Below are 143,561 nucleotides of genomic sequence, written 5' to 3' on the forward strand. Positions count from 1 at the left end.
CACAGTTGCCGTCCATACGGTCGGCCCCCAGAACTGTGTCCCCGCCACTGGCTACTGCATGGCCGGCCTCCGGACCTGCCCCGCTGCCGCTGCCTTTCACACGGTCGGCCTCCGGAACTGAACTGGTTTGGCCTCCTGTGCGGTCGGCCTCCGGGTCGGCCCCCTGAACTGTTTGTTAGGTCTGTGTTTCTTGACCGTCTGGGTTTTTGGTTTGTGTTTGGACTCTGTCCCTCCGTCCTGGGCCCTGTTTCAGAAAGCCGGTTTAGAAAACTCAGAGTTAAAAATGATACTCAGGGTTGAGTAACCCCGAACTGTCCAACTCGGAATATTCGGTTTCAGAAAGGCTGATAACAATTAGTTCAATCAACGCGGAGTTGCTTTAACCCCAAGTTAAGCACGCGCATAAAGCCCTGATTAGTGGAGCACAGATTAAGCGAGTCACCATGGAGACGGAGGGAAAGAAGGCGCGGCCAATGTATTTTACAGCGCTTGAGGCCGAAATTCTGATGGCAGCATATGCCGATAACATGCAAATTTTGCGGAAAAAAAGTAACACAGCCTCAGCTGCAAAAGAAAGGGAGCATGCATGGCAATACATAGCCGACAGAGTCAATGCATGAGTGTTAATTTAAAAATTGATCTAGGGATTTCCACCCATTTAACACGTTATTTTATTATATTTAATTTTATTTTTTATTTTATACATTTTATTTTGTGATGTGATGTGAGCGCATGTGCAACCCAACAGGCCCCAAACGTTCCTGGCAGCAAGTAAAAATGAAATATAAAAAATGTAGAGGAAGAGGGTTCAGCCACTTCTCCAACAAACCTTTCCTCAGTAAGATGTTCAGCACTGATTTACAACCAACCTAAGTAGGCATGTACTATGAATGTCAATGCTATTTTCTGTGTTTCAATAGCTCCCTGTAAAGCAGCTGTACAAGACCTGTTTGATCAAGAAAATAAAAAAATGCTTTTTGGAAATGGAACACTTCAAGCAGCAGAATGGAATGTGAGTGCCATCTATACAGCCAATCACGCCTGAGAACCCTGAAAATAAATGTAAAATCTAAGTAGTAGTTCAAGTATCACCACATCATGAATTAAGTTTTGTTCATCCTGATACCTGCAATTTTGTGGAATCCCTCTTTGATAAATCTTGTGGGTCTATGACCGGGGAACACCACAAACGAGTACAGGAGACGTTTCAGTGCAACTGTAACATTCCTGACTGCCCGACAGACGGTAGCCTTGGAAACGTGCTCAGCGTCACCAATATTATACAGAAAGCTCCCGTTTGCAAAAAAACGAAGTGCAATACAAATATTATGTACAGAACTGACAGAATGTCCGCGATGTGTCACATGAGCAATATAAGGCCTGAGGATGTTATTCAAATAAATTATCGATTGTGCTGAAAAACGGTACACACTCAGAAATTAAAGTACAGAAATGTACCTATAGGGGTACAATGGCTTGTCACTGGGGTGGTACCCTCTAAGGTACCGTTCTGTACCCTAAACTGTGGGTACTGATTTGTACCCTTGTAATTTGTACCTTTTACACGTCAAACCTGTACTTTAAAGGACAAAGTTGTACCCTTAGTATAAAGTACAAAAAAGAACCCTTAAAAGGAGTACAAAAATGTCTTTCTAAAGGTTCAATATCTACACACAGATTTCCTATATTTTTCCTCTCAAGATTTGAAAAATTGAAGATACAAAGTCAAAAATACTTGTCACATTTATTACCTTCTTAAATACAGACTGTTATCAACAGAGTATGTCATAAGCTGCAACATCAATTTCCTGTCCAGGTTTTAGCAACGTCCATTCACTATCAACTCTAACACTGTATGAATGAAAATGGTTGTCATATAACAGAGGAATGAGAATTTTTCCACAAAAGACCCACATTGTGTCAATATTAAATATGTACTTAATTTGCCAGAACAGAGGAATCTTCTCTGAATGCAGTACATCAATGACAAACACATCTCTTACACAGTATTTGACACTGTTCACAATTACTTCTGACACACGCTGGAAAGCTTTCTTAGGTCTTAGCACTATCAACTTCAGAAAAGCCACAATAGACTGTCAGTGCTTGTTGCAGTTCCAGTGGTAATGACAAAAATGGTGTAGTCACACTTTTTCCAAAAACATTTTCAAATTCACCAAGTAAACTTTTGTTAGAAAACTCCCAGCACTGTCTGAACTGATGTCTGTTGCTCAAAGTTGTAGCAATGTTCATAAAATTTCTACAATTGCGGGACAACGTTTTGAAATACTGGTGCTTACTTTCAAATCTCATACACCATAACAAACGTAGAGGGCCGAACATTTCAATCAGTCTTGCATAGTGGATTAAATAATGACACTTGTGTAACAGAAGAACAGCAGTCACTGAGTCCACAAGTTATGTCAAAATTGACATCATGGGAATGAATAAGTCCTATGTGCTGAATAAGCTTTATCAAACTAAAGGTTCTTCTGCCACATTTGGAGCACTGATATGGCTGAGGCATGGTGGTCAATACAGAAGGTTTATTTGTCTGGTGACTGTGATTGGCAGAGGCCGGTCCTCACCCTCATCTATTTTCACAATGTACTTTTGGAGAAAAATCAGGGTGTTCTTCAGATGTTTTGGGTAAGCAAGGTTGAAGACAAAATACATGCAGAAAGAAGAGATGATTCCTTCAAAAATACACGAGGTTCTGCACACTTCACTGCCATCCAACTTCACAATGTTTGGAGCGCTTCTGGAGAACACTGGTTTCCAGTCTTCATGAAGTAGCTGAACAGTTGGATAGGGGGTTTTAGGATGAACCTTTGAAGTCAAAACAGAAGGTAGAGGAAAGCAATATCTTAGTCTCTTAACAAAAGATACATTTGTTTTCCTTTTATATAGACTAAATATTTTAATACACACACCTCTCCAAGTATGACAAAGAGATCCAGTTTCTCCTTGAAGACGTATGGCAGGAATAAAAGTGCAGCCCTTGTGTCAAGATCTGCCAAAAAAACAAAACAAAAAAACCCCACAATATCACCCATGCATTTTATCTGGCATTTCCAGTTACCTATAAAAATTATATAAAATGGAAGCCTTGAAGTTAAAAAAAAAAAAGCAAATACCTGGTAGGTCATCAGTGAGAGCCTCTCTTGCATCAAGGTAGAGCTGGTAGAGTGGGGTTTTCCCTCGTGTAAGGTCAATCACCTTTGCTGCAACACATGAGAGCCCTTCACGAAATCGCTGGCTTACATTACCCGTTGTTGGTTGGATCCACCCGAGTTCGTTGCACAGCTACAAGTAAAAAATTCATTTTCAGTACAAAATAACAGTGTATGAAAATGAAATAATCTAAAGTTGATATTAATTATGTATGGTGCTGCATAATTATTTTTTTATAGAATTTAACAACAATACTGTAAGAAGTTACATGAACATACTAAAAAAAAGGAAAGAGGGACAGATGAAGAAAGCAAGGTCAAGGGCAAATAAAATTTACTACTATAAACATGTTAAATGTGACAGCTATTTCAAAGTTCAATTCAGCTTTCTGACTTACACCAGTAGGCATCCCTAAGAAGGGGTACTTCTTCAACACATCCTCCACAGGCATACCATCTGCAATTTCTTTTTGCCGCCAAGCAAACGTTTGCTGCATACGGTTATGAACCACCATGGTATCTGGTTGCATCTTCTGATATTGGCACTGTAAGACCTTTAAGTGGGCGTCTATGGATAATAAATCCTCTCCTTGGACGCATGGTCCCTTGAAAGAAAGCAAGAGTGAGAAGAGAAAGTCAAAACAGATTAGAAACCCAACATAAGACTAAATATACAATTAGAGCTGACACGATCTGTGCATCACAAAGAACTTGTATCGGTTAAAGTTAACCGATACCATGAACCAATATTTAAAATATGGAAACTCTGAAATAATTTCACATAAAATCTTAATTGTTAACTTGAAATTTTAGTTTTGGAGTCATATTTAAAAATTTTTTTTTTTTTTTTTTTAATCTAGTTCACCCTCTTTTAGCGCCTTCCAATTAATAATTTTTTGTGAGGTAGAAGTATTAGCACTGGTACTTTGTATTAGCAAGTGCTCTAATCCAAGTATTGGTATTGTTTCAGTTTGAAAAAAGGGGTACAGTTGCATCCCTAATCCTTAGTTTTAGATGTAATAACAGATGCAAGAACATTTTATAGCTCAAGATGTCCCTCACACCAACCTGACAAACATTTCTCTGACTTGTTCGTTGACATTTATTAGGCTGCCCTCTCCTCGTAGAACCAAACTTCTCCTTACAACGCCTCACTGCCTCACTGTCGACTAGTGGTGCCCGCTCTGATTTGAATTTACGTCTCAAAGACATATGCCATGTGTGCTTGTTGAACAGAAACATAAGTTACTGTAAAAACAATCTACACAAAATACACCCAACAAAGAATCAGTAAACATACTTCATACAAACCTACTGAGAGGCTACAGATTGTCTTACTAACAAAACAAGATCGAAAAAAGCTTCACTTTTACTTTGTAATCTTGAAGGAACCTTGTGCAAATTTTAAATTTAACTTACATAACCATTTCCCTCACGATCCTTGAGGAAAGGATACTTCATTACCAGCGTCTTCACAGCTTGCACATATTCAGAATTTGTGGGATACCTGTAATATCAGAAGAAACATAAGTGTTAGAGCAACTGCTGACAAACAAACTTCATCAAGTGTCAGTTATTGTTTCTTAGTAATGTAGCGTTTATTTTCAATATGACAGATTCAGCTTTTTCTAAAGCAACAAGCTAACATTACCCTGATTAACTTACATAGTATACTGTGCCACAGCTTCATATAGAACTCTGATTATTGTGTGTCTGTCCCTCGGATTTTTATGGCACGGTTCTTTGTTGTCCAGTTTTAGTTGCAGATTTTTGGGAAATCTTGGAATTTCAAAAGAGGCTGGCAGTCTCAAAGTATTTTCATTGCTGTGAAAACAGTTAAGTGTTTGATTTATTGCATGAATTGAAGTATAAAACACTACAGTAACAATACATATGGTAGAAACAATGATCATATTAACTAAATCCTAAAAGTGCATAACGGCCAACATGTATGCTTCAGACATACTAACTTCATTATAAATAAGAACATACCTTATTGAAGTTGACGAAGTAGATGGTTGCCAGTCTTCTGGAGAGACAGTCTGTAGAGTCAGCGTCACTGAAGATTCCTTCATCCTTGACACAAATTGGTTGAATTTAACCTGCTTTTTGAAGGATCCTTGGAAAAGGTATGCAACCATAGTCTCAGTAAGACCGCAGTCAACTGTGTCACCATCAACCTCATTGTCTGCAAGATAAATGGTAGTACAAACTCTAAATTCCATGTAAGGATATTTATCACCACATTTTTACATGGGTAAAAACCATATATCACACACATTAAAACCTTTTGTACAACTTCTTTCAGTTCAAAGAAATATTCATTAAAAAAATCAGTAAATTAAATAAAATAAACCAAATTTTTAGAGTGAATCCTCTCGATATACAAAGTTTTCATTTTTAAATTTAGATGTTTGTTTGGGACTACTGGACACAGGAGAGCAGAGTCTGAGCATGCTTTTGTGCCCTTTCAAGTTTGGAAGAAAAAAAAAGACTAGAATGCTGTAATTTGTTAATATTCACTACTAAGGTGACTCCTTTCTCCAGATTTCCGACAGTTTCTGCCGTCTGTTCTTTCAGACCGATTACTTATAGCGATAACACCCGCAGGACTGTATTACAAGCTCAGATTACATGCTGAAAAAGTTCCCACATTGCTTAAAACGCGACTATCAAACCCCAGCTGCGACACCCTTGTTATATTTTAAACAAGTGCGGCGTCAAGATATTTCCTTTAAACGTTATATTCAGCCGCCCATGTGTGTTGATGGCCTTGGAATGGATGTAAAAACGTGATTTTATTAAACCATTAATACACTAACGGTAAACTGCATTCAGCTACCAGGGAATCAAATTTCGCGCCGTTCCGCTGCGCAGGGTTACCGAACCCATAGACTGTGGCCGAACCACATATATAAGTTCAGACTTATACAAATACTATGTGTACACATTTTTCATTTTTCAGAACTGTGACCTCAACTTTACACATGAAACGTTTGTAAAAACGTTTGTAAAAAGACATAATTTGAGCTAAGAAAGTGCCGAAACTAGCTAAATTGCTAATATACGTTAAGCTAGGCTAAACCAATAATTAGTAATTACGCTACATTTTTCTTTAAATAAAACTTACCTCTGAAACGCTGAGCTTCAGCTTCGGTGACATCTAAGCCCCACTCTTGTATTTTTGTTAAGAGTTCCTCGGTTGAAAGTGAACAGAGCACACCAGGACTTGCAAGTTCGTAATCCATCTCCGTCCGTTGATAAAACAAAAATGGCACCTGCTGCATTTACAGAAAGTTCTAGAATCCACCAGCTATTCGTTGAGTTTCTTCTTCTACTTTTTGTTTGATGTTGTGAGGATGGGCTCAACTCGCACTCAGAGTTCAATAAGGGTGCTTTTTTGCAATTCATCCAAATAGTTATACTTTAAAAAAATCACTCTTAAAAAAAATGTTTAAATGCATTTTTACTTTTTTTCTTTCAAATAAATTCATTGTTCTTAAAGCAGCTTAAAAATAAGGGGGGTTCAGGGAATACAAAAACAACAACAGCAATGAAAATAATAAAAAATAAAATAAAAACACTAAAATATATGCTTAAATCAATACAGTTGCAAATAAATTACTGTCAAAAAGAATTTTAAAAAAAACAACCTCTAATCAAAAAGAGCTTAATCAACCTCTACTTTATCTTTTGAAAGAATGGGTACAAATAAGTACTTTTCACAATTAAGGAACATGTATGTACCTTTCAGACGCTAAAAAAGGTACAGATAGTTACCCCGAGGTCCAATATTTGTCCTTAGACTGTCTTAATGTCATTTTTGTACCTTGGGGCACAGTAATGTACCCCTTCCGTACCCCTATTTCTGACTGTGTAACGTTCACACAGAAAATCATCAGGAAATGATAAAATGTCCAAACGCGCTCTAATCACTCTCTCCCGGCGGAGAGCTCTGCGGAGAATTTGGGCTTCAACATCTACTGGCTCTTCAAGGAAGGGGCACCATGTCTGACACTTCCTACAGTCAGGTTTCCGACAAAGAGGCGGAGAAGTTCAGGGTTAGTTGAAGTAAACCTGCTAGGGGGCAGGTTAGCTTCACGGAGTGTGTCGTCATAGTAACTCACTCAGAATTAATCTAAACTCGCTTTGTGAAACCGAAAACCCAGAGTTTTCGTTAACTCAGGGTATACTTACTCAGAGTTTGCACTAAACCAGCTTTCTGAAACAGGGCCCTGGACCCCCGCCGCCCGCCCTGGTTGGGTTGTTTTCTGTTTTTTTTTTTTTTGGCCAGTTTTTGTGTTTCTGTGGGGCTGTCTGGAGCCAGCCCTTGAGGGGGGGTACTGTCACGGTCCTGGGTCGGTTCGACCCAGCATTTTGGGTTTCTTATGCTTTGGTTTATTTTTGCATTATGGATCATTTCTTATCCTCTGGTGATGCTGTTTTGATTGTAATTGTGTTCTGTTCCTTTGCCGATGATGAGTATTTCTGGTTTGGGTTTTGTTAGCTTGCCCTCATGTTTAGTTTAGGTGGCCTGTGGTTGGTCTTCTCTGTCTGTCCGTGATGTTATTGTGCTTGCTTATGAGTCTGCATCTGTGTCTCTGTCTGTCGTGTGCTTCCTGTTTTATTCTGAAGGTCCCCGTCTCATGTGAGTGTGTTCAGTTTACGTTTCCCCTGTCCCGTCAGCTCTGATTTCTCCCAGGTGTGTTCCCCTCCTGTCTCTCATCCCTTGATTACTGCCATGTGTATATAAGCCCTGTGTTTCCTTTGTTCTCTGTCGCGTCGTTAACGTCTGTTCACCCTCACATCCTCTGTGTGCTCTGTTTGCCAGCCTGCCTATCTGTCTAGTTATTCTGTACTCCCAGTTTAGTTAGTGTTTTTCTGTTCTGCTTCATCCCAGCAATAAAGCTGTGTATTTTGAGTTTCTTCCGCCTCCTCGAGTCCTGCGTTTTGGGTCCTTCCTCTCTGCCTGCCTGCACACAGCCGAGCCATGACAAAGACTAAAGGCAGGAAGGTGTCCTTTATAACTAATAATATTAATAGTGGTTGGCACCTCCAAATTTATATCATAGTCTGTCTGCAGCTGAGACAATACAAACTCAAACTGTGGGGAGAAGATTATATCACTTCAGTTTAAATTGACCTGGAAGCGCCACATTTTCACAGACTTCTTTATTTATAGCATTTTTTTATGTGCTGTATAGATTATACAGTTAGGTCCATAAATATCTGGACAGAGAGAACTTAATTTCTAATTTTGGTTCTGTACAGACACTAAAATCAATTTTAAATGAACCAACTCAGATGTTTGAAGTGCAGACTTTCAGCTTTAATTCAGGGGGTTGAACAAAGAGATTGCAGAAAAATGTGAGGACAAATGAGAGAGGTAGGAAGTCCTCTTCCTTTTTTTGGGTGCAACAGCCAGGCCCCTCCAGTTCTCAACTGCATCTTCATCAGCCGGAGGAATTTTTGTGGCAGCATCAGATCCCACAAACGGGTGAGCATCCATTTTTATTTTGTCTTCTGCACTGTGAGTCGTCATGGATCCAGAATTGGCATCTGTGACTTTCAGTGATCCCACTGTTGCCTCATCTTTGATCTTTTCTTTGGCAGAACAAATCCGCATATTTCCCTCGATGAAGGAAAGATGACGAGCAATGAAGCGATCAACTCGAACAGGCAAGTTTTCATCTTTGAAAAGGCCGTGTTTTATGTTTTTGAACTCAGCTTCAACAGTGGCTGAACTTGCTGTGATGCTGGTGCTTTGGAAGAGAGGGACCATTATTCCTGTCCAGAGAGGCAAGTAACTTGTGAGTCTTATATGAGGAATAATCTCAGGGAGAAAGTGAATATTATCTCTGTCCCCGTTTGCTGCAGCAGGTGACCTGCTCTCCTCGCATATTTCTGTTACCCAGTGTCGTAGGTCAGTCTGGATCTCATCCACTGAATCAACTCTCTCACTTTCCTACGTCTGTTCATCTGGAATGATGATGGAGTCTTGAGCAATTTGTCCTTTCAGGTATTTCTTGCACCTTTCTGAAGGAAGGGGGGCTCCAGAACTGTCATCACCCTCTGCCTCACTGAGGGCCACAACAGTGATAGCACGTAGGAGCTGTTTTGCATGGTCCAAGCATTGTGACTGAAGAAGTTTTGCTAATGACCTGACAAAGAAATCTTTAACACGGTGTGTTTTCTTCTTCAGGCAGTCCCACTGGCATATCAGCTTGATGCAGTGCGCAACATCAACCCTGGTAAAACGGGGGGGAGTTTGGCAGACTGGGTTCCAACAAGGACATGAAAGCATTCATTAACTCTTAGATGCACACGTCAAAAATGACCCCAGGGGTTGTTTTTCTTCAAAATCTTTAAAATGAAAAGTTGTAATATATTCATATCCCAGGTATTCCTCATAAAATATGTTTGTAACATGAGGCCATTTGTATTTTTATTTATTTTTTCATTAATTTTAAAAAAATGCAGTTTTTGTATCACTACCCCACTCTTCCACAAGTGGTGTCAAAAATGACCCCAAGCAGTTCCTATGGAATCTTCTATGAAACTTTCATTCTTAGCAACTCTGACTGACCCACTTACACTTCTGATGGATCAGGAATTATTTTTTACACAGAAACATACATGATTTATAGTCAGGGCTGCACATAAGTGGTCCGCGGGTGCGCATTCATTGTCAAAATAAAAGTATTCCTGGAAATTCAGAGAATACACACTACTTTTGCGGTGGAGGAACACCAAAGTAATTGCTTAGTAGGGATGGGTATTGATAAGATTTTAACGATTCCGATTCCATTATCGATTGTTTATCGATTCTCTTATCGATTCTTGTTTTTAAAAAGGAGAACACTCAGGTCGATTAGCTTAGAACTGTTTTATATCTTCTCTTTGAACAAGATAGAAATTTAGGAGTAACATGGCCTTACAAACCCAACAGTGAGATCTTAAGCGATCCACAGCCTACGGCTCTTCAATGGGGTGTCACAGGGTCCCCGGGGAAAATTGTAAATGTAAAACAATACAATAAATATTCTTCTGTAGCAATAACAAAGTATAACATAAATTATTCTGTAGCAATTACACAAGAATATCCAGTAATGTCCCTGCCTACAATTAAACACATTCACTTACTGAAAATCGGGGGCATCTGCTGTGGCAAATGGCTGCAAGGTTTTGACCACAAACTAGTCACTGCTTGGTGACATGCGGGCCTGAAAAGACACGCTACCGGTAGACTGCAGCGACAACTGCCAGCGAGCGCCAGCCAGACTGTCTGTCTCATCATGGTCACCTAAATGCACAGTAATGGCAGGTTTTGTAATAAAGCAGATCGCGCTAACATAATATGCACTGTTAGCTGATTATTTACCTGCTGCATTAACGGGAGAGGACGTGCAAACGTTACCGCTGCTGCTGGGTTGAGATTCACGAGTCCGGAGTGGAATTAAAAACACGACATTCATTTAAGATCATCGCGTGTTTTGTGAGCAAATGCTTTTGCATATTCGTAGTGCTTCCTCCTTTAATGAAATATCTACTTTGCAAGTATTGCAAGTTGCCCTGTTGTCATCCGTTCTCGTAAAGTATAAACAAACTTTTAAGCGTTTGAACCGCTTAGGCGCCGTGTTTCCTGCCAGGTACGCTCCGACGCTCCGCAACGTGGTGACGTCATTCGGGGCGACTAGAATCGATAAGGGAATCGTTTGCAAAAATGGCAAACAATTCCAAGGAATTGAAACAGTGGGAACCGGTTCTCAACAAGAACCGGTTTTCGATACCCATCCCTACTAAGCTGTACTGCTATATCATTGTTAGAGAGGAGAAGAGCTTTCCAACAAGCAGCAATGCATGGGCTAGGATTCATCTGCTGGGACGGCCACTGCTGCACTGTGTTGAATCCTCCAGAGCAACAAATTACCAAAACTTCTGTTTTTAAAAAGATGCTCAGACTCGCTGATCCATTTATTAGTTACTGACCCTGTGAAGTCCGACCACAGCAGGACTCTGAGGACTGGACCCTCACACGTCTGTACTTTGTGCTTCTACCCAACTTTACATTGATGTGCTAACTTTAGCTACCAAACACAGTGATGTAGAGATGTGACTCTACAGTGAGGTTAGGATATACAAACAGCTGGTGAGAGTCCTGTTTACAGACAGAACCACAGAGAAAAACATAACCTGGTGGAGTTCCTGTGTCACTCGGTTAGCTCCTCAACACAGAGGAACATGAACGTTACGACGCACCTCGTACTGCTCTGATTTAACTGTGAGCTGAGGCACCAGAGCCAAAAGCTCAGCCATGGCTTGAACCACTCCTGGCTGTGAGTGACAGCTGAGCTCAGGCCAAACAGTTCTCCATGCTGAGATAATATCCACCACCTGAGAAAGAAAGATTTATTTTAAGACCAGAACTTTGGACAAGATTCAAAAGTTATGATCCAGAAACATGATTCCTGAATTTAAAGAGACAAATGGAGACAGACGAGGTACCTCTGCTCGACACAGCTCCTGTAGTCCCTGCAGGACGAGAGCAGCCGGGGTTGCCAGGTCTGGTCTGTTGCACTGTTTTAAAGTGAGTGAAATGGCAGCCACCATGTCTCCTGCATGCTGGTAAGGCCTGGTGCGAGCGAGCACAAATGCAAATACTGAGCGAGAGGGGCTGCTATTGTGTGTGTGTGTGGATAATAGCAAACACTGAAATACATTTTTTGCACACAGCAAATTCAGCTTTTCTTAGCTCAAAATAAATTTCTCCTCCTGCAACACTTGCACCTGCAAACTTTTTATACGTGCGCACAAAAACAAGGCCATAGACTCCTGCTGACTTTTGGAGAAACAGGGACTCACTGGAGCGTCGAGCTGAGGCTTCATTCACCCCACTTTGCAGTTATTGATTTGTAAAAAATGTTTGGAATCATGTATGATTTTCGTTCCACTTCTCACTTGTACACCACTTTGTGTTGGTCTTTCACCTGGAATTCCAATAAAATTGATTCATGTTTGTGGCTGTAATGTGACAAAATGTGGAAAAGTCCAAGGGGGCCGAAGAATTTTGCAGCCACTGTATTGTACTTACAGTCCCACATTGGAGCCTTTGGACCATGTGACCTCTGTTTATATGATTTCATTACAAAGCTGGGGCTGTTCTATTAGCAAATTGCTGGCAACCAAAAATCTCATGTTGCTCTGAACTGAGCAGCTCCTGGCAGACTGAACATGCTGTACTGAAATGAAATGACGGCTTTGCAACTTAAATCACCCCAAAAAACTAAACTAACATCTATTGCTGCTATTGGTGGATTGTGCTCACACGCTGGTTTGCCAGTGACCCGGGTATTTGGGACACACTGGTCACACCCACACAGATAAAAGCTCATCTGTGTGTATGATGGACTAAAACACACTGTGAGCGCTCAGATGAAGTAGAAAGGTGCTGCTGATGTTCCAGCCCCGTCTCCAGACGCTCACAGTCAGTACAGGCTCTTCTTAGTCGTGCTGCGTACCTTATGAGTGCCGAGGTTTGGCAGGCTTGTGAGAACAGCGTGAGCCAGGACGGGATTCTTTTCTTTGGTCAGTTTGAACAAAAGAAGCAGCAGGAGGGGCGGGACCTGCAGAGGGAAACACCCACATCAGCAAACATTAAATGCACTTTGTCAGACCTTACAGAGGCTGCATCATCGACCTGTACGTGCACACAAACTGACAGCTTCACAGCATGTTCAGCATAAACAGATAAAGCAGGGCTGAGTCTGCCCTTGTGATGCTAAATGTGTTGTGCCCATCTTGTACTCTGCAGTCAGTTAAAGCTTCATAGATCACACATGAAGTCCTGACACTTTAGTATGAGACAGGTTACAAATCAGGAAACAGTGAGACAGCATCACGGTCCTTAGATACACCACGCTGCAGTGTCACAGCTCTTAATTACCACCACACACCTAATGGCACACCGAGCCTTAACTGTTGCAGAGCGACCGCTTCACCTGCACGGCCCGAGAGCGAGAGGGAGGGGCAAAGAAAATAAAGCTGAGCGATGACACGTTTAATGCTGTCGAGCCAAAAACATCACTTTGAATCAATATCACTGCAGGAAATCATCATCTAAGGTTTCATAGTGGTTAGCTTCTGGCTTTTCCTGTAACAAAGACCTGCTGCTGCACGCAGGCAGATTTAAGATGACAAGTACGAGCGAGCAGAGATCTCCAGAGGACTCAAATATGCCAACAAGCTTCAACCAGTGCATCCAAACACCAGTGTGTGCAGCACTCTGGGAGCAATTAGAGCAGAAGGTGAATCCTCTGGGGCCCAGTGCACGCTTGAGTAATGAGGGGTAAACTTCACACTTCATCTGGAGCTAGTGACTCCAACACAAGTCCAGAGGGACGTCTGTCCCCTTAAAGCACTCCCTAAGCACTCCCTTTATACGGCAGCAGATTAGCAGCAATCACACAGCAGTGACAGCTTTTATCTTCCTGCTGATCTGAACCATTTCAAAGTCATGTGTTGGTGCCAAAATACCAGGTTATCAACATGTGTTTACTGCTGTTAGAAAGACAAACACAAGCTAGCTCCCTTACATACAATATATCTACATGTCAGAGGGAACATGCATTACTTTATATTCAGTCCACAGATTTAAGAGAACCAGTTGTGTGGGTTATCTACCTGGCAGGGGTCGGCAGCAGCGACAGCCTGGCTTGCTTTCAAAGCCAGCTGGCAGATGTTTTCCTGACCCATGATGATAAGTCACAATCAGGACAAGAGAGGAGGACAGGCGCTGGCTGGACGACAGGGCGGAGCTGACCGCCAACAGCCAATCGGTCGCTGCTGCTGGATTGTTGGCCACTTTGCGCAGTACCGACAAAGACACGCTGAGCTCACTATACCAGGAACTCAGAGACAGAGGCAGTGATGGGGCAGGCTGAGGGGAGACAGATTCATGAGAAACAAATGATGAAGAACAAAGAGCAAAGCTACAGATGCACCATGAATGTTAATGAAGTGGAATTTAAGGATCAAGCAAAGCATCCCAGAGGAACAACACTCCAGAGACTGGATGCTGACCCTGAAGAAGAGGCCATGCTACAGAATGGTAAAGCCCTGTTGCTATGACACTGAGAGGGAAACAGTATTTTTGGATGGATGTCGTCTGTGCTCTAATGCTCTGTCCACTCACCACCTAACACCTACCTGCACTATTGTAACGTGGCTACACCTCAAAGAAAGACTCCAAAAACTGAATGTGAGAAGCAGGCCAGGGTTACCTGCTGGGCTACCTGGTGAATTACCTGCTGGGCTACCTGGTGAATTACCTGCTGGGTTACCTGGTGAATTACCTGCTGGGTTACCTGGTGAATTACCTGCTGGGTTACCTGCTGGGCTACCTGGTGAATTAACTGCTGGGCTACCTGGTGAATTACCTGCTGGGTTACCTGGTGAATTACCTGCTGGGTTACCTGCTGGGCTACCTGGTGAATTACCTGCTGGGCTACCTGGTGAATTACCTGCTGGGCTACCTGGTGAATTACCTGCTGGGTTACCTGCTGGGCTACCTGGTGAATTACCTGCTGAATTACCTGCTGGGCTACCTGCTGGGCTACCTGGTGAATTACCTGCTGGGCTACCTGCGGAATTACCTGCTGGGCTACCTGGTGAATTACCTGCTGGGCTACCTGCTGAATTACCTGCTGGGCTACCTGCTGAATTACCTGCTGGGTTACCTGCTGGGCTACCTGTTGGATTACCTGCTGACATGATAGACGATGGGCAGGGCTTTGAGTACACAGATAGCGTTTTTGAACACAATATGGATAACATCTTGAAGAAGAACAACGGGAATTGCGAGACCTGTGACAAGTGACGGACATTAGACCAACTGTAAAATTGGAAGCAGTTTGTTTGCACTAACCAAAACAACTACCATCTTCATCTCAGCACAAAGGAAGCAAACAATCAGGAGTTTCTTCTATTTATTGTGACTCAAAGTCTGTTGGTGTTTCAGAGCACTGGCAGACAATTTGGACAGAGGAGATCTTTCTGTTGCACCGCTGATTTTTATGTGGATGTTCACAACTGTCTTCAACCTTTGAGGTGAAGTCTGCATTCATCCACACAACATATTTTATACACTAAAAAGAGGAGAGCTCACTATATTGTAAACAAAACATAACTTTTAATGTTAAAACCCTGTTCATTCTTACATTTTTACATTAAACGAAAATGTTTGGGGCTTTACTTATTAGAGACGGCTTCACAGATGCTGCAGCTGTAACAGCTTCAAATCTTCTGGGAAGGCTTTCCATAAAGTTCAGGAGCGTGTTTTAGGAATTTTTACCATTCCTGCACATTTATGATGTGATGATGAGGGGTGGGGAACTCCAGGCCTTGAGGGCTTGTGTTCTGCAGGTTTTAGATCTCACCCTAGGTCGGCACACATGAATCACATGATTGGTTCATTGCTCACAGGGGGTCATATGATTGTTGGGTTTTTCTCTGTATCTATTATTATAGGATATACTTTACAATATAAAGCGCCTTGAGGCGACTGTTGTTGTGATTTGGTGCTATATAAATAAAATTGAATTGAATTGATTACTAGGCCTCCTCAAGACATGCTGAGGAGGTCATTTAGCCATTCAAATGAGCTGGACATGTCTAAAACCTGCAGGACACTCGAGGCCTGGAGTTGCCCACCTCTGTGTTAGTCAGTGATGTTGGATGAGAAGACCTGGCTGGTAGTCTCTGCTCTAATTCATCACTGAGGAGTTCTGTTGGGTTGAGGTCTGGACTCAGGCCAGTCCAGTTCAAGTTCCATCCAAATCTCACTTATCCCATGCGCTTAGCGATGTAGCTGCTCGGCCATGGAAACCCATCCCATGGAGCTCTCTGCTCACAGTTCTTCAGCTCATCTGAAGGCTAAATGAAGTTTGGAAGTCTACAGTGACTGACTCTGTAGAAAGTTGGTGTCCTCTGCAAACTATGCCCCTCAGCGTCTGCTGACCCCGCTGTGTGATTTTACCACTTCATAATTGTGTTGCTATCATTCCCAATCCCTCCCACTTTGTTTTAATACCACAGTTGACTGTGGAATATTTGAGGACATTTTGTGACTGGATTTGTTACACAGGTCCACACACCATTAAACCACCACAACCAGCCTGAGCCTCCATCCTGGTCATGGCATTTTACTGCTCCAAATTCTGACTCTGCCATCAGAATGTCATGAGGTAAATCATACAATGCTCTTCCAGTCAAGTCCAGTTTGGGTAATCCCTGTGAATCAGCCTCACTTTGCTTTTCTTTCCTATCACGAGTGACACCTGCTATGGTCTTCTGCTGCTGCGTCAGAGTTTGATGTAGTATGTTCAAAGATGCTCTTCTGCACATTGGCACTATAATGAGTGGCGATTTGAGATACTGTTGTCTTCCTGTCAGCTCAACCAGTTTGCCCATTGTCCTTAGGTTGTCCTTTGGTCAACCCTAGAGATGACTGCGTGGGAAAATCCCAGTGGTTTAGCAGACCAGCCATCGGGCAAGATAAACCACGCTTTATTCACAATCACTTAAATCAACTTTCTTCACTATTCGTGGTCATTTTAACCAGGTCTACATACCTAAATGCACCGAGTTGCTTCCATGTGCTTCGCTCACTGATATTGGTATTAAAAAGTAGGTGCACCTAAAAAAGTGGCCAGTGAGTGTATGAACTAAAACAAACAGACACCTGAATCACTGACTAACTAGTCCTTGTGATTATTTATAGTAATACTGGTGTACAGCTCACTGTATGTGCACACAAACATAAGGTGATGTCGTGGATAGAGCCCCCAAATGTCCTGTGAGCCTGCTGAGGGCCAATGTGTCATGGTGGCAGATTGCTAAGGGCTATGGTGAGAAGACATTTAACAGTGGGCAGCAGTGTGTATGCTCCATTAATAGTGCAGCATTTACAGTACCCAGCAGTGCCAGGCCTGACAACCAATGGCAGCCCAGACAGGCAGTGGCCAATGGCACCACCCTGCTGCCCTGAACACATTCATCTTCCCACTAGGGAGGTTCAGGCTGCCAGACAGCCACAGGCAGAAATGACACTAATGACCATGGAGAAAGCACAATGAGAAGGAGGGAATGAAAAAAAGGAAGAAGATAGGTGAAGAAAATGTAAAATAAATGAGGAAATTACTTCAGAGGTAAATGAGAAAGGAAGAGGAAGGAAGGAAAATGAAAAAAGACAAAGCAGCTCAGTCATTTTATTACCCGCTGCAAGTGATTAAGGATGCCCCAGGAACTTGTCAAATGAGGCAAAGCTGGAGGAGGACGAGGAGAACAAAGAAGAGGTTTCCCTCAAGGCTTCAGCAGCATGTTTACACTGTGAACAGGAAAGCCCTCCCTGTCTCACCACCAACTGTAATAATGCCCCCCACTGTAAATGCAGCAGGACTGTTTACATGATCTGTTACGTCATCAAACACGTCTTTAGATTAAAAACAGACAATTAAACACTACATTTATTGTTTATTAGGGCACGAGCACTGAACATGTTGGAATAAGGAGTTACATATGGTCAAAACCTTTTATGCAAAACTCACCGTACTAACATGTTTCAAATACAAAAACATGGCTTGGATCCATGCTGCTTCTGCCTGTGGTAGTCATGGGTAGCCAAACAAGAAAATTACCTCATGAACTGGAACTAAATCACAGTTGAACTGAATTGTCCTTTTTCTTTAACTGAGGTGTTACCAAACCAGCCAAATCATATAATCTCTCCAGTGTGTCCAGAGTCTACCTCCAGGTCTCTTCTCGGTAAGACATGAGGTGTCCTAGAAGCATCCAAAACAGACGCCCAAACCACCCCAACTGGCACCTTTCAATGTGGGTGAGTAGCAGCTGTACTCTGACACCTTCCTAAATGACTGACCCATCTCTAAGGGAAAGCCCAGCCACTGTTCAGAGGAAACTAATATCTGCCGCTTGCATTCTTTTGATCACTACCCAAAGCTTGTAAGCACAGGTTAGTGTAGGGATGTTAGATCAACCAGTAAATCAACAGCTTTGACAGCTTTCATATCACTGAGGTCACCACGATGGACCAGTAGAGCGGCCCCATCACTGCAGCCACAGGACCATCTGTCAATATGTCACTCTGTCCTCACTCTTGAACAACACCCAGAGATACTTAAACACCTCCAACTTGGGCGCCAGCTCGTCCTTGACCTGGAGTGGGTGCTCCACTGTTTTCAGCTTTGAACCACAGCCTCAGACTTGGAGGTGCTGATTCTCATTCCCAATGTTTCCCACGCAGCTGCAGAATTACTCAAAACAGCATCGATAACAACACCCACCAAGAATAGATCCGACTTGGTGCTGGCAAAACGGACCAAGCTTCCTGCATTTGGACAGAGAAGTGAGACTTCCACAAAACATTGCAAAGGCGTGTCAACCAAGAGAACTCAACAACATCCAGAGCCTGGAGAAACTAAGGGTACCTCTCATCCGCCCCTCGGACTCTGCTGCCAGGTGACCCCACCCTCAGAGTCGTGCCCCTTGTCCTCAGGCTCTGATACTCTGTATCCAGTGTGAACAGATCACTGCTTTCCTCTTCTGACTTGACTGATGGTTTGTCAGAATCGTTTCTAGGTCAACAAAAAGTCTTGCTCCATTCCCTCACCAAGCTCCTCGTACACCTGAGTTTTTGTTTCAGCTACTGCAAGAGTTACACTCATCCTGTCGATATCTGCCAGATAACCAAGCCTAACAGGACGCTTCCAACATGCTGCTCCTGAACCTCCAATGTCTATCTTCTGGTTCAGAGATTGCCCCCACCACATTAAAGTCCCCCAGCAGGACTATGGAGTTGCTAGATGGGGTACCCACCTCACCCAGCAACTCTAAAAATTACTCTAAACAACTGTTAGTCACATGTGAACAAATGACTCTCGGCACCTGTTCCCAACATGACGGCACAGGGAAGCAAACGTCTTGTCCACCAGGGAAAACTGCTAAATGCTGGCATCAAATCAGGGAGATGCAAACGTACCCATTCCCTTTCTGCCACCTCTCACTCTTTACATGTAGTCAGTATTTTTCAACACACACTAGTCTGGGATTCTCATGCTCCAAGAGCCAGTTTATAGCTGGGCCTGAAGCACCAGGGCCTTTGACTGCCACCAGACAGAGCACCGGACCCCTACGGCACTTCAAGTGGGTGATGGATAGGGATGGGTATCGTTTAGGTTTTATCCGATACTGGTGCCAAACCGGTACTTTTGAAACGGTGCCGGTGCTTAAACGGTGCTCAAACCAGTGCTTAAAGAATGGAGATCACAAAATTGGTCCAAAAACCTCTCATGTTCAGCTGTTTTTTTTGTAAAAAGATAACAATGTTAGCCTTTTCTGCAGCTATAGGGCATATATGGTCTCACTCTTGGCTGGAAGCAGTGCTTAAACAATGAAAAAAACACAAACTTTGTCCAAAGACCTCTCATGTTTAACTGTTTTCCACTTTTTCTTTGGTCATTTTAGCCTTTTTGGCCAGGGTGAAGGGAGTATCTGCCATCAAACAAGAAGACAGCCGCATGTAACTACGACGGTGTTTGCTAGTTCACCTTACATGCATTAATGTAATAATGTGGTTAGCCTACTCAACGTTAATTACACACGAACAGCATTAAGCTACTCACGCAGAGGAGAACGGCTGCTGCTGCCATCATCATCCTCATCATTTCTGCTACACTGACAGGGCTAGGGACCAGGACTCTACTCTTCGGGTTTTTGGGGGATGTTGCTAACTCCGGGTCCGATAACAGGCACCACACCCGCAGTAGATGTGCACGGTGTGAGGTCTCGCAGCAAGCTATCAAACACGGCGCATTTCTCGGCTTTAAAAAAAACCCCCGATATGCGTCGCCAGGCGTTTCATCAGATTTGAGGTGTTACCTCCTTTGACAGTATCACAGTATCAGCTTAAAGCACTTGTTGCAGGCTGCTGAGTTTGCATCTTTTGCTGCAAAGTACAGACAGACTTTTGATCGCTTCGCCTTGGGCATTTTTAATCTGTAGCTCTGCACAGAACGTATGTACCTGGGCCCGCCTACTATCCTCGGAAACGTAAAATGATTGGCTAGAATTGGCTCAGGAAAAAAAAAGCACCGAAATAAAGCACCGAAATAAAGCACCGAAATGTGCGCTGCTTTTCGGTCTGGTTACTACCGTTTATGTCAGAACCGGTGCCATCATGGCACCGGACACCGGTACCCATCCCTAGTGATGGACCAATGCTGCTTCTTTGGACTAGCAGTAAGCTACAAGTTATATGTAGCTTGATAGATTATACAAGACAATATGTATGAACATCTCTAGATATTAGACATCTCATGACAGGACATGAGACATGAGATACTTACCTGATAGAATACGGACAGGTGAAGTGTCCATCGCTCTGGTCAGCCTGCATCTCCAACAATCGCCGAATGACTTTTATCAACCCTTGAGTGTGTCTGTTGGATATCAGAGTCAGAATAACTGAAAAAACTAACAGTGTGAGTGTTTTCATTGCTTCAAATGTTTTCAAATAGTTACATTATGCTGCACAACTAGGTTAGCATCCAGGTCTGAACTGTGGAACAGTAACCTTTAACATCTTCATGTTTCCAGTTTAAACTTTCAAAGCTATTTTCTTTACTTCACATGAGCCCTGATGGAGAGCAATGACATCGTGGATTTATCCTCAGCACAGACTAAGCTATGACCTCCATGTGTCTAACTCAGTTTGTAGACTGTCAGTCGGGTTCCTGCACTGGAAGCATTGACTCCATGTTGCACACTGGTAGCTGGAAAAGAAGGCGACTGGACTTGATTAAGTTTTAAAGATGTTTCACTTCTTATACAAGGTGGAGAGACCCACATATTTAAACCCTACAGGGCGTTGCCCTCTTTGGAGATGGTCATCGAGCTATTTGTCATGTATGTCATCACATGAGTCCAATAACTGCGTGTTGCATACCTTGCAGAAGGCAGGAGGTTGAGGACACCATTGAGGATGTACTCCAGGTCTGCATGGCCCTGGTCCACCAATAACACCAAGGTGTCGCAGCACGCTGAACACACCACAGCACAGTCACTGCAGCACTGCTGCCACAAAGCTTCCAGTGCTGGGCCCTGAACGACAACAGTGATGCAGTCAGTGTTTCAGAAGTTTAACACAACTATCTGTGCCTTTTCCACACATGCACTGAAGCCCTGAATGAAAACGGACAAAGACAGAGGTGCAGGTGAGAATGCAATCTGTCCCACTCAGTTCAGCCACTCGGGCTCAGCACTGATTCAATCCCAATTCACAAGGTTTGGTTCAATTTGGACTCAGACAGTCGGAAATATTATACATAACTATGATCGTTTATCAGTGCAGATCCATATTTTATATCTGTGTATAAAAACAAAGCTGCCACTGTGAGATCAGAGGTGTCAGCCTCACAGCAGATGTGTCAAAGTAACTGAGGATCAAACACAGGACGACATGAAGCAGATGTTCCTGGCCTTTATACTTCATGTAACTAAAGAAATGATCATATCTGACTCTTACAGGAACTCACCTGAGCACAGGACCAGCTGATTTGCCCATTTGACCCTTTTTCCTTTACGACAGCTGCAACAAGACTTCTCACCGTCTGCAAAACAAGAAAATCACACTTCTGTACCATTATTCACAATAACAAAGAGAGGAAGAGAAACCAACACTACAGTGTGAATGAATGAATGAATGAATGAATGAATGAGCCTACAGGGAGTCTGTGTGTGTTCAGTGAAACCTGCCTCCCCTCTACATAAACATATTACACACACGCGTGTGAGTGACTCAGAAACCCTTGTGGTTCCAACAAACATACAAAGTAACTCTGTGTCTGTGATCTTGTTACACTGTAAACTCACCTCATGTCTCTTTAAAATCCTCCAGCAGCTGCACACATGTATCAGTGCACCTTACAGTCATGTTACTCTATCAAATAGTTACGTTACTGATTACTCTGTCTTATCAGGATACTTTTCTATGAGTATTGCTGAATTCCTGTTAATGGTAGAGATTTTCTGCCTGTGTGAGCTGCTAGTTTACCTCTATCATTAACAAATCACTGGTACCTGTGGAATCTCTGCAGACAAGGGAAGGATCATTTGTATCATTTGGATGGGAGGAGTCACAGAGCAGAGTCCGCCTCTTACCTGGGCTTGTATGACAGGGCTGGGGAACTCGAGCCGCGTCTTTAAACTCTCCATCATGTCCCTGGATCAAACCTGTGAACATCCAGAATCTCCATTAGAACAAGAGAAGGAGGTTTGATCAAAGTAAAGACAGCTCTCCTGTTAAACTACAGATGATCACATATCAGGGCAAATCAGACTTTAGCTCAGGGACGTGACATCGAACCCCTGACTGATCCAACACTTTATTCTTCCTCTCAAACAAACATCCCCAAATGTTTGTCCCAAACAAAGGAAACCAAGATTACCCTTCAGCATCCACCCACTGACTAAACAACACTTTAGGATTTCTTACATATTTTAATATGAATTTATGCTTCTTGATGTTATGCAAACTGAATATTTTGCACAAATAGAAATTCTCTTTGAGTTGGACTGAATGAATTTCACTTAACCTGATAATAATATTTATCATAACAACAAACATTTATTACATATACTAAACAATGAGGGCATGAGCAGCATCAGTAAACACATATTGCTTTTTGAATACTATTAATATACTAACACAGTAACCCAACCCCCTCCCCAAACACACCCAGCCCCACCCACCTGCTGTTACCATAACGATAAGCCAGGCTGTACTGTCCACCTGCTACCAGCAGCCTGTTTACTGGCTCCCAAAACAGGAACAGGTAAGTCAGCACCTGTTCATCTTATCAACAGCTTATTTACTACAATATGTAGAACAGAGTTACTGACCAGTCAGAGCAGCGTGACAGTGCACACACACACACACACACACACACACACACACACACACACACACACACACATCACTGCACATTAAATCTGAACACTTTAACGTGTCACCAATATGAAGAAGACATTTCAACAACATACAGAAAGCCTTCATTATATTTTAGATGAAGCTGAAAATAAGCTCAGTCCAGTTTCATGGCTGTGAATGGTTTGAAAGTCTGAAACCAAACAGTGCCAGCGGTTTCTACAGGATGTTGCCTATACAGCAAACAATACAGGCTGTGCTGTAATGCTAGGTCTGCACTAGCAATACAAGCCAGAACAATGCATGAGCACGATGCTTTAGAAATGACACCACGGAGGCTTTGCTGTGCAACACTCAGACTGCACGAGCCCGACGGGCCTGACGGGCCGCGGCTTTTTGGGAGAGCACTCAGCGGCACAGTGGCAGCCTGTGATTGCTGTGGTGGAGCCCTGAGGTCGTCACAGTCGGGCTTTGATGGGCAGAGCTTTGACTTTTCTGTGTAAGTACATGAGATTTATGGCAGTTACTTTTCATTTTGATATGTTCTCGTTTATTCTTGTGTTAGTTTATAGAAATGCTTTAGTCAGTCTGGGGTCACCACAGCAGGAAGCTCCATTTGTTTCATATGGCAGCTTTTATTTTGTAAAGCTTCTTATTTGCCTTTAACCAGTGACTTTGTCACTTCCTGAGCCAACGTGTTAACCATGACACTAAGGAGGCACACTGGGAATACTGGGAATACAGATACTTTCATCAAGGTATTAAAAACAATCCTTATGTTTAAAATGAATGTGTCCAATAAATGTAGTGAGAGCATTAAAATATTTCTGAGAAATGAAAGCAATACTTTTGTTAAAGCTTCAAATCTGTACTTGAATCATGATTTAAACTGTGGTTGTGAACAGGGAATAAAATGATGTAAGGAGGTGATGTTGCCGCTCCCCCTCACCTCAGAGACATGTGATCAGTCTGGATGAAACTTTATATGAACTTACATGACGACATTTAAGAGACGACAGAGGCTGATTATTCGAGACCTCGTCTGTCAGAAGGAGGATTTTAAATCTTGGATTTAACAGGGAGTCAGTGAAGAGGAGCTAATATGTGACAAATATGCTCTCTTTCTACTTCCTGTTGGGACTCGTGCTGCAGCGTTTCAGGTTAACTGCAGGCTTTGAGGCTTTTCATGGTGCTTGTCTGATAACACTGACTCACAATCATGCAGCTAGAATCACTCTCAGCTTAGTTCACAGACCTACATGGTTGTTTGTGCACACTGAATGATATATTCTGCTCAAAGATGACTCCTCACAGCTTCACTGGAGGCCACGATGATGCTGTTTCTAAGAGTTTTAGGGCCGAGCACAACAGCCTCTGTCTGAATTTAGAAGCAGGAAATTAGAGGTCACCAAATCACAACAACAGTCACTTGAAGGCACAGACCACGAAGTACAGAGAAAATCCCACTAACCGGTCAACCCCAATGAGCAAGCCCTTGGCCACAGCGGGAAGGAAAATCTCCCTTTTAGCCGAACCAGACTGGAGGACGGGCAGACGTCTGACCGACTGGTGGAGAGGGAGGGACTCACATGGTGGATACACATCTCTCACAGACGGTGAGAGGACAAAGACAAAAGTGTCACCTCATATCAGGCGGCACCTCCAGGGCTGAAAACTGAAACCTGTGCAGAAGTGCCAAAAACTGCAATTCCTCTAACAGCCTCTGGAGCCTGCATCCAAAAGTGAGACAACCCCAACAGCCCCCTATATGAGCACTGTTACAGTTTACAGCTGTAGCTTTTTACCAGGCCTCACCTCTGCCAATCCAAGTGACCCACCTGTGTCACACACACACTGTGAAGCTGAGCAGTGTGTCACAATGAAAGCTCCTGCTGCTTCCATGGTTTATATACACATGCTGTGTGGATCTGTGTCTGAAGGAGCAGAATACATTGGGACGCACACTCATTGTGTCCCAAGTGTCATTTTCAAACCTATAAAAATCAAAAATCAAAACACTTACTTCTCTGGGTTTTTCTTGTCCTGTCCCACCTTTATAAAGATGAGTCGATGCCCTTAAATTCAAGAGCAACTAATACTTTTCACAAAGTAGTAAAATCTTTCAGTTTAAATATTTTTGAACATTAATTTAAATTAATAACTGTTGCCTGAATGTACAGTTTCCATTTCGTGAATACCATTTTTCATATGCATGGCCTTCTGCTGATATTATTCCTGGTAAATCTCTCAAAGATACCTTTCTGGTCATCTCCCCTTTCCTTCATGTTATCAGCTTTTGCTTTGGATACCTGAACACTTGAAGGCAGCCTGTGTCTTCCACTGTTATATAATTACAGCCACATTTCTAAAATACAAGTCGTTACTGAAGTTTTTCAAAAACCTGCTTCTTCAACTGGTTAAGGAACCCTGCACCTTGCATCAGTTCTAATCTAGTTTCTCTCAGAGTCACAGCACTAAAACACCATCTATCCATCCTCTTAACCTCTCCTCCAACTTAGGAACCTGTGGTGTCACAAACCCATCCCACCTGTTACCTCTTGACCTGCCACTAGTCCATCACTGAGAGACAGAACCACACACTCATATTCACACTATGGTCAATTAAATTTAGGACCCTTGGATTATAGGAGAAAACTGTAATACAGCCCCCCGCTGACAGGCGTTAATACCAGGAACAGGTTTTTTGCAGGAAGGCACCAGTGTGTAAATCACTGTGCCTGCTGAAACTCCAAAATAATATTCTTGAGTAATGGTAAGGTGATTAATGCCATTCTAACACACAGAATAGTGAACTGAGATTACAGTTATAGCGATGCTCTCACATAGTTTTCATCATTCTTATCTCACAAACACTTCAAAATTCATATAAATAACTACAGGGCTTACTCCACTCCTATGGGATCCCACAAGGGTCAATCCTCAGACTAACTCAGCCTTCATTGTATGTTAATTAAGGGTAACTGGACACATTCAGTGGGAAGAATATGCAGCAGTCCTGTACTGTACTACGGACCAGTAATAAGTAGATGTAATTTCATTTCCTTCTATCTCCATCCATTTATCCAATCCCCATTGACTTTTGACTATGATTCACACCACTGCTTTAATGTTACTATGTTTGTAAGAAGGATCTGTAACAGTTTATGGTTGAATATACATGTTTCTATACTGTGTGATGCGATATGTAGACCTCTCGGTGGTGTGTTAAGAGTTTCAGAAATGTGTTTTAAATAGTGCTATACAATAATGATGGTTATTTATTGTTATTATTATATGACACTTTAAGTTTCTCTGGAGTACACTGAAGGCTAGTTTGTGTAAGAGGATTTTTCATAGACTTTCTTATTATTTTGTCCAAATTTGGGAGTTATTATGCAGTTTAGTAAAAAACTTTTTTAGTAACATATATGCACAGAAAATGGGAAACTGGACTCTCACTGAATTGCTTCTTTTTGTTAGCCAGGAACAATCAGATTATCATTTTAAACGTAAACTACAGTTCGAGCGACTTTGAACGTTACATTTAATTGTTTTAAGGCAGAAACATCAGGTTTCCTTTGGGACCTGAACGTAGCGTTCTTACGGGAGGTTGCCAGTAGTTGATTGGAGATCTGTGGATCTGTTGTTCTCTTATTGGTTCTTTGCATCTCGTGCTCTTTCTGAGGCCTCAAGCGGGTACGCCAAGCCGCGCCTGCGCTGTGCCTCTTAAAGCGATCCGTAACAAAGACCGTAACGGAAATGACCGCAGTTCATGCTCAAAATAAAATACTGGATAATTTTTGGATAAAGTGCACCGTAGTTAGCAGTCATTAAAATATATTTAAAGATAAATAATGACACTGTAGTGATAATTAGTATTAAATATTAATAATTAATAATTACTATTACTAATTATTAATATAATTATTAATATTAAATGATTCCCCCTAGGGATCAATAAAGTATTCTGGTTCTGATTCTGATTAATATCACAATAGCTACACGATCTTTTACTTTCCTAACAAATTGGTTTAAGTCATGGCAAACAGACTTGACATCCAGTAAGTGTGTGAAAATATTCTCTTTGCCGCTGAAGTCCTTTAAAGACTTTATAGACTGTAAATCTCACTCCAGTATCAGTGCTGGGAACCACAGACACGCAGTAAGAGGACAGAGACGCCAGGGAAGGCACTCCTACATTCCTTACTAATACTGCACAGTGAAAACATACAATTCAACTAAAATAGAGCTTCAATACCAGCAAGACTTGTCAAATGCAAGGACAGCTTCAGGAGAGACAAAAAGGAAACCTATAGTCATAAAATTAGAGAAGCATAGCTTAGTTTTAATCCTGGCAGAGTGGAGAAGTCTTTGGAGCTGCATTAACAGCTTAATGTTGGAAGTAAATGTCTGTGCAGCTGGATTGCTGGCAACGGTATAAAAAAAATAAGTAATTTACTAATTAAAATGATTAATTCTGGATCATGCATATACAGGATAAACTCATACAAGCCAGGATTATTAACAGCTGTGTGTATATATGCTAACAACAAAGTCCAAAAGTAGGTAAGAAACCTGAATCTTTTCAAATAAACACATGTGGAGATTGTCTGAAAGACAAAACAAAAGAAAGACAAATCTAAAGAAATTGTATGCATAACTTGCCAGAATATATATATATGTATATATATATATATATATATATATATATATATATATATACATATATATGTATATATATATATATACATATATGTATATATATATATATATATATATATATATATATATATATGTATATATATATATACATATATATATACATATATATATATATATATATATATATATATAGATATATATATATATATATATATGGAGAGAGAGAGAGAGAGAGAGAGAGAGAGATAAGGAGAATGTTAAGTATGTGGGCCTGGAGTGCATCTTTACTGCAAGTGTTTTACTTTGAAAAGCCCCAAGCGGATACTGTCCACGTCATTACAGACGCTTTACAGCCGGCGAGCCTTTCAAAGTCTTGGGTCTGAGTTGAGTCCCTAAGAAACCATGTCGGCCGTCATAGGCAAACTGCACTCACCTCTCATTTAATATAAAACGAATTCTCCATGAAATAACACGAAGCCTCGGCCTCAGCTATGGCCAACTCGGTAAGTAGCCGCTCACGGTGCTTTGCTGTTCCCGGCTCTGGTTTAAACACTATACGTGTGGACATTCATGCCACACCGGAGGGGTCCGTGGGTTTTTCTGCAACAAGGGTTTTCGGGCTGTACTGCTACTTAGCGCGCCGCTACCACATGAAATAATAGAGATGTTAAATTCCCCTCAGAGACGGACAGAGGAAAAATGTTTTGGGAGAAACCCTCAAAACGTTTTGGCTAATGCGCCAATAGAGTGTTGGAGAGCGGCTGTAGTCAGTGAGTGGAGTCGCTGGGCCGGTAACGCAGACACGCCAACTTTGTTGAGAAGTTTGGTCTTTATTCTTACGATGTTACGGTTTAACAGTTGTGTAACGTTAGCCCACGAAATGAAGCACAGAACACACGCAGCTCAGCTCGTCGTGTTTAAGCGTGTACCTGTTGGCTTCAGCTAAGAGGAACACAAACGTTGCTCGACAGCAGATAGCAGACTGTAGTGTTTCAGGAAAAAACACCTGCACGAAACATGGACCCGTGACCCGTCTTTATTAACGCTAACCCTGCATCTTTGTGCTTTGCAGGGTGCTGTACAGGTGAAACTGGAACTTGGTCATCGTGCCCAGGTCAGAAAGAAACCCACGGTGGAAGGGTTCACCCACGACTGGATGGTGTTTGTGCGAGGACCAGAGCACAGCAACATCCAGCACTTTGTGGAGAAAGTGGTTTTTCATCTGCACGAAAGCTTCCCGAAACCAAAGCGAGGTGAGGAGAGCTGCCCTGGTGCTTTGTGTGGTGGGGGGTTAAGGGCTTCACATCTGTAGTTGATCAAACACACACACACACAGACACACACACACGTATACATTTATACATACTTTTAATGTGCGTTGTTTCTTCATGCGCATGCATTTATTTCACACCTGTAGTGCAGGGTTGGCAGAGTCAGGTTATCACTGAAAGTCCTCTCTGTCATGCACATGTTGTCTGTGTAATGTTACGTCCTGGTGTCGTTTCACCTTTCATGTTTTGACACAAATAATCACATAAATAACAACACAAATTAGTGAGTGAAGAGGTGCAGGCTGATGCTTCAGCTTATTATAATACAGTAATAACAATGATGACAATAATCATATAATAAGGTGAAGTATGTGTCTACATGCATCTTTTTTTACATTTATAGCAGCAGTAGTAATTAGTATAAGATGAGTAGTAGCTGTAATAGACACAATAATATTACTACATACAAACCTTATTTAAGTATAAATAGTTTAGTGTGTCATACATTCATTTATGAATTTCCAAACGTTTCCCAGACCAGTACAAACCAGTGTCACCAACAGCAGCTAACCTTGGAGAACCCCACAGTTAACCTTCAGACTGTCCACCCAGACTGTTCATCACATAGCTCCACAGACAGTAAGGACGATCAGTAATGTTGAACTTATACAGCCCACCTTTATCCTATGTGGGCCAGATCAGTGAAACTCCCCTTTCTGTCAGTGTAAAGAAGTTAGACTCCGAGTATCTTAAAATAAGGAAACCAGGACGTCTCAATTTTCTACATGATAAAGAAAGAAATCTGTCAGCGTGACTCTTTGGAATTAAATTCTAAGGAAATGTCTAAGATAAATTAGTAAAGTTCTGGTAGCTCACTTACTGACCTATAATTCTAAAACTGGACATTTTTAATTTACACAATTATCTGATTTAACTGTTTCTCTGTTGTTTTATTATTTTAGTGTAGTATCAGTGCCCTTTATCTCTTGGGAAAAGCTGTAAAACGTAAAGAAAAATGCCAAGTTTACGCCCTCCTTCATAGTGTTTACAGCTGTCCAGTGGATCAGATTGAAGTCTTTGCTAGACCGATCCTGGTCCCCGGGCCTTATGTTTGACACCCCTGATTAGGGATGGGTATTGATAAGATTTTCACGATTCCGATTCCATTTTCGATTCTGTTTAACGATTCAATTCTTTATCGATTCTCTTATCGATTCTTTTTAAAAAGAGAACACTAAGGTCGAATAGCTTAGAACTTTGTTTTATATCTTCTCTTTGAACAAGACAGAAATTTAGGAGTAACATGGCCTTACAAACCCAACAGTGAGATCTTAAGAGATCCACAGCCTACGGCTCTTCAATGGGGTGTCACAGGGTCCCCAGGAAATAAAATTGTAAATGTAAAACAATAAAATAAATTATCTTCTGTAGCAATAACAAAGTATAACATAAATTATTCTGTAGCAATTACACAAGAATATCCAGTAATGTCCCTGCCTACAATTAAACACATTCACTTACCGAAAATCTGGGGCAAATGGGTGCAAGGTTTTTACCACAAACTTAGTCACTGCTCGGTGACATTCGTCTATCCTGGCCTGAAAGGAGACGCTACCGGTAGACTGCAGCGACAACTGCCAGCCAGACTCTGTCTCTCTCATCATGGTCACCTAAATGCACAGTAAAGGCAGGTTTTGTAATAAGGCAGATCGCGCTAACATAATATGCACTGTTAGCTGATTATTTACCTGCCGCATTAACGGGAGAGGACGTGCAAACGTTACCGCTGCTGCTGGGTTGAGATTCACGAGTCCGGAGCGGAATTAAAAACACGACATTCATTTAAGGTTATCGCGTGTTTTGTGAGCAAATGCTTTTGCATATTCATAGTGCTTCCTCCCTCAAGTTGCCCTGTTGTCATCCGTTCTCATAAAGTATAACCAAACTTTTGAGCGTTTGAGCCGCCATGTTTCCTGCCAGGTAAATGACGCTCCGCAACGTGGTGACGTCATTCGGGGCGACTGGAATCGATAAGGGAATCGTTTGCAAAAATGGCAAACAATTCCAAGGAATTGAAACAGTGGGAACCGGTTCTCAACAAGAACCGGGTTTCGATACCCATCCCTACCCCTGATCTAAAACAATACTACTACTACTAATAACAATAATAACAATAATAATAATAATAATAATAGTAATAATAATAATGAAATTAAAGCTGCAAGCAGCGATACGAGGGCCCTCGCACCCCAGCACGTCAAGCCAAGCCCAACACCTAAAACCAGCACGTCCGATCTGATGTCACATTGATGGAATTCATGCATTTAACCACCAGCTAACATTTCATCTAATTCAACCATTATTATAGTCGTCCCACTAGGTGGCGCTCTAACCATTACTGACAAATGGGATAACAAACATTTCCGACCTTGAGTCTCATCACGCCTGCGAACTTTGGGAGAGATTGGACATTGTGTTTTTGAGTGACAGCAGATTACTGCTTTTTGGCGAGGGATTGAAACTCCACGTGCTGCCATGACGACCCCGTTTCCCTGAACGTAAAAAGCTTCACAATTTAACATCACAAAGGTCTTTAGATTCCACACACAGGAGATCGGGTTAATCTGATGAAATCCCTTGGAGGAGTTCGTCAAAGTATGAGGCCTGAAAAGAGGCGAAAAAGTGGCTAAAATTACACCTTAATTTTAAAATGGCTGACTTCCTGTTGGATTTGGGATATTGCTCCAAGAGACTTTTTTGTACATCTTGATATCCTCCATAAGCTTACCAGGTTTCAGACTTATAAATAAAACACAGAGCAGGGGCTGATGTTTTGAAATTTTGTAGGGGGCGCTGTGGAGCCATTTTTCACTATTCAAGGAAAATGATCACATAACAACAAAGCCCTCATCTCATTGGAGGTTTGGGCCAAATTCCAAGACTTTTTAAAATTTCCAAGCCCCTCGAAAGCCACTTCGTCTTTCATGGTGAACCGCGTTGCCACCAGGGTGCGCCGTTCAGTTTAAAGTCACAATTTTCGCACAGAAGCATCAAGAGGGACTGATGGTGATACTCACCGCTTTTGAGGTGGCCACGATGAACCTGTGAAAATCAGTACAACAAAATGAAAGACATGACATTTCCTGTTGCCACTAGGTGGCGCTCTACGTATTCCTGACAATGGGCATATCAATCTGTTCAGGGCAGGTCTGACATCATCCCTGTAAAATCTGGTACTGATCAGATTGGATTTCATTGAGTTACACTAATTTGTTTCTTCATGGCGAGACCTCAATGTTCGCCATGCTGCTGGGGTCACACCCTTCAGCGAAAACTCACAGTTTTCTCTGTAACCCAAGACCAACTCCTTAAGGCTTTCCTGGAGAAATTTGAGGCTGCAGATGTCACCCATTACAATACTGTACCCCAAAGTGTAAAACATGACACTTCCTGTTCCCACTAGGTGGCGCTGTTCCTGATGTCAAATATGGCAGTTGAAATATGCTCAGGGGTGGAGCCTTATCATATGTGTCCACTTTGGTCAAGGTCGGACAATGTATGACAGAACGAGAGGCAATAAGATTTTCATGGCGAGTCATCGAAATTCGCCGTGGCGCCACGGCCTCACCGTATCCCGAAAACTCAAAAGCTCCGCAATTTAACATGGCCCAGGTGTGTAGTTGACACTGACCAAAGATGAAGCTTATGCAATCAAATCCCAAGGAGGAGTTCGCAAAGGTTCGAGGCATGGAAATGGCAAAATTAGAGCCAAAATGTCACATTCACTTCCAAATGGCGGACTTCCTGTTGGGTTTAGGACATGGCCATAATAGACTTTTTTGTGCGTCTCCGAACGTTAGATATGTGTTCTGAGTTTTATACATGTAGGTCATACCCATCTCGGGGGCTCGCGTTTCTCATTTTTCTAGGTGGCGCTACTGAGCCAATTTTCCCTGGACATGTCTACGGACATTAAAATACGTAAATTTTCACCAGACCTGACGTGTGTGCAAAATTTCATGAGTTTTTGAGCATGTTTAGGCCCTCAAAAGGCCGATTCATTTGCCGAAATAATAAGAAGAAGAAGAAGAAGAAGAAACGGAGCAGATACAATAGGGCCTTCGCACTCTCGGTGCTCGGGCCCTAATTATTAGAAAAATTGGTCTGTAATCAAACCAAAACTGTATGATATTGTCTTCTAAATGTATTTAACTTTGTTATCTTATCCTGTACTCATCCTAAATACATAACACATATTTTGTCTAATTTTTTAAATTATTATTTTTATTTTAGGAAACAAATGAGAGACTTTATTCAGACTAAGGTTGGACGATATGTAAAAATCTTCCAACTGACAATCGTCAGTCCAATAATCAGTGATGGGCGATATATTCGTGCATCCACAGACTTTTTAATTGCAGAGCAATGTAATCAGTGTAGTACGAGCAAAGTACTCAAACTGGACTAACTTGCATGATCATGCACGTGTCCACCATCCGGCTGAGTGTGCTCAGCCTATCGGCGATAGTCGAAATATTCATCCAGTCGCCCGACCCCAATTCAGACTCATTTTAATCATGTTCTTCTTCTACAATAATTCAGTCATGTAGATGGTAAAGCGTTGTTTGTTTGCGCCCGTTGTTTATTAGTAGATTCTGAAATATATTTTCCCGCAATAATCTGTAATGAAATTATGTAAAATAAATAAAACCTTTAAGCTTAAATAGTTATTTTGTTAAAGCTAACATATAACTGTGAAAATTTGTTGAAAAATGAGCAAGTTAATGTTATGAAGATACAACTTCTTCACCATGTGTTGTTGCAGGAGGGGTCAGAATCGTCCCTGTGGTGTCAGTACGGAGTTTGAAATTGTAGTATCGTGACAACCCTGTTCAGCAGTGGCAGACATCATCTGCTTGGAGGGACACACAGTTGAGTTTTTAGAGGAGCACAAGTACAAGATTATCTGTTAATGAAACACGGCACCCAGCTGACACAGCCCAACACACTGAAGCCACTGTGGAAAAGAAGGGTTAGAGCACAGGTGTCGAACTCCAGGCCTCGAGGGCCGGTGTCCTGCAGGTTTTAGATGTGTCCTTGTTCCAACACAGCTGATTTAAATGGCTAAATGACCTCCTCAACATGTCTTGAAGTTCTCCAGAGGCCTGGTAATGAACTAATCATTTGATTCAGGTGTGTTGACCCAGGGTGATATCTAAAACCTGCAGGACACCGGCCCTTGAGGCCTGGAGTTCAACACCCCTGGGTTAGAGGGATGTGGTAATATGGAAATCCACCACTGACAGGTGTGGTGATGGCACTGATCATCTCTTCAATGCACCTGTTGGTGAGTGGCATAGATCAGGGAGCACGCAAAGGTTTTCTCCTTAATAGCAGGAAACATGGGCAAGCATAAGGTTTAAGATTGTGTTACTGCATCTCTAAACCTACAGCTCCTATGGGATGTTCCCAGTCTGCACTGGTCAATATCTATCAAAGTTGATCTAAGGAAGGAAGGGGATAACCAGCAGGGTGCAAAGACTGACCTGTTTGTGCCAGTCCAACGGGTGACTGACTGAAGCTCACATTGGTGAAAAGGTTGATGCTGGTTCTGATAGAAACGTGTCAGAACACACAGCGTGTCGCAGTTTGTTGCACATGGGGCTGCACAGCAGTAAGGATGTCCACGCTGACCCCCGTCTACTGCCACAAGGGTCACCAGTGGACACCTGAGCATCAGAACAGGATGATGGAGCAGTGGGAGAAGGTGCCTTCTTTGAGTAGCACAAACTGGAACAACTGGGACAAGTCTAAGGTGTTGAGTTGGGCTTCAGATTCCACAGATATCATGTCAGTCGAGCATCTGTGGGGCGTGTTGGACAAACAAGTCCAGTCCAAGGAGGCCTTGCCTCACAGCTCACATGACTTCCTGGATCTGCTGCTAACATTGATGCCAAATCCCACCCTCCCACCCTCCGGGCTCAAATCCATGGCGGAGTTTGATCTGCCCACAGATGGCTCACTGACTGGCCTATAATTCATTTTTGACATTTTCCTTTAAAGTGTTCTCAAACTGAACTTTATACCTGAGTGTTTCCTAGTTTTACACTAGTTGGTTAGTCTAATTTTTTCCTTGTTTAATCAACTAAGAGATTAGTCACCAGCACATGTTGTTGCACCTGGATGTGGTGTGCTTCGCACAAAGATCTGAGCTCAGCTGTTTTTCTTGACATGGTTCCTTTCCAGTTTAACTGAAACAGCCACACAGGCTCCGCCTACCTACACACTGAAATAAAACGTCACGAGCAGATATTAAAATTACAAACTGAAGTGAGGACTAATAGTTTGCTTTAATGGCAGCAGGTCGTGTGATGATTTACACGATAACCTTTGCAGCGGTATTTACTACAGATGGTTGTAAACGGTAGCCTTGGAAACCAGAGAGTTTGGGGGTGGGGGTGGGGACTAAATGGACGTGGACATCCTTTCAACATGTCTCCATTTCACTTGGCCTATCAAATGAAATATAAGCTTTGTATGTCCACCTGGACATATCTGGGGTCTGTCGGGATACCAAAAAATGTAGAAGGTGCTGAACATCAGTCATGTAGCTCTGCTGCTGTTTACAGTTGTCAGCTGGTCTTTATTGGCTTGTGTAGCAACACCAAACCAAACTAGGTCCACTGATAAGATCTCAGATCCTAAGTGCTCTCAATATAGTCTTCTTCATATGTCAGCACATCAGTTTTTTGTTATCAATCCAAACATCGAAGGGAGTCAGAGCGAGAACGCCAGAAGACGGCGCATGTCTAACTTCTTCTCACTCTCCAAACGATTGGGTGTGTAGCTCGGAGAAGCTCCCCGAGTCGGCGAGTAAAGCCGCCGTTGCGCTTCATCATTGCTACTGTGTCGTTAGCAGGCCAGCGTGTTTCCATGGTGACAGCCAAATGGCAAAGCTGTCTGAACAAATGGAGGTAAAGACGTTGTTAGGAAGCAGCGAAGGCGGTGCTGTTTTGGCAGCAGAGGCTCGTGCTGCTTAAGCACCTCATTTGGATTCTGTAGTGCCGTTTAATCTACAGATGGAGGGAATCTCTCCAAAGGTGTTTGTGATATTTCAGAGAATTGTCACTTTTATGGAAAGTTTGAAGATAAAAAATGGTTCATCTCCCTGAAAACAGCGTGAAATGTGTAGTTTGCAACGTGGAGGAAAATTAAATAAGCTCTGAGAAATCGAAGGGCTTCAGGATTGTTCCGGTATTTGTTTTATTATTTTTTAGTTTTTTTGTTCCTTGATTCCTCAAAAATCCTTCCCACTCATGAAGGTGAAACACAAAGAAAGCTCCAGGCTGGCTGCTGTTGTTTACAAGAAAGCATGGGGTTAGGAGGAGGTGCCGATAAACAAGGCGGCCACCTCCAAGGAACAGGAACTGGGCTGTAAATGCCGAACTCTTCCTCGGTTCAATCAGTGAAAGGAAGTTTGAGGAAGTGGTTTATTGAAGCTTGATTTATTTGGGTGTCTGTTGAAAGCTCTTTCACTCCTCTCTCAGTTGGCCTTACCATAAAACATTTGTCTTTCTTTACAGTCCCTCCCCACAACAAAGCTCCAAGGCCTGAGTCAGGACTCGCTCTGAGACTCGTGGCCTGCTGGTGGACTTTTATTAGGGCCTGAAGCCTGTGAAAGCCTGTGGTATCTGTTGCATTCATTTATTATTACTTGTTAACATTTTTTGACATGAATATATCCATAAGTCTGAATAATAAGTCATTGTTATAGCCATACTCTCCATACTGGGACTTTATATCCAGTACATGATAGCTAGTAAGCAGATGTAGTGCAGCATGTCTTACCTCGTGAGGTTACAGGAAGTACTGGTGCACACCTGAAGCCCACCTCTGATGGTGGTGTAGTTTGGTTTCCACCTGCGTAGATTGTCTGTTTGGACTTTACCCTAAAATATGAAGCGCATTAAATTGACTGCGTGTTGGTGCTGTACAAACTCTTCTTCTTCTTCCTGTGGCTGCTTCGTTTGAGGGTGCAGCAGATCACCCACCTCAATCACACCCTGCATATCCTTTATCCCCCCCCATGGAAAACATTAATAACAAGGAGCAGCACCGACTGGAGCTGATGTGACCAACCTGCTGTCTCTCTGTCTGCTGTTCACTTTTTCTCAATGGTTCTCTTAATGTTAGATTTGTTCTAACACTGGTTTGGCAGCTTTTGTTGGACGTAAAGAATCACAGTGTGCTCAATTATTACTTCCTTCTTCATCTGACTCATCAGTTACACGTCTGAGGAGCTACTTTTTGTTATCATTATCATGATATGCAGATGTTGTCATAAATCAGATCTGAGTGTGTACGACTCTGAAGGGCGTTCATCCAAACTTCGTAAACGGTCCTTCTAAGGCATGTTCGAGTTGTCCTACATTGTCTACATCATGTTTGCTCTTCATCAAACATGTTGATGATGTTGACGCTGATAAAATCAGATCAAATAATAGGAAATTGATCAAACTTATGCAAGAATTAAAGTTTGCCACCCCGGAGCTCAATGAGCATCCAACACTTCTGTGGTGGTTTTATAGGTGCGGTGTGGAAGTTTCACCCTGCTGTGTGTGCTGTTAGTCTCAGACCTTTGATCGGGAGTTTCTTTCAGTGCGTTTCTGTGGAGCTGTGTGTATCTTAACAGGCTGACATATTTGATATAGTGTGTATGCAGCCTGCTTCTGTACTTGACCTGCATTAGCATGTGTGCTAGCGGGGTGGGAGAGGTACGAGCAGCGAGGAGGATGCTAACCTTTAACTTGCTGAGGCTCTCCACCCGTACGGCCTAACTGACCTCCAACACAAACTTTAGCGTGTGCGTTCATCCCTGCTCTGCTCTTGCTGCTCAGGAGCTTAATGTTGACCTCATTTTGTCGAAGGCTCTTGCTGTTACCTGATTAGTGTGATGTAGAGTCAGGAGAGGTCGTGTAGGATGGTGGAGTGCAGGGTTGTTGTTGGGTGCTCTGCTCAGTCAGCCACAGACACTCTTCATCACCTGCGGTGTATATCATGACGAATTAGTGTTGTCTGTGCATAAATAAGCACTAATCAGATTCACCATGACATAAGAAGAATGCTTTTGCTCAGCTTTTTGCAGTTTTCATCAGAGAACAGGAGCAGCTGTTGCCTGCTGGACCATAGCTTCATGCTGATGTGCAGCTTTGGTTGGTCAGTACTTTGGAACAAAGTTAATAGCACTGTCTCTAGTAGAGCAACAGTGATTGACCGATTGATTGATTAGTTGATCAATTGACTGATAGTGTTTCTTGTGCCTGCAGGTCAAAGTGCCTTTTTACAGGGATGTATGAATGTAAGGTCATACATCAGTATCAGTATAAACCCACAAACAGATGAGACGCTGGCATTTTTCAGACAAAGGAAAATGTGACAAAGCGATTACTTGGATCCAGGTTTGGCTGCTTGATCTTTTCTTTCTAAATCATCACATATGTCTTTCTTGATAATTCCTTCCACCTTGACAAGATTTCCTGTTCCAGATGGACTGAAGCATACCCACAGCCTAATACTCCCACGCCCTCGTTTCATTGTGGGGACGTGTTTTTGGAGTCTACAGCAGCATTCTCCAAACATAAGCAATGTCTCTATTAGGGCTGTCAAAAATAGGCACTCAGATGTTAATCACTGACTCCAAATGGTACATATTTGCAAGAACATCAATACAAAGAGCCTGTTTTCACATGGCACTGCTGCAGTAAGTCAGGCATGCAGCTAACAGCTGTGTTTAACACCGAACAGTCCTTTCAGAGGAATCTCCAGAGATCAGTGAAGCTTGCATTGCAATTACCAGGATGTAAAGAGCTGTCTGAAAGGTGAGTTTGGAAATCCAGGCAGTGAGCGGCGCGAGCGTTCACAGTAAGCACTCTGTTTTCTCTGTCTTCTTCATTTCAACACAGCTAATACCACACTTTGTCCAGATGTGATACATCAAGAATGAGGTGATGTAGGGTTGGGAAGTTCATACCATAGATCTCAGACAGATTTGAGTCTCAGGGTCAAGGTCAGGGATCAAGGTTTTGTAAAGTCTTGTGAATGTGATAACTGAAGGAGGAGGTCACCTAAGATTTTCAACTTGATACCAGAGGTGTATCTGCTGAAAATCTCAGATGAGTTTGAATCCCGCTGACCTCCACCTCGTGGTCGGAGGACAACATCTCTGAAAATCTCTTTGGCTGAGGGGGAGCGCTGCAGGCCACCAGGATTGATTTTATTTAAATCAACTTTATATTTGAAAGAATTAGTTGAAAGGTAACAACTTGACATTTTCAAGACAGAACTTCTTCACCATTACTTCTGTTGGTGTAGGATGCAGTTATACTCTTCACCATGGTATTTTTCTGGTTATTGGTATTAAAACTGAAACTGTAGTATTGTTACAAACCTAGTGTCAATGACACATCTGTCCTAAAATAAGGATCCTGATTCATTTTGAGGTTAACAAAGGCTGTGACATTTAATTTTGTCAAACAGCTGCAGATTTAAAAGTATGGAAGGAAAAAAAAAAGCTAGCGTTTCACAACAATCATTATGTGCTCCATCAGGTCATGGCTGCTTTTTGTACCTAAACCACTGAAACCTGAGCACATAGCTGTGTTTACAAGGACACTGAGGGGTGCCACTGCTCACTGTGTCATAGTATGAATACATGAACAGATATAGTTTTAGACTACTGGATTAGATCTGTGACCAGTAAGTAAAATAGTTTGTAACTTATTAACAACAATAAGTTTAAACATTTAAATATGAAATTACAAAAGAAGGAAAGAAAATCCAGCCTGGCTTTCACATCTTTCCTCATGAGTTGAACAGATGTGATTTTCAGCAGCAGAGGGATGATTTGAGAAAGATGTCGTCCTTCTCTACTCTCATCCATCCATACAGCATTTCTACACATTCACACGCATCACCATCGTAGCTGCATGCTGTGATGTGTCAAATGGACAATATTTGAGAATTAAGCAAAGCTTCCTTTGTTCAATGAGCACACGTAACTTAATTAGTACATTTCCTGCACTGGTACGTTTTGTGACTCAGGAGGGATCCGTTGTGAAAAAGTGGAGTTGGTTTGCCTCCTCTACGAGCATGTGTGGACGTCTTGGCCTTGTCATGTGTGTTTAAGGCTTTGGTTGTAATGGACGCCCGCTCTCTGTATCGATGCATCAGAGTAGGCTGCAGAAATTGAGTTAATGAGGTCTCATGAGAACACAGCTGCAGGATTAGTGTGTTTAATGACACAATAAGTGAAGCAACAGTCTTAATACAGTCCTGTCACCTAGTTCAGGTGTGGAGGGGATGTGATTTATGTAATGGTTGGGTTTTTGTGTTTGTCAGAGCGGCCGTCTCCCAGCAACCCAACCAGATGACTGCAGCACTCTCAGCGCTGCTCTGCATCTCATGTAACTGCATGAATTTAAAGCAAGCTTTGTGAACTGTCAGCCTCCTGGTGCTGAAGTCTAACAGCAGTTTTCTCTTTCAGTGTGCAAGGATCCACCGTACAAAGTGGAGGAATCTGGATACGCAGGCTTCATCTTGCCCATCGAAGTTTATTTCAGAAACAAGGTACATTTAACAAGCAGCACTCAGTTGCCAGGGTTTGTGTCTGTGGGTAATGCACTGTTGTTGTAAGACCCTGAACCTCTAAACCATGAAGGGGTTTTTATGTATACTCTGAACATGTGTCGGGTTTGCACCAGGTCGTTCCTGAACTGCAGCTTTGGAGAGGCTGATTGTCAAATGTGTCCATTCAGAGCTGTTTTCATTTTTCTATCAAGAGTCGCGTCTTTTCAAGCTGTTGCAACATTTTATGTATTATGTGGAAGCTTCTGCAGTGGCGGTTACTGGAGTGTACGCATGATACAGTTGTGCTCTTGAAAGTGTTTTTGCTGGAAAAGAGAAAAAAAACTGGCCTACCATACTCAGAGGTGTGTGCAGCTCTAACAAAGCAGCAGGTCACACACACAGCTGGGCCTGCACCAGTAAAGGCGATGTCACATTTGCCTTGTGAGGGTAAATGAACTGGTTCTCACACAGGGCTTTTCTGCTCTCAGCACTTTGGGTGACGACACCTGGTAACGTAGGTCATGAATGCAGACATTTAATGTAAACGAAACAAAGCTTTACACAGCAAACTGGTGAGCCCACACAGATACTGGGTCAGAGCCATGAACTGGCAAATCCAGTGGAGAGAGAGGTGCATTTTGGAGTGCTGGAAGAGCTCTATTATTGGTTATTGGTGCAAAATTCAGAAGCAGCATTTGTTCCAGAGTTTTAGTTTGTCACTGGTTCCACTGGTTCCACTGGCTCTATTTTCTTTGGCGTTTTCTAGCAGAGAGCCTTTCGAACACGTCTAACAGATGCTGACTCCTGAGCAAAGGTCGTCTCAACCCAAACTGTGATCATTTCATCAAATGGTGATTTAAACTAAAAAAGCCAGTAAAAATAATGAAACTAAGTCCAAAAGCAAAAACTCAAAGTTGATCTTAACCCAGCAAAAACATGGATGCTCATTTGAAAGCTGCCTTAAATTTCTCAACTTATTTTTTTAATGAGTCATTTACAATCAGGAATTGAGTTTGCTGTGTTACTGTGGTACTTACTTAGTGCCTAGTGTATCATATTTAACAAATACAGTTCTTGTACATAATCAGTGTGATTTAGTTATTTATTTTCCCCTGAAGAAAGTAAATAAATTGCACAACACTTTTTTGCCAGATGTAGCAAATTCAATCAAAATTAAGGATGTATATGAAAATTACATTTTAATTAATTCAATTTTTTGGGGAAATTTTTTTCTGTCCGTTATTTCATGGTTCAGGCTTCAGAGCGTTAGCAGACAGTGTGGTGTTTGGGATCTGAATAATGTAGTCCGGTCGCAGCAGATGGCCCCGCCCCTCCCTGAGCCTGCCGGAGGTTTCTTCCTGTTAAAAGGGAGTTTTTCCTTCCCACTGTCGCCAAAGTGCTTGCTCATAGGGGGTCATATGATTGTTGGGTTTTTCTCTGTATCTACTGTACAATATAAAGCGCCTTGAGGCGACTGCTGTTGTGATTTGGCGCTATATAAATAAAATTGAATTGAATTGAATTAAATGATGCAGTCAAAAACAGCATGATGTGGGTAACGTGCTGCATGATAGATTTTTATTGTTTATCCCTTTCGTGGTTTTCCTTCCACTTCTCCGTAGGAAGAACCGAAGAAAGTTCGCTTTGATTATGACTTGTTCCTCCACCTGGAAGGTCACCCGCCCGTCAACCACCTCCGCTGTGAGAAGCTCACCTTCAACAATCCAACAGAGGAGTTTCGTAGGAAGTTACTGAAAGCTGGAGGGGTAGGCACGAGGGTGTGACAGACCAGGTCCACCCTGGGCTGTCGCTTTATAGCATGGACGTAGTATGTGTGGAGTATATGTGTATAGTCTTTACAGCAATGACATTAGTTTACTTTCCTCAGTAAATCTGAGGGTTTTAAAACTGCACTTCAGTATTGATTTACTTTATTTGACATGCCTGGAGCCTCTGATTGGCCTCACAGTGGGCTGAAGTGCTACAGTCAGTCTGGAGAGGACAGTCAATGGCTGAACTAGTTTACCCTGCATATGTGAATAATAATGAATACAGTTTGTATTTTTCTGTTTACCAAGATATTCACTCTGTTCTTCTGTTGTTCTTCACAGCAACGAAATCCTCACAAACGAAGTTCAGAAGACTCAAAGGTGAGATTTCTGACAGGCTTGTAGCTCATAATGACTCCGCCCTCCTGTTACATGTGCTGTTACCACCTCAGCAATGACACGATGAAGCAGTTATTGCTGCTGCAGATGTTAAACTTTGTTGTAGCACTTTAATGTAAAACCAGTTGGCTTTGTTTCAAATGTGTCCTGTTACTAAATTGTGCACTTGAACGATTGTCAGATCCAGTGCTTCAGCTGGTTTACTCACATAAGACACCTCCAGTCATGGAAACACGGCGTTCACGGGCAGTGTATGTACGGCCCTGCTGCTCCACACCAGCACAGGTTTTGGTAGTTTTCTTGTCTGGAGTGTTTACATCTATGTTAACATAGTGCGACTGTCTTCCTGGAGTTTGCCAAAAATAACAGAGCAGCACAGTTTAGCTTTACAAAGTCACAAATCTGTGGTTCTGTATGGACAGGACCAACGTGGACATGTTTGCTATAATGTGCAGTGTGAAAATCAAACGCTGTTACTTAACATAAAGCATGTTTCTTTTAAAGGTGTGCCAGAAATCGTGGAACAACGGTTTATGTTGTTAAAAGGTTGATAAAGTGTTTATAATGAATTCAATAAACACATCTTTAACTTGCCATTCTTTGCTAAGCTTTTTAATTCCCTCACTGGGACTTTCATGTGCACTGACTTCATTTTAATCCAGTTTATTTACCTGCTCAACATGTCCTGAAGTTCTCCAGAGGCCTGGTAATGAGCTAATCATGTGATTCAGGTGTGTTGACCCAGGGTGAGCTCTGTAACCTGCAGGACACTGGCCCCGCCCCTGCACTGCCATCTAAGATGACAGCAGGTCCACCTCATGATTAGCCATAGTTAGCTAAATGTTTAGGCTAGGCAGGAATCGGGTTCTGTTCTTGAGACGTTTCATGAAGAGGGGCATGTGGTAGCACATGATGACCTATATAAGCATTCGATCAAACATTTGGGGATTGGAGCGGTGCTCACTTGTTGTGCTTCAGGTGAACCTCGAGTGCAGCCAGTATAGTCTATGGTCATATGGTTTTGTGTGTGTTTGTTAACTGTGTGGCGTTTATGTTACTCTAAATCTTCATGATATCCATCTTCACTCGTACAAGTGAAGAATCCTTTGTTGTTCTTTCTTTGATTGTTGTTGTTGTTGTTGTTGTTTTGACGCAGTTTTTTATGGGAATGGGTTTGAGCCAAGTCAGTTACATGTTACAGTTACATGTACATGTGAGGCACTGATGTCACTGGGATGACTGGGATGAAATCGATGTAATATAGAACAAATATGTACAAAAGTGCTCACAAGCTGCTTGACAGTAAAGCTGAACCTTCTTCACTGATGTCCTTTTTTCTGGTACTTCACTCTAAAAACACAGTAATATTACTCAGTAAATGACTGACTGATTTATTATCAGCTTTCCTGGTAGAGACTGAGCAGCCTACATTTACTGAAAGCAAAGAACTCTCTGCTCATTTAAGCTGCTGATTTTCCTTTGGCAGGTGATGATAATGCAGGAGGGCTCAACCTCCCTGTTTGGCTCCCACCTCAAGCTGGCAACACTTCCCAACAGCTCTGACACAAAGAAAAGCAAAGGCTTTAATGCCTCCAAGGTCAGTGTCTCTGCTCTTTACCTTGTTAGCTTATAGCACTGCTGCTACAAAAAAAAGTTGTAGCACAAGCATGAAATATGTTTTTAAACCTCAGGGTGATTCCTCCTTGTACTGCACTAAACGCTTTGGCCTGTCAGGGCGTGGAGCCTCTCCCAGGGTGCACTGGTGTGTGGTACTAATTTATTTTTATTTTTTGGGGGATAAATCAGTAAATACTAAAACTACAATATTGTTAGTTGATATACTTAATTAAAGAAGTAAAAAATCTATAAATAATAATATGGTGGTAAAGTTTATATATGCTAAAAGCTTGTTGCTAGGCAACATGATTATGTCATAATGTGTTTAACTGAGCTGTGGTGAACAGAACTGAGATGGTGTTGTATGTGGATAAGAGTTTTCTCTGTATCTGTTATTATTATTATAGGATATACTGTACAATGTAAAGCTTGTTGTGATTTGTTGCTGTATGAATAAAATTGAATTGAACGGAGTTCAAACCAAGGTGCTTCGGCCTATTCTTAGCAGAAATGTGCCGGGATCATCAGAGCTGCTGTCGTTAGACGTATCAGAAGGACTAGTTGTTTAATGTTAACGCTTTAATTGGTGCCCAATGGGAGAAAATTGTCTCCCATACGCAGTCATCTGCCAGCAAATGGCAAAGCAGCCATCGCTCATAAAACTAGACCTGTTATTGTTACTCACTGTTGAAGTGCAAAGAATGAGATCACAGATACAAGACGTGAGCTTTCTCCAAAGGTGGGTGGGCTTTTGCTTTGTGATAGGGTGACGAGTTCAAGAGGGACTCGGACTGCAGTCGATGTCCTTCTACATCGAAAGGAGCCATTTGAGTCGGCCACCGCCGGGGTGAGGTGTTCAGGGCGTGGCCTTCTGGGAGGCGGTCCCGGGAGAGGTTGCTTCTCGGCTGGCTTGGGAATGTCTCTGTGTTTCCTTGGATAAACTGAAGAAGGCGGTTGTTGTGAGGAAGCTCTGGGCTTCTTCACTATATTTTTATTCATACTGTTTCTAGCACGTCCTTGGGTTTCATGTGAGGCGCTCTGCAAACCAAAGTCATCATTTCTATATTTATTTTAATGCAACGACCCGTCAGAGGAAGTGGATGATAATTTATGGTGTTTCTATGAATTGCATCAATGTGCATCATTAATAATGCACAGCACAATGTGCCACAGTCTATTCATTTTGTCATATTTAATAGTGCATGAACATCTTTAGTAGCAAGTCATCTTCACATCATATTTAACCTTTAGATGAGAGACTGGACCCTACAGTCTTCCACAGGTGGGTCAGAAATGTTCAAATCAATGTGTTTTTATGCCACTTGTGTTATTTTGGTTACCAGTAACCAAAATGTTTTGTACCATGTTGTGCTTTAATGTTTGAAATATTTTGTCTTTTTAACGTTTTAAACATTTTTTTTAAACATTTTGAAAATTGGAAAAAGGGAAAATAATTCCTCAGCAGCAAAGATGTCACCGTCCGTTCTGTGTATATGCATGAATACATCAGTGTATGTGGTAAGTTTAAAATTTAGATGGCATGATATCAAAAACATGTTTTTATAGCTGGAACATGAAACCAGAACAGCTGCTGTTAAAACCAACCTCAGCAGGTTAGTTTGGAGCCACTGATGCAGCTGAGGGTTACTGTTCTGGGTCTGGTGTTGGAGGATAACGTGTTCATCATGCACGATGTGAGACGCCACACAGCTGAGCAGCATTTAGTGTTTGTCCATTATACAGCCCTCAAACTGAACCCACAGTGTGTTGCAGTGTTTCTTAGCAGTCGTTTGGCTTTCCTCGTTTAGTCGGCTTAGAAATGAGTGGCCGGGAACATCCCTCATTTTTCTGCTGGGATCCACTTTATAATATCTGACGTACATCAGAATGTCAGGGGCCGAAGATTTACCTGTGTGGATGTTTGTGGACAAAGAAACAGATATTTAGTGTATTACAGTAATACAGCATCAGTACAGTGTTTCACTGTACAGTTGATCATTGCAGTGTAATTCACGTTTGTCAGCCAATATTGGGACACTGTGTGAAATGTAAATAAAAACAGAATGCACTGATTTAGAACTCATATTTATTCACAACAGAAAAACTTGGTTTAAAATTTGAAAATGTAGAAAAATATGAGCTCATTTGGATTTTGTGGGCACAAACACATTAGCAAACCGAATCAGCTGATCTGTTCCACACTTTGTGTTTTTGTTTCGCCCAATCAGCTTTGGTTTTAACATCAGCGTGAGGGACAGTTAGGATTAGACCCAATCACCTGTTCAGATTATGATCCCACAGAGTGGGACGAAGCCACACCTGAGCAGTGGGACTGCTTCCTTCATAAAGGAGGCGTCTTGAAGCTGTACTGCCAATAAAGGTTTTTGTTAGTGTGTTCAGCACTATTCACTATGCATAACTTAATATGTGCACGTGTATGATGTCTTTGCATGTGTGGACTGAGTGGGTTTCATGTCCACGGCACCTTTAAAAACATCTTTACTTACAAAATCGGTGGCGTGTTCAATACTGTATCAGCTGACAGCGGTATGGTCTCATCAGCCCCCTGACAGCGTGAGGAGCTTCGCTTTTCCTTGTGCCTGAACACTTTGAGCTTTTCGTGTTTTTCCCGTGTAGCTTTAGTCTTTCTTTCTCTTTTGTTATTGTTTTGCTTGATGCCACTTTTCATCTACAGCTACTTAAATATCTGACGCTACTGTCTGATCTCATGTGTTTGTTTTAATCTGCAGGATGGCTCTACAGGAAACGCTTTCCTCATCATGGCCACAACCACCAGCACTGACAACAGCAGCATCTCCAAACTCCACAAGCCATTAAAGGACCATAAAGACAAGACCCCAAAAGATTTAAAAGACCCCAAAAGTGCCTTCAGGGACTCGGGCTGGGAACCCGGAAAAGCCCCCAAAGAATCTTCCAGGAAACCCAAAGAGAACCAGCCACTCAGAGAGATCAATCCTAAGATGGGCTTCAAGCAGCCCAAGTCTTTGTCTAAGGAGCGTAGGACCGAGGGGATAACTCATGGGTCGAGGTTAAACAAGCGCTTGTCCGGCCTCGAAGGTGACGATCACAGGACCAAAAGACGCAAAAAAGGGTTCATGAATTCCTCGGAAATGCAGATTTCAGAGTTAGACGGTCAGTGTTTGGATAAGAAACTACTGAGAGACAGATCGCAGGTGCACACCAGTAAGCTACGAGCAGAAAGCGAGGACGCAGACCTCAGGAGGGTGTCCACGCTGCCGCCATTCCAGGACCTGGTTGATGCTAATGACTCTGATATGGAGGACCAGTCTGCCAGATCAGATGTGAGTAAACGTGACGTTTTACTGTCGTTACAGCTGGGAATGAGCTCATCTACTGGCTCTGATAAATAAATACAAGTATAAGGCACATCTTCTCCTTGATGGGGGGGCACAGTAAACCTGGTAGAAGCTCAGGTATGTTCGTCTGCACATTGATTGGTTTGGGAGCAAACAGCTGATGATGTGTCTGCGTCTTCTTCAAACCCGTGAGCCAAATTAGGAAAGTTTCATGAACAGGCTGACATTTGACCTTGTTGCCATGCCCACGCTGGTTTGCAGAGAACCTCCCCATAAAGATGCTGTTTTAAAGCCAAATCGCAGACGAGAAAGATTTATGGTTTTACAGCACCTGAGGAGAAACGAGGGCCGTAAATAGCACAGCTCCTCTTTAATTCTTTTAGCTTTGAAAGAATCAAATGGCTGCGTGTTTGTGCTTCACAGCATTTCTTTATGCAGCAGTTTTTATTTCTGTTGTCAGTGATTGTATGAAGTGCAGCTCTTTTATGCATCGTCTCTGCCGCGTGGTTAGTCAAAGCAGTTCTCACAGAGTGGCACCAAAACCTGTGTTTTTGTCATGGAAGTAGCTTTGGGGTGGGGGCTGCTGCTGCTGCAGCTACTGGTTGTAAAAAGCATGTGGGGTGACAAATTCCAGGCATTTGATTGTGCCCAGGCCAGCAACCCTGGTGGGCCTGAGGCGACACAGCCCAGCGCTCCCATTGCTTCATCTTTGATCTCAGAGTTTGGGACTGAGTGCTCGGATAAAAACAGCAGAGAAGGAAACGCCGACGAGGTGATGACATGAAGGAAGGGAAACTGGGTGCGACCTCCGACCAGCACACGTCCGTTTAAAACGAATCCGTTTTGTTTCCATAGCGCCACATCGTCGAGGCGCTTTGTGCTGGATGGTCAGGACCCCACAGAGATACTGGTGTCAGGATGCTGACGATGTCACACTAGTGACAGATAAATTTAGTAAAAGAAAGTTTATCATCTATTTGATTTAAGGGAAAGTGTCCACTCATCATCATCACACAGCACGAAGATAAGAACATTTAATTATGTAAGAGTGTCTTAAACTTCAAACATGATAAAAACTAATATCTTTATTTTGAATGACAGTATTCATGTTGTCGTGCTGCATTTTTCTACATTCAGCTGTTTTAATCACATCCCAGGTATGATTTGTTTGCTCTTCATGAGAGTGATGTCGTCTGCTGCTGTGGACCATCCTCTCACTCTTATTTTCAAACTGTAACGAGTGCCAGCCATCTGCTGTCATTAGCTTTGCAGGTTAGCGGGATTCATTATTGTAGGCTGAACAGATCACAGATGGGATATTGATCTGTGACAGAGCGGACTGTGGACGCGTGGAGGAGCGAGCGGGTTGCTCGCTGTGCAGAGCAGCGGGGGAACCGTAGCTGAACCCATTGTTGGGAACTAATCAGAGGAAATCCAGAGCAGATGAATCGGATGGTTCGAGCGTGAGGAGCAGAGCTGAGGCAGAGCGCTGCAAGCTGTGGATGTGAGAGCGGCTGCAGGCATCAACTTTTCCTACTTTGTTCCCCGTGGTTTCTAAACTAGACCGTCAGACAGTTTGCTGGATGTGCTGAGAGTCGCTTTATTGTCTCTTGATGTGATTGGGTTTGCTTACTTGGAGTAAAGGAGAACAAAAGCCGTAAACAGGAGTCCCGGTCAGATTTATGACACTTTGAAGAAGCCTGTAAACCAGCAGAGCAGCTGTGCCCTGTTTCTCACGTTTCTCCTCACCATGTTTTGCACTGTGAAGGTTTCCTCATGTATCTGTGCTTGTATATTGAAACACGTCCACATCTCAGTCAATCTGAAAGAGTCCCAAACATCCTCACTCTGGGCTGTATGAGCCTCGGCTGCCTGTGGGCAGATGCTGCTTCAAGAAAGGGTTTAAAAGAAGAGATTTTCATTTTTGGCTTTTATGAATCCAAACTACAGACGTGTCAAACACATACATGAACACGAAGGATTGTATGGGAATGTCAGCACACACTGTTTCATTTGAACCTTTCTCTGTGTGTGCTGTTATAAAAGGTACTGCTTCAACCTTGAACATAACATTTATACAAAAATATAATTTTCTCGTGATGCTTTGCCAGCCCAACAGAAGATGGATGGCACTATGAAACCAGGCTCCTGATGTCAGGACAGATGTGCCGCTGTTCCAGTGCTCTCTGCAGCCTCGTCTGTTTTTTTATGTTTGTATTTATTTTCAATAAATACAAACCTTGATAAATAAACATATTTTTAATAAAGAGAGTCCCCTCACTGTAACTCTTAATTCCTGTCCCTTGGAGATGGTTTGAAAGCCGAACGTGTTCAAAGTGGGAACACTGGTGAGTCGTGGTTGGTCCACTCCTGCTGGGTTTGGTCTTCTTTCAGCAGGGAGCACATACATAATAATAACAGTATTCATTTGCTTCTTTGTTTGCAGAACCGCCACATTCAGTCAAACAGCAGTTTGAGTCATATTTTTATGTTTCTCTTCTTCCTCCCAGTCTGAGCAGCCCAGTCCAGCCGGTTCCAGCTCCAGTTCAAGCTTTGCTCCTACACCCCACAAACGGCAAGGTAACAGACTTGGACCGTGCACACAAGTTACAAACAAAGTTTAGTTTGTGCTGTTTGTTAGTGACACTAACATCATACGTGACACTTCGTGCAGTCAAAGCGATGAAACCAATAAACTGCACCGCTTTGATTTGTTTGTGTTTTCGTGATTAGATTTATATCATGAGTGAACTTAAACATAATCCTGAGCAAATGATTTAAACTGTACAGGCACATGTGTTCAGTGCCATTCAGTAAACCAACAAACGGCCACCTTGCACACATGTGTGTGCTCAGCAGCACCGTAGAAGAACTTAATTCACTTTTTAATGACTTTTATTTTCAACAAATCAACAACAGGACAAAGGGGGGTGGGTGGTGGGGTGTTGAGATGTAATCAGATAAAAAATCTGGAATATTAACTGTGATAACAACAATTATCCTGATAGATCTTCAGCTGCTTGTTGGGAGAATCTGGGAGAGGAAAACTAACGTGAGCACAAAGTGTCTGAATGTTTTCCCATCGTCACGTTCCACGATGCACAGAGGACAGGGCGGGGGTGATGTCAGGATGTGACAAGACTATAGTGAGTCAAACTGTTGTGTTACACAGGTGGAAGTATTCAGTCTGGCAGTGTGAAGCTTGAACAGTGTTTTTAACATCACTTTAGGTCCAGCTGACATAAACTTATCACACTCACTGGTAGAAATCAAAGAAAGCAAAATGATGCGTCCAACAGTCTGTTGTCATACAAGCGTAACACCAAGTACACAGTGGTAGCCTGACACTTATTGTATGCCCTGTAGAGACTGTGGTATAGTTGTCATAAGGTTGCTACACTGTTACTAATTAAAACGATTAAACGTTCCTTAGCAGCAGTGTTGGGTAAGTTACTTTAAATTAGTAACTTAGTTACATTACTAGTTACTTCTCTAAAAAAGTAACTCAGTTACTTCAAGTTACTCGTTACTTTCAAAGTAACTAGTTACTAGGGAAAGTAACTTTGGTTTTACTCAGAATTCTCTTGTTAATGTGTTGCTTCTGTAACTGGATACCCAGCCAGATTGCCAGTCTTCTAGCTTGCTTACTTGCCACAAGTGCACTGTGCCACCTACCAACAGAAAGGAAAAAATAATGTGCACATTTCCACGAGAGAAATCCCACGCCTGGACCGTCGTTGACCGCCGCCATGATTCCAGCCTGCTTTTTTACATCCAACACAAAAACTGCAGTCGTGGTGCTTTTGATTGTACTCAGAACTTGGAAATTCTGCCTTCTGAATAGGAAGATGTAGGTAACACCAGACTGCAGATGAGCTGCATACAGAGCTGGACTGGGACAAAAAAATCGTCCCGGGCATTTTGACTAGAGACCGGCCCACCATTATAGGAAAAATCATAAAGCCTTTGAATGAAAATAAACACTGTTGTGACAGTGATGTACACTGTTCTGATGGTATATATGTATCAATCTATCAATCGTTTGTTGTAAGACTCAGATAATTATTTTTTTTAAAAACGAGACATTTTAAATGAGAATAATAAAGAAAACTATTTCCTTGTGCCCCCCTTTCCCTGTTAATGCCCTACCTGGCCCCCTGGCATCACTTTGCTAGATCCGCCCCTGCACAGTTACCAGCTGTCAGCTACGTAGAAAAGGATCCTGGTGTTATTTGTGCTCAGAAACAGTTCATAACTTCCCTTCAACTCATTCATGTCACCTAAAAGATAAACCTGTTTCTCCATCACCTGTTCAGCTCTGATGATTCAGTAAGGACATCTCCTGGTTTCATCTGCATGTTTCCCTCTCACCAGATAACCAAACCGATATCATGACCAGCAGCTTTACAGCTGTGGCTCCAGCAAACATCAGCTGATACTAGAAATTAATATTAAATAAATTCTAACAACAGCTGATCAAGCTTAAACGTGCTGCTGTTGTTTAACGCGACATCCGCTGGTTTCCTCTTTCTGGCGCAAAGTGGGCGATAAATAAACAAGAGAGAAAAGCCGATCAGCTGATCATTGATCAGTTTCGTGATTGAAGTAGAAACAGGAGAGGAGAGAAGAAGAGAAGAAGAGGCAGCTGTGCAGCTTCAGCTTTGTGTCTTTTTCATTGTAGCTGAAGTCCGGGACAAACTGTGTTCCTTTTCACCTCAGTACGAAACGCGTAATATTTTCTCTGAATACCAGACGATTCTGTTTTTTACTGGACGGTTGGCAACTCTAATAATTAACCGTATGAACCAAATAAAGTTCAACATCAGTAACATAGCACCCACCCAGCTGTATAGAAACTCCGTCATGCTAGCTAGCACGCAGTACGAAAATGTCAGCATACCGAAAATAAACTCCACCTAAACTTGGTTTATATCTGACTCCGATAGACTGCAGGTCATAACTTCTTACCTGAAGTTCAGTTCACCTGACACGCGGACCGGCGGCCGCTTCGGGTCTCTCCTCTTGCCTCCCTTTTCCTTCATCCACCTGCTGGCTTCCACCACTTGCTAATGTTATTGAATCTGTGGAAGCTCCGCGATATCCACCACACGAAGTAACGAGTAACGAGCCTATCTAAATCCCAGTAACGAGTAACGCGTTCCTGGTTTTGGCATAATAACTAGTTACCGTGCTCGTTACCACAATAATAACGTAGTTACTGTAACGCGTTACTTAATAACGCGTTAGTCCCAACACTGCTTAGCAGCAGGATCGATATTGAACAGTGTTTCACCGCCTCCAGCTGACACGCAGCACCCCTGCACACAGGCAGACACACAACCTCTTCAGGGCTCGCAAAATTTCAAAATCTCTGGTAGCCCTTCGGGCAGGCACTCTTCAGTTTTTGGTAGCCCAAAATAAATTTAAGTAGCCCGAATAAAAAAGAGAGCAATTAATTTTTTAATGTTTTGTTTCCTTTACAATATTATACATTAAAGTATAATATTGTAACGGAAACAAAAATTAATCAGAAAGTTGTTAAAATACAAATTACAACATTGTATAAAGATTACAATCATCAACTCAAATACTTGTTTCTAATTGAACAGAAATTTCTATGAACTTGTAAGAACTGTGTAGAACATGAATCAGTCTGTGTCAGATCCTGAATCTGAAATTTCCACTGAAGTCAAGGGTAAGGGGTGAGTGGAACCAAGATCGAGGCCATTTGCTTTTTGAAGTTTGCAAAGACTGCTAAATTTTGACAATGGTAGTTCACTCTTTGCAACATAGTACGCTTTTGAAAGATTTTTCAGGACTTCTGCTTGTGCTTGGTTTATTTTTAGTATGTTTTTTTGCAATTGCTGTTTGTTCTGGGAAAGATATTGCAGACTGAGCAATAATGCATTTCTTGCATTTCTGATGGGTTCTGATGGGGTCTTTCTTAAAATTACTGGTCCCAGTTACAAAGGCGCTTGGCGACTCAGATATCGAGGGAAACTCACGACACACCCGGCAGAACATGATGTTATTTAGCTCGTCATATTCCAGCCACATAAATTCTTTTGTCCATGAAACCAAAAAAGCTGAGCTTTCTTTTTGCCTCATAGTCTGATTTGTCATAACTTTTCCGTTTTGTGGTCGGCTTTTATTTGGCTGCCCCTTCTTCACCCTGACCTGTCTTATTTGGCTCAGCAGAACTAAAATACCGGCGTAAATCCTGCTGCTTTTACACAGGTACTTACATAACGGTCAGCGATTCTCTGCGCAGTCAACCTCTCACATGTTTAAGCTTGCTGTGGGAGATTTCACTTGTCACGTTTGAATAGTAAGCTAATGAGTGATAAGACAATGTCAGAGGAATTGGTGCGCAATTAATCGTCACTCACCAATCAGTGCTGCCGCTCTCTACACACCATTCGCACGATCGCAAAGTGAAAGTGAAAGCAAAAAACAAGCACAAATTCAAACGCGATTTCAATATGTCACATATTGGCAGTGGCTCATCGATGCCAATGACATAATTACTCAGCTACATTTGCGAAAGAAAATGCAAAAGCACTGACACATATTTTTCCTTCCTATGATAGCCCGACGGGCAGGGCTGAGATAGATTTTGGTAGCCCGACTGGAAAAATCGCTAGCCCCGGGATGTCGGGCTACCGATTTTGCGAGCCCTGCTCTTTCCTCACTACGACACATGTAGCTGACATTCACAACAATGCACAGCATTTCCCAACAGGTCACCAGAACTCCAGTGTAAAGAAAACTGAAGTGTTACACAGTTACCATAATCGTTAACCTGCTTGGTGGGAATTTAACATGTTCACGATTTGTTAACTTCATATGGAAATAATTAGCTGTTATCATTAAAGTGGACATGAAACTCTACATGTATGAAGGCTAATTTACACCACTGAGCCCTGCTCTCAAAGGTAACGCTGTCTGTGCAGCTGGATTTAAGAAGTAAGTGCTTAAAGTTTAAGTTTATATAACACGTTTACCAACATCAGCGTGTGATGTCACTGGGTTGGTTAGTTTATGTTAGCTTACTAGTAACAGTAACACTTTAAAATACAGTCGGTGCTAGTGCCTATGGCTGATTATAAAACAGTAACATTACTGTGGATCTATGTTAATTACACATGGAGGCATTTGCCTGAAAAATGTTATGCTCATATTAACCTCCTAGGACCTGGCGTCCACATATGTGGACATCACATTTTGGGTTATTTAGACCAAAATACTCAATTTCGCTCTACAAGGGCCTGATATCCACTTACGAGGACATAATACTGCTACTGTTCTATCAAAATTTTAAACAAATATCCTCAGATGTGGCTCTGATTTTTCTTAAAAACAAAAATAAGGTAAAAAACCAAATCTGGTAATTCTTTGTTTTTACATTCATCGGGCCCCAATGTGACCAAATATCAAAGAGAGAGTCTGGAACTGAAGTTAAGAAGTACCCACCGAAGGAAGGATGAATGGCTGGATCATGAAAACCTGGCATATCTCTGCATGGTGTGTTTTTACCTCTCGGCTGTAAAAAGGCTGATTGTCATCACCCTGCTGGTCGGATGGGTGGGGTGGAGAGCCAGGTTTGTGCCTGCAGTACCTTAAGAACGAGGCTACGTAGGATTTAAGCTAACGACGTCGCCGAGTTTGAATCTCGGTGACCTCGACCTCGAGGTCTCCGGCAGTGGACCCGGTCATGTGAGAAATGTTGTGCCTGGCTCTTCCACTTTAGGGATTACAGCTCCTACTGCGTTTATTCCTACTGGGACCACTTTGTTCTTGACCTTCTACGTCTGCTTCAGTTTTCCTCATGCTCTCTGCTGGGATTGCCACATCTATCACAACTGCAGCCTTCTGCTCCTTGTCCACCACCACTGTGTGTGGTTGATTAGCCAGCAGCTGCTGCCAGTTGTTCTTGGAGGGCTGTTTGCCTCTTTAGCCAGTAGGTGTCCAGTGCTGTCCAGCTCTTCATTGTGGAGTCATTGTTGGATGTCTGTGTTTGTTATGTTAGCTTTTTCTGGGAGGTTCTTTGGTTTTGTCAGGAGTTTTCCTGTATTGCAACTCAGGTCAGAATAAAGACGCTCAGACAGGTTAACGTGTACACGGGTGAGACTCAGGGAGACTCGCACCCTGGAGCAGTTGTCAGGCTTTATTTATACCCCAAGCATATTCGTGTAGCATGTACAGGAAGAGATAAAATAGAACTGTGCTGCGTGCAGGCTTCCTGTTGAACAGAGCGTAACTTCTCTATTTAAGCTGAACACTGAAAGAGCAAACACATCTAGATAATGAAATGTACTTTTAAGCATAACATAATAAAAATCCTAAAAAATTCCTTAACAGGTCTGCTGTTGGGTCCTCCAGCCACCTGATGTTGGTGTTGTGTGATGCTACTTTCTCACAGTGCTCAGTCTCAGGACCTGGTCTCTGTCTTCTCTGGCTAACAGTAGTCTTGCCAGACCTTGAATTTGCCTGGTATGCCTGAACCTGCATCTTATGTAGCCACTCTACATCCTGCCCCTGCAGTGGATGAATTCTTACGTGATACAAAACTGTCATACTGAGATATCATTGCTATAGCAACACCAGGTGTTTATGATCCCTAGTGCATGCAATTAAGAGACACGCCTGGGCATGTCTGGGAGTGAGAGCCACATGTGTCAGTCTGCAGTGCAGCATTTTCAGGAACCTGTGGGGAGATATTAGCTGCTGGTGTCATGTGACCCAAATGTAAACAATTGACTCCACCAAGTGTGGCTGAAGGACGTCATGTGACAGGAAGAGCAAACAGTGGATGAAAGTTACTGATACAGTACATGGTGCAAGACCAAAGCAGCAGGTTAAAAAGCTCAACTCATGACCCAACATCCCAGGTAGAAGATGGTCTTCAGTTTTATTGTGAAAACATTGTGCAGGTTCCTGAAGAGTCACAAGGTTAAGTTACTTTAGTTACTGTTTAACAAAGGTTTCCAGGCCAAACTGCGACTAACACTAACCCTATTTCTGTACTAAATTTGACTTATGCTGTGTTGCAGTACCACTTTAATGCTGCTGCAAACGGCACTGTGTGTCATCAGTGACAGTAGCTCATTGGAAACAATCATGGAATGTCCTTCATTTAATCAAACTTAGAAATGCTGCATAAAATATCTTTTTGTGTAAATTATCAGAAACATTACCACAAATCTGCTTAAAGTGTCACTTTGAGGCTGTAAACAAACGGGCACAGCCCTGGTTTATAAAAAGAAACCGTTTTACTTTGAGTTGGTTCAGAAAGTGTTGAAGACGTGGTAAGTGAGGCTGCTAAATCATTTTGAGATTGAAGAACATGAGAGAATCATGTTGTTTTCCTGAGCAATGAGAACGATTGAAAACCAGAGAGGATTGTTTGAACCAGAGCTGTAAGTCAGCTATGTGGAGTTAGAGATGTGTGCATGTTCCCTTTGAAAGGCAGATACACCAGTCCACATTTGCTGAGCTTCACAGTACCAACGTCACAATCTGCTGCTTTCTGCTTGTATTTCTGAGGTTTAAACTGCAATGACTGTGACTTTATTGAACTGTTCCACTCAGTGCTTGGCCCACTGCAGTCAGTGATGCAGGATCTGCACTCAGATGACGACGATGACGATTCAGAGGACGACAACGACGACGTGGATTCAGACACGGATCGAGCAGCCCACACACACCTCACACACCACCAGCACAGGTTAGTAACCCGAGGGCAGCTTTTCGAATGGCTGAACCGCACACTAGTTTAGTTTCATAGACCTGTGCGCAGACATTGGTAATGAATTCCTTTTAACAAGAATATTGCTATTATGTGGGCTACTTTGTATCTCAGATGTTTGTGCAGTAGAGCCAGCCTTTAACAACAAACCTGTAAAATGATGAAGAGCCGCCATTTAAATCTTGGTTAAAATTGCTTGGGACAGTTTCTAAAGGTTCTTTCAACGTGCCTTTACCAACTTTTCAAGTAGTTCATGTAAGCTCTTTCCAACTCTCCACCATCCTGTTGGTGGAGGCGTGCCGTCAACCTTGGCCAAAAAGCATAACTTAACCAGATGGTCTCCGTCTCCAACAGTTGACCGGTTTTCCATCAACTATGCGCTCATTATCTATCTAGCCCAGGGGTGTCCAACTCCAGGCCTCGAGGGCCGGTGTCCTGCAGGTTTCAGATGTTGCTTGATCCAACACAGCTGATTTAAATGATCTCCTTAAATGATCTTAAATGATAAATTATCTCCTCAACATGTCTTGAAGTTCTCCAGAGGCCTGGTGATGAACTAATCATGTGATTCAGGTGTGCTGACCCAGGGTGAGATCTAAAACCTGCAGGACACCGGCCCTCGAGGCCTGGAGTTGGACACCCCTGATCTCGCTGGTCCCCTCCCTGACACTGATTCTGTGAGAGTCATCTTCATGTTAAACACCATCCTTCGTCCCCACTCTCTCAGATGCTGCTCATGGGGGATTTTTCATTGTTAGCGGGTTTTAGCTAACAGCTGAGACAACAGTTTTAATGTCTTTATTCTTTGTGGCTTCATACTTAGGATTAGTTTAAGTGATGGCAGCAGAAGTGACAGCTCCTCCCATTCCCCGCTGTCATGCAGTGAGGCCCCGCCCTTATTAAAGTCTACTAATAACCAGGTAATCACATCAGTAATATACTGGCTTAGATCAGCATCATTGAAAGCCACAGTATGCAGGTGTGTGCGTGACCCTGGGTGACTCTTTGCTCTTCTGTCTGTCAGATAGTGGAAGTAAAAAGTCCCACCAAGCAGAGCAAGCAAGACAAGAGCAAAAGCATGGAGTGTGATAAGGTGAGAACAAGTGTCTTTGGTTTTTAGAAACAGTGTAATGTGGAGTAGGTTAGTAAATATTCTGAAATATGGAAAGATAAATCTGTGTTTGAACTTGACGTCACGTCAGCCGCTGTTTTTATGTCTTGAGGTTTGTTACCATCAGCCACTGCTACATCATGACAGCCGTCTTTGCTGTGTGCTTTGCAGGCTTACCTGGATGAGCTGGTGGAGCTGCATAAAAAGACTAATGACACTAAGAGAAGGTCACATACTGCAACAGGTGAGCTGATGTCAGCAGTGTCCGATACGTCCATCAGATACAAACCCACTTCTAAAAAAGTTTGGGATCCGTGTCAGACGTAAAAACTGAATTCAGCAATTTTCAGATGTCAGATTTTATTCACGCGGTTTAAATCGACCAGTTTAGGAAACACGTTAGCTCAGGTCGAAGCTCTCTTCCTTCTGATTGGCCAGCTGAGAGCGTGCTGTGCCTGCAGCAGATGACTGCATAAAGAAATCTGCTTGTTTAAAAGAAATATTAGACATTAGACACAAATAATAATGTAGTAATGTAGAACTATTAGTTCATAGTTGCAGACTTTACTTTGACCCAGCCTGTGCTCACCACTCTCACTTTGTGTCTTGCAGATTGTAAACCTGATTGAAGAGACCGGACACTTCCACATTACAAACACTACGTTTGACTTTGACCTTTGCTCTTTGGACAGAAGTACAGTAAGGAAGCTGCAGAGCTATCTCGGGACGTCCTGAGGCTCGGAGCAGTTGGGTGCTGGATCCGAGCCTCTGACTCGTCTTGAATCAGTTCCAGCTGTAGTTGGCGTGTCTAAACCTCACAGTGGATCCAGCCTCTGCTTCGACCCCCCTGAACAAAGAGTTCACCCTGCTGCAGAAATCGGGGGTAGATGTACGAGATCAGGATGTCAGCAGGCAACAATCTGAAAACTTGATATGAAGGGTTGGTGGGTGGGAGTGATTCTGCTGCCATGTATGTTGTTGTTTATCGTGACAAATGCATGATCAACTTTGCCTTACAACATTGTACGTCTTATTTATTAAATTTAATTTGCAGGTGTGTGTGTGTGTGTGTGTGTGTGTTGGGTGGAAAAAAGTGAAACAGGACTTTGTTGAAGAGCTCTATAAGGCACAAGTCTGACCAGTAACACTACTCTGCTTCAGTCTCCAATCAGATATCTGATTCATTCATTTCCCTGGGATCAAACGGCGTCCACACAGATGCGTCTCTGTTATTCTGTTTTGTTGTGTGCGACCTCACAGTTTGCAAAGACGTGTGAAATATGAAGAAGAATCCAACTGGAGATCTGGATACAAAGTGACACATCATGGCGAGCGTGCTGAGTTGAGAGCGCCGTCGTCTGAAAACTAAAAGTTGAGAAGTGTTTCTCCAGTTTGTTGGTCTGGAGTTAAAGCTTTAAAAAACCTTTATTTGTAAGTGTGTCTTTATTAAAGCCACCTTTATGCAAACTCTGTATTTTGAATCCACTGGAGCTTTACAGAAATCTTTGGCCTCGTCTCCTTTAAAACAACTACTGCTGCAAGTGTCCTTCCTACATAGGAGTGTAGGGAGCGCATTAACATAAAGATCCTTCTGAGAATAAAGTGGAAATGTGCAGATTAGTTATTGCAACTAAAACTGATCCTGAAGCATTTCACCAGCTCACAGTGCAGCCGTGGCACTTAAAACGACTGTAATCGCCACATTTCAGCGTTTTTCTCTAAATAGATTTTTGACTTTATTCTCAAAACAATTGATATTGTTTTATCTTACTGTGGTCCTGTTACTCTGCTCTACAAAGTGAACTCATTTTACCAGCTTTAAATATCAGAGGAACTCATGTCGGCTGCCTTAAAAACCTGTTTAATGTTGTTTAAACAGCAGGGCGTGAATGGCTGCTCGCCTGTGCTGAGCACTCATCTTTGATACAGGAGAGCTGCCTCTCAGGAGGTCCTGCCTCCTGCCCACTGACTGAAACTTCATTTCTTAAGCTTGTGCTTCTGATCGTCTGCCTAAACATAGATCATGGGTTCAGTTGGTTCAGGGTGTTTGTACACAAAGATCCACTAACACGTGGAGTTGTACAACCGACCTGAAGTAGCTGTGTACACTGCACAAATTGTGGTGTCAGGCCCAAAAATGTTTGTCTGCTGTTTGCATCTTACAGCAGCCTCTGATCATTAGTTCAAAATAGCAGCTTTTAGCACCACCTAGTGGTAGCATGTTAAAACTGCTGCACAGCTCCCTGAAGTGGGAAATCCGCAGTTAAATGATTTATCTCATCTTTATTCACTGTTTATATTAAGTTACTGTGAATGATGCATACAGAGCCCTGCCTTTGGTTCAAGCAGACTTACTCCACGATTCTGTGACCATCGTCATCCCCAAAGTCGAGGTCTTTGCCTAAATACATGTAAAATGTTGTTTCCTGGTTAAAGCAGTCACAGGACATCCCACCGTACAGGAAGCTAAAATAGACCGATTGCCCCCTATTGGCTGTTAGTACAGGTCGACAGCTTCACCCTTCTGTACTACACCTTAAAATAATATAAACTCATTAATAGCACTAATAAAAATGTGATTATCTGACCAGTTTCTGACGTGATGCTTTATAAACAGTGCGTTTCGTTATGACTGACAGCTGCAGAGGCCCCTGTTTAGATTACAGTAACTGTTCTGCATCCTTAAAACTAACCTGTCTGTTCCAACAACAAACTTAAGTAGTGCAGCTGCTAAACTGTAGTGATGTACCCAGAGCCTGGAGACCCAGACACTGCCACTGGTAAAATCAGTTCCCTCGTTTCCTACAAGCTAAACAAGCAAAAGTAGTTTGGGGGTTTTTGGACTGCCTTCATGTTCCTGCAGCTGGAGGATTGGTACCTTCTGTATTTAATTCCATAACAGAATCTGAGGCCATGGTCCTCAATAGGAAAAGGGTGGAGTGCCCACTCCAGGTCACCCCACCCACAGTGGGCTGATCTCTTAGATGGACATTAACATCCCCCACCCCCTCATCAGGTTTTCCAACTGCTTTGTGGATAAGACGTCTTGGACGATCATCTTGGATGTTGCAGGAAACAGCGGGATGTTTCATCCCGGTGATGGAGGTGCCATGTTTTTGCTGATGTTCTAAATGAGCTCATCTGCACAGCATAGTGGAAGCATGTGATCATTGTAGTCTCCCCTTCATGCTACCACTGCTACTGCTACTGTAATCATTTATTAAAACAGCATTATCTCTGGTGGACATGATAAAGGCTTCATTACGAGCCACGAGGGTTTTGTGCTGCTTTTTTAAACTAAAAGGGAAAGGCCCCACTGAGACTCCTTTGAGCCATTCTCATTTGAGAAAATGTAGCTGAGGGAGCGGAGCTGCGTACAAAGGAAGAATGGAACCGAGGGGTGGGAGAACGGTTCAGCGGTCCGGCAAACACTTCCTCCAATAAAAATGGGAGACCTTCAAAATAACCTCCCGCAGAAGAGACACAGAGACATCGACTGTCACACTGGCATAAGGCCAAGGAAGTGAAAAGCTGCCCACCCACCAAACCCCACCCTCACCTCCACACCAACCTCTGCACATGTTGACACGTCTGCCCGTCCTCACTCGTATCACTGCCTGCAGCTGTGAAGGCAGGCTGCTTGGGGAAAACACACTTCCTTCACTTCTACACATAAACAAGTGCAACTGACTGATTTCATTGTAAATAAAATAAATATTAATTCATTTAACAAAGTGTTTCCTTGGCATATTGTTTACAAACAAGCATGTTAGTACAGCGGATTTATCACTGAACACAGGAGTAGCTCGATCTGCATGTTTACAAACCCTTTGTAAGTAACCAAGTTCAAGCAGCCACATGTAGACTCATTAGAATTTGGCTCAGTGACGTGAATCAGTTGAGATGAAGCCTTGCAGATAAAGAAGATATCCGACATCAACAACACTGTTCCTTGAGGACTGCAGTGCTAATAGGACCGATGCAATGAATGCTACTATCATCAATTTGGTTAAATGGTTAATTACTCTAAGCTGGATAACTAAGCTAATAAAATATTAACCGATACATCTCAAAGTTGGGACAGGGCCATCTCTACTGCTGACCATGAAACAGACCTCTTGACCCACTGTTAGTTTAGTTTTGGTCATTATGCGACCTGCAGTCAGCTGAGGCTGAAGCAGTGATGTGGTCACTCAGTAAAAATGCAACATCCAGATGAACAGAATAAACATGCAGGGATCTCAGCTGAAACGTTTGTTCTACTGTCCATAAAATATGGAAATATGAAGTTTTACATTTTAGAGCGTTCCAGCTTTTCTTGGAATTGAGATCGTGTCACGTTATGGCATTCATTCACTTCAAACATACATTATGCACATTGACCCACACAGAAATAACTGCAATGTGAAGATAATCAAAATTAAGCAAAAAAAAAATCAGGTTCCAGCTCACAAATTGTTTTTCCTCCTCAACTCATTCCCGTTTCTCCCAGCGGGGAAGCTGACAACAAAGTGAAGACCACCAGAGTGTACGTGGCCTCTGTTTGCAGAGGGATCCTCGACCACCCTGCCATTGTCATCAGATTTGCAAAGAGCTGCCATAATTCAAACACGCGCATGGACGCTATGCTTTTGGCTCGCTCGTGTCCGTCATTTCCCCCTGTGGCCAATCATGTTGGCCTTCCTGTTGCTCTTCTGTGGAATTCTGGGTGGGGGGCATGTCTGTCTTCCTCCCTCCCTCCCCCACCCTTTTGCTCACAAAATGCATATAAATTAGCTGTTCAAAAAATTCAATCAAGTTATGTAAAGGACAAAAGCAAGCAGACTTCAAAGGGGCGGGTAAGGAGGCATGCTGCATACAAAGGCTCAGACACTTCTTTCAGCACTCAGACCCCCTGCACCAGCAAAACGGACCCAGCCTCTTGGTACAAAGCCCAGTCCTGAACCTGGTATTTGATTTCAGGGGTCTTGGCGCTGCTCCTTCTTTGCTTTGTTCGTCTTGATGGAGCTACGCTGTGTAGCAAACCGTGACCCCTGCAGCCCACCCCGTTTGCATGAGGCAGCACACACAGTCATACATGCAGACAAAGCCAAACTGCCATAAGACAGGAAATAAGAAGAAAGCTGACAAGGGGGAAAAACCAGTGTGCTGACAATACAGTCTCATCCCTCACAGATTGCAGGCACCGTGAGTGTTGCTGCTGCCTGTTCTGATAAATTAGTCATGTGTGATGGTGCGTCTGAACCCCCGACCACCCGACTGATCCCAGAGTGAACCTGAACAAGGAAGAGGGAAGGGAAAGAAAAACCAAACTTAGATTCCCCACTCTCCTGGAAACTGCCTCATTCTCTGTGTTGTCCAATGCCACATTTCTTTTGTAGCATTCTAGTTTCTACTCCATTCTCAAGCTTTTATAAAAATCTAAGATCGGATCAGTTTATTTAATTTACTGGGGTTGTATTTGAAGAATTACTTGCAGTAAGTAACTGTGCACGTCTGGAAACGAGAGGCAAAAGACACAAGCAGCCAGCTGATCCAAAAACAGCTACAGTAAGTACAGCAGGTCCAAGCTAATGCAGGCTCTGCTTTGTTTTAGCTACTTTTACAGTTCAGTAAACTTAGACTCTGGCAAACCAGGTAAATCTCAAACTGACTTTTTTATTAAGGTAGAAGTCCACAAGATGTGAAAAACAGCCCAATTTTTACAACACAGCTACCACCATGCTAATGTCTGCAGCCTGTTAGCAGCCCAAGTGAAGCAGCAGCATTACTTGCCAATACTGTGGTACTGAGCATCGACTGTATAGTTTGGGCTGACCTGACTGCATTTGCAGAGATAAACAGGGAGACAGAATCAGATGAATTTTTCTGGCCCTGAGTGCATCCTCCACAGAGCATACACAAGAAGAAAACCACAATCATTAGTCCTCATTGTAAACAGAAGCTAAACTAAAACCACTGCAAAAGAAAACATCACAGTGAAACAGTCCAAGGACCGCCCACGGGGGATCTTATCACAGCTACAGAACACAGTCTGGAGGTTTCAGCCTCTCCAGTCTAACCTCACATTACAAGAAAAGCAGGCCTTCACATCCCTGAGCAAAGACCAAGACATGCCACCGTCTGTACCCAGGGGGCGCTGTACTCTTTACCCCATATATGTGGACTTCATAAGCTCCACAAAGAAGCAGTCCCACTCAGACACAGTGTTAGCAGCACAAACTCAGCCACCATCCTATCTCCCCTTGTGGGGAACACACTCACATCAAAAACTCCACCGACTTCACCGACAAGGTCCAGAAACACCAGATCCAGATGAAACCATCTGGATGGTTTGATGTGGTCTCACTCTACACCTGCACACCGACAACTGAGACTGTCAGAAAACAACTACAGCAGGACGGTTACCGAGGAAACAGAAGCAGCTTTACTTCAATCACACCTGCACACTGTTGGGCCTCTGCTGTACCTCCACATATTTTATCTGGGTCAAAATAAAAACCCAAGAAGTCCAACCCTTCACTGTTCACATCAACTCAATGGATAGATGATAATAATAATAATAATAATAATAATAATAATAATAATAATTTAGCGTTGAAGTTTAGCAGAAGCCCACACACACAGACCTGTACCTACTCACTGACTAGTAATCAGGACCCTCAACACCAGACAGAAAAATCATTTTGTGGCCCAGCAACACCGAATATGGAAAAATAGTTGGGGGTAATATTTGAGTTCAACAAAGTCCTGAGAACACTGACTTCACTATAAGAACCAGGATGCTGCTTTATGAATGGCAGCGTCTCCAGTCTGAAACCGTGACTCTAACGGGGAGGCAGGTTACAGTGATGGACAATAAATGATTTGGTGAGGAGTGTGAGGCTGAGGTTGTACCCCCAACGGGTGGTCCACCAACAAACATTCATATCTGTGTGAGCCGAACATGAACATTTTCATATGTTGTATGTGTTTCATTAAATCACCAAAGTCTAGAGCGAGTAGATTGCAGGACACAAAAAGGCAAAAAGAACTAAAACGACGGTGAGACACTGAGCTTTCATCCATGTTGCTGCGTCCTTTTTTTTTTCTACCTCCCTCGTGAGTTTCCACAACTTTTTATTAACATAGTCTACATTCACCTGAGGGCTCAACCAGGGGCGGATCTAGAGAAATTTTCTTAGGGTGGCATGAGGGTGGCAAAGAAATCAAATGGGGTGGCAAAATCAAAGCCCCATTTTAAACACTTATACAGGTGGTTACATATGGTTAAAATAATTCAAATGCAGTAAGTATACATGTTTTTCATATAACTATAGTCTATAACTTAATTATTGTCTGTAGTCCACATATTTAAACATGTTAGTTACATAAAACATGTGAGTTTTGATTTTATGTACTGTATAGCCTGTATAATAAATAAACATGTAGCCCAATAAGTATAAAATCCAGAAAGCTACACAACATGGGGCGGTTCATTTACAAACACAAGTCTAACTTAAGTTTTACACTGTTTTTGTTAGAAAACAATCACATTGTTACAGCTTAAATTACACAAAATGTCAGAACTCTGCACTGTCATGAACACAAATTTAAACCATTATTGACCCCTTTTGATTTTACATTTGTATTTCACCCTCAGATTGTTTCATTTTATTTTTTTCACCTTGCCTTGTTTGGTATCTTTTCAGCTGAACTGAATTTAGTTGTTTTTTCACTGACATACTGCATTAGTATTACTGATCTGAAATCACACAAAGAACTTAAAATCCTAGTAGTATTTTTTACTGTAAAAAACCACAGACATGTTGAGTAAATGTTTCTAACTTGAAATGCAAATATAAATTGTTCATTTTGTAAACATATACATTTTTGTAAACAATACACCTGCCGTTTTTTTTTTAGGTCCTACACCTTAGTTCACAGATTCACTTTGTCTACAGTTTATTTCTGGGATTTTGCACAACCCAGGATTCAGATCATGAATACACAATGGACTTGGATTTACAACATTATAAATGAAATGTGCTCTATTTGGAAGCAGCCGGGCCTCCTCCCCTTTCGACAGGTTGTGTGTGAGACTTTAAATCACCAAACTGTAAATTATAAATTTTACATTGTTATTGATCCCTTTAGCCCTAGTCCTAAAGTGTATATTTATTTTCTTACTCTTCTTATATTTATTGTTTGTTTACTTGCACTGCTGTAACTGGAGGCTCGTCGTCTCGTCTCTCTATATACTGGACTGTATGTAGCGGAGATGACAATAAAGTTTACTTTGACTTCAGCAGAGAGCACGCGCACCGAGGGCTCTCGCGCTCACTTTATAGAATTTCGAAAAAACATCGGTGCAAATTATAAGTCTGTATCATAATGTCTGGTGTTTTCATGTTGTTGGTTTGTTTTTATTTTGTTTTATTTTGGTTGGTTATTAGATGCTGCTCCAGCCAGCCGGAGAATCCCCCGCCGCCCCGCCCTCTCCTCGATGTGCCGCAAGCAGCAGGCGCACCTCGCAAACGGAGGGCGCCCTTACTCCCAGCAAATGGGCGGTAGAAAGCCGATCGGTGCCTATGACATCCCCAGTATGCGCTGGCTGACGTCAGGGCAGCATGAGTACGAGCAATTTTTTTTTTTTTTTTTTTTTTTTTTGGCCGATGCCCGTGATGCCGCCCCGGGCAATCAAAAACCGCTACTGAGGAGGTGTATCACTGGACAGTGCTTACATTGCAAATGTGCCTTTGTGACATTCATTAGTGCCCTCACTGAAACGCAAAACAACGACTACACAACAGAACAACTACACACTCCACACTAAACGTCACAAATCTCCCACATCTAAAAGCTCTCTCTCTCTCTCTGTCACAGAGAGACGGCAGCTCTGTCTCGCTGCCGTTACCGTCACTCCCCAAACTTTCCCTCCCCTTCTAAACAACCAAATCCCACGTGTTGACTGTTTCTTTTTAATTGGTCGACATGGTGCATTTTTCCACCGATAGGAAAGAGGTGGCTTTTTTTCTTTCCTTACTGTTTTCGCGCTGAAAACGCTTAAACACACACACACAAATTGACGACAGTATTTAGAAAAAAGCGTGGCTTATATATATTATCATAACTCTGGATTTACTGGCCTGTAATTAAAATTTAAAAACTTGGAGGTCTGAACTTTCAATGTGGGCTGAAATAGAGACTCAGCGTGGCTGCAGCTTCTTGCTATGTCAGCTTACATCCGTCCTGTGATTTGGAGGTGCAGCGTGTCCGTGGACCACAGCTTCCTTCCATTTCCAGAGTGTAACATCCACCCACCTGTGTGAAATCTGAAATTCCCATGGTGTTGTTCAAAATGTGCTCTGGCACAATCATAGGCTTCGGTTGCTATTGAGAGCAAGAAAAAAGCCTGGCCACGCTATGGGCTGAACCATTTGTTATTGGTGGAGGGGGGGACACTATGCAATATATTCAGTTTTAGCATTTATATCTACCCTCAAAGTGTTAATACTATCTTATTTTAATAAACAACACTGTCATAGGCTAAACTGGAGTGGCACTTGGGGTGGCAAGGGATCATTTTAGGGTGGCACTTGCCACCCCATGCCACCCTTCCAGGCCCTGCAGTGAGGACTTTAATTTTATCCATCTGTTAAGCTGCTGAGATGTTGTTGTTGTTGCTTATAAATTCAGTGTGTAAGATTTCTGCATGGGATGATTTGATCAGATATCTTTAGTTTTAGATCAACTGTACAATTTATTTTGAGTATTTAATATTAAATAATTTCAGAATGCAACATCAAAACTGATGGTGATTTATAAATAAATAAATATTCCTCTTTTTTCCTTAAGCCAAACACAATATTCAGATGAGATGAAAATGACAGGAACATTTTATAACCTGGAGAAAAAATCAATATGCTTCATGTGTTCCTCTCAGAGGTCGAACCAGCTGTCGTCAGGTTTTCAAAGTCAAATTTGGTCTGAAACTCTTTTCATTCACACTTACAGCATCAGGGAAACTTCACAGTACTGATCTGCATCACTGTGTGATGGATGCATCTAAAAAAGTTGAAGGAAGTGATAAAAAGGAAACAACTCATTCAGTAACTTCAGCTTTCTGATGATCTGACAGAGTGAAGTGTCAGACGCTCTTCTTCTGAAGTTTAACAACAACATCAGGATTAAAGTCAGAATGAAAATCCTCCATTTTCTCTGTTTCTTGTCATGTGAGGACTGATGATCTTAATGTTGCTCTTTAATTTGAATTTGAACTAAAAACATACTCAACTTTATAAAACACCTTATGAAATACATATATTTACTAGAGTTGGATGTCTGGAGACCACTTTTACGTGGTCTTGGTCTTATCTTGATCTCGACAGACTTTGGTCTTCAGCTCTAAGAGCCGTGCTCACAGAGCGCTTTGTAGGGAATCAGAAGAGTCGAGTCCCATTGAGCGAGAGCCGGCTCCTCACTTAATTTGCTTTGGCTGCTCAGCTCTCACACAGTGGCTCAGCTGTGCTCCAGTCCCTCCATATTGTGGCCAATCACATGCGAGGATATAGGATAATATCATTATGTGAAAAACAGAGAGGGTGAGAGACGCGACAGTCAAGTGGAGCATCCGTCTGTCCTCTCAGTGAGTGAGACAGTAGACAGCGGTGAGGAGGGCTGTGCGAGTGCAACAACACATAAATATGCCTGAAACCCGTAAACAAAGCAGCAACTGGCTGCAGTTTAAAGACGTTTACGTCTTGACTTTGTCTTGGTCTTGTCTTAGTCTCGAGACCCTCTGGTCTTGGTATTGTCTTGGTCTTGGTTTAGGCGGTCTTGACTACAAGTCTAATATTTACATACACTAAATAATGTTGTGATTATCCATCTTGTTTGAAATGTAGTATTATTATTATTTTTCATCTGACAGGCCCAGCTGGGCTCGTCAAGGCAAAACATAATATTTGGTCTGCAGCTGAAGGATTTAATGGCACGCTTAACTGCAACTTATCTTTGTCTGGAAGCACAAAGTTCTTCTGTGAGGAAAAATGTGAGCGAGCAGAAGATATCCTCATTAAAACAGATGGAAGCAGAGCTCAGAGTGGTAGATTCAGCATGAAGTATAAAGATGGAGCTTCAGGAAGAGGAATTGTGTTTTTGACCTTCTCAAAATGATCAAGTGTGACTCAGGAATGCACAGGTGTGCTTTGGGAAGATCTTCTGCTCCAGATTCATACTTTGACTTTGAGGTCAGAGTTTTATATGGTGAGTTTTTAGTAAAGGTGAGTGGAATTGAAAATGTGGAGATCCCCCAGGTCTAATTTAGTAATGTGGACCACTTTTTGATCCAGCTGTTTAATTAATAAATACAAGCACGTTTTACCTGTTATTCCATTTAGGTGTCCATGTTATATGGCATGTGACAACTGTACTAAGATAACTTGAACTGAACTTTTAGCACCTCAGTGTAAAGCCTACAACAATATTCAATGATTTATTGATTTAAATTTAGGTTCTGCTAAAAGTAACTGAGTTTTACACCACCTCCAATTATCAAAGTCTAAAGCAAAATCTTGCTTTTGTTCAGATTTTCTTTTCTCTATAAATGATTTTGAGCATCAGTATCGTGGTTTATATCATGATTTGAATAGATAAAATGTACTAATTTAATTCCTATGATGGAGAGTAACAGAAGAAATGTTTGCCTGAGAAAGCTGATGATCTTCCAAGAGTCTCATCATGCTAAAAAGAAGTTAGTCACCTTTTTTTATATACCAGGCTCATCTTCTACCTCTGAGTTCTGAGAAATGCCTCAAAAAATAAGACAAATGAAAAAAAAACATTTGCACTCACACCAGTGAACCTCAAGGGTCTATAACGCTGCCCTTTAAGTTCATAGTATGAATGTTACGTTTTGCATGGCTTCATTAAATATGCAGCAAAAAGTTTTGATTCTCAGAGGATCAGGTAAGAATGTGTTTTTCAGATTTTTCTGATTTATTATGAAATGATAACTGTGCTTATTTGATCCATGAAATATAATCATAATATAACAGTGTAAAAAATACCCGACATACTAGTATGTTGTATGCTTGTGGGGTGTTTATCGAAGTGCTACACCCATGTGGCTGTACGTTTCGGCACATAGTTCACCAACTTTTATAGTAAGTCATAAGTACACAAACTTTTTCTTTTAGGTCTCCGGCTTCAGTATATACATATATATCTATCTCTCTCTCTCTCTCTCTCTCTATATGTATATATATATATATATATATATATATATATATGTAGGGAGAAACCTCAATGGTTACAGTTTTTTCTGAATGCTTAAACCCTAACTGTGATTCTTATAGCACAATTTCTAAAACTATTAATACTTATAGCAAAGCCACTCAATGAGTTTGGAAAACTAAAAGCACAAACACTGCTTTGCACTCAGTTTGCCATTTTGTAACACACACTTTGCAAACCTGTAGCTACAATCCACTGCACAGCACTCTTTTTGCAGAACTGTAAACACAACTCACTGCTTTACACTCAATTTCCAAATGATCAACACACTCCTAGCAAAACTATACGCATTCATGGCCATTATTTACACTATTTTGCCAACTGTCTGGCACACTGTCACATGTGAAAACTTTTTTAGATAATTAGTTCACTTACAGTTTTTTCTGATTGCTTAAGCACATTTTTTGTAACTATTGGCTATTTTTGCAAAACTCTACACACAAATAAGAAAACCTGTCACCCAATTATCAAAACATTGTAGTTCTCTTGCAAAAGCAAACACAGCTAGATTAACTCTTCACACCTTCGTAAAAATGGTGTTTGCGTATCAAACAGTACACACAAGCCATCATCTACTAAGCACACAATGCGCCAACTGCACACTGATGGTATGAATACAAAACACATCTGGCTTTTGCTTTCTCTGTGTACAGATGTCAATTTGAGGTCACACTGTCATAGTGTCATGTAAACATACAAGGATCCAAACTTCAAGTAATGGTGTTTATTCACACTCATCAAAACCAAGACAAAGTCAGAACACAAAATAGGAATTTCACAAAAAAAAAAGGAAAAAACAAAAGACAATCAGCCTACATCATGTCGTCTTTCTGGGTCCGGCCACAAAATTTCGTCCACATCGCATGCGATATCCTCCAGTCCAAGGCACCGGGGAAAATATCTCCTTGAATGCCGTATCCAGGCCTGACATGATGCCTGGTCAATATCTCCACATGCCTCCTCCATTGCCTGTAAAAGGGCTACCTGTTGATGAGGATGACGGTTGTACACTTTCCAGCGCCAGGCAGAGAAGAACTCCTCGATGGGATTTAAGAATGGAGAGTATGGAGGGAGGTTGAGTGCCATGAAGGATGGGTGGTCTGTAAACCAGTTGCGGACCAAAGCAGCCCTATGGAAACTAACATTGTCCCATATGATGACATATCGGGTCTGCTCTGGTCTCTGAACAGTGAGCATGTCATGCAAGGTGTCCAGGAATGCAATAATGTGTGCAGTGTTGTATGGGCCTATGGTTGCATGATGGTGAACAACACCATTCTGGCTTATAGCTGCACACATGGTTATGTTACCACCACGTTGTCCTGGGACATTGATGATGGCACGGTGTCCAATAATGTTCCTGCCACGTCTCCTGGTTTTACTGAGGTTAAAACCGGCCTCATCCACAAAAAGTAGCTCATGTCCCATTGCATCTGCTTCTAGTTCCATCACTCTCTGGACAAGACAAAACAAATGCAACACATCAGGCCCATGCACAGCACTACAGTATGCACTTCCAAATTCAGAACCAATGACACTAGCTTACCTGCACATAGTCATATCGCAGTTGCTTTACACGTTCTGTGTTTCTCTCGAAAGGAACTCTGTAAATTTGCTTCATTCTTATTCTGTGGCGCGCAAGTACACGACTTAGTGCAGAAATGCTTGCACTGTGTATATTTTGAAAGATGGTGTCATTATCAATTATGCGCTACTGTATTTCACGCAGTCTTATTGCATTATTGGCAATCACCATGTTCACTATATGGGTCTCTTGCTCTGGAGTGAACATTCTGCCTCTGCCCCCAACATCTGGATGTCTAGCAATTCTGTAAAGTAATAATTTCAGTATTTTTGCATGTATGGTACTGTTGTGTTTCTCATTAGAGTATGGCAGTGCTACAAAGTACTTACCGATTCTCATTTCGAAATGTCCTAATGATGCCTGCCACAGTGTAGCGGCTCAGTTTAGGCTGAACCCGTTGGCCAGCTTCCCTCAGGGTCATCCCACGGTTGATGACATGGTCCACTATTGTAGCTCTGATGTCATCAGTTATTCTGTTTCTTACTCTTCTTACCCTTCCTCTTTCCCCTCCTCGTCCTCTTCTTGCTCCTCCACGTCCTCTTCCTCCAACTTCTTCACCTCCACGTCCTCTCCCTCGGCCTCCTCTGATTCTCACTCTTCTCACTCTTGCTGCTCCTTCCATTGTACTCCACACAGACAGCTTACCTGTATTATAGTGCTTAGGCTGATTGCAAAGTGGACCAATTATCTAAAACAGTTTTCACATGTGACAGTGTGCCAGACAGTTGGCAAAATAGTGTTAATGATAGCCATACATGTGTATAGTTTTGCTAGGAGTGTGTTGATCCTTTGCAAACTGAGTGTAAAGCCGTGAGTTGTGTTTACAGTTCTGCAAAAAGAGTGCTGTGCAGTGGATTGTAGCTACAGGTTTGCAAAGTGTGTGTTACAAAATGGCAAACTGAGTGCAAAGCAGTGTTTGTGCTTTTAGTTTTGCAAACTCAGTGAGTGGTTTTGCTATAAGTATTAATAGTTTTAGAAATTGTGCTATAAGAATCACAGTTAGGGTTTAAGCATTCAGAAAAAACTGTAATTCAAAAATATTCAATATTCAAAAATATCTTCACATGTATGCAAGTGTATTTTAAGTGCAGGAGGACAATTAAGATACAGAATTTAATGTTAAACTGAAATTATTAAAACTGGAAAGTGTTGTGATTCCAACATTTTTATTATTAACTTGGCTTAAGAAAAGTAAACTTGCTTGGGTTACAATGAAAAGCTCACAATCCAGCCCTGTAAACAACAGGTAGAAATTACTGTGTGGTATTTTTTGTCCATATTTAGAAGAAACCTTTTCTTCAAAACTTCAAGTCCAAAGTTAGGAGCAGTCTTTTTCAGCTGGATCGTGGTAAAAGTTCAACAGGAACAAAGTGAAAGGCCTTGCTGAGGTTCGTGTGGCAGTTCAAATTGAACAGTTTCCAAAGTGCAAGGAGAAGAGTTTGAGTTGAAACCAGTTCCTCTATAGTTCATTGCAGGCTGTGTCACTCAGTTTGTTTTTCAGAACCTACACCTTCATTGATAGGCTGTTCCCATTCAACTCCATCAGCAGGAGGGCACACCTCTTTGCCACATCACTAAGAGCTTGTAGCACAGTGTAGCCTTCTGTGATGACACAATTGTCTTCAGGTGAATCTGCAAAGTCTGCTCCTTCATGTCTGACAACATAGGCTGTATCCCAATTCAGGGTCTGCAGCCTTAAAGTACGCAGCCTTAACGGTCCACAAGGGCCGCGTACTCAAAGACCGCTAAGGCCGGAAGTGCGAGGCTTGTGAAATGGGACGGTTTAGCCTCCGTCGCGCTGCCCAGGTTGCCTAGCAACCATGATAGCTGGAAACGTGTGGTTGACAGAAATGAAGGAGAACATATTTTGACACTGTATATATAAATGTATTATATATAAGAGACAAACATTGTTCTTTCAATATGTTGGCATTACTAAATTTGTCTCAGTGCTTACTTTAAATATCCATGAAATCATCACATTCTCTGTAAGACTAAAAGGTCAACTATTGAACGGCGTATATTTTAAAGTAAAGGCTTTAAAACCAAGTTAGTACAAACGTGACTAATGTCACATAACTCTGCCGACATGTGGCCAGCAGTAATGTTTTAATGTTCTTTGTTATTAAACATTTGCACATAAATAAGTGACATAATATTCAGTACTTACTTTTAACAGTTTACTCTTCGGTCGCTCCTCTTCTGCCATTTTTTTTTCGGCAAAATTATCCACACCCACCGCCGCGATATGCATTCTGGGATATGTTGGGCCACGAAGTCTATAGGGCTTTGAAGCGTGATGTCACGGGGGTGGGCGTGGAAAGGATTTTGGCCCGATCCGCCATTTTGGGGGTCTAAAGCTCTTGAAACAAAGCGCAAGCGAAAAGGGAGCGAAGGCTGTGTGGTCCGCTGCAATGTTCGATCGCACGACCGGCAAGAGAATAAGCTTGAAAAGGGTTTGTCTTTTCATTCTTTCCCAACCTGGAAGCAACATGAGGCAGCTCGTGTATCGATGTTACCAAACGAAGGCGTCTAGTCTGGATAGCAGCTGTGAGACGAGCTGATATCCAGCTCTCTTCCATCTCCAAATATCTGTTGGTGCTCCACAGTTTCATTCCGGTAAGTTCTAAATATGTTCACATCACTCTTTATAGCCTATTAGTTTTATTTTCGATGCGCTCTGAGGTCATAGCAAAGTAGAACAAACATCCTACTGAGTGATTTTGCGGAACTACCTTCTCTTTATAGAGTTGCTAATTATTTGGCAATATTGCAGCAAACCAGCCTATGAAATGGATGAAACACATCGTGACTGGGTTCCAGCGCTACACAAGGGACCTGCTTCAAACTTACCACCATGCCAATCAGATTACTTCTTCCATGTGAGGGTGAAGAGGTGACCCTTCAGGATAAGATGGTGAAGGTTCGCTGCGTTTGGTGAACAGTGTGGTAGTAAAACCAGGGAAAATGAAACTTGCTCCTGTTAAATATTCTTAAGTCTTATGCTGTATAAATAGTGGTATTTTTTTTTCAAAAGATACAGTAAATAATGTTAGTAGTGGGTGATATCGTGTAAACACTGTCATGATTTTGTGTAAACATTTTGTCATTTGTAAACTATAAATGACATGGATTCTACACTGTAACTGATGTGATTTTCTATAAAGTGGTTTTAATTAAAAAAAAAAAAAAAGGAGGCAAAAATTAGTTTGTTTCTTTATTAAATTTTTGAACAGTAGTACTCAGTACATATTCAGTAAATGCAAATTATTTACATGGCAGTGCACTTCAGGTATAAATCTAGACCCCTATATAAAACATTATGGCATTATAGCAGTGACAACTCCTCCACAGTAGCAGGTGGGATTTTTCTTTTTTGAGGACGGCTCCTTTTACCTTTCAATACGGATGGTCTGTTTATGTTTTGATCAAGAGCCTTTTTTGGGCAGCTGAAGAGGAGAAGTCTATCTTATGGCCAACCTCTGGCTGTATCTTGGTCATATTACCAGGCAAAACCCAGTATGGAGGTTCATCTGTAACAGTCCTCGTGCCACAGATCCGCACTGTTGCTTCTACATTAAACAGAAGAGCAGTGACGTGGATGCAGGTCTCTGTGACTCCGGCCATACAGGTGCAGTGGGCGGCTTCAACCTTCCCTGTGATGCTCACAGTGACCCATGGCTGCAATGCTGGTTCAGTCTTTGAGAGTGCAGCACCTGAAACACACACAGACAAAGTTCATTTAAAGACAAGAACTATGAGCCAAGGCCGACACAAATGTGTTTTATCTACTTTATCTGTCACGACTGGGGCAGCAGTCGTGTGATGAATAAATGAGGACCCAAGATGCAGACGGTGATGGAGATGCGAGTGGAGGTTTATTTACAGTGAAGATAACAGAAGTGAGGGCAGGACTGAACATAAACCTAAACTGGGTGAAACTAACAAACAAACCTGGAACATAAGGTCAGCGGGAGAAACTCAGAGATGGCAGATGAGGACAGCAGAACAGGGAGACGTAGAGAAACATAGGGAATGAACACAGACGACGCGACGAGGAGCACAGGCAGACACGCAGTATAAATACACACACCAGGTAATTAGGAAATGGCAGACAGGAGGGGACACAGCTGGAAATGATGGACCTAACGAGACACAAACCTACAAAGTAAAACAGGAAACTCACAGACTGTTTTACACAACCAACTGGGGACATGAACAGAACACAAAGGGGAGACACAGGTAGGAATGAAAGAAACACACAACTCAAACCCTAAGAACAGATACAAAATCAGAATAAACTAGAAGAATGATAACAATAAACTTAAAGCGCTGGGTCACTGACCCAGGACCATGACAGTACCCCCCCTTCAAGGGCTGGCTCCCGACAGCCCCAAAACACAAACGAACCGCCAAGCCCGGGCGGGCGGTGGGAGGCCCAGGACGGAGGGTCCAGACCAGGACCAAAACGGAGGCCGCAGAGTCCCAAACAAAACGTTCACAAAACACACAGGGGAGCAGATATTGAAACATAGTTCAGGTGGCCGGCCTGGAGGCCGATAGTGCAGAAGGCCATGGTGGCGCGCAAACAGTTCAGGAGGCCGTCCACGCGAAAGGCGGTGGCGGCCACAGAGGTCCGGAGGCCGGCCACGTGGAAGGCGGTGGCGGCGACAACCTCGTTCAGGAGGACGCCCACATCGGCGATGACGACCATCCAGCGGCCTAGAAAACGGCCAGTGAAAATGAGATGCCGGACGTGGACCGGATGGCGACGTGCCAGCAGAACCAGGCAAGGACGAGGAGAAGGATGAGGCAGAAGCTGCTGCTGAAGCCGAACCAGGCGAGGCTGGAGCTGATGCAGAGGCCGGGCCAGGAGAGGCTGCGGCAGGTGCTGATGATGACGACGAAGCCGCTGCTGCAGGCGAGGCTGAAGCCGATGAGGAGGCTGGGCCAGACGAGGACGCAGACGAGGAGGCTGGGCCAGACGAGGACGCAGACGAGGAGGCTGGGCCAGACGAGGACGCAGACGAGGAGGCTGGGCCAGACGAGGACGCAGACGAGGAGGCTGGGCCAGACGAGGACGCAGACGAGGAGGCTGGGCCAGACGAGGACGAAGGTGAGGCTGAAGCTGAAGCAGGTGATGCTGAAGGCTCTGAAGCTGGCCCAGGCGAAGGCACGGAGACAGAAGCAAAAACTGTAGCCGGCAAGGATGAAGAGGCTGCAGCTGGCGGCGCTGAAGAGGCTGCAGCTGGCGGCGCTGAAGAGGCTGCAGCTGGCGGCGCTGCAGGCGACGGCGTAGGAGCCGCGGATGCTGGTGCAGGCGGTGATGGAGCTGCTGCAGCCGCTGGTGCAGGCGGTGATGGAGCCGCTGCAGCTGCTGGTGAAGACGAAGAGGCTGCAGCTAGTGAGGATGCCTGAGACGAAGGCGCTGCAGGCGGCGGCGTGAAAGCCGGAGACGAAGGCGCTGCAGGCGGCGGCGGAGTGAAAGCCGGAGACGAAGGCGCTGCAGGCGGCGGCGGCGTGAGAGCCGGAGACGGTGGTGCTGCAGGCGGCGGCGGCGTGAGAGCCGGAGACGGTGGTGCTGCAGGCGGCGGCGGCGTGAGAGCCGGAGACGGTGGTGCTGCAGGCGGCGGCGGCGTGAGAGCCGGAGATGGAGGCGCTGCAGGCGGCGGCGGCGTGGAAGCCGAAGACGGAGGCGCTGCAGGCGGCGGCTTGAGAGCCGGAGATGGTGGCGCTGCAGGCGGCGGCGTGGGAGCCGGAGACGGTGGCGCTGAAGGCAATGGCGATAGCTGGATGGGCTCCTCGGTCCCCCCAGCGAAAATAGGCTCAAAACCAGTGGGCATGAAAGCCCCTGGCATACGCAAAACAAAACCAGTAGGCACGTGGGCCTCTGGCACACACGAGGAGGGCTGTAGCTGCACAGAGCCCTGACCCTGCTCAGGCAGTGACAGCCGGGTGCAGTCCACAGCTGGCAACTTGGCCTCCAGGGGTCCAGAGTTAGCTGAGGGTTGTAACCCAGCCTCTGGGGAAGCCCTGGAGTGAGTAACAGTCTCTAATGTTGTCAGCTTTAGAGGAACAGGTCCATTTTGAAACAGTTTGTCTCCCTGCTCAGAAACAGCGGTGGAAAAACAGTCCGTTAAGGGGTGCACGGGCATAGCTTCCTGTAGAGGGGCGAGTGAAGATCGTGACTGAGCCATGGGCTGAAATGTGGGTTGTAGTGATGCTAGTGGTGATGGTAGCTGAGTGGCTGGCTGAACAGGTAATTGTGCTCCTAGGGAGGCTAACGGTTGAGCTACAGAATAGGAAGCAAATGGCTGCGCTACTGACTGGGGAGCTAACGGCTGAACACAAAACTGAGCTGGAGAGTGGCAAGAAAGTCCAGGCTCGGATGGAGCAGCAGAGACACAGTCTTTAGGTTTAACAGAAGGTTTATAGACACCCACTTGGGAAGGGTCCGTTACCACAAAGGTAGGTAATCTACACATACTGTCTCTCATCCCACTCTGAATAGCCCCAGAAAACAAAGTCCCAGAATCTGGGGAAGCCAGAGTATCCCGCTCACTCACCGCATCTGGCTGCTCGAAAGTGAACGTAGACGGGTGATGAAGTCCGAGATCCAAAAGGAGAAATTCCTGCTCCCATGGATATAGCGAGCCCAGAAGCCATGGGAGACCGGTCACCAGACGCTGTAGCCGCCTCTCTATAGCGCGCTGGGACTTGTAATCCTGGCTGTCCAGCCACAGGTTGATGAGCTCTTGAGTGGCATTGATGAGATTCTCCCGTAGCTCCTTAGACAGGTTAAGTGCTGCTGGGTCCATCTTGTGGTCGCGTCGTACTGTCACGACTGGGGCAGCAGTCGTGTGATGAATAAATGAGGACCCAAGATGCAGACGGTGATGGAGATGCGAGTGGAGGTTTATTTACAGTGAAGATAACAGAAGTGAGGGCAGGACTGAACATAAACCTAAACTGGGTGAAACTAACAAACAAACCTGGAACATAAAGTCAGCGGGAGAAACTCAGATATGGCAGATGAGGACGGCAGAACAGGGAGACGTAGAGAAACATAGGGAATGAACACAGACGACGCGACGAGGAGCACAGGCAGACACGCAGTATAAATACACACACCAGGTAATTAGGAAATGGCAGACAGGAGGGGACACAGCTGGAAATGATGGACCTAACGAGACACAAACCTACAAAATAAAACAGGAAACTCACAGACTGTTTTACACAACCAACTGGGGACATGAACAGAACACAGAGGAGAGACACACAACTCAAACCCTAAGAACAGATACAAAATCAGAATAAACTAGAAGAATGATAATAATAAACTTAAAGCGCTGGGTCACCGACCCAGGACCATGACATTATCATAAATGTAACAAAGTGTTTAGAAAGTTAGCACATACATGTAATTTTTCATTTCTTTATGTATCCATCTATAGAACACTGCATTTTATAGGGTAAATCTGCCTGTTCTCTGTCAGAAACCTGCCTGCAGAAAATGAACCTAAAGTATGTAATGCAAGGATGTCATCACTGTCAAGATGGAGAAAGCATAAAGTGACAATTATGAATCACTTAATATGATAAGGGGATTCTGCAGGTTTTTAATATATAAAATTAAAATAAAATGTATTTTTAGTGACACAGGATACAAACATAGAAGCAAGATGTATAATTAGAATTATTTATAATAAACATGAATAAATTATTGCAATTTCTTTAACCATAGAGAATAACTAAATCCTTCAGAACAATGTCACATCATTGCACTGAACTCACTATGTTATCCACCTAACAGCCTCCACATGTTCTCACTGTAATTTCCCCTCATGAATAAATTAATGCTGCACTAATCTGAATGTTTGCAGGGAAATCAAACGCATTTCACACGCAGTACTCGAGCTGACTTACCTTTGTTTGAATGACGACTTGTACGCGCTGACTCCACAGACAAGGTACGAAAATATGTCCGGCTACGTCCATAGCGGTTGGTCTTCAGGGTTTCTACTCCACGGCCGTGTTTCATACGGGTCCACATTTCCAATGCACGCTATTTTCTGCAAGTACCGCCGCTCCGCCTCTGAACGAAATCGGTCTCTATACAGTCCATTCTCTTTTGAGCTGCTTTTAAGCATCTTTCTTGTAGTCCTTCGTAGACCCCGAAAATGGTGCCACGCTCCCACAATGCATTGCGGCGTGACGTCAACTCCAAAGCCCTATACCGCCACATCCTTAAAATTCAGGGAAATGAAGGATGCATTTGAGGGCCGCATTTCGAGCAGCCTTCAAATTGGGACAGCCTTCGTCGCGTCGCTGTGACGTAATCGGCCTTAAAATGCGGTCTTTGAGGCTGCAGACCCTGAATGGGATACAGCCATAGACTCTTTACATTCAGGCTCACTTTTAATTAAATTCAAAGCATGGCTCAAGTGACAGGAGAGTTACTTTTATAATCTCACACAAATGGTTCAGGACAGAAAGTCTGATCACTCAGTTAATCATATACCGCAGTGGTTCCCAAACTTTTTTTGCCAGGCCCCCCTTTGTTTTACAAGAAAAATGTTCTCACGTCCACACCTACACCGGTATTTTTGAAAACTCAGCTGTTTCTATGCATTTGGGCCTTTCGTCAACACGTAAACGGCGTTGCGATTCACCGAAAACGGAGATTATTTAAAACTCCTTTTTTGCGTTTATGTGTGGACGAGGAGAAGCAGACTGTGAAGATCAAAGCTGCATTAGAAGCTTACATGAATGAATGAGTGGACAGAAGTGGACAGAGATCATCTGAAGCACTTCAAAGGCTTTAAATCAGCACATTTCTCTTTATTCTTCATCAACTCTGTTAGTTTCTCTCAGTTTTCTGTGGAATGAAGCTAACAGCAGGCTAATAAGATGCTGACCAATAGGGGGAATTTAAGAGGTAATTTGAGATGGGTTCTAGGATCATTTTATGACTTTTGGGGTTGTTGATAATTTAGATATGGTAAAACTGAGGCAGAAATTGTTATTTTTAAATAGAGTTATTTTTAAAGTAAAATGAAACTCCCCTGCTTGATTTAAAATAGGCGAGGCCAAAGGCCTGTAGCTTTTAACTGTATAGCTCTTAACTTGCAGGGATGGCGTGGAGTGTAATGAATGAATGCAAAACATGCTTACAGACACAAACATGACATAGATTTATTTTACAGGGCAAAGGTGGAACACATGGTGTTTTGTTTCTGCTTAGCAACTAATGAGGTAAAAGGTGTTAAAGATGAATACATGTAATAAGTGAACAGGAAACATGTGAGGCTGAGACGGGTGAAACAAAATGTTGTAAATAATGGAAACTTGTGTAACTGGCATTAACAGTAATTTTTGCATGTTAGGTATATGCTTGAAGCAAAAAGAGGTGTAAATCCTGATAGAAATTTTGAAGCGTGCTTTCTAGCGGAGAGTTAGGCTGACATGGGGATGGTGTATATTTTACCCGGGGTGTGTTTAATAAAACTAAAAGTATTGCTCACACACATAAAGAGTATTGAGATTAAGTAAAGTTAATAAAAAGGATAAAGCCCAGAACATGATATTGTGAACCAAGTTTGAATAATTAAAGGAACATTGGATGAACACAGTAGATTAGTGAGGTGTAGCAGAGAGAGGCTTTTTGTTTTCTATCTTTTACAGGAGAAGATTTCAGGACCACAGCGATCATAGGGGGGCGAGAATCCTGGAAGCCCCAGACCAAACGGAACCAACCAGAGAAAGGAGAAAAACAGAGCACAAAGACACCTAGTTGTTTATATTACAAAAAAGATCAAAAGCTTGGTAGACATAGGTTATAATGGAAGCATAAAAGGGATGAGAGGAAATTTACATAACATAGAAATCCTGCAACAATTCGTAAATTGCCCAAACACAGTGTTCAGACCGGATAGGCGCTACCCGTTAAAGGGGGCGAAGAAATCAGGCCTAAGTCTGAAAAATGAAATGGGTTAACTCGATAGAGGAGGTTTCCAAAGGTTGAGAAAATAATGTAGGACCTTTTACCAGGAGAAAGCTAATTGTATCTTTTACACTTTACAGTGTGCACTGAGGGAAGTTAGGAATAGTTTAAACTAGGATTGAAAAAATTAAACTAGGTGAAAAAGGGGGTGTAGCAAGTAGATTTAGGGCAGCTCACAGCCTGGCGTAAACGCAAGGTGCCGTCACACAGCTTAAGTTATTTGTTTGATTTATTTTATGACAAAATAATAAGGAAACATTGTTTATCAGTAATATTGTTTACAGGGTTCATATTGCATTGAATATGTTTGTCATCACATTCATTCTATTCACAGGTTTAGTTCATTTTATACACATTGCATATCTGTGCTTGTTTAGAGTTGATGTTCTATCCAAGAGGGTTTTAAGCTTCACTGGTGAGAGTGTCCAGGTGATACATGTTGAGGGAAGATGGGAACATAGCAGGTTAATTGCATGCATGCTTACAATACACATAAATCTAGTAGCAGGCCTGAGCGAGGGCCCAAGTGTCTTCTGCTTCTTATTTGAGACCTGCGCCAATTTAGTTTACTTAGTGATTGATGACGAGGGTCCATTCCACTAGATTTCCACTAGAGAGGGACCCAGGAAAGGAGCAGAGACCACTTAAGCCTGAAGTGTTTTCAAGTGGGAGCTGGCGTTTTATTACTGGACCACCTAGATGAAGTGAGGTTATTGTCTGGTTTGCTGAGTCAGGGGACGGCTAGAGAGGGTCAGAGCGAAGGTAGTGGACCTGGGAATGTGACGTCTTTGGAAGACGTCAAGAGAGGGAATTGTGGAATTACAGGGATTATTTTACATAACCATCATCTTTATCATTGCATTAATTATCATTTTATTCAAGTGTTTATTGAAGTTGCTGGCATTATGTTATAATTTGTATTACAGGGGTTATCATAATCAAATATTAACATATTTATTACAGGTGCAGTTATAACCACTTTAAATCGTTGAGTTAAATCTATAATCTTAAAAGCTTATATGCTGAGTATTTTGTTACAGTAAAATAGTGGCTGAGCAAAGGCCTGAATGTATTCAGCTTCTTGTTGTATTTGAGTTTGCCTAGCAACAGGTGACGCAAAGAGGAGGACAAGTCCATGGGGACCTCATCACCATATTTGGATGGATGCCAGAAAGGGGAACTCCTGTCTCTGCAGTTATCTCTTAAGATTGATCAGTGTCTGTAGAAGAGGCAAATAATGTTCTGTACATGCAAATTATGTGCTTGTAAACGCATGAGGGGGCGTCATAATACCCTGATGTTATAAAAGCAATCGGAAGTGTATTTTTGGGTGGGGATTTACAACTGATGGTTTCCAGTTTACATCTCCCCACGCTGCGTGTATTCATTAAAATCAATTGTTTGAACGGCCTTTTCTGGACTATCATTGTTTTACTCTCGTCCTCAATTTCGGACCCGTAACAGTTTCTATTAAAGGTTGTAATTTGTATCTGAAAAAGTGCTTTGGCTCAGCAGGGATCAGCTTACAGGTAGAATACAGCTGCTGGATGGGATTAGCATGTCATAGCTATCTACCAAACTGCTCACTGGGGGATTTCAGGCCATCTATGGATCATTTTTGCTAACTGTTCATTCAGCTTAGGCTCACAGGGCTGCAGCCTGTGCCCTAGCTGTCATAGGGCAAGAGGCGTGGTCCACCTGCACAGGTGAGCAGTCCATCACAGGGCCAACAGAGAGAGACAGAGAAGCACTCTCTCACATCCACACCTACAGCCAATTTAGAAGCACCAATGAACCTAAGCAGCATTTCATTGGACTGTGGGAGAACATCCAACCTCCACAGAAAGGCCAACAAGCTTCAACCTACAACCTTCTTGCTTTAAGGCACTAGTGCCAACCACTTTTCCCCATTTCAGCCCAAATCCTGCATCTTCCTGTTTCTGACTCCAGGCCAGCTCCACTAACACTTTCTCATCAGACACTGCCACCTAGTGGAGGAAGTCTTAGTTCCATTTGAAGCTTCAGATTACAGTTAGTTCCTTTACAAAGAGGTGGAGGTGGTGGGGTCACAGCACCATCATCACTGAGTGCCATAGGACACTTAACCTTTGTTTCCATATGCTGGGAACTTCCTGTTGTTCCAAGGAGGACTGGAAAATGTGTGAAAACCTCCCAGTCAGTTCCTCACAGCACACTTCAATCATTTCCCTCCCACAGCATCAGGACCAGGGCTTTTTCTCTCTTTGGTCCCACTAAGAGATTTCCACACAAACACCTCATCAGTGGACTCTCAGAGCTACCAGCCCTTTGCTACAATCACAAAGCTCTTCATTGAAATCAATGATATCAAAGCTGGAATCCAATGAGTTCAAGTCTTCTGCTGATTCAGCATCACATTCATCTTTGCTCCTTGTTCTGCATCCCCACCATGGACCTCATTCCTTTCCAAGCCAGCCTTGAGTGTCCTTTATTCAGCTCATCCTCTGCTTTACTTTTACACCTGATTTTAGCTGCTTTATCTCTCTTTCAACAAGTTTCTGTGCCTCAAACTTTTTCTTCTCTCCCTCATAACAAGACAGCTTCTTCTGCCTGAGAACATGTTGGAGTGATTTACTAATCCAGGGCTGCTTATTGGGGAAAATACTTCCTGTTTCCAAAGTAATCCCCATTTTTCCCAGAAAGAAATGAAAGTAGAAATCGATGATCTAAGTGAGAACATGAGCCTTTAAAAAGTCCCAGTGGGTGCAGTCAAAGCAGTCCCTCAGTCCCAGTATAGAGTCTTTGGTCCAGACTGGAACCACTGTGTGCCCAGTTTGAGCTCTCTTCAGTGCTGTGACCTGACAGACCCAGAGGGGCCATCACATCACATGTAGAAGCTCCCCTAATGGAGCCACAACACATGTCCAATACTTAGTCTGTCTTGTTGGACCAACTGGAAGAAATGATTCAAGGACTTAGTCACAGAACAGAGATTCAAATCTCCAAAATCCAACTGGCTGCATCAGGACATATAGTCTGAAACTCTGCACAGTTTCCTGTTTGAAGCTGCTTCCTGTTGGCTTCAGCTGTTTGGAGTTTCCATTTTCTAAACTTCTACATTCTGAACCTTCTTCAGCTCTGAACAGATGATGAAACACTGAATGATTTCAAGCTCACACTTTGTCTAATAAACTTACATCTTTCATTCTTTATACAGATTGCAGGGCTGTGGTTTGTCAGAGATCAGCTGTGATTATCTGGCAGCAGCACTGAAGTCCAACCCCTCCCATCTGAGAGAGCTGGAGCTGTACAGAAACAACCTGAAGCATTCAGATGTGAAGCAGCTGTCTGATCTTCAGCAGAGTCCAGACTACAGACTGGAGACTCTGGTGTAAGTAGAGTGATGGAGTGAGTGGGTGGTGCTGTCAGCAGTATTGTACTAAACACAGTCAGTATGAAACAAAGATCCAGTGTTTCCTGTAAAGCTGCAGCTTCTCAGTGAAGCTGTGAGAGGAGAATGTTGACAGGCTTCAGGATTGGACACAAACACTTCCTGTTTCTGACCTTTATGGTCACCATAGTAACGGCTGACACGCTCTGATCAAACACTGTCAACAGCCAATCAGCTCTCTGAACAAAGCAGCACGCAGACCAATGACTGCATTCATTTCCAAGTTTAAAGCAGTGAAGAACACAGTCTGTAGGTGAGGAAGAATTTAGTGAGAGCAGATGTTTGGATGGAATTCCTCCAGTTAACAGCTGGAACCGTCCATCTGGATTGTTGGGCTTGTTGTTGGGGTTCCTACAGAGCTCAGAGTGGACACACCAAGGTTCTTCTAATGAATGAAAGTCCAAACTCAAACTAGGAGTGAAAAACATCTTCATCAACTTCAATAAAAATCCAAAGATTAGAAAAAGTGAAGCAACAATGAGTCCTAATACAGTCTAGAGATGGACCGATCCGATATTACGTATCGGTATCGGTCCGATACTGACCTAAATTACTGGATCGGATATCGGAGAGAAATAAAAAATGTAATCCGATCCATTAAATATCAAAAAAGCACCTCACAAAACTTGCGACACGGCGTAACTCGGCCCATAACCGTAACATGTCGGAGCAGTGTGAGTCACGTGATAGAGCGGCTGTGTGTATTTGTAGCCTCGCTACCAAACCAGCATTTCATCTCCGAGGAAGTTATCCCAGAGAGAAGTAAAGCAAGTGTGTAAGTTCATCTCTGAATGTTTGTAAAGCGTTCCCACGTTAAGCTTAACAACCGATATATGGAGCAACTGCCTCTCTCTCTCTCTCTCTCCCTCCCTCTGCTGCCGCTACTTCATGAAACTGATTAATGATCAGCTGATCGGCTTTTCTGTCCCGAGTCCGTCTCTCTTCTTTGTTTTTGACCCACTTTGCACCAGAAAGAGGAAACCAGCGGCTGAACAACAGCAGCACGTTTAACCTTGATAAGCTGTTGTTAGAATGTATTTAATATTACTTTCTACACCAGGATCCTTTTCTACGTAGCTGACGGCTGGTAACTGTGCAGGGGCGGATCTAGCAAAGTTTAGCCAGGGGGGCCGATAGGGCATGAACAGGGAAAAGGGGGCACAAAGACATATTTTTCTTTCTTATTCTCATTTAAAATGTCTCGCTTTTAATAAATAATTATCTGAATCTTACACCCAAAGTTTTAATCTTGTGTAAAATATATAGAAGTCCATTACTGTATATAGTAACTGTTAAGTCTAATATACCCTCGTAAGCTATAGTACTTTTTCCTTTGGGAAGATACCATCTGTGCAGTCTGCAATTCTGTTGAAGAAAGATGTTGAATCTATTTAATTTTTCTTGAAAAATAATTGATTTCTGTGCCTTTTTTTTCACACTGCATCAAATTAAAGTTGATTACATCGATTAAGCATCATGAGGTGGAGGGTGGGGGGGGGTTCCCTATTTTTTTTTTGCTGGGAGTTTGCTTAATATTTCTGCTAAGTACTCTTTAAAATACCAGAATAGGGAGGATGGAGCAGGTTTAAGTTTATTAGATTGATCAGTGTTGCTGAACTGAAATATTTTGGGTGCAGTGTATTTTTTAAATACAGGTATAACAGAATAGCTTTAGTGTTGTTGTTTATTTAAACTTGAGTATGAACTTATACAAAATGCAGAAAGATATTAAAAAAACAGTTTTATTGATTGAAAAACACACAATATCGGATTCATATCGGTATCGGCAGATATCCAAATTTATATCGGACATAAAAAAGTGGTATCGTGCCATCTCTAGTACAGTCCCAGCACTGAAGTCCCTGCTGCTCTTTATACTGGATGTGCTGCATCACTGACTGACAGCTGATGAAGAGTCTCTGGAAACACTCGTTTATCTCCTCTGTTCTTCCTTCTTCTCTCTGCAGGTGGAGGTGATGATGGTAAACAGGACGGTGTGTGTGCTGAGAGAGGAGGAGCTGTGTCCTGATGATCCAGAGAGGTTGAAGCAGCAGCAGCTTGTGTGTAGAGACGCTCTGACTGGGCCATGTTACTGGGAGGTGGAGAGGAGAGCTTCATCCAGCAGTGACTGACAGAGGAATGAAGTGCAGATGACTGTCAGTGCTGCAGAGTGAACTGCTCTGAGAACAGCTCCACTGTCAGACACAATGTAGAGTCCAGCATCATCCCTGTGTGTCCCTCTGGATCTGACAGAGGATCATCAGTGTATCTGGACTGCTCTGCTGCTGCTCTGTCCTTCTACAGTCTCTGCACAGTCTCTGTCTGACTCTGGCTTCAGACCCTCCTGGATCAAACTCACCTGGACAGACTTTCAAACATCACTCAATAGATCTGAATACAGAATATATTTGATATATACTGTAGATGTACTGTAGAGTTGCAGTTTGTCACTTGTAAATACAGTCTGTGAGCAGCTATGAGCTGAAAGATCTTTCTAGAAACACCAAATGTTTTCACTCTTCTGTTGCTTTTTCATATATTTCCACAACATTAATATTGATCCCACCTGTCTCACCTGTTTCATGCTTTTATACATAAGAACAGGACACGTGTGATCTGAGCGCTGCTGTGGTTGCTGTGCTGCACGTCTTCATTTAGATAACAGAGACATCTAGTGGTTCAGAGGGAGAACTGCAGGAGGTGGAGCTGTGTTTTAGCATGGAAAACTTTTTATCTTTTAGGCGCAGATACAAATATGACAAGTATCAGTGTGAGATACAAAAGGTCACATCAGTCAGCAGAGAGAACAGTGATCACACAGCAATGTAAGAATAGAAACATAACAGTGAATCTGGACATGTATACAGATGGAAGCAAACAAACAGGATGTAACACTACATTAAAGCCACAAATGGGAAGAAAACAAAGCCAAAGGAAAATATATTTGATCTCAGGAATCCAAATCAGATGCTTTAGAGCAGGGGTCGGCAACCCTGGGCACGTGTGTCACAGCTGCCACGTGAAGGGTTAACTGATGGCACGACCATAGCTGGACTGGCCATCGAGCATACCGATGGTGATTATTCGTTTTTATGGGCCGATGATGTTTTTTTGTAACGGTATAAACAATGACAGGTGGTGGATTGGCCGGATGCTGGTCAATGTGTAAAAATAACTCAGTTGTTTGGTGGTGGCTATGGTGGAGCTTCCACAGAGGCAGCAGGTGGATGAGTGAAAGGGGAGGCAGGAGGAGCAGAGACCCGAGGCGGCCGTCGGTCCGAGTGTCAGGTGAACTGAACTTCAGATAAGAAGTTATGACCTGCAGTCTATCCGGGTCAGATATAAACCAAGTTTAGGTGGAGTTTATTTTCCTTGTGCTGACTTTTTACAGTCAGTTACAATAACTCGTACTGCGTGCTAGCTAGCATGATGGAGTTTCTATACAGCTGGGTGGGTGCTGTGATGTTACTGATAGTGAACTTTATTTTAGTAGAGTTGCCAACCGTCCCGTAAAAAACAGAATCGTCTCGTATTCAGAGAAAATATTACACTTTTCGTGTTGAGCTGAGAAGGAACACAGTTTGTCCCGGACTTCAGCTACAATGGAAAACACACAAAGCTGGAGTTATTCTGTGTCTTTACACTGTCATTCTCTCCCCTCTCTCTCCTGTTGCTACTTCAATCATGAAACTGATCAATGATCAGCTGATCGGCTTTTCTCTCTTGTTTTTTTATCGCTGAATTTGCGACAGAAAGAGGAAACCAGTGGATGTCGCACTAAACAACAGCAGCACATTTAAGCTTGATCAGCTGTTGTTAGAATTTATTTAATATTAATTTCTAGTATCAGCTGATGTTTGCTGGAGCCACAGCTGTAAAGCTGCTGGTCATGATGTCGGTTTGGATATGTGGTGAGAGGGAAACATGAAGATGAAACCAGGAGATGTCCTTACTGAATCATCAGAGCTGAACAGGTGATGGAGAAACAGGTTTACCTTTTAGGAGACATGAATGAGTTGAAGTTATGAACTGTTTCTGAGAGACAAATAACACCAGCATCCTTTTCTACGTAGTTGACAGCTGGTAACTGTGCAGGGGCGGGTCTAGCAAAGTGTTGCCAGGGGGCCAGGTAGGGCATTAACAGGGAAAGGGGGGCACAAGGAAATACTTTTCTTTCTTACTCTCATTTAAAATGTCTCACTTTTAATAAATAATTATCTGAATCTTACAACCAAAGTTTTCATCTGATGTAAAATGTATAGAAATCATACACATACCAACAAGACTGTACATCACTGTCACAACAGCGTTTGTTTTCATTCAAAGGCTTTATGGCTTTAATACCTGGGGGGCCGGTCTCTAGTCAAAATGCCCGGGCTGTTTTTTTGTCCCAGTCCAGCCCTGGGCACGACACGCAGTGAATTAATCTGGGAAGGTGCATTAAAAAATAAATGGCCCGGCCAGCGGTGCACATCGCAAATTAGCTCATACAGACACATTAGTTGTGCCTCTTCTTAATGACGGTATCTTAGCTAACAACCCCAACTACCAGATTCAACTTGTAATTGGCTAAAAATAACTTAGCCTACCGGTGAGAGGGACGTTGCTAGCTGGCAGTTTTTTCAAGCAATGTTGAAATTTCCACATTCAGACACTTCAAAAGCTTCAGGAGCATCAGCACCACGTAAATACTCGGATACATCCGGATACTCGAGACAGAATTCACAATCGGTTTTTGGGACTTTCAGGTGTTTGGACCAATGTTTTCTTTTCTGATCAAACCAGAAAGCTTTAATGAGCAGCTGGGTTTGTGTCGCATTAACTGGCTGGACACAGAGGACATCAAAATGCAGCTGATTGAACTGAAAAGCTCGACTCTGTGGGGGTCAAAGTTTGCAGAACTACGAATGCAGCTGGAATCCACAGCTGTGCGTGTTCATGGAGCTGCATTTTCACCTGCTGGACATCACTACCTGACAGGTTTAACTGTCTTTAGAACATTGCAGAGGCCTTATTGACAGTATTTGGCTCTACATATCTGTGTGAGCAGATTTTCTCTCACATGAGTGTCCTCAGGTCTGAATGCTGGACACTTGGAGACCTGTGTCTCTGAGTGGGAGACCAGAGATCACATTAACATGTGTGTCCCTGTATTAACAAACATGCCATATTGGCCCAGTTTATTTTTCTTATCATTGTTGTGAGGAGACCATAAATAGCATTTGTATTTTCTGTTGTACAGTTCATTTGCTGTTATGGATAAAAAGTCTTTTTTTGTTTCAAAATAGCTGATAACTATTCGCTGATAGCTGCAAACATCTGCGCACAAATATAATCCTATAAAGTTCTTCTATATAGTGTGTAACTGTTAATATAGAGTGTTATTAAATTTATTGCTAATGCAATCATATGGCACACTGACTTCTGAGGAAATTTTAGGTGCACTCGTCATCAGAAAGGTTGCCGACCTAAACCAGGGGGTTTAGAGTATCAGAGAGTTTTTGTGGTTTGTTTTCTTTAAGTCATTTCACAGATTTTCTCTATAATTTCAATTCCTTGAATAAAACAACAAACTTAGGGGATGATTTTGTAATCCGACTTTATGTATGAAAAATTTGACTAAACATAAAACAATCTTCCAACTCAGTCGTCATTCTTATCTTGTGAAATCAAACCAAATGTTCTGTTGTTTCTAAATCAGGGATTGATGAAATCTTTGGTTTCATCCATTTATGAACATGTTCTCATTCATATTAAATCGTAGTCTAAGTCATTCTTTAGAGGGATAAATGTCTTTCATTATCTTCAAATGTGTTTCTGTTGTTTTGGGGGGAAGTTTGAAGTCCATTGTTCAAAGTCTGTTAATAAAAACTTTATGAAGTTTATGTTTTTCCTATTTTGTATTTGTTTGAATTATTATGTATTTGTGACTCTGTCTGCCATGATGCCAGGTCTCTCTTGAAAACAACATTTTTAATCGCAGTTAAATTTTCACCTGGAGAAATAAAGGATGATAATAATAATTTTGTCTTCAGGGAATCATTTCTCTGTAAAACAGCTTCTTCTGAAACTCTTGTTACATTTCTTGTTCATTGTTTGCTGGTTTTAGAAAAATGTCATCGTCTCTGTGTGAACTTAAACTCTACATGTGGTGTCAGCTATAATACGAGCTCTAGAGTCTAATAACGATGCTTTTATTATTGTCTGGTATCCAACCTAACCCTGGGCCTCTGGCTGAATGTGAAACACCAGCAGATGTTAAAAACTGTCTGGGTTACACGTGCATCACGGCGTGTGCTTCCTAACATGGATATGATTGGAATCTGGGCCTGATCAACCGGTGCTGGTATCATTGTTGTTTCTGAGACTTTCCAAATCTTTACTGGATAAAAACGTAGCAACTGATGGATTTAACATTTAGCGCTCAGACTGTCCCAGAAAAGGCGGAGGTCTGGAAGTTTATGTGAAGCTCTGTCTTGCTGCTCAAGTCTTGTTCTCTCGATCTGCACCTCAGCGATTTGAAATCTTGGCCTTAACTATTGATCTGTTTGGAAATCAGACTGTTGTTGGCTGCTATCAGCCTCCATCTACTTCCCCCAGCACATCACCGTCTCTGGTTCAACTTTTATCTGAACTGCATTTTAATGATGTCTTTCAGATGGATGATTTTCATTGGGACTGGCTTTCTTCTGTGTCTGATGATTTTAAGGCACGCTGCTTGTTTTAAAAACTCAAATTATTTAAAGCCTCACACGCCTTGATCCTAAACACCCAGATAAATCTGCTCTTATTGACCTTTTTTAACTAATATGCTGCGCAAGTTTTCCACATCTGCAGTTTTTGCCAACGAGCTGAGTGATCACTGCATAGTTGGTGCTGTGAGAAACACTAAAATCTCACGCTCCGAGCCCCGCATCAGTTTGAACTGGGGTCGTATTAAACAGGCTGACAATGTCAGTTTGGGAATATTTACAGGAGAGTTGCGTCTACTTTGTGGACAGACACGCCCCTTTTTGCCAGGTCAGGGTGAAAGGTCGGGACAGGCCTGGTTTGGTTCAGTACCGGCCGATCTCCTACATGAGAGAAACCAGGCCTGGGCAGGAAGTCTGGCTCTGATGCTGATTGGCTACGTTTTCATTAGCTGTGTAATCGGATTACTGCCTCCATCATCAAGATCCAGTGTGACTATTTTTTACTTTAACGACTGACATCCAAACGACCGTAGGAGGTTTTGGCAAACTATAAAGTGTCTCTGCCAGCTGTGACTCCTCAGAGCTGCCTCCTCACTTAAATATCGACTCCACTCCTGTGTCACACAAAACTGAAATGTTGCTTTAACAAACACTTTGTTGCTTCTTGTTCTTTGTTCAGCACAGTATCTGATGGTAAACCTCTTGCACACAACTCTGCTCGTAGTTCCTGGTTACTGAGACCTTTTCCTTCACACCTGTCACAGTAGAAGAGGTTTGTAAGGCTTTGAACAGCCACAACACCAGAAACTCGGCCCGTCCTCACAATCGTTCTCCTTCCTTCTTGCACTTGGCTGCAAATATCATAGCTGAGCCAGTGTCTTATATTTTTAATCTTTCTCTACAACAGAAGGCTTTACCACAGATGTGGAAGTGTGCCTCTGTACTCCCCCACTGAAAGCTGGTGATTCTTCAACAGTTAATAATTACAGGCCAATTTCCAAACTCTGTGTCTTATCTAAGGTTCTTCACAGGCTGGTAAATAATCAACTTCAAAGTTATCTGGATGAAAATATGATTTTATCTCCCTTCCAGTCTGGTTTTAGGAAACTGCACAGTACTGGAACTGCTTCGATAAAAGTTCTCAAAGACGTCTATGAAGCGCTGGATGCAAAGAACTACTGTGCAGCTCTTTTCATTGATCTATCAAAAACCTTTGACACTGTCGACCACAACAAAAAATCTTCTGGCACAACTTCACCTACTTCCAAGCTGCGTGGAGAGGATGAGGATCTAACAGCACAGGAACTCCAGCAACACTCAGTAGCAGCTGCTCCCAGTCCCTTGGTTTATGAGCTGAGCTGCTGACCACAGCATTTTATGTCATAGATTACTGGAAATAGGCCTTTCAGACCGAGCAGCTGGCTGGTTCTCTAATGTTCTTTTGGACATCAGCAGTGCGTTCAGCTCAATGGTCTCTCTTCCAGCTTTTTAAATGTCACTAAACGAGTGCACAGGGTTCTGTCCTGGGCTACTTATGTCAACGGTGTGTCACAAAATCTAGATGCATCTGTTCATTTTATACCATCAACATAGTTTTCAAACCATTACAGCAGCTGTTGATAGTATTCAGTCTCAGCTGGCTCAGACTGGCTTTAAATGTAGAAAAAACCAAAGTCATGTTGTTCACAAACAGAAAGAGGGTCCGGCTTTATTTCCTTCTCCTGTATCTGCTCAAAGTATTTCTATTGAAACTGTGGCCTCGTACACAAACCTCGGTATTGTGACTGATGACAGTCGTTCCTATGAGCCACACATTGAACATCTAATAAAGACACTGAGGCTGAAGTTGGGCTTCTCTTCCAGGAACAGATCATGTTTCACAGGAAAAAGCTTGTTGCTGCCACCTTTCTTTTACCTGCCCTGGATTACAGTGACATGATTTATATGAATGACTCTGCTCGCTCTCTTCATCTGTTGGATTTTGTCCATCATGGGGCATTAAGATTTATAACTGTCTGTAAACCTTTAACACACCACTGTACTCTGTGTTCTCTGGTTAACTGGTCCTCATTGGTCTTACACAGGATGGTCCATTAGTATCATTTTATCTATGAATCTGTTTCTGGTTTACTGCCTCCTATTTATCAGAGTACATGTCAGGCAAACAGTTTAGTCACAGCCTGCAGTCTCAGGACATCATTACATTCACTGTTCCATCAGTTCATGCAGAGCTTGGGAAGAAGGCGTTCTCCTTTTCTGCTCCGTCTTCATGGAAAACATAACCGAAGGATTTAAGGCTCTCAGTTGATTTCACTTGCAGACTTCAAAAGACGTCCACATGTTTTTGTGAAACCATCTCTGGGAACTTGTTCTCGTTTTTGATATGACTGAGTACATTACACAAACTTTTCTTTTATTGTTGTAATTTTAACATGTTTGTCTGGAATAGGTCTGTCTTGTAAATGAGACATTGAGTCTCAATGAGCCGACCTGTATAAATAAAGCTTCAATTACAAAGTCCTTTGTTTCAAAGTTCCTTCAGCTGCCAGTGGGACGTGCTGTGGCTCTATCGGTTGCTGAGCCTTTATATTGTTAGTTAGAAACTACAAATATAATGGCTCACTGTGTTTCAGAATCAGAGAAACTTTATTAATCCAGGAGGGAAACTGAGTTGTCATAGCAGCAAATATACAAGAAACAACAAGCACTCATATAAAGTGAGTGTAGAAACAGAGTTATGATAGATAAATATTCAGATAAATAGAGAAATACAGGTATAAATATACATACCAGTATAAAAGGATAAGTATGTGTGCAAACATATTGTGGTGTACAAAGTGACAGGCTGCATTGAGGTGTAATTATTTCTGTTCCACATGTGTGGATCTGACCCAAGTGGATGAATTGAAGAGTCTGAAGGCAGCAGAAGGAACGATCTCCTGTAACGTTCCCTCAGACAGCGGGGTTGAAGGAACCTGTTGCTGAAACTGCTGTGCAGATTGTCCAGTGTATCATGGAGGGGGTGAGAGTCATTGTCCATGATTGACAGCAGTGTGTCACAGATCACCTCCTCCAGGGTGGAGAGCTTCATGCCAACAACAGACTGATAAAACATAGAGAGCAGCTGCTGCATATGTTGAAGGACCTCCCTGAGCGTGGCTGTAGCTCAGGTTGTAGAGCGGGTCATCTACTCACCGGAAGGTTGGTGGTTTCATCCCAGGCTCCTCCAGTCTACATGCCAAATATCCTTGGGCAAGATACTAACCCCATGTTGCCCTCCGATGCATCCATCAGAGTGTGAATGCGAGTGAATGTTAGATAGAAGCACTAAAAACCTTCGATAAAGTGCTTGTGTCAATGGGTACGATTGGGTGAATGCACAAATTGTATAGAGTGCTGTGAGTGCTCAATGAGAGTAGAAAAGCACTATATAAGAACCAGTCCATTTACCATTTACCATCTGAGCCTTCGTAGAAAGTAAAGCTGGCTCAGACCCTTTTTGTAGGCAGCGTCCATGTTGGCAGACCACTCCAGCTTGTGATCCAGATGAACTCCCAGATACTTAAAGGATTCAATTCAATTTTATTTATATAGCGCCAAATCACAACAAAAGTCGCCTCAAGGTGCTTTATATTGTACAGTAGATACAGAGGAAAAACAACAACAATCATATGACCCCCTATGAGCAAGCACTTTGGCAACAGTGGGAAGGAAAAACTCGCTTTTAACAGGAAGAAACCTCCAGCAGAACCAGGCTCAGGGAGGGGCGGGGCCAACTGCTGCGACCAGTTGGGGTGAGAGAAAGAAGACAGGATAAAGACATGCTGTGGAAGAGAGACAGAGATTAATAACAGATATGATTCAATGCAGAGAGGTCTATTAACACATAGTGAGTGAGAAAGGTGACTGGAAAATTGCAGCATAACTAAGGGAGGATTCAGGGTCACCTGGTCCAGCCCTAACTATATGCTTTAGCAAAAAGGAAAGTTTGAAGCCTAATCTTGAAAGTAGAGATAGTGTCTGTCTCCTGAATCCAAACTGGAAGCTGGTTCCACAGAAGAGGGGCCTGAAAACTGAAGGCTCTGCCTCCCATTCTACTTTTAAATACTCTAGGAACAACAAGTAGGCCTGCAGAGCGAGAGCGAAGTGCTCTAATAGGGTGATATGGTACTACAAGGTCATTAAGATAAGATGGGGCCTGATTATTTAAGACCTTGTATGTGAGGAGCAGGATTTTGAATTCAATTCTGGATTTAACAGGAAGCCAATGAAGGGAAGCCAAAACAGGAGAAATCTGCTCTCTCTTTCTAGTCCCTGTCAGGACTCTTGCTGCAGCATTTTGGATTAGCTGAAGACTTTTCAGGGAGTTTTTAGGACATCCTGATAATAAAGAATTACAGTAGTCCAGCCTGGAAGTAATAAATGCATGAACTAGTTTTTCAGCATCACTCTGAGACAGGATATTTCTAATTTTAGAGATGTTGCACAAATGGAAGAAAGCAGTCTTACATATTTGTTTAATATGTGCATTGAAGGACATGTCCTGGTCAAAAATGACTCCAAGGTTCCTCACAGCATTACTGGAGGCCAAGGTAATGCCATCCAGAGTAAGAATCTGCTTAGATACCATATTTCTAAGATTTTCAGGGCCGAGTACAATAACCTCAGTTTTATCTGAATTAAGAAGCAGAAAGTTAGCGGCCATCCAGGTCTTTATGTCTTTAAGACATTCCTGCAGTTTAACTAATTGGTGTGTGTTACCTGGCTTCATGGATAGATAGAGCTGCGTGTCATCTGTATAGCAGTGAAAATGTATGCTATGTCTTCTAATGATGCTGCCTAGGGGAAGCATGTATAATGTAAATAGAATTGGTCCTAGCACTGAACCCTGTGGAACACCATAATTGACCTTTGTGGGTGAAGAGGACTCTCCATTTACATGTACAAATTGGAGTCTATTAGATAGATATGATACAAACCACTGCAGTACAGTACCTGTAATACCTACAGCATGTTCTAATCGCTCTAATAGGATATTATGGTATTAAATCCAGTTCTTTGTATTCCTTAACGGTCAAGAAAGACACGGCTCAAAGTGGTCTAAGTTAAAAAATTATCTTTAATTTTACATTTTCCAGAAAATGGAGACTTAGCACAGAAACACCAGCTCAGGTCTGAAAACATCAGAAGCCAGCATGGTTATATAGTTCTGCTGCACATCACACACACTCAGTTTACTTAGTTCCTCTGTTTTGTGTCTAATTTATTAATATGCCTGTGCACTAAAACTTCCTGTGCAGTTTGCAATAACTTCCCCTTTCTGAGGTCTGTTGCCAGGGCAACCTGTCACCCTTCGTCTGAAATTAGTTTCACTCTCTGTCTGCTCCTCATATTGTGCAAAAACATGCAGTTTCCTGTCAGCCTGTGACCTAGTCAAGTCTGGGCCTCTCATAAAACAATCCAATCAGCAAATAAGCATTAAGAATATATATTTATTTCTTAACAGACCCCCTCTTTAACTAATTCTATTAGTTAATCTAATTAACTCATTCCCTCAATAACTACTGTGATCTACGAACAAATATAATTAGCTTTTTCTGGTAAAAGGTCCTACATTACTTTTATCACTCTTTGGAAACAGCCTCTATAGAGTTCAAATTTACTCCTGGTTTTTCACCCTCTAGGGGTAACATATATCCGGCCTTAACACTATTCTTGGGCAATTTACATAACATAGAAATCCTGCAAACTATTACTAAAGCCCTTCTCATTACTCTTCATTAATTTTATGCTGCCATTTAACCTGTGTCTAACGAGCTTTTAGTCTCCTAAACAACACATTTGCTGTAACTGTGGTTCTCTGTGCTCTGTGCTTCTTTTTCGGGTCCCCCTTTCTCTGGTTGGTTCCGTTCGGTTTGGTGCTTCCTGGATTCTCACCAACCCCTTGGTGATTCTTGTTGTGGTCCAGAAATCTCCTGTAAAGGAAACAAAACAGCTTTCCCTGCAACGCCTCCACAACCTATTATGTTCATCAATTGTTCTCTTAATTCTTCCAACTTGGTTCAACCTATCATGTTCGGGACTCTCTAATCAAAAGGATTAGACTGATTATGTGTGTAAGCGTGTCGGCATTCATCCATCGGCACTCAAGGTCAGCCCTACAATATATCAGTTTAGTCAGTCACGCTGAACGACATTTTTGACCTTCACTTGACCGAGTGACTCATATGAGCACAATTGCAATGTGTTTATAAACAATCATTTATACATATATAATCTTCAATGTTATTCATTTGGGTCAGCGACACTTTCTGTCAGGGCTCTGTGTGCAGGTGGATGGAGAGGTGGATCCAATCGCAGGACTCAGACACTGAATGGTAACTTAAAAACTTCTGCTTCACGTCAGCAGAAGCTGACGTGAAGCTGACGCTGTGATTTTGTTTGTGACTGTTGCGAGTCGCGCTGAACCGAGTAAGTGGAAAAAAGTGGAAAAAAGGGTGTTTTTCCTGATATCGATATTTTTGACACTGGTTAGCAGTTTACATTACAAAGCTGCAGAAAACTAGCTAATCACTAGCAACTGCCACAACTAGCTAAACGTAAGCTAAAGTGGCAGTTTTTCGTTGTTGACGCTGTCACTGGTACGAGATTTCGGAATGGCACCACTTACCTCAACATCCAGTTGTGAAAGCTGCGTCAACCTGAATTCTTAAACATTCTTCACTGTATGGATTTTACCCAGCACGTCACGCAGCCGACTCACAACAGAGGACACACTCTGGACCTGGTCATCACCCATGGGCTGTCCACCAGTGTGTCCTCTGTTGTTGACTTGGCTGTCTCTGACCACTACTGTGTGTTTTTTAACATCACCGGTTTCATTCAGCGGGAGACCTCGGTGCGAACTGTGAGGAGGCGCTATCTAACCTCTGAAGTGGCTGCAAATTTTACCAGGGTTTTAGACGAATGCCCCCCTGTGATTCTACCTGCACCCTGTGATTTTATTTTTAATCATTTTAACCTCAAACTGAAGAAAAGCCTTGACTCCGTTGCTCCACTCACCACCAAAAAGATTAACGTAAAACGTGTATCACCCTGGAGAAACGAAGAAGTCAAAACACTCAAAAGGAATTGCAGAGCAGCAGAAAGGAGATGGAGGAAAAATTAAAATGCAATCAATCATCAAATACTTTGCGAGCAACTTAAAATTTACAATAATACACTCAGGAATTCAAGAAATTCATACTTCACCAAAATAATCAGTAATAACAAAAATAATCCCAAGGTCCTCTTCTCCACCATAGATCACTTATTTAACCCTGATTTTAACAACTCCCAAAGAACCCCCACAGACTCGCTCTGTGAGCAGTTTGCAGACCACTTCAGGGGAAAAATCAACACCATCAGATGTGATATTTTATCTTCTCGTGATATGATTTTAAACACATCTGAGGGCTCGATTGTACCTGAGGAGACACTGGACAGCTTTGTCCTGGTTAATGCTGAGAACCTTAAGTTTTCTCCACAGTGAGACCCACCACATGTCTTTTAGATCCAATCCCCTCTCCACTTTTTAAAACACTTTATGGATTTTTTGAAGCTGAGCTTTTATACATGATGAATTGCTCTCTTCAGTTGGGCGTCTTCCCTGCTGCCTTTAAAACGGCGGTGGTGAGGCCCCTTCTGAAGAAGAGCAATTTGGATTGCAATAATTTTAACAACCACACACCTGTATCCAACTTACCATTTTTAAGTAAAATTTTAGAAAAACTTGTTTTTACTCAGATTAATGATTTTCTGAATGATAGACAGATCCTGGAGATATTTCAGTCTGGATTTAGGGTGAACCACAGCACAGAGACCGCTCTCCTAAAGGTTTTAAATGATCTTAGATGTAACTGGGACTCCCAAAGGCTCTCAGTCCTGGTGCTACTGGATCTAAGCGCAGCCTTTGATACAGTAGACCACGCTATACTTTTAAACAGACTGAAACACATGGTGGGCCTCTCTGGTGCTGTACACAACTGGTTCACTTCCTATCTCTCAGACAGAACTTTTATGGTGTGTATGGATACATGCTCCTCTATGATCCATAAAATGACATGTGGTGTGCCTCAAGGGTCGGTTTTAGGCCCTGTACTTTTTAATTTGTATATGCTCCCTTATGGCGGTGTCATCAGGAGGCATGGAGTGAACTTCCACAGTTACGCTGATGACACTCAGCTGTATATCTCCGTGTCTCCTGATGACACCAGACCAATGGATGCCCTTTTTAACTGTATTTTAGATATAAAATCTTGGATGGCAGAAAACTTTTTACAGCTTAACCAGGACAAAACTGAAGTTTTAATCATCCGTCCTGAGGCTCAGAGAGAGAAACTCCTGTCTAAATTACAGGCATTTTCACTATGCCCTTCACTACAAGTGAAAAACCTGGGTGTTATTTTTGACTCTGAGCTTGGTTTTATCCCACATATTAAACATGTAACCAAAATTGGATTTTATCATCTAAAAAATATAGCCAGAGTCCGCCCTATTCTCTCTCGGGCCAACACGGAGATGCTGATGCATGCTTTTATTACCAGTCGCATTGATTACTGTAATGCCCTGCTCTCTGGTCTCCACAAAAAGAATATTTCACCTTTGCAACTTTTGCAAAACTCTGCAGCTCGTGTGCTGACGAAGACCAGAGGGCGGGCCCACATTACACCGGTTTTACAATCGCTGCATTGGCTCCCCGTGTGTTTCAGGATCGATTTTAAAGTTCTTTTATTGGTTTTTAAATATCTTAATGGTCTTGGGCCTTCTTATCTTTCAGATCTGCTTTTACCATATGAACCCTGGCGGACCCTGAGGTCCTCTGGTACTGGCCTTTTGATTGTCCCTAAAGTCAGGACACATACTCATGGAGAGGCAGCTTTTCAGTGGTATGGTCCTCGACTGTGGAACAGCCTGCCGGAGGAGCTCAGGGCCGCAGAGAACGTACATGTTTTTAAAAACAGGCTCAAGACCCACCTTTTTAATTTAGTTTTTACCTAACGTTTATTTATTTTATGCTTATTTATTCTATCCTGTGTGGAGGAGGAAGTATTATGTTTTGTCATTTTGATTTATTATTTTATTTTCACTTCAGATTGTTGAGTTGGGTCTATAGTTTTGGGGCTTTTGGGTGTTTTTGTATTTTTATACTGAAGTCTTCAGTGGGGGAGAAGCTGACTGCAGGCTGACAGGAAATGCGTCTGCAAGCCATGCTTTTGCAGAAGTGAAACTGTTCAGAGAGCAGATGCACAGTCTGTGCACCCACAGACAGACGAGACACACACACGCTTAGTTAGAGGGATCACTGATAGGGGAAAGTTCAAATTGTTTTGCTTGGGGTTGCTTTTAGACTATATTAGGAGGAGCAAACATATTGGCAGATCTGAGAAGGAAAACCTGTGTTATGAAAATGATTTTAATCTTTTATACATGATTGCATTTGAGCTTATTAAAGAGCTGTGGCTCCTGGTCAAGTGAAGGTCAGAAACTCTTGGCGGGCGTTATGATCTGCCAATACACGGTGAGGAGGACAGGAGCTCTGAAAGGAATTGCAACACACCTGCTTACATGACATATGCCTGGAGTTATATCCTTATATTCTTTAGAGCTAAGAGTTAAGTTTGTATCATTTATCACTTATATCCTTTTAAGTAAGTTTTAAGGTTCATTTATGTTCAGTTTGAGTAAGTTTCCTTCATGGTTTGAGTATCACCATTTGAGTGTGACATTTAGAAGTCACACATAGTTCAGCTGTGCACGAGCACAGGCCTTATGTCTGGCTAGGACGAGGGTTGTGAGGTGAGCCGGAGTGCAGGAGAGGTCATGACACATACATAGCATATACTGCAGACACACACACACACATGCACACCATAATAGATCTATTTTGGTAAGCAAGAAGTGAAGATGTGTTTTTGCTGCAAATGCAGAATTGTGCCGACGTACTTAGAGGAAGTGCACCAGATCTCCCACAGGGAAGCGACAGCGAAGACGAGCTGAGGGGAAGCACCGACCCGAAGACAATGTTCTTTTAAAACTATGTTAAAGGTTGTTGACAGAACATTTGTGGTTTTGGAGCTGACGTATGCTGTATTAAATCTGCCTAGCAACAGAAAAGGGGGCTGTACTATCTTAACCCTATAAAACCGTTGTCTGAATATGGTAAAGACAGTTCAATACTGATTGGGTTGTTGAACTCACACATGTGTTCATTAAAATGCCGTCTAAATTGCACACGCCTGGATCTGTGGTTATTTATGGATTCCTCTCTCAACATTGAACCTTAACACCTGTTATTCTATTTATATTATTAATTTAGTTTTACCTAATATCTATTGATTGTATTCTTATTCATTTTTTATCTTCTTACTCTGTTTATACTTATATTTATATTGTATCCCACTCTTATTTATTTTATCTTTTTATCCTGTTTATATTCTTATTAGGTCATATCTCCAGTGTTTCCTCGGAGGGGGCTCTCTGCACCGGGGCTGTGATCGACCGTGGCTGCTGGGGCCCTGTGGGTCCTCTGAGCCTGGCTGGGGGGCTTCTCTGCCTCCCTCCTGCTGTGTGCCCAGCCTGGAGGCTGCGGTCTGTGACCGGCTCCCGGTGCAGACAGCTCCCTGTGGTAGTGTTTCCTCACTTGGCTAATGCGTACCCAGCCCAATTTGACTCTTTAGGCGTGTGTGTGTGTGTGTGGGGGGGGGGGGGAGTGAATGTGTGTATCCATGACCGTTTCTGTTAATGAGAGTGCGGGGAATGAGTGGGAGGGTGGGGTGGGGTGGGCTGCTTTTAACCATGTAAAGTACTTTGTGCTACAGTTTTTGTATGAAAAGTGCTTTATAAATAAAGATTGATTGATTGATTGACAAACCTCAGGTTTATTGCTGGTACGAAAACAAAACATGAAGTGAACACTGAACACGGAGAACCGAAACACACAGGCATCATCTGAGGGTACGACGCGACACTGGGTTGAGGAAAACACAGGGCTTAAATACACAGGGTAGTAATGAGGGAACGGGCAACAGAAGGGAGAGATCAGGGCTGACGAGACAGGGGAACCAAGCTGCACACACTAACATAAGACAAAGACTTTCACAATAAAACAGGAAACATGAACCCAACACAAAGACGCAGACTCGACACTGAGAGACAGACAGAAAATGACACCTGGCACTAAACCCACACAAAACATGAGAACACAAATCCTAATCACAAATAAACAGAAACATGAACTAAGTAATCATCATCACCACCACCACCATAATCAGCAATACAAGAGAATAAGAAAACAATCCATCATTCAAAAATAAACCAAAACATAATAAACCCAAAATACTGGGTCAACACTGACCCAGAACCATGACACTTTTGACTCCCTTTTAAGAAGCTCTCTTCTTCACTTATCCAATCATGAACATCCTGTACAAAAAACTGTTGCTCTGCAAGTGCAAAGTTTCCAAGCAAACTGTGTCTTAACTTCCTGTTATCTGTCTCTGCAAACATTTTTTTACATTGACCTTTTACTACTCTGTCACCTTTCACAATAGATCATCTCTTCATGTAAGAAAATCATTATAAAAGATCAAAGAGAAAACAAACATTTTCAATCAATTAAGTTTAAGCATAAAAGCAATTACTTATGAGTAAGTTTTATCATAGCTACAATATCAAACACCCAGAAGGTCATAAAATGATCCTTAAGCCCCTTATTTCAATTTAAACCCAAAATCCCCTTCTTGACACATTCTATGTGTCAAATAAGCTAAAGACCAGCTACTGAAACTGAAAATGCTTCACCACCTCTTAGAAAATTAAAAGAAAAAGGTTAGTCATATTATTTCTCTAAAAACCTCAGCTATTCTCCTCTCGAGTACACTTCCTCCGGACCTCCAAACCTGTGTTCAGGAATAAAATCATCATGTTAAATCTTTTAAACTCCTGACTCCACTCAGAGCTGCCTAGAAACAAATCCTATTGTTAACTTCATTTTAAACCTCAATGTTCGCACTTGTAATACAATCTGTGTTATAACAAAACTTAAGACAGAACAGTTATCAGTCATGTTCTTCTTACACAATTTTCCATATTTTGATCTCATTTTGCTCCTCTTAATGTAACGGTACATTTTGATTTTATTTATCAGACTTATAATATATTTATATATATTTATAAATTTGCTTTCCTTACTTTGCTCCTGTCTTCCTCCAGTACCAGCTCTTTTAATAATTTACTGTTTTAAAGGAAAAAAACTTGGTCACTTGGACAAGTGTTTGTTATTCTATAACTGCATTTTCATATGAAAAGTCTATCAATCCCCTATGTAACTCATAAATATTACTTTGGTTGTAATTATTTTCCTCTATAAAATGTAATTGACTTCTACAGTGGCCTGCTTTTGTTAATAGTAACATGAGTAACGTCCAACATTTTCCTCCCCTTTAGCATCTGACATTTTCCCCACTATATAATTTACTACCATAATCTAAACCCAGTCAATAACACAACATTTCCTTACAGCAAACATCAGCAACCCAAAAAAGTCTGCAGCTCCCAACTAATGTCAATCTTCCAGTTTCCTTCTCACTATTCTCCTACGAGGTGAATTGTTTGTCAACCTTTATTCATCCTAACCTTGGTCCAGTCGTTGTCTCAGTGTCAGGTCAGTCAAACCTTTGGTCCACGTCGTCAGTCCATCACAGTTCAGTCACACCTTCACTCACACGCATGCACACCAGATATTGCTGATAGTGGAGACTCCCGCACAAATAATCTCCACCCTCAGCTCATTCATTTGTTTTATTTTTTAGAAAAAGAGTTCTTTATAATCTTCAACTGGATTGACTCGCTGCAATCCTTTTAAACAGGAACTCAAACTCATCAGTTCCCACAGGTCAGCTTTTCCTCAGCCCATTATAATCTGGAAAAGCTCACCTTATATTTGCTCTCCCGAAAATTTTACAGCACTGTTAATTCAATCGTTCAGGCCTGCGTAGAACAAAAATGAGAAAAAGAGAGCTGATTATTAGCTCATCACAACACAAAACATCATCACCTGACAGGTTTTCTCTAAGTGCACTGTTACCATTCTAAAGGCCCATTGTAGACATGTCCATGTTTAATAAAACTCCCTCTGTTAAAATAAGAAAACAACCCAAACCTGTCATAATCAACTCATCACTACAACAACAACCCCAAAAGTCTTAATCACAGAAAAGTTTTGCTTATTAATCTAACAATATGTTATGGGGATTAGAACTTCAGGGCCACAAAAGTTTTGCCTACTCTTTGTTTAATTAACACATAATCTCAAATCAGACTTAAAATCACTCCCTCTGTTCATTTTCCTCACATCATATTTCAGTGGCCTCGGGTTCTTCAGCTTCTTGACAATCTGAGGTCAAATTACATAGTTTCACCTGCTAAATACACAGAAAATCTTGTTAAAAGCTGCACAGTTTGCACAACATTTATATTCCCATTAAGCCCTTTCTAAAGATGTTATAACAATCTATCATCACTAAATTCTACATTTCTTGTCCAAATCTGCACTTCTGGACAGACCTGACCACCTTATTTCATTATCCTGTATTTTACCATTATATATTTCACCAAGTAATTCTTCTCAGTCACTGCTGTGTTTCCTTCATTAAAAGCCTCAGACACACAGCCAGACAGGAAGCTTCTCTGTCACCACTCATTTCAGCTCATTTGCATACTGAGTCATACTTAAATAAGTTACCCTGACAAGAGAAATGCATATTTAAAACCTTCCCACATGATTCAATTATTTTTATTTTCTTCCTAAAGTAATCACTTGTTTTACTCAATCGGCACAAAAGCACTAATTCACTATTCTAACAACTACTTTCAGCTTTTAATCACTTTTTCCTTTTCACAAAATTGTCAGGGAACTTTCCTGAGTTATTCCTCACTTCAATCAGCTGTGGGGCCTCGCAGATCAACACAGGCCCAAATCAGCTGTTTCTTCTCTCCATTGCTTCTCTCTTGATCTTTTCAGTCATTTCTTCCAGGATTAGTCCCAGCATGGCAAATATGAAACTCAGTGTCCAGTGCTGTCCAGTGCTTTCACACAGTTATTTATCCCACTGTGCATGTTGCATCAAGTGTTTTCTTACATGCTGCTGGAGTCTTGAGTGTTATAGGTCCGTTGCACTGTCTTTTTGCCTGCTGTCAATTCTTTAAGTAAACGGTGATCTGTCTGTCTTCTGTCTTCATCAGGAGATTAACTGTCCTTTAAGCTTCTTCTCAGGATGAGGACAGAATGAGAGGGGAAGCTGTCAAATTTTAAGCCAAAGACTGGCCTGTTTGTCATCCTGTTGCGAAATCAGTTTCACCCTGGTTCTTTTTATTCCTCGGGCATCCAGAGACGGCACCGGACTCAGTAGTCATTTTCACAAAACCTCTGTATACGTGACTTCCTGGGGGTCAGAAAAGTAATCTCCTCACCCAAGCTACACCAAATTCCTCTACACAACATAGAAAACAGAGTTAACATATTACAAATATTGAGACCGCCACTCTGCATCCACTGGGTCGTTGGCCTCTTGTTGTCTTACATTTACAGATGAGGTGGAGTCTCCTGCAAACCTATTTCCAAGTTATGGCAATTATGAGTTTTTATTAAAGGTACAAGCATCCCCAACTGGAGCTTCCTGTCTCCTTTTTGACAGCAGACCCCCAGTGTCCATAAATTCCTTTCTGTCTAAACAATTACACACACTCTCAGGCTACAGCTAAGCCAAACTGAAACACACAGACACATCCTTTCCTATTCATCTGATCTACTGCTGGACCCTCTCATCTAAGCAAATTTAATACATTACATTCTAATTATTATTTTCTTGTACTCACAGCACGTAAAAGCAAAAAAGGAGTTTTAGAAAATCGCCGTTTATGTGTGGACCAAACAGCTGGGTTTTCATAAATACCCGTGTAGTTGTGAAAACACGTAAAAGAGTTAGTAGTTTATTTTATTACTACCTGTAATTTATTGCAGTTTACTTGTATTTGCTTAATTGTTTCCTAAATGTTTGAGGTGTGAAATAAACCGCAATGGAGCAAAATATGGGTGTGTGTGGTTGGAAGATGTGTTTGTGCGTGCGCATGTGAGGTGGGCGCAAACATTTTTCTTGTAAAACAAGAAAAATGGGCTAGCAAATGGGCCTAGCAAAAAAAGTTTGGGAACCACTGGGTTAACTCATAAAATGAGTTAAAAAGGGGGAGACTGTTACAAAATAAATATATATTCTTAGTGCTTATTTTCTAATTATATTGTTTCACATGTATTTTAATAATAAAGGCTTTTATAAACCAAGGCCAGATGTGGCAAAGAACTAGGTCAGAGGGCGACAGGTCGCCTAGCAACAGAGGCTTTAGTAAGGGGAAGTTAAGAAACAGGAAGTTTAGTGCAGAGCTGCAGAGGCATATTAATAAAATACAGGAAACCAGACAGAAAAAGCAGAACTAAGTAACACACACACACATCAGACCAGAAGGAGTTGTTTTGATGGAAACTGTGTGTGTCTGTGTGTGACGTATAGCAGAACTATATATACGTATTTTGCCTGGCAATGCTTTTAGAACTGTGCATACGTGCTCGTGTCTGCAGTTCTCCCTTTCCAGAAATGTACAATAAAGATCATTTTTTGAGCTTTGACCACTCTGAGTAGGAAGTCTTTCTCTGTCGCCAAAAGAATTCAAAAGAACAGAATTTAATCCCTCCTACCCACCTCGACATACAAACTCTGTGTGGCTTCACGTGTTCTGTTGATGTTTACATGATCGAAATAACTTGAACACAAACACAAACAAAGAGGAAGACCGCACCGGAAGGAAAAAACTACAAGTCCCAGCATCCTCTGTGTTTAGGGAGCAGGAGTGAAAGTGAAAGCAGGAGGAGGAAGGTGGAGCTGAGGCAGGTGAGTGTTAACATGAATATGTTTCTTCTTATGACATAAAATAATTCCACGCTGTTCGTGTCTGTGGGTGAAACGTGAGGCCGGTCGGCTCCTCTGAGCGCTGGTTTCCTGTAAGTAGAGAGGAAGTGAGTTTAGCTGAGCCTCCGTTTAGTGTGAGAGAGCAGGAGGAGAGTGAGAGCTGTGCTGAGGCAGGGTGAGTGTTAACACCGCTCTGACATTACTGTGTCTCTGTGGCGGGAACAACAGGCTCCGTCAGTGGAGGCAAAAATAATCAGACTTTGGTTTTTCAAAGGAAACAACTTTATGTCGGAAGTTCCCGCACGCTCATTGGATAACGATGTGTCAATCTCGAGCTATTAGCCAATGAGCGTGCGGATTCACAGAAAGACCCGCCTTTATCACGGGACTTTAAAAAGTACAATGGCGACAGAAACTCGGTGAGTGGAGTTCAGGCTGACGTCATGAAACTGTGACGTTTGAGCCACTTCCTGTTCTCAGTCCCAGCGTCCTGATCACCGAGGTTTCTGTTGCTCTGATATCTGATATTGATTATATTGGTAAACAGGCTGTAGCATAAACATCAGGTCTCTTCTGAAAACTGTCTTTATTTTTTCAAAGTAAGGGAATATCTGTGGTGTGATACCGCGGGCTCATGGGCTAAGGACTTGGATTGACAAGCGCAGATGATTGTGTTGTTTCTTATAAAGGCTTGTGTGTGTGTGTGCCTTCCTGTGTGTGTCCTTGTGTCAGTGGAACTGAATCAGTGTGTTAGAGAAAGTGCTCCTCTGCTGTGCCGTCATCGTGTGGATGCTTCTTTTAAAGTTGGAACTCATGTTTTTATGATCTGCTTCATTTCATTGAACCTTTATTTCTAACCATGAAGTCCCTTTGAGGTTACAGCCTCCTGGTTCGGTTTAGGCTGTTCTTGTGCTTCAGGCTGAAATATGAGGAGTAAGGAGTGGGGCTGGTTAGCCCTCATGACCCTCACCATAACACATACGTCACAGGACAGTGTTTACCAAAGAAACTCCATGAAATGATCAATGAGAACTTTAGAAACCCGTCAGTGTGATGCTTCCAGTACAACAGCACCTCTGAGTGTGTGTGTTTGCCTCTCAGACTAACTCCACCCTGACATCAAGAAGATGGAGGAAGAGGATGGAGCAGGATCTGCAGCATCCAGCTGTGTGTCTGTGAGGAGTGACCGGTCCAAAGAAGAACCTCGACAGTTCAGTAATGAACCTGCAGCAACAATGTAAGAGAGCTTCTGACTCATTTATTCAGTGTAAATAATGATTTTTGATGCAATGGGAGAAGAAAAATGACAAAAACAGTTTTAAAAATAAGGATTAAAATATTACAAACTATATTTCTGAGTTTCCTGATGTAGTACAAAAATATATGAACATAACTGTATATAGGACAGATATTTTACGGTTCTTTTAGGCAGCACCAAAAAACAAAAAGACTATTTTTAAGCTTTCTGAGGTAGTGAGTCAACATGTCACACTGGGTCAAAGGTCAGGGAGTAAAAGTGTGTTTTAAAGGAGGTTTAAAAGCAGCGAGTGAAGGAGCCTGTCGAGGTAAATCGTTCCATAACTGATCAAATTGAGTTGGTGGACCTCTGTGTGAAATCAAGCATCTGGTTCACAGAGAGGATAACCCTCAAATGGGCTGTACAACATTATATAGTGAGACAAAAACAGAGATTATCGTAGCCATCGCTCTCTCGCATGGACGTGGCAGTCTTGCTGTCTGCTGCGAATCCTCCCCGTACCTCCGTGACCTCGTCTGGTATCTGCTCCCTCCTCTGTAAGAGACAGTAAAGGAAAACACGTCTCTGCCTAGTCTTGAAAATCTAATCTTATCATCCATTGTTCTTCTAGGGCCTCTTCTTCTTGTGGCCTCAGCTAACTGCTAATATTTAAATGGCTAACATTAACATGTGTGCCAGCCAGGTTGTTCAGTGTTGTGACAGTCAGCTGCTTCAGCTGCTGCTGGGATGGGCTGTGGCAAAGAGAACAGAGAAAATCAAAATCAGAGTTTTTCTCTGAATTAAAAGCAAGGAAACAACAATATATTCTACATGGTGAAACTGATGGTTTATGGTGTTTGGGCCTGTTTTTCTATATTTATGCAGATAAAGTGTAAACTCAGATGAATTATACCATCAAATGTTAAAGGAAAATATCAGGATGAGTGTCTGTGAGCTGAGAAGGACGTGAAGCGAGCAGTTTATCCCAGAGCTGAAGCTGCTCTGTGTGCAGAGATGAGCTCAGATTCCTGCTGTGATTGATCAACAGTCACAGAAATGTAGACTTGTAGTTATTACTGCAGGATGGTCACAGCAGATACTGATAAACATGGATTATGAGGATGGATGATCAAGTTTCTCACTCTCTCCTTTAAATCTCAGTTTTCTTCTTCTTCACAGTTTATCTGTTAATTTATTCATGAATAACACTGAAAGAGTTTCTGTTATATTTCCCCTTGAACATCACCTTATTAGGGCGGCATTAGGAAATAGCCCCCCTCCAAAGAATGAATGAATGAATGATGATAATAATAAAATGATTAAAAAGCAGAGCTCAGAGTGGTAGATGGTCAAACATGGATCCACGGGTGGTTCAACTGCATTTGGTGACGTGACTAAAGCTTTAAATCTTTCAAATAATCCCACCATCAACGGGATGTTGTCTCCTTTACTACGGTTACTTTACTTGGTCACCGTGTGAATTTCTTTGAAATGAACCAAATTCTTTTATTTGTTGGTTGTTGCATATTTAAGCTCTACAGTCAGGAAAGGAGGAGATGAGGCCTCAACAATGTTGGGTTGTAGCTGTGGTTCAGGTTAGAGTGAGTGTCCATGGAATAAATGTAAGTCAGTGAACTGGAAACATGACTGTGTTCAAACTTTTCCTTTTTATAATGAGTCTAATCAAAGGTGCACAGAAGTATCTCCACTTTGACTTTTCTGTGTCACCATCAGAGCTTCTGCACAGTGTGGAGAAAGATCCAGAAGCAGAGCTGGACTGCAGACAGCCAGTCAGAGCAGCTGTGTACAAAGTAAGACTGAACATCTGTCTGCTGATGGACTCATTTCTGAAAACTGGACTTCTTGTGTTGTTCAGACATTGAAGAGTTTTCTTTCTCTTTAGTCTCATTGTTTTTCTTTCTTTCAGCAGATGTTGGTCTGCAGGAGGTTTTAGATGAACATAAGATCAGTCTGAGGAGGAGATGTGAACGTGTGACTGAAGGAAGTGATGAAACAGGAAGTAGAGCCCTCCTCAACACCATCTACACTGAGCTCTACATCACAAAGGGACAGAGTGAAGAGGTTCATACCCAACATGAGGTGAGGCAGCTGGAGACAGCTTCCAAGATGGACGCCCTCCATGACGCTCCAATCAGGTGCCAGGACATCTTTAAAGCCTTACCTGACCAACAGAGACCCATCAGAGTGGTTCTGACCAACGGCGTGGCTGGTGTTGGAAAAACCTTCTCAGTGCAGAAGTTCACTCTGGACTGGGCAGAGGGCTTGGAGAACCAACATGTCAGTGTGGTGGTTCTGCTTTCATTCAGGGAGCTGAACCTGATCAGAGATGAGCAGTACAGTCTTCTGGAGCTGCTCCATGTTTTCCATCCAACATTACAGAAGGTCACAGCAGAGAAGCTGGCTGTCTCTCAGCTTTTGTTCATCTTTGACGGCCTGGATGAAAGCAGACTTTCATTGGATTTCACCAACAGGAAGCTGCTGTCTGATGTCACACAGAAGTCATCAGTCAGCCAGCTGCTGACAAACCTCATCCAGGGGAATCTGCTTCCCTCGGCTCTCGTCTGGATAACTTCCCGACCTGCAGCAGCCAATCAGATCCCTCCTACACGTGTTGACAGGCTAACAGAAGTACGAGGCTTCACTGACGCCCAGAAGGAGGAGTACTTCAGGAGGAGATTCAGTGATGAAGAGCTGTCCAGCAGAATCATCTCCCACATGAAGACATCCAGGAGCCTCCACATCATGTGTAGTATCCCAGTCTTCTGCTGGATCACTGCTACAGTTCTGGAGCACATGTTGACTACAGAGCAGAGAGGAGAGCTGCCCAAGACCCTGACTGACATGTACTCACACTTCCTGCTGGTTCAGACAAAGAGGAAGAAGAACAAGTACCATGAGGGACATGAGACGAGTCCACAGGAGCTGACGGAGGCTGACAGGGAAGTTCTTCTGAAGCTGGGGAGGCTGGCGTTTGAACATCTGGAGAAAGGAAACATCATGTTCTACCAAGAAGACCTGGAGCAGTGTGGTCTGGATGTGACAGAGGCCTCGGTGTACTCAGGAGTTTGTACAGAGATCTTCAAAAGAGAGTGTGTGATCTTCCAGAAACCAGTCTACTGCTTTGTTCATCTGAGCATTCAGGAGTTTCTGGCTGCAGTCTACATGTTCCACTGTTTCACCAACAGGAAGACAAAGGTGCTGAAGAACTTCTTTGGGAAAAAATATAAAGAGACCTCTTTGGATGGGTTTCTCAAGAGAGTCATGAGAAAATCCTTCCAGAGTAAAAATGGCCACCTGGGCCTGTTTGTTCGCTTCCTTCATGGCCTCTGTCTGGAGTCCAACCAGAGACTCTTAGTAGGTCTGCTGGGTCAGACAAAGACCATCCAGAGAGTCATCAACAACCTGAAGGAGATGAACAGTGATGAAATCTCTCCTGACAGAAGCATCAACATCTTCCACTGTCTGACTGAGATGAACCACCTCTCATTATTTCAGGAGATCCAAGAGTTCCTGAAGTCAGAGAAGGAACTCTCTGAGATCCAGTGCTCAGCTCTGGCCTTCATGCTGCAGATGTCAGAGGAGGTTCTGGATGAGTTGGACCTGCTGAAGTACAACACATCAGAGCGGGGACGACTGAGACTGATTCCAGCTGTGAGGAACTGCAGAAAGGCTGGGTGAGTCCAGATGTGATCATTAACATCATTGATCAGTGTAGGTTGGTAGTTTAATCACTCAAATCATCCATGAAATCCATGAAAAATCCTTTTAGTGTTTCTAACTTCACCCTCTGTCCTCTCTCTCTCTCTCCATCCTCCTCACTGCTTCTTTCACTGATAATCACACAAACATCGTATTCAGCTACAAAATAACACAATAATATCATCTGATGATCATTATTATAAGAGCAGGATCCATATTTGATATCAGAGTAACACACTGCTTGGTTATGTGCAGTCATCATCAGTGACTGTGGGTCAAACAGAAGCTCTCTGATTGGTTGCTGACCTTGGTCACCTGTCCACTCTCACCTGTTTGTGTTTGCTCTCTCTTTGCTGTCTCCATCCTCTCTCTCCTTTCTCTCCCTCTCTGTCTTTGTACCGTCACTCAGGTCCAATGGAAACAGTGACATTTACAAACCAATCAAAGACAAACTGATCCATGTCAGGTTATAACAATATTCAAAGTGAATACAGGCTGCTGCTGGACACAGACAGGTAACATCATTTTGACTTGCTGTCACCTGGATCTGGACTCATAAACACTGAAGCCCTGAACAGGAATACAAATCATTTTCTGCCAACTAGCGACACACCAGCAGATAATGGCTCAGAAAGCTAAAATGAGCCAATCATTTCTGTGTTTAGTTCCCCTGAAATCAGATCTGATATCAGCAGCTCTGAGTTCATTCATCATTATTGTCCAGTGATGAGATTTCTGCTCCGTTTGGTAACAGTCAGCAGGTTTTTCCTGCGTGTGGACGTGAATGTCAAGAAACGCTGTGTGGCAGGCAGGAGTTGGACCCAAGATGCAGGCACTCAGACTCAAAGGATGAACTCAAAATCACAGCTTTATTTGCTGGTCACAGAAAAACAAGCATACAAAGTAAACTAAGCTAAATTGCGACACAACGAACTAAAACTCACAGGGAGATCCACACAGCAAGAGGGACGACGCCACACCGACTCAAAGAAACACAGGGTTTAAATACACTGGGAAGTAACGAGGGGAATGAGACACAGAAGGAGGGCACAGCTGGGAGAAATCAGAACTAACAAGACAAGAAAGCAAAGACCCGGACCTTCAAAGTAAAACAGGAAGTAACACAGACTGAACTTGCAGACACAGACTCACAGACAGGCACTACAGAGGCAGTGGCATGTCTAGAAATTCTTTGTTGGGGGGGGCAGATAGGGGCACAGATTTGGAGAAGGGTGGCAGACGTGATAATGTTAAAAAAAAAATTCTACCAACTGTTAACCATAATTCAATAACCCTATAAACGAAATAACCGAATGCGCTTTTAACTCTTATTAGAATGAGATTTTAACCACTACGGTGCAAAGTTTTTAGATAATGCGTTGATAATGTACAAGAGATACAATCAGTCCTTTGTCAGTGTTTACTCAGCATTCAAGGACAGCAATATTTGCATAGTATTTTTACTGACATATAAGGCACATATGTTTTGGGCAAAAACATTTTTGAATATTAAAATACAGACATTTTTAACATACAATTGGCAAATTAGCCAATGCAAAACTTTATCTGCCTATTAAAAAAAGAAGATAATCGTCTTACAAACTGGTGTTTGTTTTGAAACAGGAAAAAAGTGGGGAAACAAATGAAAAGACTAACATTTAAATGAAACCTGAAAGCAAGTAAATACTTTATGTTAAACTTTGGTAATAGTGGTGTATAAAGAACAACACTGGCTGATGATGAAATACAGTCAGCTGGCATGGTGACAGTATTAACCTGCAGGGCTGGACTGGGACAAAAAATCGGGCAGTTTGACTAGAGACCGGCCCACCAGGTATTAAAGCCATAAAGCCTTTGAATGAAAACAAACGCTGTTGTGACAGTGATGTACACTGTCTTGTTGGTATATATAAGTACCGCATCAAATGCAAGCATTTGCAGCACCCCAAAACGTTCATTCTCCGGTTCCAATACCTTCTTGGTTTTTCTTTGCCCCTCAAAAAAGGAATGTACAAAACAGAGGAGAACAATGCCGGTCCGTACAAAGACAGACTTGATGAAAAGTCAAAGAAAAGATACGAGGAAAAAATCAAAGTAGTGAAAGGGTCAGACCCTTACGAGCACACAGAGTGGACAAAAAACGTTAGCGTGCTGCCCAACTTTCACCACGCTCATATTTATAATTATATAGTTTTTGGAGTGAGCGCATAATCTCATAAAGTTTAGTAACTTCAGGTCACTGCAACAAGCCCAAGTACAGTTTACCGACGGATGGGTACAGGACCTTGAAATGCACCGTGTAGAACGAAAGACCATCGTACGACCAGAGTTAATTTTACCAGTCTCACAAGTCGTCGTCATAAATACACATTCGTTAACCGTTTATTAATATAACCTTTGAGCTCAACGGTAAGTAATTAGTAGTGGAAATAATTTCTGGTAGCATTACAGAAATGTAGCAGTGACAATAATATTGTATGCTGTAATCGCACTGGGCAATTAGTGATACAAAACAACTGTTTTATCCTGTGAATAAAAGTATATGTTTTTGTCAGTGTACCGTGGTAATAACAGAAGCGAAATGCAGTATTCTGCCAGGACAATTCACTATTTATGCACAATAAATAAAGAAGCATAGCGCGACAATTTCTGTTCTGCGCCAGACTTGCTTGTAACCTATATCACCAATTATGTTAAGAAAAATGACGTATTAACTGCTACAAAACACTGACCTTTGTGGGAATGCTTGGAGCAGACTAACATGTGAGCTGGAGTGTTCTGGGACGTTATATTTGGTATATCCAGGCCATCCGTCGGCTCTTTGTTACTTTGGAAACATGGCTTAAACAATTCCTCTTCCACGACGTAATCCGATAAAAACCGATCTCTTTATCCGTGGGCTTCCCGTGGCTGTCATACGACCGGCTATTGCAGTTAATAATACAACAGCTTCTTGACATTTTTTGTGTTTCTTTTTATCGCTGTGTAACTGATTTTAATTGAAAGCCTGCGTGCGCTAGTACCTCTTGCCACAAGTTCCCAGAATCCTTTGCGGTTTTACCCCTGAATCACGTCACATTTTCAATCTCTATATGTATGATTTCTATATAATTTACGTCAGATAAAAACTTTGTTCGCAAGATTCAGATAATTATTTTAATAAAAGCGAGACATTTTAAATGAGAATAAGAAAGAAAAGTATTTCTTTGTGCCCCCCTTTCCCTGTTAATGCCCTACCTGGCCCCCTGGCAAGACTTTGCTAGACCCGCCCCTGCACAGTACCAGCTGTCAGCTACTTAGAAAAGGATCCTGGTGTTATTTGTCTCTCAGAAACAGTTCATAACTTCAACTCATTCATGTCCCCTAAAAGGTAAACCTGTTTCTCCATCACCTGTTCAGCTCTGATGATTCAGTAAGAACATCTCCTGGTTTCATCTCACCACATATCCAAACAGACATCATGACCAGCAGCTTTACAGCTGTGGCTACAGCAAACATCAGCTGATACTAGAAATTAATATTAAATAAATTCTTACAGCAGCTGATCAAGCTTAAACGTTCTGCTGTTTAGCGCGACATCCGCTGGTTTCCTCTTTCTGGCGCAAAGTGGGCGATACATAAACAAGAGAGAAAAGCCGATCAGCTGATCGTTGATCAGTTTCATGATTGAAGTAGCAACAGGAGAGAGAGGGGAGAGAATGAGAGAAGAGGCAGCTGTACAGCATAAAGACAGAATAAATCCAGCTTTGTGTCTTTTTTTCGTTATAGCTAAAGTACGGGACAAACTGTGTTCCCTTTCAGCTCAATACGAAACATGTAATATTTTCTCTGAATGCGGGACGATTCCGGTTTTTTACAGGCGGTTGGCAACTCTACTAATTAACCTTATGAATAAAATAAAGTTCACTGTCAGTAACATCATAGCACCCACCCAGCTGTATAGAAACTCCGTCATGCTAGCTAGTACGCAGTAAGAGTTATTGTAACTGACTGTAAAAAGTCAGCACAACGAAAATAAACTCCACCTAAACTTGGTTTATATCTGACCCAGATAGACTGCAGGTCATAACTTCTTACCTGAAGTTCAGTTCACCTGACACTCGGACTGGCATCTGCCTCGGGTCTCTCCTCCTCCTGCCTCCCCTTCCCTCATCCACCTGCTGGCCGCTGTGGAAGCTCCGACATAGCCACCACCAAACAACTGAGTTATTTTTACACATCGGCCAGCATCTGGTCAATCCACCACCTCTCATTGTTCATGCCGTTACAGAAAAAATAAATAAATAAGTCATCAGCCCACCGGGCAAATGCCCGGTATGCCCGATGGCCAGTCCAGCAATGTTAACCTGTTAATCTTTCGCCGAAAAATTGTTTTCTCCAGTGCCGTCTTTCGTGCTTGGCTCTCCTACCATTGCTAACATGATGCTCATTGTGTGGTTTTTTCCTATATTTTTAACATGCCAATTTGCTTTGTTGTGATTTATTATTAATCAGACCCAAATCTGTTTTAAATGACAAATTTATTTAAGGCGGAGTGATTTATGTTAGTCTGTGATAGTATGTGTTATCATCCGCTCATAGATCCTACCTGCCGGATCTTCTTTTCATTGATGTTGTTGTTATGACTGGTGAAGCCGAGCTGGTGAGTTTCTGTGTTAACTAAATGACATGTTAAGGCTATGAATGACTGTTACCAAACTGTACTGTCATTAATAGGGTTGTTTTGTTAATGTTGTATGGTTGTTTATTTTGTGTCTTTCAGTTGATTACCTGGCTTCTGTAAAGGCACGGTTATTGTACTGGTGTTAGCTTATGCTTGTACAATAAAGCTTATAAAAGGCAGCAATCCGATGTCAGAGCCTGAGTACGACACAGTTTCATCAGTCAAAACACACCCTTACGGTGGGAGTTTATTAAATTAAAGGTAGTTAGCTTAGTAAAAACCGTACAGTAATCAACACTTAGCCAGTCCCTGCGACGGAGAAGCGGAGGAGGGTCTGTGTCGACTACGGAGAATCCAGCGATTAGACGGAGCCCGGCCGATCGTCACGGCCGATCGACCTGACTTCGTTCTCAAAACACCGTCAAGCCCTCGTACGTGAGAGACTGTGTGTGGATTTCTTTGCTGGGACTATTAGGGCGCTGGCATAGGATAAGCCAGCCGCCGAAAACAAACTTTTATTTCAGTTACTAGCCGCTAAGCGACCGGAAGTGGCTCGCCGCCATCTTTGTTGAGGGCGAAGAAATAACGCCAGTAATAAACGAGGAGAAAAGTCATGGCATGGCATGCCGAGAAGAATTAAAGAAAAGGCGGTCCTCTGCGCAGGCAGTTTTTACTAGGAAGGCCAATTCCATTGTTTTTAACATTGACCTTCTGACTGAACATGACCTAATGTCTGAATGTAGGACACTCAAAGACAGTTATAATGAGGTTTGTCATAGCAGCTTTGATTACATTGCTGCTATGGAAGAAGGAGATGCAAGTGGGTTTGCAGCAGAAATAGCTGAAGTGGAGAAGAAGCTGCAGGACTGCCGCTCAAAATACCAGACCACAGAAATGAAACTAAAGGAAGCATCATGGTCCCGTTGTGCATCAGGTCAGTTTGACAATCTAAGAGTTGACCTAAAAGATGCGATTAGCCAGGTGGAGGCGCTCAAAACAGGTCAAACAAAACAGGATCAGTTTGATTCAATGCTCACTGCTGTGGAAGGCAGAGAGGAAGCTCTAAGTGAGTTTGTGCTTAAGTGGGATCGTTATGTTCCAGAGAAAGAGGTGAATGTTATGCGAGCTTGTCTCAAAGAGCTCAAGGAAAGGAGGAGAGTAACTATGGTGGTGCTGGCTACCGCCCTGGATGGGAGAAAGAGATCTGGGTGTGGCGACCTTAGGAGCCGGACTAGTAGTGAAGGTGAAGGCAGTGATGAAGGTGGCGCTGACGGTGGAGTGACGACCAGCACTAGCAAGCCCGGTGGGCCCGCTGCGACCGGTGGAGAAGATGGCCCAGCGCATGGCGATGGTGCGCTAGATGCTGACGTGAACCCTGCTGCATACCAAAGTGCCGCAGTGGACAGTAATAACCAAGTCGTTGATGCAGGTGGTCCCGATGGAGCACGAGCTGCAAGTCCTTCCACTGTAACCCTTCAAGCGCCACCACAGGGACCACTATCCCAGAGACTCGTCAGTCCTGTGTGCAACCCTGGCCTTTCAAGCACGCCACAGCAGCTTCGAGGAATACATGGTGTGAAACCCGATGGCGCTGGGGCAGGACAGAGCACGTCGACCGTCTCTCAAGGATCGCTCAGAACGAGGATCGCGCTCGCACCGCTGAGCCTACCTAAGTTCTTTGGGGACAGGAGGAGCTACTGGCGCTGGAAGAGTAACTGGGAGACCCTCCAAGCGTTAGCGGAACCCACAGGTTCCCCAGAGTGCAGACTCTTCCACCTGATGGACAGTATTGCTGATCCAGTAAAATGTGAACTTAGGCTGTCTCACTGCCGTACTGCGAGCGAGGTTTTCCGGGTTTTAGAGGACTGTTATGGTGACGTATCACAGATAGCAGACGACATCGTGCTTGAACTACAGGAGTTACCAGGCGTGCGCAACAACAAACCCAGAGAGGTTTTACAGTTGATCCAAGCTGTGGAGAGGGCGCTGTTGGACCTAATAGACCTAGGTTGTGAAGATGCCATAAAAAATCAGTTAGTAATCCGCTCACTTGAGAGTAAGTTGCCGGACAGTATGAAGGAAAGGTGGCTTTTGTACCGATGTGATCCTGTCAACAATGTCAGTCCACAGAACCGGTTTGATAAGCTATGGCAGTTCCTGAAAGATCAGAAGACAGTCCTGGTGCAACTGGAGCAGTTGCAATCCATCAGACAGTCTAATACTGCCAGGGCAGCTGATCCGAGCCCCCGTGAGAAACCAAAGGAGAGACCAGATCGGAGGATGGAGAGGCGTTAGTTCACCAAGGCTACTGCAAGCGAGACGAGAGGTGAGCTGTCACAGAATCCTTGCTGTTTGTGTGGCGAAGAGGGTCATACAGGGCGTTTATACCGCTGTAAGACGTTTAAAAGGGCCAACCCGTCAGAGCGGAGAGCTTACGTGAAAAGGACCACGGTATGTCCCAGGTGTCTGGACTCCCATGGGAGTGAAGACCCGTGTACTAAAAACTTTCTATGTCGTAATGAGGAATGCAGAAGGGGTGATGCCTCATCGGATCACCATTTCTTCCTGTGTCTTAAAACCCCAACTAGGAAAGATTCAGCTAGGCAAGGGACCAAAGGGGGGAAAAGGAGAGAACCCCGTGGCCCAACGGAAGAGCAAGAGGCTGTGTTTGCTGGTCTAGGTCTGTCCCCGGAGCAGTTGGAGGCTGTTCGAAAGGCTTGCACAAACAAAGTGACTTCAAAGTTGTGTGCTAGCAGAGGCTCGGAAGATGAGAATTGTCTGAAGGAGCTCCCGGTCCTCATGATGTTGTTGGATGTCACTACCAAGAGGGGAGACTGGATTGGAGCACTCATCGATTTAGCCTCTGACACGAACCACATCACCCACCAGGCAGTGGACAGGCTTGGCCTGACTGGTGAGCCAATCACCTTAGTTGTTCATGGTGTTGGTGGCATGGAGGCAAAAGTAGAGACAAAGAGATACCTGGTGAGCATAAACGTAGCCACAAAGAAGGGGACATGGCGACTCCATGAGATGGTTTGCTATGGGTTAGAAGAGATCGCCAATGTGGGTCACGTCGTGGACTCAGAGCGCCTGGAGAAGTTCTTCCCAGGCTCCGTCGAGCCGGGGGAACTGATCCGCCCTGAAAAGATTGAGCTACTCATCAGCATCCGAGAGGGTCGTCTAGCCCCCCAGAGAATGATGAGGTGCGGTGACTTGGTTCTGTGGGATGGTCCGTTAGGGAAAACCATCAGTGGCGCACACCCAGATCTGTTGGAAGATGTGGAGGTGACTGCACGTTTCTCATCAACCCATTTCGCGTGCTCCATGAAGACAGGGTCTCAGAGAGTTGCGGCCCTTCGTAACTGTTACCCGAAACCAAAGAACAGCGTAGAGGTCGGTACCACGAATACATCCAACGCTGAGGTCATCAAATGGTTACAGTGGGACAGTATTGGTGCCACCTGTGACCCCGTGTGCGGCGGTTGCCGCTGCGGGAAGTGCGCCCCTGGAGGGAAGGAAATGTCACTTGCTGATGAAAGAGAGTTGGAGATCATCAGAGGAGGTTTGACCTTCAAGCTAAGTGACAATCATAGTGACAAGCCCCATTGGGATGCTAAATATCCCTGGAAAGAAGACCCTGCCACCCTGCCTAACAACCGCAAAGCTGTGGAGGCGACTTTCCTGAAGTCAGAGAAGCGCCTCGAGAAAGATCCGCTATGGAAGGCAGCTTATGCTAAGCAGGTGTGTGACATGCTTGCAAGGGGGGCTGCTATCCAGCTTTCCCAAACAGTGTTGGACAAGTGGAAAGGAGCCGTGTGGTGGATAAACCATTTGATGGCGCCCAACCCACACTCCAACACCATGCCGGTGAGGCTCGTTTGGGACAGCAGCCAGGTGTACAGAGGTGTTAGTTTGAACAGCATCTTGATGAAGGGCCCAGATGTTCTGAATCCCATTAGGGCAGTGCTGCTCCATTTCCGAGAGGGAGAGCATGCGGCGATAGGGGATGTCTCCAAAATGTATAACTCTGTGTGGCTGGAGGACCAAGAGGTGCATGTTCACCGCTTCTTGTGGAGGCATTCCCCGGAGGAGGACATCAAGGATTATGCTGTAGTGCGTGTGAACATGGGTGACAAGCCTGCAGGTTGTATCGCCCAGGTTGCCATGCGAGAGACTGCCCTCCTGCCACAGTTTGTTAACAGGGTGGAAGAAAGACGTGTCATTGAAGAGGATACTTACGTGGACGACATCCTTGTGTCCCACAACGACCCTGAGAGACTGAGCGAGATCCTGGAGGGGGTTGAAACCATTCTCAAGTATGGGGGGTTTTACCTCAAGCCTTGGGTGTGGTCTGGCTTTAGTGGGAGGCAAGGTGCTGTTCCTGCCGAACCTGAAACCATCATGTTGCCCAACCAGCTGCGGAGCGAGGACAACGAGGCGTTGGGTTTGGGTTATCTCGTGGAAGAAGACAAGCTCTTCCTCATGGTGGCTATTAACTTCTCCACGAGAAAGAAAAAGATGCGTACTCAAGTAGACCTCACTGAGGAGAACATAGGGGAGAAGACGCCGAATCCCCTCACTCGTCGTATGCTGCTGAGTCAGGTAGCAGGGCTCTACGACCCCCTTGGTCTGGCGACGCCCCTGAAACAGAAAGGTGTCATTCTTGTCAGAAGAGCCTTTCAGGAGGCCGGGATACTGACTAAGGACACGTGGGATAAGCCGCTGTCTAGTGAACTACGTGGGAGAGCGATTAAGCTCTTTGAGGAGTACGCGCGGCTGAGTACCATCACCTTTCCCAGGAGTATTACGCCATCCGGCTGGGTGGGTAAACCCTGGGGAATTACATTCTCTGATGGGAGTTGTGATTCATACGGAGCGGTCCTTTACCTGCGCTGGGAGACTTCTGAAGGGGTCAGGACTCGGCTCGTGGAGTCCAAGGCCAAATTGACTCCAATCGAACAAAAGGGAGATGCTGTCAAGGCAGAGATTTGTGGAGCTGTGTTTGCCACCCGCCTGAAAGGTTACTTTGTGAAGTACAGTCGGTTAGAAATAGATCGTTGGTACCATTTCCTGGACAGTCAGACTGTGTTAGGCGCCATCCAACGAGAGAGTTACGGGTTCCAGACCTTCTTTGCCAATCGAGTGGGCGAGATACAGAAGGCCGGGCCTGTCACTGACTGGTGGTGGCTTCCTGGCCAGTTCAACGTGGCTGACCTGGTCACAAGAGGATGTTCCCCTGAGCAGCTTAGTGAGGACTCTTCATGGCAGACCGGTCCCATGTTCCTGACCAAGCCAATAGAGGAATGGCCCATAAAGTCGGCTGCAGAGGTGGCCTCTGGGACTAGAGAAGTCATCAGTCGACTCCAAAGAAAGGCTTTTTCTGCCATCTTAACAAGGTCGCAGGAAATGGCGCAGACTACTCCAGAGATGGTTTTGATAGTGTCAACGCAGTGGTCGGCGGTCGAGTAAGCCCAGAGTTGACTAAGGAGCTTGGAAAGAAAAGCATCTGGACTTCTTGAGTTGCTTGAAGACGTTTCACCTCTCATCCGAGAAGCTTCTTCAGTTCTAAGGATCAGTGGTGGAGAGTCCCAGCTCCCAGTCCAGTCCCGCTCCACTGTGAGCGACCATCTTTGAACAGAGGCGGGGGTTTACGACACCAACTGTCTGCCATCTATAATCCAGTTTTGAGATCCCTTCCCAGACGCCTTAACGCCCACTCACACCCTGGGCCATCTGACCTCAGGAAATCACATGATAGGGTGGGGCCAGGTTTCACAATGAGCTCACCCAAAACTCTGGCTGATTAGGACCCACACCCGCTTTCACACCTTGGCTCATGTGATTAGGTAGAGGATCATCAGGGGGTCCTTTGTCCCCCTTTGGGGGGGAAACTCCCACTAGGTTTAAATCTGGGACTCTCCACCACTGATCCTTAGAACTGAAGAAGCTTCTCGGATGAGAGGTGAAACGTCTTCAAGCAACTCAAGAAGTCCAGACGCTTTTCTTTCCAAGCTCCTTAGTCTACGATGACCTGGATGACTGAGAACCTTCACAGAAATAAGCCCAGAGTTGTTACCATTCAGGAACAAGGTTACTTCTTGTGAGACTGTGGGGTCTCCTTCTGTTGCTTCTAGTGTTTGCAGGATCAAGGAGTACTGGGGTTCAGCCTTGATAAATCAAGTAGATCTTTCACGGTTCAATTGTCTAGCCAAGCTCTGTGGGGTCATAGCTTATGTCCGCAGAGCCTTGCGCTTTTGGTTGTCTGGCAGGGGTCAAACTGCTGTAGGATTAAAGTGGGAGGCAGTGCCCACGGCCCAGGAGCATGAAGAGGCGTTTCAGGACTTATGTCTCTCCGCCCAAGCAGGTGTGACTTTCCCTACGACGACGCTCAACCGCCTGGTTGTGCGTAACGATAAAACAACGGGGCTCTTGATGTGCCATGGCCGGATTCAATCCGTTGAGGAGGAGAGGTCCGGGGTCCCTTTGATCCCCTACAAGTGTCGGTTAAGCTCTCTCCTCGCTGAGGATGCCCATTATGTCAACCATGAAGGTGTTTCTGCCACCCTTCTTCGGATGAGGAAGAGGGGCTGGGTAGTTCAAGGTCCCAGGATCGTACGGAAGGTGATTGATTCGTGCATAAGTTGCAGAAAGTGCAGAGCCAAGCTAAGCACTCAGGTGATGAGTGATCATCCTCCCATGCGCACTACGCCAGCAGCCCCTTTCGAGTACACTACTTTGGACTTGTTTGGTCCGTATTTTGTCAGAGACTCAGTAAGGCGACGAGTGAAGAAGAAAGTTTGGGGCGTGGTTTTTAGTTGTATGGCCTCAAGAGCAGTTCACGCAGACGTAGTTGAAGATTTGTCGATTGAGGGCTTTCTGAAGGCTTACCAGCGGTTTACTGCTTTGAGGGGTCACCCCAAGAAACTCTGGTCTGACCAGGGGACCAATTTTGTGGGAGCTAAACCTGCACTGAAGGAGCTCTATGATTTCCTTGGTAGTATCGACAAAGAAGAGATCCAGAGAAGGGCAGCTGTGGTTGGGTCTGACTGGATGTGGGAGTTTAGTCCAGCAGACTCCCCTCATCGGAATGGAGCGGCGGAAGCAGCTGTTCACGTGTTGAAGAGGGCATTGAGCAACATTTTTGAGGAGGGGAACTTGACTGTTCTGGAATTCCAAACCCTCCTCTATTTGGCAGCCAACCTCACCAATGAGAGGCCTATCGGGGCCAGAGCTCAAGTTCAGGAAGAAACTGTAGATGTTGTGACACCAAACTCTTTGTTGTTGGGTCGGGCAGGGCCCAGGGGTGACAACATGGGGTTCGAGTTCCCTGCCTACCCATTCAGCCATCTGCAAGCAGTCCAGGTGGAAGTGGACAAGTTTTGGAGGCGCTGGAGCCAGTTGGCCGGGCCGCACCTGTTTGTTCGGCAAAAATGGCATGCCCCGGCGAGAAATGTCTCTGTTGGGGACCTTGTTTGGGTGGCAGATCAGAATGCCCTTAGAGGCCGCTTCAAGCTGGGCCGTGTGGAGGAGGCAGAAGCAGATGACCGGGGTGTTGTTCGGGACGTCAAAGTAAGGATTTGTTGTAGTCGTCCCATCAACTGGTCCCAGGCAAGGAAGGACAGGGAACCATGTCATTCCACCATTCTCCACAGGGACGTAAGGAGGTTGGTGGTGTTACTGCCAGTAGAGGAGCAAGAGGGACGTGGTTCATCCCCCTGAGTACCTGAGAAATACTTACAGATTGGGGACTCTTTGGTGTGGAGACCAACTTGTTTAAAGACGGTTATAAGAGTTTTGTTTTCTATATATGTGTACGCTACTGGTTATTGTGGCCTACTTAGTCTGGCACGTAGCCCAAGTGGGAGGTGTGTGGTTTTTTCCTATATTTTTAACATGCCAATTTGCTTTGTTGTGATTTATTATTAATCAGACCCAAATCTGTTTTAAATGACAAATTTATTTAAGGCGGAGTGATTTATGTTAGTCTGTGATAGTATGTGTTAAAATCCGCTCATAGATCCTACCTGCCGGATCTTCTTTTCATTGATGTTGTTGTTATGACTGGTGAAGCCGAGCTGGTGAGTTTCTGTGTTAACTAAATGACATGTTAAGGCTATGAATGACTGTTACCAAACTGTACTGTCATTAATAGGGTTGTTTTGTTAATGTTGTATGGTTGTTTATTTTGTGTCTTTCAGTTGATTACCTGGCTTCTGTAAAGGCACGGTTACTGTACTGGTGTTAGCTTATGCTTGTACAATAAAGCTTATAAAAGGCAGCAATCCGATGTCAGAGCCTGAGTACGACATAGTTTCATCAGTCAAAACACACCCTTACGGTGGGAGTTTATTAAATTAAAGGTAGTTAGCTTAGTAAAAACCGTACACTCATAGTGCAAAGCCCATGCTGCATTCACTTACACTCGGATATCTGAGCTTTACTGTGAAAACATAATCGTACATTTGATATTTCATTGAATTTTATTGTTTTAGATCCGGGGTGGCACCTGGGGTGGCCAGTCTAGTTCGGGGGGTGGCCTGTGCCCCCCAGGCCACCCCGCTGGACACGCCACTGTACAGAGGGAACAGAGACATGGGACCAGGGCAGACACAGACACTGACTGGACACGGGGATATAGCCGACAGGGGAGACAGCAACTAAGGATTACACAGAGACATAAACCAAAAGACAGAACTCTAACAAAGAAACCAAAGACTAGAAATGATAAATAATATAATATACTCAAAACCTCTGGGTGAACGACCCAGGCATCCTAACAGTGAACAGTCGTACCTGACAGCAGCAGGTAGCAAACAGAGATCATCTTTCCAGCTGGAACTCTTCACTGAGCTGAACTCATTCAAAATGTTCTGGAGTCAGATTGAAAACAGGAAACAGTCCAAATGTGTGTCTTCACTCTGACTCTGGATCAGATCTCAGTGACAGACTGTGGACATTATGGAAGCCTAAATGTGACACCATCTTCCTCCTTCATCTGCAGATTAAAGCCAAACAAAGATTCTCATTAAAAGTCTGCAGGTCTGAGAGAGACTCAATCGTTGTGTCATGTCAAACACAGCAAGAGGAGCTGAAGCACAGATGTGAAGAGCAGATGTTCATCAGACTATGACCTCACTCTGTTTTGTCTTCATATACATTCAGTCTGTGTTTATGATGCAGATTTTCTGCTTTTATAATAACACATTTTATATTTTCTATCATCACAGACTGACTTGGTGTGAACTCTCAGAGTCTCACTGTGAAGTTGTGGCCTTAGCTCTGAAGTCCAACCCCTCCCACCTGACAGAGCTGGACATGAGTTGGAACAACCTGCAGGATTCAGCAGTGAAGCTTCTGTGTGCTGGACTGGAGAGTCCAAACTGTCGACTGGAGACTCTGAGGTGAGTTCACTGACTGCGGCTGTTGTTGTTTTTCTATATTTTAGGTCTTTGATTGATGTTTCAAACTTTCTTTAGTTCCTAAATGTTCAGGATGTGTCTGAAGACAAACATGAAGAAGTTTGAGTGCTTTCAGAAATGTTGTGTCTTTCCAAACGACCGAGCAAAAGTTTTTCCTTTTGGCTCCAAACAGAAGTGACAGACTTGAGCAGGGTTCATTTAAAGGCTGACAGAAGTGGAGTGGTGACGGGGAGATGTTTGACAGGACAGTGTTTCAGCCTCCACAGGTTCATGTTGTGCTCCATCAGTCAGTGAAGATGAAGTCAGTGCTGATGAGGCTGTAGAGTGTGTGAGGGATGTGAATGAGGATGATGAAGATCTGATGATAGCAGATAAAAACAGGCTGCAGAGACTTTGAGCCATACAGGGCACACAGTGTGTGTACAGAACAGCTGAAATCATTCTGGAGGCCTCACTGGAATATGGAAGCATCACAGTACAGCTTCACTAAAGTCTCTGATATGAGATGAGAAATGAAGCAGCCAGAGCTTTTTCATGAGTGGAAATCCACTGTGACTGTGAGCTGCTGCTACAGCCTCCAGATTAGCCAGCAGCTCATCCTGCTCAACATTTTCTCACCAACTTTAATGGAAGTGTGATGTTTTCAGCTGGAGTGATGGTCAGGGTGGCCTCCCTCTCCTCTTCTTCTCCTCTTCCTCTTTCATTTGTAAAGCCACTTCTGCTGCTTTCATTCATTTGGAAGTCCTGTAGCTGAGTTTGGGAGAGACTAACAGCCTCGGCAGCAGAGGGGAGAAAGGCTGTAACACCACCACTTTACTCTGTTCTACCTGTCACATCATTTTATCAGGAAACAAATATGCTCATGTTTTTACTATGTTTGTCTTGAAGATGTAAGGAGATCACATGGTGCTTTTTATTATTGTGTTGGTTTGTTTCCTGTCTCTTGGATGGAGCCCAGCTGTGCGTGGCCCCTGGGCCTGTGGTCAGAGTGTGTGCTGGATAATCCGGCCCAGGATGAGGCCAAACTGACATGGGATGAAATGTCTGTCACATAATTGAGCTTAGTGTAGTTTCATTTCTGCACAATTTAAAAACAACCAAAACTTTGTTCTGTCTTTTCTGTTATACTGTAGACTTTCTTTGATACTGTGTCCAAAAGGAGCAGCTTTTACTTTGAAGGGGAGCCGTCTCTGTTTCCACTTCAGGTTGGATGATGGAAGCAAATGAGTGTGTGATGTTCTTTCAGTGTTGCACTTTGTAGACGCTCCCTGAGCACTGGTCTCACAGCCAGCTGCACATATAGACCAGTGTTGTTAGTCCAGGTCAGAAGATGACTTGTTGGAATGAAAATGAGCTTGTAGTTTGTCTGCTTTAATCATGTGACTGGAAAAAGGTGTTGGACTTCAAATATGTCCATTTCTTTCACACTTCACCTTTAAAAGTGAAGCCTTGTGGTTCCTGGAAGGAAAAACACGACTTTTTCAAGTCTTTGTCCTGTTTTTATGATAAATGTACGACTTTAATGTGAAACATTCAGAGTTTTTTCTCTTGTTGTGTTTGTTTGAAGCTGCTTCCTGTTGGCTTCAGCTGTTTGGAGTTTCCATTTTCTAAACTTCTACATTCTGAACCTTCTTCAGCTCTGAACAGATGATGAAACACTGAATGATTTCAAGCTCACACTTTGTCTAATAAACTTACATCTTTCATTCTTTATTCAGATTGAGGAGCTGTGGTTTGTCAGAGATCAGCTGTGATTATCTGCCTGTAGCGCTGAAGTCCAACCCCTCCCATCTGAGACAGCTGGTCCTGAGTCACAACTACAACCTGCAGGATTCAGGAGTGAAGCATCTGTGTGGTTTCCTGGAGAGTCCAGGATGTGGACTTGAAACTCTGAGGTCAGTCAGCATGTTTTAGTTGTGCTGAGATGAATATGATGTGAAAGTTGTGCTGACACTAAACTGCAGACATCAGGCTGATATTATACTGATCCACACTGAGGATCTTCATGGTAAAGTCTGTTTTCTTCTTCTCTGGTTTAGTCCATTGACTGCAGCAGAACAATGTTCACATTTCAAACAGTGAGACTCAACGTATGGCCCGCGGCCCACACGCGGCCTGCCCACCTTTCCTGATTCAGAGAGAGGGGACCCTGATTAACTGTGTAGTGTTCTTCCTCACAGTTCTAAGTATCAGACACAACCATGAATAATCCACAGCTGACTGTCTTTAGCAGGTCAAAGGTCACGGCACACAGCAGACAGTGGGAAATATTCTAATTCTGATCATTTATCAGCACATATCCATATGTATAAAAACAAAGCTGACACTGTGAGACTTGATCAGAGGTGTGATCATCACAGCAGAGGCCTTTGTGTCAAAGTCACTGAGGATCAAACAGAAACACATGAAGCAGATTTTCCTCTTCTGGCTTTTTATAGCAGATAACCTTCAAAATATTCTGCAGTCGATCAAAAACTGAAGCAAACCATGAATCAACATGTGAACATGAGCTGATGCTGCTGAAGTGAAGCAAAGTTACAGAGGTTTGATTACAGACACAGCTGAGAGTTTGTAATCTGTCAGCATTTTAAAAGGTTTCGATTTCTTCAGTATTGAACAGCAGAAATGAGGCTTTGTTTTCGGAGGCCGACAGCAGTGAACACAACAGCAGACTGGTGCGCAGTGTTGGGACTAACGCGTTATTAAGTAACGCGTTACAGTAACTACGTTATTATTGTGGTAACGAGCACGGTAACTAGTTATTATGCCAAAACCAGGAACGCGTTACTCGTTACTGGGATTTAGATAGGCTCGTTACTCGTTACTTCGTGTGGTGGATATCGCGGAGCTTCCACAGATTCAATAACATTAGCAAGTGGTGGAGGCCAGCAGGTGGATGAAGGAAAAGGGAGGCAAGAGGAGAGACCCGAAGCGGCCGCCGGTCCGCGTGTCAGGTGAACTGAACTTCAGGTAAGAAGTTATGACCTGCAGTCTATCGGAGTCAGATATAAACCAAGTTTAGGTGGAGTTTATTTTCGTTGTGCTGACTTTTTCGTACTGCGTGCTAGCTAGCATGACGGAGTTTCTATACAGCTGGGTGGGTGCTATGTTACTGATGTTGAACTTTATTTTGTTCATACGGTTAATTATTAGAGTTGCCAACCGTCCCCTAAAAAACAGAATCGTCTGGTATTCAGAGAAAATATTACGCGTTTCGTACTGAGGTGAAAAGGAACACAGTTTGTCCCGGACTTCAGCTACAATGAAAAAGACACAAAGCTGAAGCTGCACAGCTGCCTCTTCTTCTCTCATTCTCTCCTGTTTCTACTTCAATCACGAAACTGATCAATGATCAGCTGATCGGCTTTTCTCTCTTGTTTATTTATCGCCCACTTTGCGCCAGAAAGAGGAAACCAGCGGATGTCGCGTTAAACAACAGCAGCACGTTTAAGCTTGATCAGCTGTTGTTAGAATTTATTTAATATTAATTTCTAGTATCAGCTGATGTTTGCTGGAGCCACAGCTGTAAAGCTGCTGGTCATGATATCGGTTTGGTTATCTGGTGAGAGGGAAACATGCAGATGAAACCAGGAGATGTCCTTACTGAATCATCAGAGCTGAACAGGTGATGGAGAAACAGGTTTACCTTTTAGGTGACATGAATGAGTTGAAGTTATGAACTGTTTCTGAGAGACAAATAACACCAGCATCCTTTTCTAAGTAGCTGACAGCTGGTAACTGTGCAGGGGCGGGTCTAGCAAATTTTTGCCAGGGGTCCATGTAGGGCATTAACCGGGAAAGGGGGGGACAAGGAAATACTTTTCTTTATTATTCTCATTTAAAATGTCTCGCTTTTAAAAAAATAATTATCTGAGTCTTACAACAAACAATTGATAGATTGATACATATATACCATCAGAACAGTGTACATCACTGTCACAACAGTGTTTGTTTTCATTCAAAGGCTTTATGATTTTTCCTATAATGGTGGGCCGGTCTCTAGTCAAAATGCCCGGGACGATTTTTTTGTCCCAGTCCAGCCCTGGATGCAGCTCATCTGCAGTCTGGTGTTACCTACATCTTCCTATTCAGAAGGCAGAATTTCCAAGTTCTGAGTACAATCAAAAGCACCACGACTGCAGTTTTTGTGTTGGATGTAAAAAGCAGGCTAGAATCATGGCGGCGGTCAACGACGGTCCAGGCGTGGGATTTCTCTCGTGGAAATGTGCACACTATTTTTTCCTTTCTGTTGGTAGGTGGCACAGTGCACTTGTGGCAAGTAAGCAAGCTAGAAGACTGGCAATCTTGCTGGGTATCCAGTTACGGAAGCAACACATTAACAAGAGAATTCTGAGTAAAACCAAAGTTACTTTCCCTAGTAACTAGTTACTTTGAAAGTAACGAGTAACTTGAAGTAACTGAGTTACTTTTTTAGAGAAGTAACTAGTAATGTAACTAAGTTACTAATTTAAAGTAACTTACCCAACACTGCTGGTGCGTAATAAGCAGTGAATAATGCAGAAAACAGATTTTTGAAGGTAAACTGTTCTTGAAGTACACTGAGAGAGAGAGAGCTGTGCAGGAAGTAAAGGTCAAAGTCAGAGAGAATTCATGAGGATGTTCATCAAACGTAAAGCGTAGTTTGGATCTTCTTTTGCTGCTGGTTCACTCAGTTTTGGTTGGAGACAGATGAAACCTGCAGCTTCAGGATCTGTGAGCTGTCCACTTTCAGCCCCGACGGCGTGTCCGTGTACGTGCCGTCGAGTGAACGATCCACGCTCTGTGTTTCCATCTTTGTGTGTTTAGCTGCTCTCATTTACTGTTTTATCTGTTTGCTTGTTGTTGAAATACTTTTGGGAGCTTTAACCTGAGATTCTGGCAAAATACATTTATATTAAAAATCCATTCAGGATTGAATGAATCAACATCGCTTTATTCAAATTAAAACCATTTAAATAGGAAAATCCATTTTTTACAGCCGCCTCTAATGCTGGGTAATGTCAGCTGGTCCATGTGCAGCTGGCTGTGAGGCTCAGGGAGCGTCTACAAAGTGCAACACTGAAAGAACATCATCCATAAATATTGAGGAATAACTGGACTCTCATACAGCGAGACTCAAATGCCTTTAAACATCAGCTTATCCTGCTGATCCAAGTCCAACACTGAGTTTGTAAAAACATGTTTGTCAATCATTTTGTTTGGTTTCTGAGGAAAATGATTCAATAACTTGCTGCTAATACACAACATTTCATCATATTTCCTCATAACCAGTGTTCCCTCTAAGCTGCGCACGTGCGCAATTGCGCACTGCTGGCGCAGTCTCTGCGCACAGAAAATCTGTGTTGCGCACACAAAAATCTAACCTGAATTGAAATTAAAATTAATACTTCAACAATTCTGTTTTGCAGTGTTAGTCAGTAAGTGACTGGCTGCTCCCAGAGGTGGGACCAAGTCATTGTTTTGCAAGTCTCAAGTAAGTCCCAATTCTTTATCCTCAAGTCACAAGTCAAGTCTCAAGTAAAGTCAAGCAAGTCAGAGTCAAGTCGCAAGTCAAGACAGACAACTTTCAAGTCAAGTCCCAAGTCCGAAACTTTGAATTTCAAGTCCTTTCAAGTCTTTTTTTTAACCCTCTGGGGTCCCGGGTATAATTGGCCGTTCTTGACTACTTTTGATTTTACTTCTATATTTCACTTTTAAAATATGTTTTTCTTGCCTTGTTTGGTATCATTATTTTCAGCACAACCTCAAATATCTGAAATTTGAGTTATTTTTTTCATTTTGGTATACTATATTAGCACATCCATCCATCCATCCATTCGCTTCCGCTTATCCTTTTCAGGGTCGCGGGGGGCGCTGGAGCCTATCCCAGCTGTCACAGGGCGAGAGGCAGGGTCATCGAAAATTGTCACTAGGTGTGAATGTGCGAGTGAATGTGAGTGTGAATGGTTGTCTGTCCCTGTGTGTTGGCCCTGCGACAGACTGGCGACCTGTCCAGGGTATATTAGCACAGTTGATCTAAATTCAGACAAAAAATTCAGAATCCGAGTAGAAAAAAGTTATATTTTTTTACATGTTTAACGAATCATTTTCATAACTTGAAATGCAAATAGAAATTGTACATTTCTAAAAATTATGCACAAGTTTTGCAAACAACAAAGTTATATGGTACTATTTACCTAAAAATGCAGCCAAGGCCTCAGGCGTTTTTTATATAACCATTTAAATCTATTTACAGAACAATCAGGTGTGCTGCATCAAATAAGAAGGCACACAAATTATTTGTGCCAGTCCAAAAAATGTAGTTTGTGTTCAGTATAAGACAGAGGAGAACACCACAGGCTTAAACCCTGCAGGTCTGACAACTGGAGGTGCAACAGTCCAGTTTTCTATGTGGAGACAGCGTTTACACTGGAATCTGCCTTTGACAGCTTTTTTAGATCAAATATGAAATTCAGCAGTCTAACTGACACACAATACAAAACAATAACTACACAACAAACTAACTATAGCCTCCAAACACGCTAAACGTCACTAATGTCTCACATATGAAAACTCTCTCTCTCTCTTTCTTTCGCTCGCCCGCTTTCCGTCGCGGGTGTCACTCCTAAAAACTTCCCCTTCTCCCTAAACAACCAAATGTCACATGTTGCCTTATCATTTTTTTGATTGGCTGACATGGTAAACTCTAACACCAATAGGGAAGGGGTGTTTTTTCTTTTTCTTTTTTCACTCGCAAGTGGAGAGCGTATGCTAGGCTGTCTGTAGAAAACGCCGTTTTTGTCTAGCATCCCTGTTGAGAATAACCTTTGCAAATAAACAACAGCTAATAATATAAGATCAAAGTATTTTATTTGATGTATTGACATAAATGACAGAAGAAAAAGGCCATGTATAGCAGGACTACTCAATTACACACTAAGGTGGGCCAGACTTAATAACCAAAAAAAAATTTCCCGGGCTCAGACATGCAAAAGTTAAACACGACCATACACTAATTGCAAATTAAACACAGTGATTTTGAATTGTGATGTGATGGTAAAATAAATATTTGTCAGTCTAAACTGGGTTAAATCTACGGGGTTAATGATGGGGAGGAGACGGAGAGAGACTGAGTACAGCTACAGAACCCACTTTCTGAAACGGACCCTGCTCACCATTCACCGACAATTCTGAGCTAACAAGTTGCATGTTATTCTTGGATGCGCTTGCAGGACCGGATTTAAAATAGCATGACAAACATATCATACCTGTTAAAGCCAAACAGTATCATCAACGTAGCCCGAAGAACATTTGCTAATAAGATGAAGTTAGCTAAGTCAGCTATTTCATCGTAGCAACAAAAAAAAAAAAACAAAAGCACCACCTACCGTTCTTTATGCAACTTCAAATGTCGGACAAAGTTGGAAGTTGTTCCATCTCCGTCTGTGATTCTCTTCTTGCATGTTTTGCATATTGCATTTCGTTTTTTGTTGACTACTTCGTAGTTTATGTACCCGAAAGAAATTACTCTTGGAAGCATTTTTGGCTCGAGTGTTTTTGTTCTTGTTTTTTTCAAATCTGGTTAATTTGATTGGCTGTGCTACAGCCCACGCTCACATACATACGGAGTGTGGTAAGAATGAATGAATGAATAAAGTGAATTAATGGTCCGCACTTTTTATATAATATGTATGTTAAATTTTAGATTTGGGTAAAATATCAAGTCTTTTCAAGTAAACAGGTTCAAGTCCAATTCAAGTCCCAAGTCACTGGTGTAAAAGTCCAAGTCAAGTCACAAGTCTTACAACCTTTTTTCAAGTCAAGTCTAAAGTCATAAAATTAATGACTCAAGTCCGACTCGAGTCCAAGTCATGTGACTCGAGTCCACACCTCTGGCTGCTCCCATATGGGATTAGAACGATGCCACCTTATCCCATAGTCCAGCCAATAATGCGATTTACATTCATATATACGCAGCCAATCAACGTGGCTGACAGGCTATGACAGCGTCCTTATGTGCCCACACCGGTGTTTTAGCTAGCAAAGCGGAGTGGCTGTTGTGGAGTGAAGCCACATTAATGACAACGTGTACAACCATTGGAGATGTGAGCAGGACAGACGGAAAAAGTAGGGACTTTATACCAGTTTTTAAATTGTGTTGATAGGCCACGTAAAACCAGTTTTTTTTCCCCCTTCTCTCGCCCTCTCTCGCACATGCGAGCCTTGTGCTTTGCGCTGGGCAGAGGGGGGAGTGGCGGTAGTTACACTCTCAGTAGCACAGGAACAGAGAGAGAGAAAGAGAGCCAGGGACAACAACATCACATTAGAAAGGTATAGTAATCACCCACAACTATTTTCAGTTACAGATGATAAAGGATTCAGAAAGTTTATTCATGCAGATCCATAACCCTAACCCCAAAGACTGCTAGTAAACTTCTACCGCTCCACCATTGAGAGCCTTCTGACTTACTGCTGCACACTCTGGTTCAACTGCTGCACCACGGAGGACAAGAGGAAACTGCAGCGGGTGGTGAGGGCAGCAGAGCGGGCAATCGGCACTTCACTAACCCCCCTCAGAGACATCTATACTGGCAGACTTCAGCAGAAAGCCAGCATCATCATCAAAGACCCCTCACACCCTGGACACTCAGTTTTTCCCCCCTTCCCTCTGGTAAACGCTACAGGTCCATCAGGTCAAAGACGAACAGACTCAACAGAAGTTTTTACCCACAGGCTGTCAAACATGCCCTACCTCCACCCTGATTGAAGGATAACTGCACTGCCAACACTCATGGACATTACACCTTATTTATAAATCGTATTTCTGTTTATACTTCAATGCAACCAACACCCCTACCTCTTTATACTGTATTTATTATAACATTATTCAGTATAGTTTCAACAGCACCCCCCACTCAATGTGCAATATCATCCCCCCCCCCACACACACTCACAGTGTGCAATATCACTGATCACACTGCACCTCTCAATGCACCTGCTAGTTAGATGGCATGTATGTGTATGTATATAGCTGTAAGTGTGTATGTGGAAATATGTGTGTGTATGCATGTACGGATGAATATATGTATATATACATATATGTATGTATGTGCGTGTATGTTTGCAGGTGTATGTATAACTTGTACATATCTTTGTTGTGTAAATGTAAATTTGTCTGTTATTGTGTAAATACTTACGCCATTGTGTACTCCACACACATGGAGAGATGCCAAACTGCCTTTCACTGTTCTTGTAACAGTGACAATAAAAAGCTATTCTATTCTATTCTATGACAGAGAGTATGCATCTTCTTTTTGTTTTCATATTTAATTTATATTTAATTGTGCTGTGGTTTGCAGTGTTTTGTGTTGTTTCATTTTAAATTTGTTTAAAAGGAAAAAGCTGAAAATTTAAATAGTTAAAAGTTGAACTGTGACTAGTTGGTTTTTGTATTATATGATTTATTTATTACATTTTCTGTGTAGTGAATAAATAAAAGTATATTTACGGTGGCCCCTAGAGACAAAGCACGTACAAACCAGGAAGCACGTACAAACTTCAAAACACGTAAAAACTCAGAATCACGTAGAAAACCCAACAGAAGTGTTGTGTGTGTCAGAACAATGAGGCGACTGCTGAATGTTACAGGTGTTACAGGAGTGATACATCTCATAGGGGACAGAAATTATTTTTTGGAGTGGCACAAATAATTTGTGTGGCATCAAATTTGATGCAGAACAGCTGATTGTTCTGTAAATAGTTTGAAATGTTTATTTAAAAATGCCTTGGCTGCATTTAAAAAAATAGCTGCAAAATCTTTGTTGTTTGCCAAACTGAGTTACTTTTTTGAAGAAGTAACTATATAATTGACAGGGGATTTCTTTAAATCACCCTGCCGTTCTTTCTTTAGCCAAGACTCCTGAGTTTAGAAAACACACAAACACCACAGAAGTTTTTCACTCGCGAGGGGCAGTCATGAAACGCACGAACTGCGCCCCACGACTGTCCGCGTCCTTTATTTATACTTTTCTGTGTGAGTGTGTGTGTGTGTGTGTGTGTATGTGTGTGTGTACAAAGGTAACAACGTCATTTAGAGCCGCGGGTTTTTTCCCTTCACTACATTTGCATGTTCTTCTAATAGAGCTGAGTCTTCACTTCTCTGTTCTCTGAAGACAGGAAGCGGTTAGTAGCTGCACACAAGTTACTAGGTGAAAAGTCACTTAGACATGTCCTTAATAATAAGATAAAAAGATACATTTCATATAGCTGATCATATTATACAATATTCTCTTAACATTCCCTCCTGTTGATCACGAAGTGAAATGTACAATTCATCAGTGAGTAACTACTTGTCTTTCACATTCTCAGTTACTACATCATTAGTTACACTTCATCTTCATCTGAAAAATAGGAAAAGAAGTCTTCACTGGTTTTGGTACATCTGCGTATGCTGTGAATGACAAACTTATCATCTGTGAAATTACAGCTTCAAACAAAGAATAACATAAGTAAAGAAAAGCAAAATAAAAACAAGAAAAATTCAATGACGATCAACAGTCTCTTTAAAACTTGTTAAAGTTGAGGGCTTCTTCCTGGATCAGGATTACGATGTTGTTGTTGTTGTTGTTGTTGTTGCACTTTACAAAAGTCACTCTGAAGGTGGTCGGGAATCAGAATTAGTGCACCTGTCCCAGGGTGTTTCCCATACATGGCTGTGTTAATATGCTCGGCATGTGCGAGCAAACATAACAGTCTTTCTCTGTGGTTTTGTTAAACACATAGCTGTATCAGTCACTTTTCATCCAAGGATGGATGTGATCTTGTGTCATATCCATTAGGTGTAAGTTGTCGTATGTCCATCTTCTCTGTCTGCCTCGTGGCTCAGCTGCTGTTGGCATCGGCTGGGGTCCTGTGAGGGTGAGCTTTGTAGTCAAGGTAACCATCAGGGTTCCCCTTCACACCTACACCTGGCTGCCTAAAGTTGATCGGATAGAGATTGGAGTGCGGGCTTACCCTACGGGGGCCCCAAGAACGCACTTACCACCCTCACCCCCGAAACAACCAAGCGTAGGCGCTTCCTCCTCGGTGTCGGGGCTTCCCGGGACCTCAACCTTTTGCAGTGGCTCTGATGTATCCAAGATGGTCTCTCTGCAATTTTACAGGCTGTGGGTGTTGTCAATAACACTTGGTTTCAACCTGCAAGAGACTGGAGAGCCTTACGGCAGTTTATTGTTCAAAACAATATCCTTATTTTCTAGTAGTTTTGCCCTCCATTCTGCCAGAGTTGTTTCTCTGACGGATTTTTCTAAAGGTTCACTTATCACTGGGAGTGGAAAAGGTCTCCCATGAACAACCTCAAATAATGTCAGTTTTTGAGAGCCTTGTATTAATTTCATCCACATTTTTACTAGGCCTATGCACTCAGGCCATTCAGGCCAGAATGATTGCATAAACATTTTGCAACTGAGATTGCATCTGCTTTTTCCACTGGATAAATCTCTGGCCATTTTGAGAATACGTCTATAATCACTAGAGTATAAAAGTGTGTATTAAGGACCTGGACTATCCCCCCCCTGAGGACACATGGGTCACCCCATGTGTCACTAATGCTGCTGTTCTGCACAGGGACTTGGGGAGTATCGGTTTACCTTCACAAGTTATCAAATCATATTATTTTGGGTATTCTGATGATTAAATTGTGCCCTAAAGCAATGTCAGCTGACTTTCTTACTGCTTCTGCTGCGGCTGCACAGGCCTGCACGTCCATCTACGTGTAAGTAGAAAGGCTTATCATAATCAGACAAAGCCAAAACTGTATTTGTCTGTAATGCCAGTTTCAAGTTACTGAATGCTTCTTCTGCTTTCTTCTTTGTAGATGCAACACTACATTTTGACTTAGGGCATTTTAGGCAATTCCTATTTCTCAAAGAATTCATACATCTTACATATTTCAAACTTTTAAGTTAAGGAAAAACTTTGCATTGCTTACAGCTCATAACTCACAGCTCTAAAACTCGTCATTGTTAAATCATGTGCCTAATCATTATATGTCACTGTGATCCACAAGTATGATCACAAATTTGTTTTCCAAACTTACAAAACAAACAAACAAAAACAAAAACAAATTGCCTATGGCACCAAGGCTTTGCGTTCATATTAATTGAGTGTAAGCTGCTTTCTTCATTGCAAGTATTTGTTACAATAAGGTTTAGTTCATGCATCTTATCACTGAGTTCTAAATTCAAACTATCTCACTTCTAATTCATTTCAATAATAATCTCACATGTAACAATTTGTGTATGTGTGTTTTCATTTTGTGTTTTCAATCAGAAAAATAAACTCAACCTCTCATAACATCACTCATGGATTTCTTGAATTAAAAGCACTTTCAAACTTTAAAACATCCTACTTTACATCCCAAAAGAAATATATTTCATACACACTTTTAAATGTTCTAACCTCTTTCAGATGCCATAAATCGTCTCACACACACTGCCTTTTCTCTCAAACTCCCCCCTTTTTCAGTTACTCAGACAAATCACGCAGAGTCACTCAAATCAAATACTGACAGCATTCACACAGTTAAAATCACTCAAAATACGCTTTCATACGAGTATTTTAAACATGGCTTCCATAATCAGAAAGAGCAAGTCAAAAGAAAAGAAAAAGAAACTGAAACCTCTCATCATTCTCACAGCTTCTCACCACACACACATAACTAAAAAATAAAACACACCAGCCTTTATGGCTCAAGATATATACATCTATCAAAATTCAGTCAATTACCATACATCCACACTAGTATATTCAAACTGTATTTATACTCTCGTAATGCAAAACCAGCCTCTTAATTACAGGCATTTAGCAAAATTTTCAAACAATAGTTACAAAGCTCAATACTCTCGAAACCGAAAGCAACACTCTGCATGCGCGTCGCCGCTCCTCATTTGCATTCTCACACACACACCGTCTAAAAATAGAATCAGCAGCCAGTGCACTGTTGTGTTGTCTCAAACCTGTAGCTTTAGCTGTTGTATTCAGGGCCTGACTTATTATTTGTTAGTATAGGTTTGCTCTTCATCTCAAGAAAGTCTCATCTAGGATGACAGGTTTACAACCAGGTCAAGTGTCTCTATGCACTTGATTAGATTAGGTATTTTCCTTATTATCTTCATCTCATATATCATTGTACTGATGTTGAGCAAACCTTAAGCTTGAATCGGAGTACTTTTAACAATTATCCACCTCACATCATAAGTGACTGAGGTGCCTCTTCTTATTAATAGTATGTCATTATTAATATTATTATTGTTTTATTCTTCCTTTTTTTTAAATAACAGCAATAGTATATTACAATACACTACTTTACTACTAATATACAATAGTATATTAGTTTATATTTTATTATGTATCCATCTCGGGCCTGTGTGACCTGCAGTTTCACACCTTCCCAAGCTGGAGACATTTGCATTTTCACACTCTTTCTTTGGCTGAACAATGACACAGCCTTAATATACGTTATGCATTTCTCTATTTTATCTAAAAAGGTTTCGTGTGAATTATCTGGTTTTTCCAATTTGTTTCATTTGTACCAATTTACAGGTTGTTATCCTTCCTATTATTAGTTTGAACATAGTAGCGATAAGCTCTAATTTAATTTAAGTTAACCTTAATTCAACCTTTTGTTTATTCCACTTCATTCCTCTTTCCATGCTTTAAAATACAACTCTTGTGTATGCTTTGATTTCTTTTTAGCTTCCTTTTCAGTATTTATTTCTGCTTGGAGGGTTTCTTATAATTTAGTTATACATTATACATACAGTTATACATTTTCCCTCCCACGTGGGACATTTAGGTGTTCTTTGGATTTCTCCATCTATATGCACTAATTTGTCCGGCGCCTGGACATTTCTTTTCTAACCACTGTTCGTCAACAGTGAGTTTTGTGGGCTGATTCCCCATTATCACAGAACTGCAAAGCTTTCTCTGGTACTAGACTCGGGGGTGGTTGCTGACACGGCCTCCTACTCCGGGCTATTCCTGGAGCGGTGTCAGTTTTATGAGACAAAGCCCAACCTTTTCCCTTCGTCACCAGTACTTGAGCTTTTTGCAGGATACACAAAGAAAACAATAAAAACAATGGAAGTAGTTCAGCAGCTTATTGTGCTGTAAAATCAACTTACTTCCAAACACATACACACATATACATACACACAGATAGACATTTGCGCGCTAATTTGTCACGAAGTAATTCCGGCTACTTCTGAAACCAGTCTAAACATAATTTATTACGAGGTAATTCCGGCTACCTCTAAAACCAGCCTAAATTTAGTTCCTTCCGGCGAACTCAACCTATTTCACGTGTTTTTCCGAAGTAATTCCGGCTACTTCCAACCTATTTTACGCGTATCCCGAAGTAATTCCGGCTACTTCTAACCTATTTTACGCGTATCCCGAAGTAATTCCGGCTACTTCTAACCTATTTTGCGCATTCTTCTAAACCCTTCCGGCGGTTTAAAACCAAAAAGTGTTTTCTCACCCTCAGTCGTCTTTTGCTGGTTGTTCAGGTCATCTGGATCCCAACGTCGTGGACCAGTACTAAATCACCGGCCTGGACCCGAATTCAACGTTCCAGGACTCTCACCTCTACCTGGAGAGGGCTGTCGACAGACTTCGGTGCTGGTTTACCCACGACGTCAGGATGCAGAAGTCAGACCTTATTGGAGTCACAGAAACGTGTCTGGTGTTTCCAACTCTAGGCTTGAAGGACCAATTTAAATGACAGGGGATTTCTTTAAATCACCCTGCCGTTCTTTCTTTAGCCAAGACTCCTGAGTTTAGAAAACACACAAACACCGCAGAAGTTTTTCACTCGCGAGGGGCAGTCATGAAACGCACGAACTGCGCCCCACGACTGTCCGCGTCCTTTATTTATACTTTTCTGTGTGAGTGTGTGTGTGTGTGTGTGTATGTGTGTGTGTGTGTACAAAGGTAACAACGTCATTTAGAGCCGCGGGTTTTTCCCCTTCACTACATTTGCATGTTCTTCTAATAGAGCTGAGTCTTCACTTCTCTGTTCTCTGAAGACAGGAAGCGGTTAGTAGCTGCACACAAGTTACTAGGTGAAAAGTCACTTAGACATGTCCTTAATAATAAGATAAAAAGATACATTTCATATAGCTGATCATATTATACAATATTCTCTTAACAATAATTAATTGCCCAGCATTGGTCATTATATACTGTATTTTGCAGACAGAGAGTTACAGGACTCTCTCCCAGACCACAGACTCACAATACAAGTCAGAGCTTTTTTAAAAAGAAAGTTCTGTTTTCAAAATTGGAGTTCAAGTTATTTTTACTTCCAATAGTGTTAACATACTACACAGGTCAATGACTAGATTTTTTTTTTTACATTTTCATCGTAAGTGGGCTAAAGCAGTTAATTAAAATTAATCTAACATAAATGCTGTAATTGGATTATGTTAATAAACCATGTAACTTGGATGGATTAGATGCCGTCGTGACCACAGTGCGCACGTCTGATGTTGCTCACAGTGGTCAAAGGGACGCTCAGGGAGTTTGTGTGTTTGCTCTGACACGTGAAAAATTAGAGGGAACACTGCTCATAACCCTCTTTTGTCTGACCATTTGATCCCATTTGAATTTGCAATAAAGGATCCACAGAGTTTGGTGACAATAATGACAGTAGATGTTTGTGTGAAAGTGCTGGAAGCAAATGAGTGTGTGATGTTCTTTCAGTGTTGCACTTTGTAGACGCTCCCTGAGCACTGGTCTCACAGCCAGCTGCACATAGAGACCAGTGTTGTTAGTCCAGGTC

The 143,561-nt window shown here is 42.7% G+C and overlaps 7 protein-coding genes and 2 long non-coding RNA genes across 11 annotated transcripts; 3 read left to right on the forward strand and 6 right to left on the reverse strand.

Moving 5' to 3' along the window:
* Positions 1-1,725: 1,725 nt before the first annotated feature.
* Positions 1,726-6,798, reverse strand: LOC109195255 (sterile alpha motif domain-containing protein 3). Its single transcript, XM_019347199.2, has 9 exons — positions 6,304-6,798; positions 5,166-5,361; positions 4,839-4,997; positions 4,593-4,680; positions 4,242-4,397; positions 3,572-3,778; positions 3,138-3,306; positions 2,934-3,013; positions 1,726-2,829 (listed from the first exon to the last, which is right to left on the reverse strand). The coding sequence occupies exons 1-9, from the start codon at positions 6,458-6,460 to the stop codon at positions 2,533-2,535; spliced, it is 1,509 nt and encodes a 502-aa protein (XP_019202744.1). The 5' UTR covers positions 6,461-6,798; the 3' UTR covers positions 1,726-2,532.
* Positions 6,799-10,879: 4,081 nt separating this feature from the next.
* LOC112842734 (focadhesin) lies at positions 10,880-11,811 on the reverse strand. Its single transcript, XM_025900015.1, has 2 exons — positions 11,679-11,811; positions 10,880-11,567 (listed from the first exon to the last, which is right to left on the reverse strand). Exons 1-2 carry the CDS (start codon positions 11,781-11,783, stop codon positions 11,400-11,402), a joined length of 273 nt encoding a protein of 90 aa, XP_025755800.1. The 5' UTR covers positions 11,784-11,811; the 3' UTR covers positions 10,880-11,399.
* An 8,775-nt stretch (positions 11,812-20,586) lies between these two features.
* Positions 20,587-25,148, reverse strand: LOC102082755 (focadhesin). Of its 2 annotated transcripts, none has more exons than XM_019350294.2 (5): positions 25,011-25,148; positions 22,407-22,478; positions 21,782-21,856; positions 21,193-21,347; positions 20,587-20,686 (listed from the first exon to the last, which is right to left on the reverse strand). In XM_019350294.2, the coding sequence occupies exons 2-5, from the start codon at positions 22,461-22,463 to the stop codon at positions 20,590-20,592; spliced, it is 384 nt and encodes a 127-aa protein (XP_019205839.1). In that variant the 5' UTR covers positions 22,464-22,478; positions 25,011-25,148; the 3' UTR covers positions 20,587-20,589. The 2 variants fall into 2 exon arrangements, with proteins under 2 accessions (XP_019205839.1, XP_025755764.1); XM_025899979.1 differs by having other exon boundaries at positions 24,988-25,013.
* Positions 25,149-28,164: 3,016 nt separating this feature from the next.
* On the forward strand, positions 28,165-60,179 carry mllt3 (MLLT3 super elongation complex subunit). Its single transcript, XM_003460027.5, is given in 14 exon segments — positions 28,165-28,337; positions 28,907-29,087; positions 40,648-40,730; positions 42,353-42,496; positions 42,842-42,880; positions 44,385-44,495; positions 47,266-47,838; positions 50,364-50,433; positions 57,445-57,580; positions 58,425-58,521; positions 58,626-58,694; positions 58,884-58,913; positions 58,915-58,956; positions 59,325-60,179. Coding segments are annotated over 14 exon segments (1,710 nt in total). The 5' UTR covers positions 28,165-28,325; the 3' UTR covers positions 59,448-60,179.
* Positions 29,236-43,563, reverse strand: LOC112842775 (uncharacterized). 2 transcript variants are annotated; one of them, XR_003214795.1, is made up of 3 exons: positions 43,107-43,563; positions 36,954-38,148; positions 29,236-29,341 (listed from the first exon to the last, which is right to left on the reverse strand). It is a non-coding gene; the product is annotated as an uncharacterized LOC112842775 (long non-coding RNA). The 2 variants fall into 2 exon arrangements; XR_003214796.1 differs by lacking the exon at positions 29,236-29,341 and having other exon boundaries at positions 35,455-37,054; positions 38,047-38,148.
* Positions 60,180-71,778: 11,599 nt separating the features above from the next.
* Positions 71,779-72,992, reverse strand: LOC109196317 (uncharacterized). The gene is made up of 3 exons (XM_019350275.2): positions 72,903-72,992; positions 72,535-72,817; positions 71,779-72,443 (listed from the first exon to the last, which is right to left on the reverse strand). The coding sequence occupies exons 2-3, from the start codon at positions 72,607-72,609 to the stop codon at positions 71,796-71,798; spliced, it is 723 nt and encodes a 240-aa protein (XP_019205820.1). The 5' UTR covers positions 72,610-72,817; positions 72,903-72,992; the 3' UTR covers positions 71,779-71,795.
* A 3,440-nt stretch (positions 72,993-76,432) lies between these two features.
* On the reverse strand, positions 76,433-79,391 carry LOC106098355 (platelet binding protein GspB-like). Its single transcript, XM_019347203.2, has 4 exons — positions 79,140-79,391; positions 78,265-78,677; positions 77,859-78,001; positions 76,433-77,767 (listed from the first exon to the last, which is right to left on the reverse strand). Exons 1-4 carry the CDS (start codon positions 79,389-79,391, stop codon positions 76,944-76,946), a joined length of 1,632 nt encoding a protein of 543 aa, XP_019202748.1. The 3' UTR covers positions 76,433-76,943.
* A 29,157-nt stretch (positions 79,392-108,548) lies between these two features.
* Positions 108,549-111,919, forward strand: LOC109196338 (uncharacterized). The gene is made up of 4 exons (XR_002057853.2): positions 108,549-108,681; positions 109,801-109,936; positions 111,671-111,747; positions 111,864-111,919. It is a non-coding gene; the product is annotated as an uncharacterized LOC109196338 (long non-coding RNA).
* Positions 111,920-113,543: 1,624 nt separating this feature from the next.
* Positions 113,544-126,041, forward strand: LOC112846524 (uncharacterized). Its single transcript, XM_025906090.1, has 4 exons — positions 113,544-113,631; positions 118,238-118,298; positions 118,419-123,787; positions 124,457-126,041. The coding sequence occupies exons 3-4, from the start codon at positions 121,119-121,121 to the stop codon at positions 126,039-126,041; spliced, it is 4,254 nt and encodes a 1,417-aa protein (XP_025761875.1). The 5' UTR covers positions 113,544-113,631; positions 118,238-118,298; positions 118,419-121,118.
* Positions 126,042-143,561: the final 17,520 nt, after the last annotated feature.

The sequence above is a fragment of the Oreochromis niloticus genome, linkage group LG3, assembly GCF_001858045.2.
Source record: "Oreochromis niloticus isolate F11D_XX linkage group LG3, O_niloticus_UMD_NMBU, whole genome shotgun sequence".
NCBI lineage: Eukaryota > Metazoa > Chordata > Actinopteri > Cichliformes > Cichlidae > Oreochromis > Oreochromis niloticus.

What these genes read in the sequence shown, in the direction of transcription:
- LOC109195255 (XM_019347199.2), bottom strand. Translation starts at nt 6,460, where the DNA reads ATGCAGCAGGTGCCATTTTTGTTTTATCAACGGACGGAGATGGATTAC. An exon ending in ACTTCGTCAACTTCAATAAG is followed by an intron (nt 4,998 to 5,165) that starts GTATGTTCTTAT and finishes CTGTTTTCACAG; the next exon opens with CAATGAAAATACTTTGAGAC. An exon ending in ATCGTGAGGGAAATGGTTAT is followed by an intron (nt 4,398 to 4,592) that starts GTAAGTTAAATT and finishes CTGTTCAACAAG; the next exon opens with CACACATGGCATATGTCTTT.
- LOC112842734 (XM_025900015.1), bottom strand. Translation starts at nt 11,783, where the DNA reads ATGGTGGCTGCCATTTCACTCACTTTAAAACAGTGCAACAGACCAGAC. An exon ending in AGGAGCTGTGTCGAGCAGAG is followed by an intron (nt 11,568 to 11,678) that starts GTACCTCGTCTG and finishes TTTCTTTCTCAG; the next exon opens with GTGGTGGATATTATCTCAGC.
- LOC102082755 (XM_019350294.2), bottom strand. Translation starts at nt 22,463, where the DNA reads ATGATGGAGAGTTTAAAGACGCGGCTCGAGTTCCCCAGCCCTGTCATA. An exon ending in GCCCTGTCATACAAGCCCAG is followed by an intron (nt 21,857 to 22,406) that starts GTAAGAGGCGGA and finishes CTTGTTTTGCAG; the next exon opens with ACGGTGAGAAGTCTTGTTGC. An exon ending in AACCTCCTGCCTTCTGCAAG is followed by an intron (nt 20,687 to 21,192) that starts GTATGCAACACG and finishes GATATCCAACAG; the next exon opens with ACACACTCAAGGGTTGATAA.
- LOC109196317 (XM_019350275.2), bottom strand. Translation starts at nt 72,609, where the DNA reads ATGAAGCAAATTTACAGAGTTCCTTTCGAGAGAAACACAGAACGTGTA. An exon ending in TGCGATATGACTATGTGCAG is followed by an intron (nt 72,444 to 72,534) that starts GTAAGCTAGTGT and finishes TGTCTTGTCCAG; the next exon opens with AGAGTGATGGAACTAGAAGC.
- LOC106098355 (XM_019347203.2), bottom strand. Translation starts at nt 79,391, where the DNA reads ATGGACCCAGCAGCACTTAACCTGTCTAAGGAGCTACGGGAGAATCTC. An exon ending in CTTTCGAGCAGCCAGATGCG is followed by an intron (nt 78,678 to 79,139) that starts GTGAGTGAGCGG and finishes GTTTCTGAGCAG; the next exon opens with GGAGACAAACTGTTTCAAAA. An exon ending in CGGCTCCTACGCCGTCGCCT is followed by an intron (nt 77,768 to 77,858) that starts GCAGCGCCGCCA and finishes TGCCGGCTACAG; the next exon opens with TTTTTGCTTCTGTCTCCGTG.
- LOC112846524 (XM_025906090.1), top strand. Translation starts at nt 121,119, where the DNA reads ATGATGTTGTTGGATGTCACTACCAAGAGGGGAGACTGGATTGGAGCA. An exon ending in ACGCAGTGGTCGGCGGTCGA is followed by an intron (nt 123,788 to 124,456) that starts GTAAGCCCAGAG and finishes TGTTGCTTCTAG; the next exon opens with TGTTTGCAGGATCAAGGAGT.